The sequence below is a fragment of the Engystomops pustulosus genome, chromosome 4 (genome assembly GCF_040894005.1).
Source record: "Engystomops pustulosus chromosome 4, aEngPut4.maternal, whole genome shotgun sequence".
In the NCBI taxonomy this organism is placed as follows: domain Eukaryota; kingdom Metazoa; phylum Chordata; class Amphibia; order Anura; family Leptodactylidae; genus Engystomops; species Engystomops pustulosus.
In genome coordinates, this window is record NC_092414.1 from 111,109,497 (window position 1) to 111,232,173 (window position 122,677).

At 42.2% G+C, this 122,677-nt stretch overlaps 4 protein-coding genes across 5 annotated transcripts; 2 read left to right on the top strand and 2 right to left on the bottom strand.

The window, feature by feature from the left end:
* Positions 1 to 47,487: 47,487 nt before the first annotated feature.
* CRELD2 (cysteine rich with EGF like domains 2) lies at positions 47,488 to 60,711 on the bottom strand. Of its 2 annotated transcripts, none has more exons than XM_072147080.1 (10): positions 60,439 to 60,711; positions 59,219 to 59,301; positions 58,547 to 58,657; positions 54,578 to 54,669; positions 53,335 to 53,511; positions 51,377 to 51,472; positions 50,190 to 50,273; positions 49,869 to 49,964; positions 49,277 to 49,420; positions 47,488 to 47,831 (listed from the first exon to the last, which is right to left on the bottom strand). In XM_072147080.1, the coding sequence occupies exons 1-10, from the start codon at positions 60,559 to 60,561 to the stop codon at positions 47,758 to 47,760; spliced, it is 1,080 nt and encodes a 359-aa protein (XP_072003181.1). In that variant the 5' UTR covers positions 60,562 to 60,711; the 3' UTR covers positions 47,488 to 47,757. The 2 variants fall into 2 exon arrangements, with proteins under 2 accessions (XP_072003181.1, XP_072003180.1); XM_072147079.1 differs by having other exon boundaries at positions 47,488 to 47,834; positions 60,439 to 60,710.
* A 64-nt stretch (positions 60,712 to 60,775) lies between these two features.
* ALG12 (ALG12 alpha-1,6-mannosyltransferase) lies at positions 60,776 to 75,549 on the top strand. The gene is made up of 9 exons (XM_072147078.1): positions 60,776 to 61,172; positions 61,248 to 61,380; positions 65,977 to 66,150; positions 69,159 to 69,353; positions 70,295 to 70,398; positions 71,391 to 71,614; positions 71,726 to 71,895; positions 71,996 to 72,071; positions 75,107 to 75,549. Exons 1-9 carry the CDS (start codon positions 61,008 to 61,010, stop codon positions 75,333 to 75,335), a joined length of 1,470 nt encoding a protein of 489 aa, XP_072003179.1. The 5' UTR covers positions 60,776 to 61,007; the 3' UTR covers positions 75,336 to 75,549.
* Positions 75,550 to 86,786: 11,237 nt separating this feature from the next.
* On the bottom strand, positions 86,787 to 99,053 carry ZBED4 (zinc finger BED-type containing 4). Its single transcript, XM_072147086.1, has 3 exons — positions 98,788 to 99,053; positions 92,490 to 92,559; positions 86,787 to 91,679 (listed from the first exon to the last, which is right to left on the bottom strand). The coding sequence occupies exon 3, from the start codon at positions 91,500 to 91,502 to the stop codon at positions 88,044 to 88,046; it is 3,459 nt and encodes a 1,152-aa protein (XP_072003187.1). The 5' UTR covers positions 91,503 to 91,679; positions 92,490 to 92,559; positions 98,788 to 99,053; the 3' UTR covers positions 86,787 to 88,043.
* Positions 95,385 to 106,471, top strand: LOC140125840 (uncharacterized). The gene is made up of 3 exons (XM_072144715.1): positions 95,385 to 95,443; positions 101,613 to 102,543; positions 103,332 to 106,471. The coding sequence occupies exons 1-3, from the start codon at positions 95,385 to 95,387 to the stop codon at positions 103,461 to 103,463; spliced, it is 1,122 nt and encodes a 373-aa protein (XP_072000816.1). The 3' UTR covers positions 103,464 to 106,471.
* Positions 106,472 to 122,677: the final 16,206 nt, after the last annotated feature.

The following is a 122,677-nucleotide window of genomic DNA, read 5'->3' on the forward strand; positions in this document are numbered from 1 at the left end:
TTCACAGATATAAGTCCAACCTGTCTCTATCAGTCCTGCTGTACACAATTTCAGTTGCCCCTGGTTTCCGACCCTATATCTTCTGACTTTAGGGTCGGCAGACATTTTGATTTTCTGTCTGACTCTGTGGAGATGTTCTCTTTCTCTCTTTCTCTCTTGCTGCCTGCTGGGGCCCCTCTCCCCTACATTCCAGGACGGAGCTCTCTAACTGACCTCCTGCCAGCAGCAGCACCCAGAGGAGAACTACAAGCAACAGGCAGATAAGTTCTTTATTCGGGGAGGGGGAGGCAGGCACATCAGATCTGATAGTGTGTGTATGTGTAGCTGTCATGTAGCAGGAACTGGAGATAGTCATTGGGGCATATTTACCTACAATGCTGCTTGAGTTCATTGAAAGTACAATGTACGTCTATAATGCTGCCTGCGGCGATTCACCAAGATTCTGAGCCAGAAATCATGAATCTGTCGCTTCCCCAATGCAGTCCGAAAGAGTTTCATTCTCTTTTGTGGTGCATCTTTAACATAGGGTGTGCAACACAATTTCAAAGGTAAATATGGTGCTCAATCCAAATGACCGACGGCACGCCCCCTAATTTATGTTGCATGGAATCTAGTGCAGCTGCGCCCCAAAGGGTCGCGTGTGCCACAATCGCAGTGCACACACTTCTCAAATACGTGTGGGAACCATTTTGGCATGAACAGTCTGACTAAAGCGCGATTTCAGGGATTTAGGCCATAAGCTCAGGGTAAGGACCTTAAAGGTAGTTTTCTCCAAAATATTACCTGTACCACTTGCCATACCAGAAAGGCAGCGGGAGATTAGGGAGGTAAATAAGTGGGTCAAAAGTTGGTGTAGGAAGGAGGGCTTTGGGTTCATGGAGAACTAACATTACTGTCGTCTACGGGCTCTACAGTAGGGATGGGCTGCACCTCAATGGGGAGGGTGCAGCTGTTTTGGGGAAAAAAAATGGCTAGAAGGTTGGAGGAGTGTTTAAACTAGATACTTGGCGGGAGGGCAACTACACTTGTACAGGGCAACAGACAGTGTAGATGGGGAACTGGGAAGAGTCATAGTCCATGGGGGAAATAGGGGGGCTGGAATAAGATTGGGGAATAAGAACAAAAGGAATAGGAATAGGGAAAACAATATAAAGTGTATGTACACAAATGCCAGAAGCCTTAGTGGAACTCTTAGTGTTGGAGCGCAAATATGATATAGTGGGTATCAGCGAGACATGGCTGGACAGTAGCTAGGACTGGGCTGTTACTATAGATGGTTATAGTCTTTTTAAAAATTATCTAAGAAATAAAAAAGAGGAAAAGGGTTTGTTTATATGTGAACTCTTGCCTCAAGCCTGTCCTGTGAAATAACATTGGTGACACAAATGAAAATGTCCCTATGGGTGGAGATAAGGGGAGGGAAAAAGAATTATAAAATATTACTAGGGGTTTGTTATAAAGTTCCAAATATAATGGAGGCAGCAGAGGAAATGCTGATAAGTCAAATGGATGCGGCTTCAAAGCATGGTGAAGTACTTATCATGGGGGACTTCAATTACCCAGATATTGACAGGGGGGCCGAAACCTGCAGGTCCTTTAAAAGTAGCAGGTTTTTGTTGCCAAAAAAAGACATTTACCTGTCGCAACTAGTCTAGGAGGCAATAAGAGAGGAGGGGCACTGCTGGACCTTATCCTTACCAACAGACCTGACAGGGTATCAAAATTACAGGTTGGTGGAACCTGGGTAATAGTGATCATAATATCATTGATTTTGTATTACGCGTTACTAAGCGCGTTAGTGGAGGGGCAACAAACACTCTAAACGTCAGGAGGGCAAATTTTCAGCAACTAAAGGAAGACCTTTAAACTGGGACAATGTTCTCAAAGACAAAAGCACCCCAAAAAATGGGACTTTTTTTTACAAATAATCTACAATAGTGAGAAACACAAAGCATATGGTAAAAAGCATAAGAGGCACAAGAAAAAGCCAATGTGGCTAACTAATCTTGTAAGGAGTAATAAGCAAGAAAGATAAAGCATTTAAGGTACTAAAGCGTGAAGGTAGTGATGAGGCTCTACAGGATTACAGAGAGAAAAATAAATCCTGTTAAAATCAGATAAAAATAGAGACTGAGAGAAATATTGCCAGGGAGAGCAAAAATAATCCCAAATTATTTTTCAAGTATATAAATGATAAGATTTGTAAAGTAATTAATACTGAGGTTGATAGCTTAGCATTAAGATATGTGGAAAGTTGAGGAGTTGGCAGAGAAATTTAATGTAGATATATGTAAAGTTATGCACTTGGGCCATGGAAACAAAAAGTATAATTATGTTCTAGAGGGTCAATTACTTGGTAAAACTGGAGCCGAAAAAGACTTGGGGTATTGGTGGATGGTAAACTTAGTTTTAGTGACCAAAGCCAGGTGGCTGCTGCTAAAACAAATAAAATTATGGGATGTATCAAGAAAGGAATAGATTCTCATGATAAAGACATAGTTTTGCCATTATACAAATCACTGGTCAGACCGCACATGGAATATTGTGTATAGTTTTGGGCACAAGTGTATAAAAAGGACATAGTAGAACTGGAACAGGAACAGAGGAGAGCAACCAGGATTATAAGGGGAATGGGAGCACTGGAATACAATGACAGATTACCAAATTTGGGATTATATACTTTAGAAATAAGACGACTGAGGGGAGACCTCATTACAATGTACAAATACCTAAACGGACAGTACAAGGATCTTTCCAAAGATCTTTTTAAACCTAGGCCTGAGACCAGCACAAGGGGGCATCCTCTGCGCCTAGAGGAGATACGGTTCTACCATCACCATAGACAGAGGTTCTTCACTGTAAGAGCAGTGAGACTATGGAACTCTCTGCTGCAGGAGGTTGTTATGGCGGACTCTATGTACATGTTCAAGAGAGGCCTGGATGCCTTTCTGGAGAGAAAAAATATCACGGGTTATGGGGAAACACATTTATTTAATTCTTAAAGGTTGGACTTGATGGACTTGCAGCTTTTTCCGGCCTTATATACTATGATACTATCCATCTCATGGATCTCATCATACTCATATACTACTATACATTTTTTAAACAACCCCTGTAATTGTATGCAGTGTCCATTTTCTTTCAATTTTCCATATGAGAAAACTAAATGTCTAAATGTAATAGATGAAGCGATCTAATACACCTTCAGTGTCTTTAAATAGAACAGACTGTGCTTGTTACAGTCTCAGCTTTAAATAAACCCTGTCATCTTAAGTGATGAATTGTAATAAATATTATGTGATCAGGATTCTATATTTGTAACCAGGTTTAACATTCTTTCCAGGATAATTAACTATTCAGTCCTTTCATCCCAGCAGGAATCTTTTTATTAACATGTTCTATCTTGTTTGCAAAGAAAACATGGTTCATTTTGTGAAGCTACTGTGGAATTTCAATATGCATTGTGGCTCTTAGGGAAAAATACTGATTCCTTTGCTGTTTATGTAATGTTGCATAGTGTTATTGCATGCCCTAAAATATCTGAAATAGAAAACCCATTTAAAGTAGAATTGTCGCCATGGAAATGCAATGTAAAAATGCACAATGCTATAGATTATATAGTAGTGTAGGAAAATATATTTTACTTTATATTATATAACATAAAAACATGCCATTTATTTATTTTCTTGATGAAAGTCATGTGGCCAGTCCTATCAGAGACTCATGTACACTCATGCACGCTATTATTTGCACGTACCATATACACTCACCGGCCACTTTATTAGGTACACCTGTCCAACTGCTCGTTAACACTTAATTTCTAATCAGCCAATCACATGGCGGCAACTCAGTGCATTTAGGCATGTAGACATGGTCAAGACAATCTCCTGCAGTTCAAACCGAGCACCAGTATGGGGAAGAAAGGTGATTTGAGTGCCTTTGAATGTGGCATGGTTGTTGGTGCCAGAAGGGCTGGTCTGAGTATTTCATAAACTGCTAATCTACTGGGATTTTCACGCACAACCATCTCTAGGGTTTACAGACAATGGTCCGAAAAAGAAAAAACATCCAGTGAGCGGCAGTTCTGTGGGCGGAAATGACTTGCCAGTGGTCAGAGGAGAATGGGCAGACTGGTTCGAGCTGATAGAAAGGCAACAGTGACTCAAATCACCACCCGTTACAACCAAGGTAGGCAGAAGAGCATCTCTGAACGCACAGTACGTCGAACTTTGAGGCAGATGGGCTACAGCAGCAGAAGACCACATCGGGTGCCACTCCTTTCAGCTAAGAACAGGAAACTGAGGCTACAATTTGCACAAGCTCATCGAAATTGGACAGTAGAAGATTGGAAAAACATTGCCTGGTCTGATGAGTCTCAATTTCTGCTGCGACATTCGGATGGTAGGGTCAGAATTTGGCGTCAACAACATGAAAGCATGGATCCATCCTGCCTTGTATCAACGGTTCAGGCTGGTGGTGGTGGTGTCATGGTGTGGGGAATATTTTCTTGGCACTCTTTGGGCCCCTTGGTACCAATTGAGCATCGTTGCAACGCCACAGCCTATCTGAGTATTGTTGCTGACCATGTCCATCCCTTTATGACCACAATGTACCCAACATCTGATGGCTACTTTCAGCAGGATAATGCGCCATGTCAAAAAGCTGGAATCATCTCAGACTGGTTTCTTGAACATGACAATGAGTTCACTGTACTCAAATGGCCTCCACAGTCACCAGATCTCAATCCAATAGAGCATCTTTGGGATGTGGTGGAACGGGAGATTCGCATCATGGATGTGCAGCCGACAAATCTGCAGCAACTGTGTGATGCCATCATGTCAATATGGACCAAAATCTCTGAGGAATGCTTCCAGCACCTTGTTGAATCTATGCCATGAAGAATTGAGGCAGTTCTGAAGGCAAAAGGGGGTCCAACCCGTTACTAGCATGGTGTACCTAATAAAGTGCCCGGTGAGTGTACATAATAATAAGTGTTTATTTATATGGTGCCATCATATTCCCCATATAATGCGGGACATTTACATACATAGAAAGACATTACAGTGTAATGAATTTGAAATGGAGAAAATTGTGGCGGCACATTGTATTTTGTGATATATGTTGAGAACACAACTTCATTTGCACTGTGAGGAGTATATTTGATACAAACATTGACAGTTCTGGTGTGAGAAGGAAATATATGACATATGCAGGAAGGACAGCATCGTTAGTTGTATTGTGGGAGCTTAATATTTTTTTATGAACACCACAGTGTGGAACATAGCTGTTATATAGGGGGCATAACACTGTATGCCTAGAGGTGCAGTGTGGAGATGAGCTGCAAGGAGAAATGTCATGCAGATCGCATCATCACCCTCCAAACACCATAACTTTTGAAACTTTTTGTCGATGTAGCTGTGTGAGGGATTGTTTTTTGCAAAAAGAACCTTAGATTTTATTTGAACTTGTTTTTCATAAAGTGTTTTGATTGCAATTAATATAATTTTTTATGTGATGGCTGATTTTAAAAAAATTACAATTTGGGCATTGTCATTGTTTTTTGTTTATTTTTTTTAAGATTTTTGTGGGTGATTTTTGTGTGGTGTCTTTTTTTACTTTTTTTTAGATTTAATTTTTTTCTGTGACATTTGACCTTGTCCCACAAGGGACACTAACTGAGATCATTTGATCCTTCAATGGACCCCGAGCTGCTGCTCCACACCATCAGCACCCTGCAATTGCAGTCGCAGGGTGCCAATGGGTGGGAGCTACTTAGACACATGGATCCCAAGGGTTAAACACCCAGGATTGGAACTTTTTCAATCCCGGCTGTTAGTGCCGGGTCTGGGCTGTGATAACAGCAGGACTAACAGGACGCTAGGTTCTGCAGTATTCTTCTGACACGCTGCTGTCGAAAGCCGCTGTCTCAGCAGAAGTGCCCTCAATGACCGTGGTAAAATTCCAATATGGCGGTCATTAGGAACTCAAAAAGTAGACCAGTAAGCATGTTTATACATACATGTAGTGTTACTTTTTTAACTTTGGGCTACAGAAAAAATAGTAAAAAAAAGTTGTAAAAAAACATTTTTGTATTGCATTATAGAGGATGTCAAGAGCAGATTAGTGGGGGGGGGGGGGGGCAATACATGCCAATACAATAAATCATCTGACAAACTGTTCTACCTGCTTATGGCTTCATTTGCTATTGAAGGCTACTGCAAAGCAACTATGGTGTGAATAGTCCAGTGCCAATAACTTAAAATAACAGTTGTTTGCCTTCAAATCTAACAGCAGGTACCCCATGAGGAAATTGACCACAAAACACATTTCAGGTGCTGTGGTGGTGGACTGTGGTCCCGGTTTACAACATGCAACATAGTTTGTGATTGCTTTGTTTCAACTGCATGTCTTGGTCTAGGTCCCTATATGATGATAGTGTGTCTCAACTATTATTGGTTATTGATTGGCTTATTATAAGCTTAGTGCTTTTCTCTGAGGGAAATGCATTGGTCACAGCCTCCCCCACTAATGAAATTCCCAGCAGCCTCCTCTCATTAATGAAATGTCCAGCAACAGCCTTCAGTCACTTCTCTCTTGGGTTTCCTGTGTAGCAGTGAGGGTGGAGATGGGTCCACTAGCTCTTCCTGCACACACACACTATGATGTCATCAGGCATGGACACCACCATGTCAAAGTATGTGCACAGGCAGAGCGCATGCACTCGTTTCTATCCACACTGCTACAAAGATACCCCAAAGAGAGAAGAGGAGCTGTGGGCAGCATTGGAGGTAAGTAGTAAGTTTTTTTATATATATATATATCCTTGAGAATAAGCCGAGTGGAGTTTTTTCAGCACAAAAATTGTGCTGAAAAACCTGGGGACATAGGTACATAGTACCTATAATACATAAGTATTAATACTCATTCCAGCTGGTCCAGTCCAGGTATCCATTGTATACTCACCTAAATCATGTCCATCGTGGTCTCAGCAACTACAGTGGAAATGGAAATCAGATAGGGAACATCAAGAGCTTTACATGCCAATACATCCCCTCAACCGCCATTCTAGAGGAGCAACAACATGCAGGGAACCAGTCAGTGATGGTCAGTTTTTCTTTCCAGCCAAAAACCACTGGAGGCACGAACCTTGTGGCTAGTAACAGTAATAAGGACATAGTAATTATTACACAAACAATGGTGGCCCAACCTACCAGACATTACAGTACCCATAGTGCAAGATCTCAGTGTATGGACACTGCATGGACCATCGTACTAATATGTTGTTTTGTTCCTGTTAAACAATGACTTGTTTGTAGAATTGTTTTGAGAACGATCTTTTCAAAACACCATCAATTTTGTATATTTAACTTCCAGGGCCCTGGAATTAGGACTTGCCAACCTTATTTTAATTCGTTTTACTAGGATTATATTAATATTTTATTATTTTATCAGTATCCTTTGTGTCTATAACATGCAATAAAGCGTATATTGCAACATTTGGTTTTCAACAGAGAACAAAGAGATTTAAACAAACCTTTTAGAATAAAGTAATCCACTTAATTTGGAGGATATATATAAACCTGGGGACTCACAGGTCACACAGGTCACACATTAAATAGCAGACATAGAAGATCGCGGGAGACACAACTATGTGAAATTTAGAGGCGTCCCGGAATCTGTCTCTCCGGCTGAATTAAAAGATTATCTCACAGCACTCCTGCATGCTACACCACTACCCTCGATCCCATTAGCAGAGTGCCTTATAAACAGGGCACATTGGTTGCCCGAACCAAAATCGATTCTGGACAATTTGCCTAGAGATACCATTGCATTATTTCCACACTAAAGATGCCCTCATGCTTCACTCTAAAAAAGCGCAAAAGCTACCAGAACCTTATGCGCATATAAGAGTCTATATAGATTTATCGCAAGCTACACTGCAAGCGTGGAAGAAATTCCTGCCTATAACCTCAACACTGCGCAAGAATGAGATGCAATACAAGTGGGGATTCGCAACGAGGCTGATCATCAGACGAGATGGCACAACACATGTGATGTGCTGAAACCTGAAGAAGGAATCATGGGGTCTGTCTATTAGCATTATAGACTCAAACCAGTCATCACAGAAGGCATCGGATTACAAAGGACTGGCAAGTAGCATAAATGCTTGATATTTGAATGCTTTGTTTCCTTTTAGGTCATAAAGGACTTACAGGTGGACTGTTACCCTTCAATTTTGATGCAGGTAAATTGTATCCCTGCACTGTTACTCATAGCCCTCCTGGCTATCTCTGAAGTTTATGTTCAGTCAGATTGGTGGAGGTAGCAGGACCTAACATTCCTGGCCTTTACCGAATATTTTTTTAGGTTAATTTTATTCTGTTATTAGGGTTATGTCTTCACGAGCCAGAAATTGTCGTTATCATACCACAGAGAAGGAGGGTAGGGCTTATAGCTCTCAATGTAAAAGGGCTTAATTCACCCTTTAAAAGGGCTTCTGTGTGGAGGGACAGCAAGAAATCTAAGGCCAAAATCATATGTCTCCAGGAGACTCATTTTATGGAAGGGAAAGTTCCACAATTTGCAAGTAGGGATTACCCACATGTGTATATGTCTAACTCACAAGCTAAAAAAGCCGGTGTCCTGATTGCAGTTAAAAGGGATGAGGAGTTAACAGTTACAAATGTGCTGAAAGATGGAGCCGGGGGGGTTCCTTGCCCTTGTGTGTTCTATAAACAATATCCCTTATACGATAGTAAATATTTATGCTCCCAACTCCGGTCAAGTGAGATTCTTGAACAAAGTTCTCAAAAAGGTGAAAAAAATGGAAAGGAAAAATTATTAATCTTTGGTGACTTTAATATTATTCCTGATTCTAAGATGGACTCGACTCGCAGAGGCAGGGTACCTCCCCCATCTCTATTGTCCTGTCTTCATAGAGAAGGCCTATATGACACATTTTGCTCCTCAGCAAAAGAATTCTATTCACACAGGCATAGGTCTTTTACTAGGATAGATCTTTGTTTAGCTGATAGAGAAGCATTGACACAAATCAGCAAATCAGAAATAGGAACAACGACGTGGTCAGACCACTCACCTACATTTACTATTCTATCTTTCTCTCACCTCATACCTAACCAGAATAGATGGCGTAACTAACCTTTTCTATTTACCCTCCCTTCATATAAAAGGAGAATATCACAAGCAATCATAGACTACTTCCATTATAATGTAGAATTAGAGGTGGACTTATTTAATTTGTGGCAATCACATAAAGAAGCTGTGCGAAGGGCAATAATACAAATAGAGATACAACATAATAGGAAGAGAGAAAAAGTGGTCTCAGACTAAAACACCTTGAAAGGGAAGCCCAACAATCTGATACAACTAATATTCACACACCACTGACAGAGACTAGACAGGCATTGAGAGCAGCTCTCCTGTCAGAATATGACAAAACTATGGGGGTCATTTACTAAGGGCCCGAATCGCTATTTCTCGTCGGGTTTCCTGAATATTACTGATTTGCGCCGTTTTTCCCTGAATTGCCCCGGGTTTTTGGCGCACGCGATCAGATTGTGGCGCATTGGCGCTGGCATGCATGCGACGGAAATAGGGGGGCGTGGCCATCGGAAAACCCGACAGATTCGGAAAAAACTTCAGCACAGCAGCGACATCTGGTGGACATCGGGCACACTACCTTAGTGAATCGCCGGAAGACCCGAATCCTCGACGGAGAACACACCGCTGGATCACGACAGGACCTGGTAAGTAAATGTGCCCCTATGTCTCCAATTACGGTCTCATATTATACATCATGCAACAAACCTCACGAGAATTGTAGCTGCGGTGCTCATGTGCGGCTGCTACACACAGCACCCTCGCCAGTGTATCATATGTTGGCTACTCTCCTCCCCTTTCTGTGTTGTCATATCCTACCTTGGTATTCCTGCTTAGTTGATCTTTAAAGCCGATTGGTTGATAGAGACATATAATCACCAGTGCACATGTACCTGACGCTCCCCTTGAGAAAGCCAGTTGGCGAAACACGTGTCGGGGTCGCACAGTGTATTCCTCTCTCCTCGGTATGGTAATTAGACTCTGGTTGTTTTCTTGATTCTTTACTCATATGTTTACATCTGTACTCAGTTGCTCAACACCAGCCCTCCTTTTTACCATACTTTTCATGCCGATTCTTAGTGTCTGTTTTCAATACTTTTCTTAATTGTCTTGGTAATACACTGTTTTTAATCCATGGTTTCCATTGTGTTGCTACCTCCCCATTTTTGTAATGATGATCTTCTTATGTGATGAATTAATAAAATTTATTGAATACTTATAAATAACATGTACCTTCTTGGATATGAAATACAACAAACCTAGTAAACTTATGGCAAATAAGGTCAAGCCGAAAAAGATTAGGTATAAAATTTGATTCCTATATGACAACACAAACCCCCCTATTAAGGAAACACACCCACTTAAGATAGCAAATCTTTTTAGAGATTTTTACGAATCTTTATATAATTTAAAATCCCGATACTACACAACCCTCACAGCAGGGAATAGACAAATTTTTTGTCCATATTAACCCTCCCTACCCTCTCAGCCACGGAACTAGAAAGCCTAAATAGACCCTTTATATCAGGCAAAAATCATTGCCGTCATTAAAAAAACTAAAGAAATACAAAGCCCCCAGCCCGGACGGATTCTCAAATGAATATTATTTAACATTCCAACAATTGTTAATCCTGTAATGCCCCAGAAGAAGCCAAAGAAGGAGAAACCCAGGGTCTGGCAAACATGTGAGACTGGCGTCCCGATTTGTTTGTGATATGCGCATTTTAAACTATTGTTTGTGAGTATATTTTTATTTAAAAAAATTTAACCATCAAGGAAATACTATTGCGTATTTCTTCTAGTAATCTCACTGTGACGGACAGTGACTACAAAAGGAAGATATCTATATAAAAAAAGCAAGGGTGGTAGTCTGCATGATGACCTATTTGCATCGGAAAGTTTGAGAAGAACTGTTGAGAAGAACGTTTGGAACACAGTATCTAAAGTGGAAAAAAAGAAAATGAAAGAGAGCTCCGGTCAAAATATATATTTCTCTGTTTTAATCTGGGACCTTTTGGATCGGTCTTTGACTTTTTGCAGCTCCAAAGGGGTGGAAGAGTGCGACACATAAGTATAACTTTTTTATACAAATTTATTCAAACTACTACAAAGCTATAGTTAGCCAATTAGGAAAATTGAGCATATACTCCAACAATTCAAGCTGGCCTACAATAGAAACACATATATTAGGGGGAAAGCCCTTATATAACTTACTAATAGCACATGCCTGTTTCACTTCAATAAACCTCCCTGAGATACATTCCCCAACAATAAAAGCAACTATAGAAAGTTGGAAGTCATTGTTGAGTGCCCTCCCAAACACATTCCCTAGTAGACCCCTCCAGATCCCTATACAGGTTCTGGAATATGTAATTCCTGGTTTTTCGTTAGAGAAATTGGTGCCTCACGGCATAAAATATGTGCAGGACTTATATGTTCTGGATCGGCTAATGTCATTTCAAGAGGCGTCTCAGAAATTCCAAATACCTAATAGAGATGTCTACTTATTCTCACAAGTGGCTCACTGCGTCGGTCGGGAAATCTCAAATCCTGATCGCATTACATGACCTCATATCACAATCTACAGAGATGAAGGAACAGAATACTAGGACCATATACAATATATGTCAAGGAGAGTTGGTAGTTAGTAAGTTACAATGAAATATCGCATGTTATTGGGCTAAGAAAGCAACCATGAATGCTAACTTGCTAGAGGTTCATCTTAAAATACTAAATAGATTGTATCTGACTCCAAATACAATTTCTAAGAACTATCCTGGATCTTCCAATCAATGATTGAGAGTCTGTGGGGGAAGGGGTTCCTTGTTCCACGTTTTTTGGAGATTCCCTATTTTGTCTGTATTCTGGAAGTAGGTATTTCAGATGTATTCCACAGTAGCAAATTGTGACATCCCATTGAACCCACAACTAGCAATCTTAGGAGTAGACATTTTTACGATACCTAAAAAAGCTAGATGTATGGTCACATTATCCTAACGCTCCTCATAGCAAAGGGGTGGAAATCTCCAAACGCACCCACAACAACAAATCTCTAAGATAAATTAGCAGAACACTGTACTTTTGAGTGGCTGGTGGCCTTACAGAACCAATCATTAGCTAACTCCAAGGCAACTTGGGACATGTGGTTAGCCCTTTACCCAACCCTATCACCGCGCAAGAAAGGTCTTTCTCATTAGATAAAAAAGGGAGAAAAACAGCTGCATATGACCATACCTAAGATGGATTACATGCACTTAATGGCCGATACCAAGCTCTCTGTGGTGAAGATATATTTAAAGAAGTAAAGTTTTATTTCCATGCATAACTTGTGAAGACTGTAGTTACTGTAGTTAATGTTGTAGTTAAATTAAGTTATACATGCTTTTTACAAAGTGTGGTAATCGGCTGTATGTATCAAAACGGAGCTGTGATATACTGTTATTATATGATAATATGGCTGTAACCTCATGTTAAATGTAAATAGAAAACTTAATAAAAATTGATTAAAAAAAAGAACAATTTTTTATAAATGAATGTAGCTAACACTTAAGCTCGCAAATCTGTTCTCATTCAAGCTATTTTAAAGTCACTTGTCAATGGCAATAGAATTGTCTTTCAATTTTTAGACTACACAACAGCAGAAATTCCAGGTCAGTAATCATTTGGAAAAACAAAAGCTGACATTTTATTGGTGAGAGCAAGTGTAACCTATTCCAAACACTTAACATTTTTTATTGTTTATATGAGTTGTATGTATTTAAGATTATAATAAGAATAACATATGTAATTAAGGATTTTTCTGAAAGATCACAAAAAATAGATAATTCCACAGAAGTAAATAACACAAGAGCAGAGTATCACTAAACTGTGTTTTAAGAGACCCCAGCTGTCAGTCCCCCTCAGTTCAACAATAGCTAGGTGAGACTGATCCATAGCTTTTAAAACCAGACTCTGTAGGCACACAAAGGTTGTTTTATGCCAAATTTTTGGACAAGTAAATGTTCAGTAACAGGCTAAGTATACTATTGGCCCTATTAAGGTCTTATACTTACCCTTTTAAAGATTGGTATAAGTGGCCAACCCAATTAATGGGACTGCTGAAGACATCTGAATACTGCTATTGGCTATTTTTTGCAGTACCATAGATTTTAAAATACCAGCAGTGAACATACATAGTCACTGCTCCATATAAGAAATGGAACACTAAACTTCTATTTGTTAGTGTGCCAACAGTCCAGTCTGGCCCCTACTCATCTGACTTTTGGAACAACTCTTTATGAGAGGGACATCCAAACTCTTAGGACCATCTGTTTTCATATGTCAATCGATATTGGCAATCTACAGCCCTAAGAATCCAATTTAAAATTTGTAAAGGGCAGAGAAACTCAATTTTATATTTGGTGCTACTGAACTGTGTAAACAGAAGTCAATAAACAATATATTTTAGTATTAAAACAATTGTACTCGTATGATGTTTCTGTAATGAAATTGTTATAAAGAGATCTTTCAGAAAACAATTTAAAAGGAAATAATATCCATAGTAATAACAGACATCCAATTAGTTACAATAATAGAATAGTATTTCCCATATCAATTAAGGAAAACATAAATATACATTTGCATAATATGTATTTATAATATTAACATAGACGTTTGTGCTAGAAGACCATTTTGCCTCCTGGGAACTTGTATACCAGAAATAAGTAATTTTTAGGGTGAACCTCTTATATATCATTTTCAGGGATTTGTGTGGCCTCTCCCATAAACATTGAATAGAAGAGGAGGGCACATGCTCCTCCAGCCACTCCACCCATAAGTGAGAGTCCCTGTGTTTCCTTTTCTCATGACCAGTGCAAGTCCGAGTAGTCGGACACTGATTATCTAGTTATTCCCTATCCTGTGGCACAAACCATTTAAATGGAGTAGTGAAGGCCACAATTCTTGTCTGAGCCCTGCAGTCTCTTTAAACAGCTGTTGTATTGGGTTACCATGTGCCAGACCATCATCAGATATTAATTTCCTAGAAAAAGAAAAGAATTGGTCGGTTGTGGAAGCAATCGGTGCTGTTCAGGTCAGAGTAAGCATTTTGAATTACACTTTTTTTGTAAAAACAATAAAAATGCTCAATGTAAAATCAAAGAAAAGAGATCTGCTTATTCCCCTGTAACTCTCCAAATGGCAGTATGCCCTTGGCGTACAGCCATTTGGAGAGTTACAAATTGACACCCTTTATGTTACTACACAGGCTGTGATGTACTGCATAATTGTATACCAAATCAGATACAGTTACTCAGGGACAGGAATTTGTAAAATGAGGCAGAGTTAGAGATGGTATTGAAATGCAGTTATTGCAATATATTAATTTGAAAGACTTCTCGTTTTTACAAAGTGGGTTTCTTATGGAAATTTTTCTAGTGTAGGCTGAAATAATCTGGCTAAGCAGCTCTTTGCTGGGATTTTCCAGCTAATATATTTTGTTCACCTATATTAAAGAAAGATTATCAATATCATATAGGTCACAGTGTGACAGCAGTTATGTCTGGCTCCTTCCACTGACAGAAGCAATGCTTCTTCACTTTTATATCCATGTTTTCACAATGTTTGGGGTAGATAGGTTGAGGTAAATGAGGGGATGTATTATTGCAATTATATCAGCTTTCTATCTTTAAAGGACATCTACCATCAGATTTACTGATAGTAGACTGTCCTCACTTTCATGATCATAACCTTAAGAGCGGTCCGTGCAACTTTTCTTGTTTTTTTAAACCTTCCGTTATACCGAAATATATACTTTATAAAAGTATGTAAATAAGGCTCTCCGGCTGACGTCACTTGAGCACCTCTAGGTCTTAAAATATGCAGGCCCCATGTGAGATGCATATAGTGAGATGCATATTGAGTTTCAAAGCATATAAATGGAGAATTAAGTGGAAGGGAAAAGTGTGGTAGAAAAAGGTGCACAAGTAACTAGTATAATTACAGCTTTTTTAGGATTGTTAAGAAAAAGCCATTCAAAAATTTGGGGGAGATTCACCAGGAGTGGACTGCTACTGGAGCCAGTGCCTTAAGAGCCACAACACACAGATGTATCCAGGACATGGGCTACAGGTGTTGCATTCCATGTGCCAAGCTTCTTCTGACCAATACACAATGCTAGAAGTGTCTTACCTGGGACAAGGAGAAAAAGAACGGGACTATTGCTCAGTGGTCCAATGTGTTTTCACATGGAAGTAATTTTTTGCATTTCGTTCTGAAATTGATTATCCAGAGTCTGAAAGGAGAGACACAATCCAAGCTGCTTAAAGGTGTTAACCAAAATGTTAAAAAAATTATATTTGGCCGGGAGGAGCTGCATAAACAAATAAACATTTACTTACCTCCGCGGTCCCTGTGGTCCATTCTCCTGTTTGTTTATAGGGGGACGGAAGCTTCACTGAGTCAGCTTCTGGTCAGGCTCCAGGGGTAGTGGACCCACTGGACCACCGCAGACGCTGACATAAGCCGACACCTGGTACCAGAGTCGAAATGGTACCCAATTTTAACCAGAGGGTTGGGCTTGCTGTGGCGCGATACCACCAGGTTGCTCCACAGGTCCGACTATGTCCGTGATGGCTGCCAAGGCGAGGTACAGAGACATTGTAGTGCGGAACAGGCAAGAGGTCAGGACAGGCAGCACGGTATTGGAATCAGGGAGGTAGCAAAAGGTCAAGGCAGGTGGAACAGAATGAAAGTCAATAGGAGAACCGAGGTTCCAACGGGAATACAGAACAATAGCATGAGGCATACAACTAGCTTTTTCTAAGGCTGTGAAGCACAAAGATCCGACAGGGTGTGCAGGGAGAGGCTGGTTTATAAGGGATTCAGGAAATCTCCTGAAGCCAACGTGTGCCTAGACGGGGACGTGCTCATGGCCGACAAACTGGAGTCAGGAGCGGGGACGGGTAAATGTGAGACATGGGGCGCAGAGAGGGGCACCCGGGAGCACCCGTGACAATAACTTTATTTTGCAACTTTCTTTTTATTGTTTTTAAAGAATAACATGTAACAAATATTACAATGCATGTATTACAATGATTACAAAATGTAGCTTACATTGTCAAATTTCCAAGATACAGATGTTTATCAAGTAATACATGTCATAATAGAGAGTAGATAACATGTAACATAAAAACATAAAACAATGCCCATTGAAATTCCTCCAAATGTTATAATAATCTATGATATATCACTAATTGGACCTTTAGTAACTCGTATATTTGTCCTCATAATGGATGGGCAGACAAGAAATCATTCCAAGCTGCCCACTGTTTCTCACACAAGCTTTGCTGGCCTTTAGTTTTTGCAATAATTAACTCGATTTTATAATTATTATTTATTGTACAAAAATTTTCCATACACTACACCAAGATCTTGAACATATACTTTGTCTATGTATTAAGAAAAGCTATAAACCAAGGAGTGTTACTGGAATCTAAAAAAAATAAAATCAAGCAGTCCAGAAAGATATTTCACTGCATACTGCATCTTAAAATTTAATCATATTTGATCTGGAATCAACATGTTTAGACATAATGTTAATAAATGTATTATTCATAGATAATGTGCATGTAAGTTGTAAGTTGTAATGCTGACCCAATACAAATCTCTATCCTCTGTTCTTTTGGCTGAGTTGGCTTTTCCTCTGCCATAAAGGATTTAACTGTTGATTCATCACATTACTTTCAGCCTTAGGATCAAGTCTAATCCTCTTGTGACATCACCCTTATTATTAACAATGTATAAATTGTACAATGTCAGGCTCTGACATTGGCCTTAGATGTGAGAATCCCTCCACAGAGTAAATATTCCAATTTACTATCAGCCTTGAAAGCTAGTTTGACATCCTCCATATATAGTGGTGTTAAATTGACTTTAATAGCTTGATTTACACTTATATCTGATATGTATTTATTCTATATTATGTATTGTATTATTAGACATTTTGTAGCATAAAATCTAGGCTAGGAAATATGCAATTTACTGATGAATTGTTAGATGAAATGTATTTCATAAGTAATGGTTTAATAGTTTATATTTGTGGTGATAACAGAATAAATAATGCAGGTGGTGATGGTGGTAAAGAGAGCTGCATTATGATAAAACAAGGGCCACTTTTATCAAAACTAGTCTGTACCATGTGCAGTTTGAGTGTGGAGTGTGCAGAGTGCAGCAGATTCATTAATCTGCCCCCCCTTTCCCCCCCCCCCCCCCCCCCGCACTGCTCTGGAAGTGTATACCATTTCTTTTTGTGCACTTTGTTCATGCTGCAGAATTGTGGCGCATGTCAGTAATAAATGTGGTGCACGGCCGGACTAAGCACTAACACGCCCCTTTAGGTGCCCATTTTTGTGTCTTGTTGGACACAGTGCAGCCACGACACAAAACTGGCGCAGACACTTTATAAATACATGTGCAGGCAGGTGCTTGTTCTTTTCAGTGCAAAGTCGCACAGAAAACTGGCGTAAATGGTTTAATAAATGTGGACCAATGTGTTCTTTCCCACATTCTTGGTTGTAGTCTTAAAAAAGCTCTCAAAAGACTGTCATCTCTGTAATGTATTATTCTTCAGCGCAAGGCAACCTGAAAGCTTTCCTGGCCATTACTTTAATGTCTATAACTATATAAAGCCCTGCTGACCAGTTATGTTCATAAAGATAATTCATTAAGGCAGTTTGTCTAATCTATGCTACAGTAGAAATCATGAAAATAGTATATTGTGGTAAATCAGAGTATAATCCAAATCATATACATACAGTTATATATCAGAATTAATAGTTTGTCAAAAGTCAATTAAAAGCATTTGTAAAGAATTCCACCTTAAATAAATGTTGAGCTGACATTTATAAGTTTCCATGTGAAATATGTGTGTAATCCTCAAAGCATTCAATACAAGTTGCAGCAGGTGACTGTAATAGGGTACAGTATTTGTCATGTATAGGAGTATAATGATATACTGTAACAGGGATGTTATCACCTTCACTGTAATAAAAGTACGGTCATTATTATAGGAGCACTACTCAACTACTGTAATGACATTAGAGGAAGACCAGAGAGGTTTTAATTACTATAGTAATGACACATTGCAGCACACAGAAACCTAAATAAATACATACCACAGATCAGATCTGAGAGAAAATACAGATTACAGACCATAACCCAGAACCCGAAATAAGTACAGAACCCAGACCAGATTCTACACAAACTGCCAGTATCAGAATAATTTCAGATGTCATAAGACACATCTGATATACCAGCTGGGTGGCAAATGTACCTGTGTGAAACGCAGTACAATTTGTCTTTCTACTGTAACTGACCACTATTATTTTAGTGCTTCTTATGCAGTCTATTTTAATGATCAGCTTTAAAAACATTAATGACAATTAAAACCTTGGTCATGGTCACGGTGACATTCTCTTGCAGGTCAACCTCACTGTGTCAGCGAACAGATTTTAGAAATTCAAATATATAAATCCTATCTGTAAAGAGATAAAGCACAGCAAACAGAGAAAGCTCTCTGACCTGCTCAACTATTTTTGGCAGGTTGAGTGTTTTTTCAGAGCCAATAATTAGCAGTCTGTGTCTGCAGAATGGTGAATGTAAAATATTGTGTATGAGTGACATCTACTGGAAGATCTGGATACAGATGGAAAGGCAAAAATCAACTCATGTCTTGTAGAGAAGTAAAGTGGGGTTTGGATTGACATGCCTTAGATACCTAATTGTTTAAGAGTCCAAGCTATCTCAAAACCTGGTTAAAGGGGTTGTCGGGGCTGCGTAAAAAATAAACATGTACTTCCCCAGTCACTCCCAGTGTCTCACATCTTGGTCTCTTCGTGCCGTGCACCTGTTTTAGAGGCAGAACAACAGAACCTCTGATGGCAATTTGAACCAAGCCTTAGTTGTCCTAATCCAACTTAAAATACTATCTCTTATGAAGAAACAATTGAACTCTGAGCCTTAACATTTAACAGTGATAAATTAAAGGAGTTTTTTGAGACTAGGAAAAAATAGTCAGGGAGGGCACTGACAGCAGGGTGCATCATTGGAAAAACATTAGTTCTTCAGTTAGCATTCAGAACAAGTTGCTTTTTGTAGAGTGAAAATACAAAGACTGTTGTATATAACATGAATTTCACAGATTTCAATGTGGATTCTGCAACAAAATTCAAGTCAAGTTTGACGACATTCAATTTCCGCAACCTTATTGATTGCTGCAGATTTTACCCAGAAAATCCAGAAGGATTGGATGTGAAGTAAGCCACTATGATTCTGTTAATTTTTATCTAGGACTCAAAACAGTCCTTCATGTTGTACAGGTTACTTCCAAATTAAATATTTCATGGTTCCCAGTACCAGGGAGGAGAGAACAAACCCAAGACACACGTCAGTCTCTTAGTGTATGTAAAGATCTTCTCTCTCGTTTATTGCACAACCATAGTCGTATATCAAAAAATAAAAGGACAGAAAGGTCATCATAGAGGCGTGAATAGTACACTGCAATGCTATTGGCCATAATGAATTAACAGGCCTTGTTCCTCAGACATGTTTATCTACAGAATGTACAGAGAATGTCTCCAGAACCCAAACATTTATGATAAGAAGGAGAACATACTGAAGGTCAAACATCTCTCACATGTACCAAATCATGACACTAGCTGGACAGTGGTCAGCGAACATGTCCGTTGTATCTAAAATGGCTGACAGTTTGCAAGATGGCGTCCGAAACCAGTGCGATCTCCTTAACAATTTCCAATAATAAAAATAAGTAATTACTATATAGAGACCCCTAATATGAATGTGGAAGGTAAATTTCACATGTGACATGGGTCATAGCCAGAAATGTCAGGGCCCCATATAGAAAAATGTTGCGTCCCCTCCCATCCTTATGCCCATGTTACAGTTTACCACCAAAGGAGATATCAATATCATGCACACTACAAGCATAACTCCCAACTTTTCAGGAACAGAAATAGGGACAAAACCCAATCCCTAAGCCATGCCCCGGGTCACGTCACTAGCATCACCCATTTTCTGCTTATACATAAATTCAAACTCAGGGCCACAGTAATTTATAGTGGGGGAAACTGCATGTAGTGGACAGGGGCGTGGCTTAAGGGGCATACAGTTTGCCTCACTACCTTTCAGAGTGCGCCAAATCATGAAGACACACCCTATGGGCGCCGAAAGTGCTTTAACTGGGTGCACCAGTTTAAGAGGTGTGTTACATATTAATGTCGGACTCCCAACATACTGTAATTGTGGTGCCACATTCGCACCGGAAAATCCCTTTCTCTGCATAGAGGTGTGTTGTGGTACAGTGAACTGCAACATAATACTGGTGAAAACGGTTCATAAATACATACACAACAAGTTTGCACATGTATTTATGTGCAGTCTGCAGTCTGTATTTATGTGCAGTACAGTCTTTATAAATGTGGCCCATAGCCTGATAGTATCATGTCACGTGACAAGGTGCGGCACAGTGGCTGAGTGAGTTGCACTTCTGCCTTGCAGCACTGGGGTCCTGGGATCAAATCCTACCCAGGTCAACATCTGCAAAGAGCTTGTATGTTCTCTCCGTGTTTACGTGGGTTGCCCTTAGGTACTCCGGTTTCTGCCCACGTGAGATTGTGAGCCCCATGGGGACAAGGACCAATTTGACATGCTTTGTGCAGTGCTGCGTAATCTGTATGCGCTATATAAATAAAGAATTATAATTATTATTAAGGTGACCTTCCCTTCAGCAAACTGATACACCAAGGTGCCTCTCTGGCCCCTTCTCGTCCCCTGCAGACAGAAGGAGGGAGGAGGGTCCCGGGATGGTCTTCAGTCAGCCGATGACTACAATCAGGGCTGTAATCAGACTGTAAGTGCCCTAGACTTACAGGATCCCTTCCCCCCCAACAAACATGGATACAGAAATGTGAAGGGAGGCACTGTACCATTGTACAGAAAAATGCATGCCTTGCCATAGATTTAAAGTTTTGTAAGGGCTGAAATATATATGATAATATTTAGTAAAAAATTATGTTACATATGAAATGATATGAGAGGTCAATAGTCATGGTGATATCATGTGTTGTCCTCTCAATAAATCGCCTCTTTGGTTATTTGTGTGTTGTTGTTGTAAAATCAGTTGAATATAAATTCTAATTCAAGTCAACTTAAAGAGGACCTGTCACACCGATTTGAGACCCTACATCAATTTCAAGTCTATATAGACCTGTGCTTTTGGGTCCCAAATTGGCCTGCATCAGATCTTTAAGTGGTCCCATGTACAAAAAAAGTGGGTCCCAAAAAAAAAACATTTATACTTACCAAGATGCAAGTCTGATGAGGCAAATCGGACTTGCATATGCAGCTATGTCCGCTGCGCATCTCTCCATGCCATGCTGTGTAAAGCCTAGATTAGACCCCGGTTCCATTCTGCATGAGTCAAATCCACAGTGCACGTGCAGTTAATTGCGCCAATGTAGGCACTTCATAAATTGTGATTCGGGACACTGAATCACTGGTCCATAAGGACCTGTGGGTGGTTTACTGCTCCGATTAGCCCTGGCAGGTTCTCTTTAAGCTAAAGTTTTTGTTTTAGTTCTTTTTACTACTCACTGAACTATTTATAAAGCTAAACAAAAACATTGTATTACTCAAATATGTCATGCTCTGAAAATTCCAAGTTATACAAAACTGTGAGATCTTAGTAAGATAACATTGTTATGCCCATAAATAGTGTGCATGACAAAGTGATGAATTTTGTTCCCCATGTCCCAAGAAAACTACATCTTCATTTCCCAGAGTTCTGAACAAAAGTCTAGATTGCAGCACAATTTGTTCTTTCTCAAGTTCATATTAACGCTGCAGAAATATTTAGATAATATGGGACCTCTCTCTAGCTAAAGAATACCATATAGTGTTCTTAGGGTTTCAAATTTAAAGGGAACCTGTCACCAGGAATGTGTTTTATAGCTGGGGACAGGTGTATAACCTGTGTTATGCTGATTTAAAAAATCCCTCCAAACTCATGCAGCCCTCCCCTGCCTTTTTAATGCACGTGACAAATAGTTTTGAGGGGGGTGCTGTGTAAGTTCAGAGGTATTTTTAAAATCAGCATTGCATAGGTTATACACCTGTCAACAGCCTAAAATCACATTCCTGGTGACAACTTCCCTTTAAAGAGTAACTCTAAAGCGGTAGTTGAACCCCTGTACCACCGCAGACGATGATGTAAGCCGTGATACCCGGTTCTCACCAGAGCCTGCCACAAAGCGGCGTGGTACCACCAGGTCGTTTCACAGCTGCTACTTTGTCCGCGGTGGTGGCCAAGGTCTAGTACAGGATCATGAGACAAACATGGTCAGAGACAAACAGGAGGTTGAGACAGCCAGCACAGGATCAGAGTTGGGGACGTAGCGGTAGTTCAGGTCAGGCAGCACGGGAACATCGGAAAGAGTATGTAACAAAGCTCCGACAGGGGTCAGAGGAAAGGTTGAGCATTTATAGGTTATCAGGTAGCCAGCGCTACAGTGTATTACTGGGGGAGCTGTATATAGTGATTGCCGGGGGAGCTGTATTCAGTGATTGCTGAGAGAGCTGTATACAGTGATTGCTGGGGATGCTGTATACATTGATTGCCGGGGGTGCTGTATACAGTGATTGCCGGGGGAGCTGTATATAGTGATTGCTTGGGGAGCTCTATATAGTGATTGCTGAGGGAGCTGTATATAGTGATTGCCGGGGGAGCTGTATACAGTGATTGCGGGGGAGCTGTATACAGTGATTGCTGTGGGAGCTGTATACAGGTATTGTTGGGGAAGCTGTATATAGTGATTGCTGGAGGAGCTGTGTACAGCTGTATACAGAAATTGCTGTGGGAGCTGTATACAGTGATTACTGGGGAAGCTGTATATAGTGATTGCTGGGGGAGCTGTATACAGTGATTGCTTGGGAAGCTGTATATAGTGATTGCTGGGGGAGCTGTATATAGTGATTGCTGGGGGAGCTGTATACAGTGGTTGCTGGGGGAGCTGTATATGGTGGTTGCTGGGGGAGCTGTATATAGTGATTGCTGGGGGAGCTGTATACAGTGATTGCTGGGGGAGCTGTATACAGTGATTGCTTGGGGAGCTGTATACAGTGATTACTGGGGGAGCTGTATATAGTGATTGCTTGGGGAGCTGTATATAGTGATTGCTGGGGGAGCTGTATATAGTGATTGCCGGGGGGGCTGTATACAGTGATTGCCGGGGGAGCTGTATATAGTGATTGGCGGGGGAGCAGTATACAGTGATTGCTGGGGGAGTTGTATACAGTGATTGCTGGGGGAGCTGTATACATTGATTGCCGGGGGAGCTGTATACAGTGATTGCTAGGGGAGCTGTATATAGTGATTGCTGGGGGAGCTGTATATACCGATTGCTGGGGGAGCTGTATATGGTGGTTGCTGGGGGGAGCTGTATATACCGATTGCTGGGGGAGCTGTATATAGTGATTGCCGGGGGAGCTGTATACAGTGATTGCGGGGGAGCTGTATACAGTGATTGCTGTGGGAGCTGTATACAGGGATTGCTGGGGAAGCTGTATATAGTGATTGCTGGCGGAGCTGTATACAGTGATTGCTGGGGGAGCTGTATACAGTGATTGCTGGCGGAGCTGTATACAGTGATTGCTGGGGGAGCTGTATACAGTGATTGCTGGGGGAGCTGTATACATTGATTGCCGGGGGAGCTGTATACAGTGATTGCCGGGGGAGCTGTATATAGTGATTGGCGAGGGAGCTGTATACAGTGATTGCTGGGGGAGTTGTATACAGTGATTGCTGGGGGAGCTGTATACATTGATTGCCGGGGGAGCTGTATATAGTGATTGGTGGGGGAGCTGTATACAGTGATTGCTGGGGGAGTTGTATACAGTGATTGCCGGGGGAGCTGTATACAGTGATTGCTGGGGGAGCTGTATATACCGATTGCTGGGGGAGCTGTATATGGTGGTTGCTGGGGGGAGCTGTATATAGTGATTGCTGGGGGAGCTGTATATAGTGATTGCCGGGGGAGCTGTATACAGTGATTGCGGGGGTGCTGTATACAGTGATTGCTGTGGGAGCTGTATACAGGGATTGCTGGGGAAGCTGTATATAGTGATTGCTGGAGGAGCTGTATATAGTGATTGCTGGGGGAGCTGTATACAGTAATTGCTGGGGGAGCTGTATACAGTGATTGCTGGGGGAGCTGTATATAGTGATTGCTGGGGGAGCTGTATACAGTGATTGCCGGGGGAGCTGTATATAGTGATTGCTGGGGGAGCTGTATATAGTGATTGCTGGGGGAGCTGTATCTACCGATTGCTGGGGGAGCTGTATATGGTGGTTGCTGGTGGGAGCTGTATATAGTGATTGCTGGGGGAGCTATATACAGTGATTGCTGGGGGAGCTGTATACAGTGATTACTGGGGGAGTTGTATATAGTGATTGCTGGGGGAGCTGTATATAGTGATTGCTGGGGGAGCTGTATACAGTGATTGTTGGGGGAGGTGTATACCATGATTGCTTGGGGAGCTGTATATAGTGATTGCTGGGGAACTGTATACAGTGATTGCTGGGGGAGCTGTATACATTGATTGCCAGGGGAGCTGTATACAGTGATTGCCGGGGAAGCTGTATACAGTGATTGCCGGGGGAGCTATATATAGTGATTGCCGGGGGAGCTGTATATAATGATTTCTGGGGGGCTGTATATAGTGATTGCTGAGGGAGTTGTATATAGTGATTGCTGGGGGAGCTGTATATAGTGATTGCTGGGGGAGCTGTATACAGTGATTGCTGGGGGAGCTGTATATAGTGATTGCTGGGGAGCTGTATACAGTGATTGCTGGGGGTGCTGTATACAGTGATTGCTGGGGAGCTGTATACAGTGATTGCTGGGGGATCTGTATACAGTGATTGCTGGGGGAGCTGTATATAGTGACTGCTGGGGGGCTGTATACAGTGATTGCTGGGGGATCTGTATACAATGATTGCTGGGGGAGCTGCATATAGTGATTGCTGGGGCGGCTGTATACAGTGATTGTTGGGGGAGCTGTATACAGTGATTGCTGGGGGGCTGTATACAGTGATTGCTGGGGGATCTGTATACAGTGATTGCTGGGGGAGCTGTATACAGTGATTGCTGGGGCGGCTGTATACAGTGATTGCTGGGGGTGCTGTATACAGTGATTGCTGGGGAGCTGTATACAGTGATTGCTGGGGGATCTGTATACAGTGATTGCTGAGGGAGCTGTATATAGTGATTGCTGGGGAAGCTGTATATAGTGATTGCTGGGGGAGCTGTATACAGTGATTGCTGGGGGAGCTGTATATAGTGATTACTGGGGAAGCTGTATATAGTGATTGCTGGGGAGCTGTATACAGTGATTGCTGGGGGAGCTGTATATAGTGATTGCTGGGGGGGCTGTATACAGTGATTGCTGGGGGATCTGTATATAGTCATTGTTGTTCCCTGTCTGTACTACATTCAATGGGGGCCGCCACCATATTTTGCGCCCAGGGGCCCCCACCAAGCTTAATCCGGCCCTGATTGTGATGCTACTTTAGTTACGATTTCACAAGATCTCTGACCCAGCAGAGAGCACAGAACTACATTTTTATGTCCATGACTCCATTAGGACAAATACACATATGTCCCAAGGGAAAATGTTTAGTTTCTCACAGCAGGACTATTTCCTGGAACCAGCTTACTTGGATTTGGAAAACATTCTCATGAAAACCTATTTAATAGCCGCGCAAGGTGCACTGAATTATATCAATGTTTCTCCCAGCAAGGAACACTGTGTTTTCAAGCTGGTGCATTTCAGCTTCCTTTTATATATTGTAGACATAAATTTAAAAAATTGCAGTATCTGTGACTTCTGACTGTGAACTCAGAAAAGTTACATCCATGCCTGTTTTCAGAAACTATCATAGCTTAAAGGGGACTTTCTACAACCCCACTATGAGTATCCTGTAACAGGAGGTCATCTGGTGTTGCTGATGTACAGACGGTCCCCTACTTAAGAACACCTGACTTACATACGACCCCTAGTTACAAACGGACCTCTGGATTTTGGTAATTTATTGTACTTTTGTCCTAGGCTACAATAATCAGCTACAACAGTTATCAGAGGTGTATGTAATTAAGATTTATTATTAATCCTGGTTCTTATGACAATCCAACATTTTTAAAATCCAATTGTCACAGAGACCAAAAAAATTGGGTACAGAAACTATGCTTTATATGCTCTCTACTATCAGATGGATGGTCTTTTATTAGGGTAGGCAGCCTGGTTCTACCCACCTGGAAACTATTGGAGGGGCAACTATTATGTCATGCGAAAAATTTGGAGCTGCCTTTAACCCCCGGGGCACACCACAGCTGACCGATATATTTTGTTTTAATGGCTTTCACTGAGCGGTCCAAATGACACATCCCATTTATTCTTGGGATCTCTACAACCACAAGAGATACCTAATTTTTATAGTTTGGTAAAACTTTCAAAAACATGCAATAAGCATATTTGTAAATCATACATTTATTAAAACAAGTGTATTCACTGAAACATTTCTATTTATCTTAGCTCCGGCCTGGCAGATGCACCTGTACATGAAGTGCTACTGAGACCTCTTCACGGGAACATACTTTTTTTTTTAACAATTGTATTTTTATTGAAAGTTTTTCCAAAACCAATAATAATCTCACAAAATCATAGAAATGAACTTTAGAGAAGTTTTCTTGAATGAAACGTATTGCTACTACACAATTATAGCTATCAAAAGAAGGCAGAGTACATTAAATTTGCTGAGAACATACATTTTTAATGTCACATTTAAGCAGCTAAGCTATAAGGTTCCTGACCTACTGACATGAACTTTCTTACAGGGTAAACTAGCGGACACCTAATGTTTTAACCCCCATATGAATCGGTGAATCCATTTGATATATCTGACATTAATGCAGCTTTGCTGAACACATTGCCCTTGTCTTTATAAAAGAGTTATGAATGGATGTAAAGTATTAACAATTAGTATCACAGTTTGGTTTACTTTTGAAATGTAGAAGCTACAATAAAAGGCTTTCTCAAAGCCTTGTTTCATCTGCTGTGCAGCATAATAACTTACAGCCACAAGCATATAATTTGACATCTATAAAAGGAGCGATTCCTCATCCATAAGACATCTGACAATGTATGAGAGCCACTATCCAGTCATATATTTTGCTTGTTTAACAAACCATTTTATTAACAATGTTTTATAAAGAAACTTGGAAAAAAAATCTTAGGTTGTTCATTCAGATCTCAAAATGTATGCGATGTGACTTACGGAGCTAGCTGCTCCTTATGGGACAGTGTTTTCAGGAGATGTTGGATAATGACAATAACCATACATCATCTATTACTGACTGGATGAATGGAACAAATGAATGTGACATTTTCTGACTGGTATTAAGGAGCAGACATAAATGTCAGTAGCCATGTCAGGGTGAAAGTCCATCTAGCACAGCTCTGAGGGTATATTCACACAATGCAGAGTTATAAAATTAAATATATTTGAATGGGACTTGTATAAATACAGACTATGACAGTATTCTGGCGTAGGAAGTGTAGAATCCTTTGCCACATATCTGCAGCCACAGGACATCACTAGTCATTCACACAATTTTGTTCCACTCTACTTTTAGTCTATTCCACAGTCCTGTGACTGTTGTGCTGTTGTGCTGTTAGTAGGACTTGGGCATAACATTGTCATCAAGGATCTTACAGATTCTATTGGATTTAGATCAGGAGTTTGGGCTTGCCATTTCTTTGTTTCAATGTGTTTCAAGGAACTGCACAGTGACTCAGTGGTTAGCACTACAGCCTTACAGCGCTGGGGTCCTGGGTTCAAGTCTCATCCAGGTCAACATCTGCAAAGAGTTTGTATGTTCTCTCTGGTTTCTTCCCACACTCCAAAACATACTGGTAGGTTGATTAGATTGTGAGCCCCATGGGGACAGGGACTGATCTATATAAATAAAGAAATTATTATTACTCGTTTTGCTATGGGACGGGAGGCATTGTCCTGCATGAAAATTGCTGGCTGATTGAGTGATGAACGCAAGGAAGGAACCACATGTTGTCGAAGAAGGTGCTGATACACACTTCTTCACTGCCATATAGCTGTATGAGAAGTCTAACACTGGCTACCAATGATTACACATGGAGATTCTCCTTACTATCCTGTCCTCTCTTGCATTTGACATTCACGGTTCTTGGGGAACTTGAATGAGTTTGAATGACCAACTTCTCTTGCTATGGCTGACAGGGTTGCCTATTTGGCCTTCATCTGGACCACCTTCTGCCAGACGGTTTCAGTCAATTTAGAACGGCACATCATTTTTGCAAAGTCAGTGAGAGCTGAAACGTTAGGCTGCCAAATGATTTTTGTCTTAAAATTAAGTTAATTAGCACCAAGTGCCAGATTAACAGCAATAACTTGCAGGTATCTGAAAGTGTTCTGTAATTTTGATCATTGCTCTTTTACAATGATCTTATTTTCATTTACATTTTCGTTTACATATACCATTTATGAAATAAGCTTAAATTACTGCTCATGTTAAGATATATTCACAAAGGAAGACACAACGACCTTAACATTTAGGAAAGCTCTATCCTTTGTACAGTCTCAAGGACTTAAATTTACATCCAATATTAGTCCTAACACACTGTTTTCTTTGATAAGAATAATGCGGCCAGATAATTACAAAAACACATTTTAAAACAACCAATGGGAAGTGTTATCTCATTTATAAAAGTGCCCATTATAGAAACTGACTCGATTACACACCCTACAGCCAGAAAAATCTTACTACTCAAACTGACTTCAAATATTAATCTAAAATGATCTACGACAGATTCCCTGAATGCCTAATACAAGTTGTCTATGTAAAAAAAAAAACTACAGACCTCGCAGAAAGTATGCCTGATACCAAAACAACCATGAATTCACAATAAATAAAGTTTCCAATGCAACTTTATCACAACATTCAATTGAGGAAATAAAACAATTAGGTAAACCCTCAAAAAAATAGAATGTAGTGTTCCCTGTTATTTTATTTATTGTATTATTTTTTAAGTTATTTTAGGGAAAATTTTGAAAAACATGATAGTACCTATACAAATAATGCCACTGGAAACAATCTACCCAAAGGAACTTATAAACGTCATCACACAAAATGACTCAGCTGTACAGTTATTGATCACAAATAAGTGTCTTTTGCTTAAAGAAGTGCAGGTGAGACATTTTCAATGAAACGGAGAATGTCCTGCGGTTCCACTTTTATAATATACCCAATAAACTGTAAATATGGCCAACAATAGGTTGGGTGGACTACCCAATTGCTCAGAATGAGCATTAATGGAAACCAATAGAAGACTAAAATCGAGTTTCACTCATAATAACTAGTAAAGACTTTGATTATATCTGAGTAATCTCAATAGAACATAGACATATCAGAATGACAATCAGCCCTGAATAGAAAATAATCCTACTGAATCTACAAATAACTTAAAGGCTGAACAAAGCAATGGTAGAGAGTTAAGCCCACTGTATATGTACTTACTCGCCTTTAAAAAAAAATACACTGCATGGGATTGGTGTTCAGATTTGGGTTACATCACATTCACTATATATATAAAACTAAGTTATATCTATATTTATACATATACCTACAAACCATACTGTACTTATTATATTTCAAACTGTTCGACAACAGTACAGATCAACATACATCTAAAATCATAAAGATTATACATATAAGATTATACTATTATCTGTAAGTACAATTACATCTTTCTGAATCAGTCTTAATTATAAACCTTGTTATCAATGTTCAATAATATTTGACAACCAAGCAGTTTGTGAACACTTACTGGTACTAAGCTGGAACACTCCTACCTCTTTCCTGTGCTGGTGCAGTTTTCTCATTAAGTTTGGTCCTCCACGGCTTACATAGATCTTGCTTTAATCATAGGCTTTAATGTTCCTTTAATTAATGAATTGAAATGCCTGTATGCCAACAAAGTCCTATTTTACCAAACTTGCTCTATAAACATTTAAACAATTACCGTGGGTACAGAAAGTATTCAAACCCCTTTACATGTTTCATTGCAGGCAAATTGGTAAGATCAAAAATTTTCTTTTTTTTTTAACTCATTAATGTACACTCTTCACCTCATCTTGACAGATAAAAACAGGAATGTAGATATTTTTGCTAATTTATTACATGAGAAAACAGATTGGACTTGATTAGGAAAGGCACACATCTGTCTGTATAAGACCTCATAGCTTGCAGTGCAATGTTAGAGTACATGAGAATCATGAGGTCTAAGGAACTGCCCCAGGAGCTCATAAATAGAATTGCAAGGCACATATATGGCCAAGATTACAAAAGAATTTTTGCAGCATTCAAGGATCCTAAGAGCACAGTAGCCTCCATAATCCTTGAATGGAAGAAGCATGGAAATGGAAATAAAATCCCAACAGTGAAACATGGCGGTGGCAGCATTATGCTATGGGGTGTTTTTAAGCTGCAGGGACAGGACGACTGGTTGCAATTGAAGGAAAGTTGAATTTCACCAAGTACAAAGATATCTTGGATGAAAACTTCCTCCAGAGTGCTCTGAACCTCAGACTGGGCCAAGGGTTCACCTTCCAACAAGACAATGACCCTAAGCACACAGCTGACATAACTTGTTTCTTGTTTAATAAATTTGCAAAAATATCTACATTTCCTTTTAAAGTTTTTTTTTCTGTCAGGATGGGGAGCAGAGTGAACTTTAATGAGCAAAAATATATAACTTTTTTAATCTTACCAACTGGCTACAATGAAAAACAGAGTGAAAAATGTAAATGGATCTGAATACTTTCCATACCCACTGTATTCGAACCTAGAGTATTCTTTACAGCTCCCCTTTCCTTGTCGAGGCAATATCCCTATACAGGCGGTCCCCTACTTAAGGACACCCGACTTACAGACAACCCATAGTTACAGACGGACCCCTCTGCCTACTGTGACCTGTGGTGAAGCTCTCTGGATGCTTTACTTTAGTCCCAGACTGCAATGATAAGTTGTAAGGTGTCTGTAATGAAGCTTTATTTATAATCCTTGGTCCAATTACAGCAAAAATTTTGAAACTCCAATTGTCCCTGGGACAAAAGAAAAAAATTTGTCTAGAACTTCAATTATAAAATATACAGTTTCGACTTACATACGAATTCAACTTAAGAACAAACCTCCGGACCCTATCTTGTACGTAACCCGGGGACTACCTGTATATATCTTTTTTAAAAGTCACTCCTTTTGGGTATGAAGTCGTTTTATAGTTGGACATGGATGAATATATTTGCATATATTTTATTATATATATATATATATATATATATATACTGTATATATATATGATGCATTCCTTCCACTATTGCCTAGATGTATTTGTAACAATTATCTGCATTTATTCATAACCAGAAAACTTTTCTCGTTTGCTCAAAATAATAATAAATAATAATAATAATCTTTATTTATATAGCGCCATCAAATTCCGTAGCGCTTTACAAATCATAGGGGACATATACAACTATATTACATTACAAAGAACAAACAGTCATATGGAACAATAGGAGTGATGGCCCTGCTCACAAGAGCTTACAGACTATGAGGATGAGGGGGTGACACAAGAGGTTGTATAATGGTCCAGCCATTCTTTATAAGGGAACAATATAAAATAATTTAATAAATAATTTACTAAACAACGATGTTGCTGCTTGAACCAGCCATCAGCCGCCATCTTATTTACAGGGTCCAAGGTGAAAAAGACTGCAGAGAAGCCTGGAGCTTGGTATATATCAGTTGTTTGCCAGATAACAGATGGGAGATAGGATGGATTAGTAAAGGGAGAGTTGACATTTCATGCAGCTAGCGAGAGTGATAGGCTTGCCTAAAGAGATGGGTTTTAAGAGCACGTTTGAAGCTTTGGAGGGTGGGTATTAGTCTCAGAGTCTGGGGAAGGGCATTCCAGAGAATTGGTGCAACTCGGGAGAAGTCCTGGATACGTGCATGGGAGGTTCGAATTAAGGTAGAGATTAATCTATTGTCACTGACAGATCGAAGAGCACGGGAAGGGCGATAGACTGAGATGAGAGAAGAGAGGTAGGGAGGTGCAGCATTATTCAGAGCTTTATGGATGAGGGTTATTATTTTAAAGTGAATACGGAAGGAGACAGGTAGCCAGTGCAGTGATTGGCACAAACTGGAGGCATCCGTGTAGCGTTTGGCCTGAAAGACGAGCCTGGCTGCTGCATTAAGAATAGATTGAAGAGGAGAGAGTTTAGAGAGTGGAAGACCGATTAGTAGGGAGTTACAGTAGTCTAGTCGAGAGTGAATAAGTGCAACAATTAGCATTTTAGAAGTTTCAAATGTCTGGAGATGTTTCTGAGATGCATGCGGCAAGAGCGAGCAAGAGATTGAATATATGGTAAAAAGGAGAGGTCAGAGTCCAGCACAACCCCAAGACAGCGGGCCTGCTGCCTCGGTGCTATAGTGATCCCACAGACTGAGATGGAGAGGTCAGGGTTGGGTTGGTTAGTAGATGGTGGAAAGACAAGAAGTTCAGTCTTAGAAAGATTAAGTTTCAAGAAGAGAGAGGACATGATGTTAGAGACAGCAGAGAGACAATCACTAGTGTTCTGGATTAAGGCAGGGGTGATGTCACGTGCAGAAGTATATAGCTGGGTGTCATCAGCATAAAGATGATAGTGGAAACCAAATCTGCTGATGGTTTGTCCAATGGGGGCAGTATAGAGAGAGAAGAGGAGAGGGCCTAGGACTGATCCCTGAGGAACCCCGACACTGAGAGGAAGATGAGAAGAGAAAGATCCAGAAAAGGAGACACTGAAAGTGCGGTCAGAGAGATAGGAAGAAAACCAAGAGAGTGCAGTGTCCTTTAGGCCAATGGAGTGAAGCATCCTAAGGAGGAGCTGGTGGTCCACAGTATCGAACGCTGCCGATAGATCCAGGAGAATAAGGAGAGAATAGTCACCTTTGGATTTTGCAGTGAGGAGATCATTGGAGACTTTAGAAAGAGCAGTTTCAGTGGAATACATAGAGCGGAAACCAGATTGCAGGGGGTCAAGGAGGGAGTTAGCTGAGAGATAGCGGGTTAGTCGAGAATAGACCAAGCGTTCCAGGAGTTTGGAGATGAAAGGGAGGTTAGAAACTGGTCGGTAGTTAGTAGCATTGGATGGGTCCAGTGAAGGTTTCTTTAGTAAAGGGGTAACAATAGCATGCTTGAAAGAAGAGGGGACGACACCAGAAGAGAGAGAGAGATTGAAAATTTTAGTTAGGTGAGAAGTGACTGCTGGGGAGAGAGACTGTACCAGATGTGAGGGGATGGGGTCACTGATGCAGGTAGTGGGGCGAGCAGAGGAAAGGAGCCTAGACACTTCTTCCTCTGTGACTGGCTCAAAGGAAGAGAGTGAACAAGATAAGGTATGGGAGGGAAGGGGATTGGAGGGGTGAGTGGATTGAGCAATTATTTCCTGGCGGATACAATCAATTTTATTCTTAAAATAGGCGGCCAGATCTTCAGCCCCAAGGTCTGTGACAGGTGGCTGCACCTTTGGTGTTAGTAAGGAGTGAAGGGTATCAAAGAGCCTTTTGGGGTTGTTAGAGAGAGAGGATATGAGATTAGTAAAATAGACCTGTTTAGCAAGGTGAAGGGCAGAGTTATAAGTTTTTAGCATAAATTTGAAGTGTAGAAAGTCTGCAGATGTGCGCGATTTTCTCCACAGACGTTCAGCAATCCTGGAGCACTGCCGAAGGAAACGAGTTTGTTCAGTGTGCCAAGGTTGCCTGCGTGTGCGTTGAAAATTTCGGATAGTGAGTGGTGCCATCTCATCTAGGGCGCTTCTGACAGTGTGATTATAGTGGTTAGTAGCCAGGTTTGGACAGGTGAAAGAGGAGATGGGGGACAGTGCAGACTGTAAGTTTTCTGTGAGTTTATGAGTATCTATTGCACGTGGGTTCCGGTATGAGTGATGGGTGGAAGGCTTCTGAGAATGAGAAGGATTATTGAAAGTAAAAGAAAGGAGATTATGGTCTGAAAGTGGAAAGGAGGAATTGGTAAAATCAGATATTGAAGATGGTCGGGAGAAGACCAAATCGAGGATGTTTCCCTCACTATGAGTGGGGGAATCGCAGAGTTGTGAAAGACCGAGAGAAGTAGTTAGTGCTAAGAGCTGAGAGGCCGGAGGGGAAATGGGAGTGTTAACAGGGATGTTAAAGTCTCCCATGATGATGGTTGGAATGTCACAGGATAAAAAGTGAGAGAGCCAGGAGGCAAAGTGGTCAAGAAACTGATAGGGTGAGCCAGGAGGACGGTATACTACAGCCACACGAAGAGAGAATGGGCGGAAAAGTCTGAGGGTGTGGACCTCAAAAGATGGGAAAGTGAGAGAGGGTACAGGAGGAATGACCTGGAAGGTGCATTGTGGAGAGAGGAGTATGCCTACCCCACCTCCCTGCCTATTCTCAGGTCTGGAACAGTGCGAAAAGTGTAAACCGCCATAAGACAATGCTGCAACGGATGCGGAGTCATCCTGCTGGATCCATGTTTCCGTAATGGCAAGCATAAAAACACTTGATAAATTTAGTTTCTATATATATATGCTTAAAATTAATATGTTTTCATTATGAGAACATTTTGTTTTTATATGATTTCTTTTTATTGACCTCTGCCTTTTGGGGTAAGATATAATCACCAGAATCCTCCTGACAATGGAAAAGAGGCTACTGGTTGAGCATGTCCTGTATTCATGAATGTACTTTGTTGTTTTCTAATTTTGATTCCCAGTGTTTGTGTGTGTAAATATATAAATATACACACACAATACTGGATTTAGAATGACTCTTTCCATTTTGGTTATTCTCCATATTTATAAATAAAACTACTCTTGCTTAATGAATTGTATTCTCTTTGGGTTGTGTACATTTTCCTAAGCCTGTGTTTTAGTTTTTTTTATATATTGTCACCATTCTACATATACAGTCAGTCCCCGGGTTACATACAAGTTAGGGTCTTTAGGTTTGTTCTTAAGTTGAATTTGTATGTAAGTCGGAACTGTATATTTTATCATTGTAATCCCAGCCAGAACTTTTTTGGTCTCAATTGGATTTTAAAAATCAGGTTAACACTAAAGCTTCATTACAGACACATTTGATAACTGTTACAGCTGATCATTGTAGCCTAGGACTAAAGCACAATAAATTACTAATATCCAAAGGTCCGTTTGTAACTAGGGGTTGTATGTAAATCGAGTGTTCTTAAGTAGAGGACCGCCTGTAGTTTTTCTAAATTTATCCTGCATGATTAACTGGTTATATAGTGTGAACTTACTGTAGTAGAGATGAGCGAACATCGCTCGCTCGAGAAAATGGCAGCTCCCGCCGTTTTGCTTTTTGGCGGCCAGAAACAGAGCCAATCACAAGCCAGGAGACTCTGCACTCCACCCAGCATGACGTGGTACCCTTACACGTCGATAGCAGTGGTTGGCTGGCCAGATCAGGTGACCCTGGGATAGACTAGCCGCTGCCCGCGCTGCTCGGATCATTCTGTGTCTGGATGCCGCTAGGGAGAGAGCTGCTGCTGGTCAGGGAAAGCGTTAGGGTGTTCTATTAGCTTACTGTTAGGCAGGAGTGATTCTCCAAGAACCCAACAGCCCTTCTTAGGGCTACAATAACGTTCTACTTTTTTTTTTTTTTTTTGCATCTAGTACCATTTTGTGAGGAATTAGCAGGGGGACTTGCTACCGTTGTGTTTAGCTCTTAGTGGCACACATATCCACCTCAAACACCAAAGTGGGAAAATTTAGTAGGGGTTGGATTTCAATTAGGCACAGTCTGCCATTTTTCCTTTTTTATTTTACGTTTATTTTGTTTAATAACTCAGTGTCATCTCATCTGGCATAGTAGTGTGCTTTCATACTTGGCTAGAAAATAGCCATAGGAGAATCCAAACGGCTTACGCCTACAGTAGCGTTATATATTTGATTTCTGGTTGATCTGCTGGTGGCTGTACTTGCTGCAGTGCATCTACTAGCCAATTGTGAGCAATTTGTAGTGAGACTTGCGACCGCTGTGTTTTGCGCTTAGTGACGCACATATCCATTGCAAAGACCGAAGTGGGAAAATTTAGTAGGGGTTGGATTTCAATTAGGCACAGTCTGCCATTTTTCCTTTTTTATTTTACGTTTATTTTGTTTAATAACTCAGTGTCATCTCATCTGGCATAGTAGTGTGCTTTCATACTTGGCTAGAAAATAGCCATAGGAGAATCCAAACGGCTTACGCCTACAGTAGCGTTATATATTTGATTTCTGGTTGATTTGCTGGTGGCTGTACTTGCTGCAGTGCATCTACTAGCCAATTGTGAGCAATTTGTAGTGAGACTTGCGACCGCTGTGTTTTGCGCTTAGTGACGCACATATCCATTGCAAAGACCGAAGTGGGAAAATTTAGTAGGGGTTGGATTTCAATTAGGCACAGTCTGCCATTTTTCCTTTTTTATTTTACGTTTATTTTGTTTAATAACTCAGTGTCATCTCATCTGGCATAGTAGTGTGCTTTCATACTTGGCTAGAAAATAGCCATAGGAGAATCCAAACGGCTTACGCCTACAGTAGCGTTATATATTTGATTTCTGGTTGATCTGCTGGTGGCTGTACTTGCTGCAGTGCATCTACTAGCCAATTGTGAGCAATTTGTAGTGAGACTTGCGACCGCTGTGTTTTGCGCTTAGTGACGCACATATCCATTGCAAAGACCGAAGTGGGAAAATTTAGTAGGGGTTGGATTTCAATTAGGCACAGTCTGCCATTTGTCCTTTTTTATTTTACGTTTATTTTGTTTAATAACTCAGTGTCATCTCATCTGGCATAGTAGTGTGCTTTCATACTTGGCTAGAAAATAGCCATAGGAGAATCCAAACGGCTTACGCCTACAGTAGCGTTATATATTTGATTTCTGGTTGATCTGCTGGTGGCTGTACTTGCTGCAGTGCATCTACTAGCCAATTGTGAGCAATTTGTAGTGAGACTTGCGACCGCTGTGTTGTGCGCTTAGTGACGCACATATCCATTGCAAAGACCGAAGTGGGAAAATTTAGTAGGGGTTGGATTTCAATTAGGCACAGTCTGCCATTTGTCCTTTTTTATTTTACGTTTATTTTGTTTAATAACTCAGTGTCATCTCATCTGGCATAGTAGTGTGCTTTCATACTTGGCTAGAAAATAGCCATAGGAGAATCCAAACGGCTTACGCCTACAGTAGCGTTATATATTTGATTTCTGGTTGATCTGCTGGTGGCTGTACTTGCTGCAGTGCATCTACTAGCCAATTGTGAGCAATTTGTAGTGAGACTTGCGACCGCTGTGTTTTGCGCTTAGTGACGCACATATCCATTGCAAAGACCGAAGTGGGAAAATTTAGTAGGGGTTGGATTTCAATTAGGCACAGTCTGCCATTTGTCCTTTTTTATTTTACGTTTATTTTGTTTAATAACTCAGTGTCATCTCATCTGGCATAGTAGTGTGCTTTCATACTTGGCTAGAAAATAGCCATAGGAGAATCCAAACGGCTTACGCCTACAGTAGCGTTATATATTTGATTTCTGGTTGATCTGCTGGTGGCTGTACTTGCTGCAGTGCATCTACTAGCCAATTGTGAGCAATTTGTAGTGAGACTTGCGACCGCTGTGTTGTGCGCTTAGTGACGCACATATCCATTGCAAAGACCGAAGTGGGAAAATTTAGTAGGGGTTGGATTTCAATTAGGCACAGTCTGCCATTTGTCCTTTTTTATTTTACGTTTATTTTGTTTAATAACTCAGTGTCATCTCATCTGGCATAGTAGTGTGCTTTCATACTTGGCTAGAAAATAGCCATAGCAATAGGATAGCATCGTTTGGTTTTAAAAACTCAAAAACACAAAAAAAAAAAAAAAACACAAAAAAAAGTTAAAAAAAAATTAAAGCTATAACTCTCATTTTAAAAATGTTTAACCCGAGGGCTAGGGGTAGAGGACGAGGGCGGGGACGTGGGCGTCCAACTACTGCAGGGGTCAGAGGCCGTGGTCCTGGCCGGGGTGAGACACCACCTGCTTATGAGGGAGCAGGGGAACGCCGCAGAGCTACACTCCCTAGGTTCATGTCTGAAGTTACTGGGACTCGTGGTAGAGCACTGTTGAGGCCAGAACAGTGCGAACAGGTGATGTCGTGGATTGCTGACAATGCTTCGAGCAATTTGTCCACCAGTCAGTCTTCCACGCAGTCCACCCATGTCACCGAAATCGCCACTCCTCCAGCTCCTGCACCTCAGCCTCCTCCCCCCCAGTCTGCCCCCTCCCAGGAAAATTTGGCATTTGAACCGGCATACTCTGAGGAACTGTTTTCTGGACCCTTCCCACAGTCACAAACCACTTGTCCGGTTGCTGCTGAGCAATTTTCCGATGCCCAGGTTTTCCACCAGTCACAGTCTGTGGGTGATGATGACCTTCTTGACGTAGTGGAAGTGTGTAAAGAGGTGTCCGACGATGAGGAGACACGGTTGTCAGACAGTGGGGAAGTTGTTGTCAGGGCAGGAAGTCCGAGGGGGGAGCAGACTGAGGGATCGGAGGTTGATGAGGTGACAGACCCAAGCTGGGTTGAGAGGCCGAACACAGTGCTTCTGAGACGGAGAAGAGTCCTCGACCAGAACAGGTTGGAAGAGGCAGTGGTGGGGCCAGACGGAGAGGCAGGGCCAGAGCTGGTGCATCAGCGCCAAATGTGTCAACTAGTGAAGCTCCCGTGGCGAGGGCTCTTGCGGCGAGGGCTAGATCTTCAGAAGTCTGGAGGTTCTTTAAGGAAACACCGGATGACCGACGGACTGTGGTGTGCAACATTTGCCAAACCAGGCTCAGCCTGGTTCCACCACTACTAGCTTAACTACCACCAGTATGCGCAGGCATATGAATGCTAAACACCCCACTCAGTGGCAACAAGCCCGTTCACCTCCGGCCGTGCACACCACTGCTCCTTCCCCTGTGTCAGCTGATAGTCAGCCCCCTGCCCAGGACCCTGCCACAAAAACCCCATCGTCGCCTCCACGATCCTCCACAGCATCCACCAGCGTTCAGCTCTCCATACCCCAGACGCTGGAGCGGAAACGCAAATATAGTGCAACCCACCCGCACGCCCAAGCCCTTAATGTGCACATCTCCAGATTGCTTAGCCTGGAGATGCTGCCCTATAGGCTAGTAGAGACCGAGGCCTTTCGCAACCTCATGGCGGCGGCCGCCCCTCGGTATTCGGTCCCCAGCCGCCACTACTTTTCCCGATGTGCCGTCCCAGCCCTGCACCAGCACGTGTCAGACAACATCATCCGTGCCCTGACCAACGCCGTTTCTGACAAGGTCCACCTGACCACGGACACGTGGACGAGTGCTGCCGGGCAGGGCCACTATATATCGCTGACGGCACATTGGGTTAAATTGGTGGAGGCTGGGAGCGAGTCTGACCCTGCGGCTGGTCATATACTGCCGACGCCGAGGATTGCGGGGCCTACCTCGGTCCAGGTGTTTCAGGCCTACTATGCCTCCTCCTCCTCCCACCCCTCCTCCACCTCCTCCTCCGAACTACCATCCGTGGGCACGGCGCCATCAGTCGGTAGCTCTAGGCACAGCAGCAGTGCCGTCGCTAAGCGACAGCAGGCGGTGCTCAAACTGCTGAGCCTAGGCGATAAAAGGCACACCGCCCAAGAGCTATTACAGGGCATCACGGCGCAGACTGATCTGTGGCTGGCACCGCTGAACCTGAAGCCAGGCATGGTTGTGTGTGACAACGGCCGTAACCTGGTGGCGGCTCTGCAACTCGGCAGACTGACACATGTGCCATGCCTGGCCCATGTGTTAAATCTGATAGTTCAGCGTTTCCTCAAGACATACCCCAATCTGTCAGATTTGCTCACGAAGGTGCGCCGCATCTGTGCGCATTTCAGGAAGTCCAGCACAGATGCTGCCACTCTCAGGGCAGCGCAGCGCCGCCTCCAACTGCCCGCTCACCGACTGTTGTGCGACGTGCCCACGAGTTGGAATTCAACACTGACCATGTTATCCAGAGTTTACCAGCAGCGCCGAGCGATTGTAGACTGCCAGATGTCAACTTCCACCAGAACTGGTAGTCAGGTCAGTCAGCTTCCTCAAGTCTACAATGAGGAGTGGACGTGGATGTCTGATATCTGTCAGGTGCTGAGTAACTTTGAGGAGTCAACACAGATGGTCAGTGGCGATGCCGCCATCATCAGCCTCACCATCCCGCTGCTTGGCCTGTTGAAAAACTCTCTGATCAGCATGAAGTCGGAAGCTTTGCGCTCGTCACAAGAGACGGGGGAAGAAGATTCCCTTGTTGATAGCCAAAGCACCCTCAGGTCTGTTTCTCAGCGCATAGTGGAGGAGGTGGAGGTGGAGGAGGATGAGGAGGAAGAGGAGGAAGAGGAGGAGAATGTTGGCGAGACACAAGAGGGGACCATTGTTGAGTCCTTCACTGTTCAGCGTGTATGGGCAGAAGAAGAGGAGTTGGAGGAGTTGGAGGAGGAGGAAATGGACAGTCAGGCCAGTGAGGGGAGTGAATTCTTACGCGTTGGTACTCTGGCGCATATGGCAGATTTCATGCTAGGCTGCCTATCCCGTGACCCTCGCGTTCAAAGAATTTATTCCAGCACCGATTACTGGGTGTTCACTCTCCTGGACCCACGGTACAAGCAAAATCTTTCCACTCTCATCCCTGCAGAGGAAAGGAGTGTGAGAATGCATGAATACCAGCAGGCCCTGGTGCACAAGCTGAAACAGTATTTCCCTTCTGACAGCGCTAGCGGCAGAGTGCGTAGTTCTGCGGGACAAGTAGCGAGGGAGAGTAGGCGAGCAGGCAGCTTGTCCAGCACTGGCAAGGGTACGCTTTACAAGGCTTTTGCCAGCTTTATGTCACCCCAGCAAGACACTGTCACCTGTCCCCAGTCTCGGCAGAGTAGGGCTGATCTTTACAGAAAGATGGTGAGGGAGTACGTAGCTGACCATACCATCGTCCTAAATGATCACACAGCTCCCTACAACTACTGGGTTTCAAAGCTGGACATGTGGCACGAACTGGCGCTGTACGCCTTGGAGGTTCTTGCCTGCCCTGCCGCTAGCGTCTTGTCCGAGCGGGTTTTCAGTGCAGCTGGTGGCATCATCACCGATAAGCGTACACGCCTGTCGACTGACAGCGCTGACAGGCTGACGCTTATTAAGATGAATAAAGCCTGGATTTCTCATAATTTCCAATCTCCACCAGGTGAAGGAAGCTCAACCTGAATAATTGATCCACTCCTCCTCCTCCTCATTTTCCTCCTTCTCCTCCTCTTTGTACAGTAAAGCAGAGGAAACTGGCTATTTTTTGACAGGGCCCACTGGCTCTAGCTATAGTACTTTATGCATTTAATTTTTCTGGAGGGCCACCTACCCGGTCCTCTGTTTTAAACAATTTTTGGGAGTGCCACATACAGGCACTCAATCTATTCAATTTTTCTGGAGGGCCACCTACCCGGTCCTCTGTTTTAAACAATTTTTGGGAGTGCCACATACAGGCACTCAATCTATTCAATTTTTCTGGAGGGCCACCTACCTGCTCCTCTGGTTTGAAAATTTTTTTGGACTGCCACATACAGGCACTCAATCTATTCCATTTTACTGGAGGGCCACCTACCTGCTCCTCTGGTTTGAAAAATTTTTGGGACTGCCACATACAGGCACTATCCAAATTAAATTGTCTCCATAGCAGCCTCCACACGTTGTCTCCATTGCTACCTCCAAAAGTCGTCCATATAGCTGCCTCCATACATCCCTTTATCAAACGAGGTGTGTCAGGCAGAAATTTGGGTTGTTTTCATGGATTCCACATCAAAGTTGTTAACTTTGTCGCCACCCTGCTGTGTTATCCACAAAATATACTGGCAAACTTTTATCATTTACCAATATTATTTCAGCGCTTCTTGCGCATCTGTTTACATTCCCCTCACCCGGCATATCCTAAACTTATAAGAACGCTACTACACTTGATCTTATACAAAAGGTTCTTAGAAGTGCTGTTTGGGGAGTAGCCTAGAGACAGGGGCTTGGATTGGCGAAAGCTCGCCTGGCAGCGGAGCGCCAGCTCCATGCGCATCAGCCGCTTCTTACGCATCTGTTTACATTCCCCTCACCCGCCATATCCCAAACTTATAAGAACGCTACTACACTTAACTTGGTGCAGGCTGGGACCGAGTCTGACCCTGGGGCTGGTCATATACTGCCGACGCAGAGAATTGCGGGGCCTAACTCGGTCCAGGTCTCAAAGGCCTACTATACCTCCTCCCAACCCTCCTCTACCTCCTCCTCCTCCGAATTACCATCCGTGGGCATGGCGCCATCAGTCGGTAGCTCTAGGCACAGCAGCAGTGCCGTCGCTAAGCGACAGCAGGCGGTGCTCAAACTGCTGAGCCTAGGCGATAAAAGGCACACCGCCCAAGAGCTATTACAGGGCATTCCACATCAAACTTGTTAACTTTGTCGCCACCCTGCTGTGTAATCCACAAAATATACTTGCAAACTTTTATCATTTACCGATATTATTTCAGCGCTTCTTGCGCATCTGTTTACATTCCCCTCACCCGGCATATCCTAAACTTATAAGAACGCTACTACACTTGATCTTATACAAAAGGTTCTTAGAAGTGCTGTTTGGGGAGTAGCCTAGAGACAGGGGCTTGGATTGGCGAAAGCTCGCCTGGCAGCGGAGCGCCAGCTCCATGCCAAGATCCAACTAACATAGTTTTAACTGCAGCACCTTTAATCTACTACTAGTTCACTGCCTCCATACATGGTCCCCTTATCAAACGAGCTGTGTCAGGCAGAATTTTGGGTTGTTTTCATGGCTTCCATGTTAACTTTGTCGCCACCCTGCTGTGTAATCCACAAAATATACTGGCAAACTTTTATCATGTACCGATATTATTTGAGCGCTTCTTGCTCACCTCCTTTGGTTCCTCTCTGCCACCCATTGGTTTGAAGCCTGAGTCCATTTAGGGTATGTCGCCATGCCACTCTCTAGTCTGCTGCCGCTGCCTCTGCATGCCGTCCCCTATAGTGTCAGGGTCAATTATTGCATGTTTTAGATGCTATCTAGCTTCATTCTGTCACTCTGTCATGGCCATGCTGTTGCCCATAATTTTGGCATAATGGTGCGATTATGCAGCCTCAGAGGCATCCATGCATGCTGCCCCTGCTGTTTCCTGTCCATTTCCGTGGTGTTTCCATCCTTTTCTGAGGTTCCCAGGTGTTTGGCCAAGCTTCCCTGTGCAGAGCCTTGGTCCCCTTGAAAAATGCTCGAGTCTCCCATTGACTTCAATGGGGTTCGTTATTCGAGACGAGCACTCGAGCATCGGGAAAAGTTCGTCTCGAATAACGAGTACCCGAGCATTTTAGTGCTCGCTCATCTCTATACTGTAGTTTTATTTCTATGACCCTGTGTAAAAAAGTCACAACCAAATCTTGCTATTTGCTGACACCATGTGGTTTTTTTAGGTATTTCCTCCTAGCCTAGATTTAAGAATGTGTTCAAAAAAACTCTAAGTGATAAAGATGCAAAGACCATAGAATGCTAAACATGAAGTAAATACATTGAAGAAGTCAGTGTGGATATTCTGAATCTGATTTCTTTAATTATTTTAATGAAAGATGAAAAAAAGGAAGAAAATATCTACTCATTCTTCTACCCTGTCAGGCAGCTGCTTCTAAAGTAAATAAAATTATGGGATGTATCAAGAGAGGAATAAATTCCTTACCCCTGAGGAAGTCCCCATTGGGTGACGATACACATGGTGTCCACTTCCCCCATCCCCCTGTTCTGCTAATGCCTTCTACTTTCTTATCTTTGTGTGGATGCACCTTGGGTATTGTATTATTTGGCTTTACCAACATATGTGTTAGTTACTGACATATATGCATACTGATCATTGGTACATTTATGTCTTGATATGTGACCTAGATACAACCATCTCATTTTTGGTAGCAGAATGTTGCAGGGGATTGTTATGGCTACTTACTCTTTAGCCCTGGGTTGTGATTTACAACGCTTGGTGTTATTTAAAGTGTTTTTGTTTGTCCCATATATGACATGTGATTTTGTACATATTTAATAAATTTCCTTGTGCATTTGTTGTTCTTCTTGTTATTCATGAAATCACAGCATGCCATACTTCCCAACCATCCTGGATTTGGCAGGACAGTCCCGGGAGGTTGGGAGATTGTCCCGGGCTGCCTCTGTCTCCCCTGTATTGTCCCACCTCCTCCTGGTCGCATACATTAGAGCTGCAGAGCAGCCAAAGCATCGGGCCAGGAGAAGGTGGGATGAGCCTGCTACTTCCTCACATGATGCCTGAAGAAGTCATGTGAGGAGGTAGCTCTACCCCTCGGCTGGTCCCACCCCCTCCCCCGAGTTACAGTCTGAGCCCAGGAGAGAAGGTGACTGCTGCAGGGGGAACAAGGGAAGGAAAGTCACAGGTTTTTTTTTTTTCGTTTAAAAAAAAAAGGAAGATAAAAGGCTACCAGAGGAGGCTGAAGGACATAGGACTACATGAGGAGACTGGAGGACAGGAAGCCACGGGAGGAGACTTGAGGACAGGAGGAGGCTGGGGGACAGGAAGCCATGGAAGGAGGCTGGAGGACAGGGGTCCACAGTAAGAGGAGAATGGAGGAGAGGAGGCCACAGTATGAGGAGGCTGGAGGACAGGGGGCCACAGTATGAGGAGGCTGGAGGCCACAGCATTAGTAGGCTGGAGGACAGGAGGCCACAGTAAGAGGAAAATAGAGAACAGTGTCACCATGTGAGGAGGAGTAGGAGTACAGATAGTAGTATGTATAAGTTTAGGGAGTTAAATAAAAGTGGATATGTAAAAGCAGGATAAAATTAAAGAGGGGTTTTATATGTTGCTGAGTTGCATTAGGGCTTATTATATGGGTCCATAGGTGTTGGCCACAGTAAGGGGGCATTATACTATGTGGCGGGCAGATTTTCAAGCCTTTTCCAAAGTACATCAAGATCAAACGGTGTCATAACCTCTGCTTCTATATTTCAAAAGAGGGCTCTGTGTATTCTAATGCTAATATGTACTTCCCAATACAGGTTAGATTTGGGTATCCTGTGCTACAGGACTTTACCGGCGGGCTTCTGTGTTATTCTGGGAGGAGACTTCATTGTGCCACTTGACCCTTCCATGTATAAAATTCTCCAGCATGGCCAGAAAGACTTTAGCTGGTTCTCTAGTGTCCACAACTCCTTGAGTCCACTTTATTTCTCATTTGTGAACCATAGACTCCTCAACCTTCTCACCGCATTTTATATAGGTACGGTTTTGATAGAATATGTCCCTGTTCTAGGAGCTCTCCAACCCATGGTTTCATCTAATAGCCATATTGACATCTTAATCAGCAGTTCCTGTCAGATGCGGCTTGTGTGGCAGAAATTGGAAGGATCATCTAAAATGTCATGGCTACCCATGAAAGGGACTCCTCTAGACCCATAATGTTGACCTCCCTGAATCGTTGGAGCTGATCAACAAATACGTCCAACTGACTATTCGAGTGGAGGAAGTTCAATTAGGTAGCAGGTGCTGCAGGCTCACCAGAGGACACACAACAATGGGAAAAAAAACGGTAAGTACTTTGAATGTGTTAACAAGAGTGGATGTTGCTATCCAAGGCTCTTTACCTATGCTTACCCTTGTTATATGTAGTGTCCATTAGCTCCCCCACAAAGATGGTTCATGCTCCTCAAATATTCTAGTGTGAATTTCAGTCCCATTTACTGTTCCCTAAGTAACATGGAATGCAAGCGGACAAACCCCTTCCCCCTCAAATGGCAGAGATATTAAGAACTTGGAGCAAGAGGCTGAGAGTCTGGAGGAAAAATTCATGGATGAGAACCTCTCAGAGGTGATGAAATAACTCAAGTGTGGGAAAAGCCCAGGTCCTGGAAGATTGTCCCTTAATTATATGAGGACCTTGTCTCTGCCAGATAGCCAGCCTGATTAGTTGGAATCTGAAGTCTCATTGGAGGACATGGCCATTAGAATGCTTAAGTTGAATATGAGACTGGGAAACAATGACTTCGTAGTCGACTGTGGTGTGAAGATCCACAACCAAACAACTGGCCAGTGCTTATTGCCCTTACTTGGTTGCCCTGGACCTCCTTTGAAGCTCCCCTCAGTTTTAACCTTAGAAGTTGACAGCTGTTTTGACACAAGTCAACTATTGACTGGATGCATCTTGTTTTCTCATACTCTAGCACTACCTTAACTTGTATTTAGCTATAAAAAAAAAGAAAATGCACAATTCCAATCCCCAATAAATGAAGTTTGTAAGTCTACCTGGCACCGTGCCTGAAGCAGCATAGTGTCCCTAGGTCATGTGTTATTTATACAAGTCAGTGGGGGACATGTATCACTCCTATTGCTTCCTTTTTCTGTGCGACTTTTGGCAGTTTGAGACTTTTTAGGTGCAGAATTAAGCAGCGCACCAAAGTTAGCTGCCTCCAGGGTTTAATGCAGTGTGCCATATTTATCTTTGTAGCCTAGATGTTTGTTCAACTTGTATGACTTTTGGGCTTGGAATTGTCCCATAAGGCGCAACACAGAGCATGCTAGACCCAGACTTGCTTATGGTAAACTACTATTTGGGACTAAAAAGTTGCACACCACAAAAAGTCTCAAAAGTGACTCATCACATGCATCACAAAGGGGATAAACTTAAGATACATTGTGATAATTAAGAAACTTAAAGTGGCAGCTACAAAACTATGATACGTGTGCCCCAGTAAGTGTCTCAGATCTGCTTTTCCCTCCTCCAAGGCAGAGCAGTGAATGACTGATCAGTTGAAGGGAGGGAGAGTTGTGACTTGCCAGCAGACATGAAGTGAGACACACACTGCCTAGCATGAATAGCATAGATCCTTGGGACAGTCTGCCCTTTCAGGCTGGCTGCTAGGTATACATGAAAACTTCCTTTTCTGGGGATAGGAACAATGCAGTAAGGGCACAAGTTAGTATAGTGTTATGGGAACACTCGTTATTAGGCAGTATTCTTTTGGTTTTTGATATTGAATGTTGGGAGAATATATTTACTTGTATATTGTGAAAGTGGAGCAGCAATGATATATGGAAACGTAAAATAAAGTCAGTGGCATTGTCACAGTCTGACAAGAGATCTGCACTTCTCACTGAATAACAGTTTATTACAAATATTATAGCAAAATAAAAGACACATTTGGTTTATTTTGAAGAGGGCTGTGTGCAGCATTTGGGGCAGATCCAATCTGAATACCAGATAAAACCCATTTCCATCAGGTCGATCAAACCTACAGTAACTACAGTATCTTGAGTGCAGAGATGGAGTCCAATAACTTAAAACAATATCTAAATAAATGTTAAATTGCTGTAGATCATAGATCTTCATGAACATCCACAGGATCTTCTGCTGCATTAGTTGATATGTTCTGTTCAGCAACTTCCCCATCTTCTAAAAAGTAAAGAGACAATTGAAAAAAAAAAAAAAACACAACTAGGACAAATGGCAATATCTAGACAAGACATTCTCAAGTTCAGACTTTCTGATGCAGACTTTTAACCCCTTAAGGACCAGGCCTGATTTTTCAAGTCTGCCATGTGTCACTTTATGACATTATAAGTTTAGAACTGTAACTTACTAAGGTGATTTTCTGATTGTTTTTTGTGACATGTTGTACTTCACTTTTGCATTTATTTATGAACATTGTAAAAGTTTAGAAAAATTAGCGATTTTCTGATTTCTAACTGTTATGCTCATCATACAGTTACTTCACCCTCCCAAATTGGTTGCTACCCAACGTTAATCAAATGTCTGCTTTATGTTGACGTAATGAGGCCTATTCAAATTTCTAGGGGGTTTAAAAGTTCTATTTATTAGAAACTTCCCACATAGTACCACATATTTAAATCGCACCCCTCAAACTAATCAAAACAGCCCTTGTTACCCGTTTAAGCATCGAACATGTCGTTATATACAGAATTTTCCCTAAAATGTACATATTCATGCAGGATAAAATGATTTTGTTGTGCAGTTTCTCTCAGGTATGGCAATACCCCATATGCGGATGTAACCCACTTTATGGGCCCATAACGGGGTGCAGAAGTGAAGGAGCACCATCACGCATTTGGAGGGCAAATTTTGCTGAAGCTAATTTCAGGAGCTATGTGGCATTTGCTGGGCCTATAACATAAAAGAACAAAAGAAACTCCTAAAAAGTGAACCCATTTGAAAACTACACCCCTTTAAAAACTATAGTAACACTATTTTGAAGTGACTATACCCCATTGATTACATTTTAACTTTTTAGCTTTTTTATGTTAGAATAATGTTGCTGAATACAAATGCAGATGCATAGGCTGAAATGCACAAATGACAGATCTGGTCACTGACAGGATCTTGCGTTTCTGTAGGCAGCTCTGGGGTCCACCTCCAGACCCTGGGGCTGCCATAAAGACAATCGTGAAAACGCTGCGGGGGATGGGTGAGGGGGAAGCTGGCTCTGACGGGAGCATGGGTAGATGCTCTATAAGAGGCACGGTCATGTTTGACCGCGACGCCTAAAGGACTAAAACGCTTTGATCACGGCTATCCTGATCCCAACTGTTACATGTGAGTCCTGGGTGACGCGTGCAGCTCGGCTACCGCACTACTGTCACCATTAACAGAGGGATTGTGGAGCAGCTCAGGGAACAGATCTCCTATAGCAGTGCTCCAAGTCCAGAAATAATCCTAGAATATAAAAGCATTTTTTTTTTCAAATTCCTGCTGCTAGTGGGAAAACACAGTTAAGACTAAGCTGCTCTCCAGGGACAATACTGAACACCATCTACACTTTACACAATTGCATCATCACATCTGATACAAAATAAATTCAAGTAAGAAACCCCAATTACCTGTCTCAATTATTTTTTGTTCACATTGTCCATCACTGTCTTCATACCCTTCCGCACAGACACATTTATAGCTCCCAGGAGTATTCACACAGTTCTCATTGTTCCTTACACAAACCTTCTCAGAAGCATCACACTCATTGATATCTAGAAGGGGCAGAAACATTGAGTATGCACTTACAAAACAATACAAATGTCATTGTAAGAAACATCCACAGCATAAGGGCAACGTTACTTGTCAGTTGGGGTCTCTGTGATGGCCCCCCACAGATTAAAAGGATGGGCATCCGTTATACACCCATTGTAACCAGAAATGGCTCTATTCAACCTCTATAGCAATGACAAAGTTTGTCTATCATCATCATAGAGATCAATGGAGCAGCTGGCGCATGCGCCGCAACCGTCTGCTCTCTTCATCTCGGGGTACAACGGGTGTAATTTACCACAGCTTATGAATATTTGGGGCTCCTCTCTGCAATTGTTAAAAAAATTTGACTTTGGTTTGTGAAAAGTTACAGGTAAAATCAGCGTGTCCGTCACTATATCCTGCCTTCAGCAGAACAAGTTCCCTTTGATAAGTTAAATGTAGACTTACCAGTACATTTGTCCTCATCCAGCAAATATCCAGTTGCACAGTCTCTGCATTTATCAGGACCCTCACCGGAGCAGCCTGCACAGCTTTCATGACACCCTGACATTATAAAAGAAATGTGAATATATAGGAAGCACTACAGAAAATGTGTACTTAAATGTAATATCTTGAAAAAAAAAATGTACCGGAAGCAGCATAATAAATTAAATGAAAGATCTTTCATTCACAGTCTCATGGCACAAACCTTCGTCGTTAGTAGACTTTAATGTTGTGATGCTCACTAAAGACAATACAATGATAGATAGAAATGCAGAAAATACTTACTTTTACATGAAAAAGATCCTTCTGTATTTAGACAATACTGAGTCTCTTTACATGGACTTGTTTCTGCTGAACATTCATCAACATCTAAAAGAATTGAAAAAAGAAATATTCTAAAGGCGCTTAGAAATATTAATCCTCAATGATAGTTTAGCATGGAGGACTCCAAGCATATTGTATGTGCCATTCAGCTAATCTCTACTACAAAAGCTTTGATCAGAGTGTCTAAGGCTTCGTGCACAGGCCTTAGTTTGGTCAATTTGTCAAAGTTTCCGGCCAAAACCCGGCGTAGATGAACTCATCTGACATTTATCTCATATGAACTGGATCTGGGCCACCAAGTCCACATGGGCCAAACTTGGCCGTGTGCAACTTACCCTTTGCGAGACAAAAATTCTCCAGCACTGTTAGTAGGGTAGCAACACTGTCTGGTGATAAACCCACTCAATCATCTTTTACAGCAGTCACTGAAGGGCCTTAGACTAGGGGTCTGTAGAAAACGATAATCAGCATAGCATGGGCTTCTCATGGCAGGAAGAAAAGTTGTTGGGCAGTCTTGTGCCAGTTGGGAACTGGCTCTAACAGCTCAGATCACAGTAAGATGCGATCCAGGATGTTTAACTATTCAATTTTATCCGTGGCTCCCTCTTTTATCCTATCGGATTAGCGCAGGGTAAAAATTTTGGATCTAAACCACATCTATGACTTTCCCCGAGTCACAGAGAGTGGCTGTACAAAATTTGGTGACTAAACAGGACGGTACATACTCCTGGTGTTGGTTTTAGTTTTATACTGTTATTTTAGTTAGCATCAGATGAGCCACAGAAGGATAAGGACAATATTTTTATATAAAATTTTAACTTAACCCATTATCATTCCATTAGTGTTGATTCAGCAAATTATTACCACTGTGTGTAATGGAATGCACACAGATGATGCAATTGTGTGGGCATGTAGCTCCATAGATTTATATGGAAAAAACTAGGTGGCAAACATGAAAAACGTAGAGCTTGCAACATCGCTTTTCTTTACAGGCAGCCAGACTATGAAAAAGAAAAATGGATGCGTGAATAGTGCCATTGACTATATGCGGTCTTCTTTTTCATGGATGGCAACAGGATACAAAAGTCCCTTATCAAAGAAACAAGTTAAGAAGCCGTCTTCTCTATGAACAGTGTTATGACACCAACCTATACAGCCGCCATCTCCTTTGGTCCATCCCTCTTTACATTCCTTGCAGCCTGTATTAGTGGGGCCATTACACGTTTTACAGGATTCATGGCACTCTGCAAGACAAAATTAGGAAGCTTATTTTTTGTAAGTGTTAGGTTAAAAATAAATCACTACTACTACAAAAAAAAAAAAAAAAAACTTATGATTAGCTGGAAAGGCAGTTTTACATTGTATCTAGTTGCAGCAGACCACATTTGTTCCATGAAACAAACAAAAAACTAATTTTCCATTTGAGGAATAAAGGTATTGACCCAAATTTCCAGGTTACGCCCTATACACAGGATCTCAAGTACGAAGGTTCTGTTCCTCCTAATCATTGGAGCATCAGCTCTGCCACTACGGTCTTCTTCTATGGCACTGTTGGAATATATTCATGACAGGTCAACCATTCATATACATCATAAATATTTCACCTTTGCCTGAAAAGCATGTTGTGTGGACAGAGCAGAAGTGTTCATTAATGAAGAAAGCATGTTTAATTTATTTGATTCAGATGTAAAACATTATAGTAGTAGACAAACTGCAGAAAGACTGAATCAGAAGTGTGTAAAGAAGTCACTGAAAGGTGGGGGTGTATTTTCTGCAGCAGGAGTTGGACCTCTGATACAGCTACATGGCAGAGTGAATGCAGGTGTGTATCAGAATCTTCTACAAAAGCACCTGGTTCCGTTATTGCGTTCCTTGTTCAGCCAGCAATATGTAGGACAATTCCCCACACCCAGCAAAACATTTAAAGCAGTTTTTTTTGCAACAGAAAACTTTGAAACAATGAAATGGCTGATCTAAACTGGAAAAAAAAAAAAAAAACCAAACACTGGAAAATCTTTGGTGACAAAGTTATGGCCAAGAAACCCACAACAGCCACAGAACTGTGAAAGAGACTGAAAGAAGAGTGGAGAAAAATCACATCAGAGCAGTGTGAGACGAGTGATGTTCTGCAGCCAGAGATGTGCTGAAGTTATTCACAGCAAAGGCCTGTACTGACTGACTGGTGACTATTATAACCTTAAAAAAAATGTAGTAATCTTTCTCTGTGCCAAAGTCTTTTTTTTTTGCAAAATAAAGGTTTTACATTGATATACTTTGGGTTATTTTGTAGAACACCGTGGAATGGTGAACCCTTTACAAAAAAAAAAAAAATTCTTTGACTGTCGTCCAGTTTTAACCTCCAGTGTAGCAGGCTTCAAAACATATAATATAAAAATGCCATATACTGCAATAACTTAGTATTGCTGTATACAATAAAACCAGTATATGATACAATCAGAAGACTCTATGTTACCCAGGGAGGCTAATAAAGTTTAAGCCTTTTTTACTAGGTCCTTTTCCATTATTGCGTTTCCATTTTTTCACTCTCCTTTTTCCAAAAGCCATAAGATTTATTTTCTGTTTAGAGAGATATACTGGGTTATCCGTGGGACAAATTGTGGTTTCTGGTTCACTGTAAAGAAAGAGGCCAGGAAAAAAAAAAAAATATTCGAACATTTGGTAGAAATGCCTTGTATGAATATAGGACTGTACAACCTTTTGATCTATTTTTATTCACATTTTGTGTTGCAAAATTATGAAAAAGTGTTAACCCAAATACATAATGTGGTTTTGACCAGTATACTGTATGACCAGTCTACATTTTGTAACACTGCTTCTTTTCACATGGAAAAGAAGCAGTGTTACAAAATGTCTGAATTATGTTCATTGGTCTACCACAAGAAAGTTCTGATTTATTCCAGGAGAATTACAATGAAAAAAAATGGAAGGGAGATTTATTTTAAGCCAAATTTATTCTGGCTTTTGAAGTAATATGCAATATGAACATATCATTAAAGAGAATATTTAGTAGGCAAAAATAAATGAATAATAATAAAACAGTAGAAACAAATGGTACCATGCAAAGTAAAATATATAGTAGAATTACCACTGCAAAAAGAATGGGTGTCATTTCTTCCAGTACTGAAGTATCCGTCTGCACATTCAAGGCAAAATGGTCCAGTATACTCTGCCTTGCAGCGACAGGATCCATCTCCAAGCCGGGTGCCATCACCACTACAAAATCCATTCCCATGACATGGCCGCTCTGCTCCACCTAGACAAGCTAGAAAATAATAAAACACAACAATTTAAATATATATGGTATTAATTTAATTATATCTCAAACCCAACAAAATATTAATCATTGGAATCATGTTCCAGGAATGTTCCACCTTCAATGTGTGTAAAAAGAAAACCTGGCCTTCTTTTGCTCCACCTCCCCTATTCAATTATTACACCTTCATCAGGGCTAGATGTTTCATATGAGTGCTCTTCATCAGTGCCGACGCCATCCTCCATTTTGAGACCGCTGAGGCTACCAATTGGCCCAGATAGAAGGCATGGTTTATATTATTGAATAACCAAAAGTGTATGTCACCTTTCAGTTATTGAAATAAATACCAGTAGCACAATGTGTGTACCTGAAGAATAAATGGTGTAAGGCTACATTTAAACTGCCGTTGCCCACCGTACCGTAGCATCGCGGGCAACGGCAGCGCACGGGGAGAGGAGAAGGAGGTGAGCGCATAGGAAGATATGGCGCATGGCGCCGTACTACGGAGAAAGGTAGGACATGTCCTATCTTTTTTCGGGGTACGGAGCGGTACGGTGCCACACGTGTGCTGCACCGTACCGCTCCCGTTGTGCGCTGTGCGCCCATTGCCGTCTATGGGGGATGTATATCGGCCGTATATACATCCCCCATATGGTAGTGTGAATGTAGCCTAAGAGTTGTTTTCTGCAATGTAATCCCGCCTACCAGATTTACCCTCTGCTGTCTGTATCGGAAATTTGCAGTTGTGTCAGAGTTGTATTGAGACCTAGCTGCTGGGACTCCTCACCTTTCTTCTACATAGAGCCTCTATGTAATCTGGCATCTCAGTCAGCTACCATCCATCACAATTTCCTGAATGTAATCTTACAACTAGATGCATTTATTTTATCAGAGGGGTTCATGCCTGTTAAATAACTTGACAAATCTTTAGACAACTTTATTTAAGTAAGTAACTAACTAAAGGAAATAATGAGGCAGAGAATTAAAAAAAAAGTATAAATTAAAGGTTTCCTGATAAGCAAATATATTTAAAGTAGAAAACATAAATCTAGGTTTTCAATCCTCTGCCTCTCACCTACGCAGTCAGGTCCATATGTCCCAGAAGGGCAGCACACTTCAATTGTTTCTATGCAAAACCATTTCCTTAAATCTGGATACTTCTTCCTCCTGTCAACATAAAATGCCAACGTAAAACACAAAGTACAAGGTATAAACATTGGCCTTTATTTAGCAGTTCACAGTTTGTACTTTCCTCTCTTCCCTTAAAAAAGACCTGGATGATCAATTTGGGGCCCTAAACGACCTACAGGTCCTCATGGACCTGTGGTTTAGGGTCTCAAATCAACTTGTATGAGGGCTGTGGGTGGGCAAAAATTAAAATAAACTTTTGTGCTCACCTAGAAGTCCAATGAGACACATCGGACTCACATCTACGGAAACAGTGTCAGTGCCTCATTTCGCTTTGCATCAAATGAAGCCAGGATTATAACCCGGCTTTACTGTGCATGGTATTGTACTAATGTACACAGACTATGCTCATGGCGATGATAAAGAAGCATACATTTGGTGTAATGATAAAATATTTCACAGTTAATTTCACATAATTAGCAAAACAACGTTCAAGGAGTTGTCTAGGTTTGCTGATCACCTTGCTGTGTCAATGAACAGGGAACAAGACCTGTTATTACATCATGATTGAGGAGCCAGAGTCTTGCTCATAAAAAACTCTGTCTACTCTGTTTTACAGCTGAATAAGGATCTGCGCTCCAACCAGGAGCAATTGGAAGTTGTGCTCACAACGAATCAAATACGCAGTATAGTTGTACACAATAAAGTGGTTCTTTTTATTAGTAGCTACGCGTTTCGGTCCAGAACCAGAAAAAAAGTCATAGAAAATCCTAAAACAAATACAGCAGTTTACATTTATATATTGTTTTTTTTATTATATTGGTGACACATTCCCATTAAGACAACAAAATTAACTTTAGAATAGAATAGTAGACAATAATTCCTTTCCTACTAAGAAAAGCCAGTTTGTCTGCTAAGCGTTGGGAAGTGAGAGTATTGGGAAAAGCGTGTATATACATAGAGGGGCATTTATCATGCTTTGTACACCTGGCACACACACTGGAAATTGTAACTTTTCCCCCTCTTTCACATCCCTTATGCCACTTTTTGGTTTGTTCTTTGAAGTTTGAATTTACTGATTTACAGTAGCCTTTGATATAATACTGTCACTTTATAGCTGAAATCTAGATTTCATTTAGTTAGTTGGAATTACTATGTGGGCGAAGGCTCTTAGCAATTCCAACATGCAACATGGTAGTACAAATAAATAGGGCGGCACATGGCTGAGTGGGTAGCACTTCTGCCTTGCAGCGCTGGGGTCCTGGGTTTGAATCCCACCCAGGTCAACAAAGAGTTTGTATGTTCTCTCCGTGGTTGTGTGGGTTTCCTCAGGGTACTCCGGTTTCATCCCACACGCCAAAACATACTGGTAGGTTGTTTAGATTGTGAGCCCCATGGGTGCAGGGACCAATTTGACAAGCCTTGTGCAGCGCTGCGTAATCTGTAGGCTCTATATAAAGAATTATTATTAGCCCCTTAGTCTTTACAGTCTAGGTGTAATAAAGATACTTCCAACAACAGGGAACTTAACTAAACAGAGAGGAAACAAGTCTGCTGAAGGTTATCTTTCCTGTTAACTATAGTAAAAGTACATATAATAAACCTGTGGCACAACAATGTGATAAGGCTGGAGGGCACAAATTATGCAGCAAGAACAAAAGTGGTCATTTATTTAGAAGAATAGAAACACCTAAAAGATAGCTTTTGTTAAATCCCTTTAAAAAGAAAGGAGATACATTGGGGCAGATTTATCACGTGTCTGAAAGTCAGAATATTTCTAGTTGCTCATGGCAACCAATCCCAGCTCCCCTTTAAATATACATGAGCACTGGTAAAATAAAAACTGAGCTGTGATTGGTTGCCATGGGCAACTAGAAATATTCTGACTTTCAGACACTTGATAAATTTGCCCCATTACAAGATACATAAACAGTGTCCTTGTATCCATTTTTTAAGGCCTGTCAACCAGGGCATTCTATACTCCACAAACACAATATTCATTCACACGACGTCGTGACTGTAGCCTAAATATGTGCTGCATACTAGTGTGCACCGCATGCTGCCGTATATACGTTTGTTTCTTGGCAACGTTTGTCACAAGACACACATGAATATTGTATTTATCTACTGTTTGTGGAGTATAGAGTGCCCTGGCTGAGAGGCCTTAAAAAATGGATACCAGGACACTGTTTATGTATCTTGTAAGTCCATTTGAGACAGTGTGTCTCTTTTCTTTGTAAAGGGATTTAATAAAAGCTATCTTTTAGGTGTTTCTATTCTTCTGTGATTTTTGAATATTTTGTTGGAAACATCTCATTGTGCCTTGCTGACAGGCTGAATGTCAGGCGCTGTGACCATTTTTTAGATAGGTAGAGAACAGATGTTGAAAATCTGTTGATTACGGTAATTATTAAAGATTTTGCCCTTTATCAAGTTAAATGAATGGGAATGATACACAATGCCAGGCACAGCAGCTGTATGGGCTTATGCCTTGGCAAACACTGTGCAGTGCTGCAGAATCTGTAGCCGCTATATAAAGAATTATATACAAAAAAAAGAAGTGCACTGATGGTGGGGTGTCTAAGGTTATGTTTTCTATAAAAAGTCTTTCGAAACCTCTTTATGCCAATGTTTTGAGCTACTTTATACCCACTGATAAAGCTTATGCAGGCATGTTAACATATCTATAGTGGCTGCTAATTTTTAGTTAGCTAAATAGAATTTTTTTTCCCTGTTGTGATGTGAAAAAATTGCCAACTCCAAAACAACTTCCACCAAAATCTGAAAAGGAGTTAGAGAGACACACATTGCCTACAATAAGTCAGGCCAGAGAGGAATCATTACAGAAACTGCTATTAAAATATCTATGGCACCTATAGCCATGCATCATTTTTTTTATTTTAAAGAAGAATCCCAGCTTCCGGTGTCATGCACAACTTATGGGGGGGTTGATACGGCCATATAATTTGCGGTTGCATCACGGCCCCAATCGAAGTCTATGGTACCCACTACCCTTTGATGGCAGCCGCACAGCTTACAACGGCGAAGTGAGGAATGAGGAGCACTCACCCCTCCTGCACCCGGCTGTATGCAGGCACACGTTCGCAAGAGACTATAGGGCGGATTCACACCGTCGTGTCCGCTGACAACAGATCCCTCGGTCCTCCCCAAAGACAAGACTATGGCTGATGCACCAGATTACCTCCCCCTTCCCAATGACAAGACTATGGCTTATGCACCAGATAAAGACACAGGTACAGATATTAATGCATAGTTAATACTCATAATAATGAGTAGGAGAAATACTCACTGCTATAAAGCTACCGGTTAAGTACAAAGTATTCAGAGAAGGTGAAAATAAATATTATGTGACTCCAGTGCTTTAATATACATAAATGTCAAGAAATAATTAGCGATAATGAAATGATGTGTGGATAATTACATTCAATGAATCCATGTTTCTCCATAGTGGGTTATTGGCATTTAACCATTTACACCACATCCAGACCTCACGCACCAACATCACTTGGGCTGCAATGGCCCACAAATGCAGATGTTCATCTGATGGTTCAGCCTTAGGCCCCTTCCACACTAGCGAGTGTGATGCGATGAACTCGCATCACACTCGCAACGCAAGCTGCCGGGAACGCACGGCCCGAACGCTGCACCGCGGGAGTGAACTGACATGCTGAGTTCACTCCCGCGGTGCAGCGTTCGGGCCGTGCGTTCCCGGCAGCTTGCGTTGCGAGTGTGATGCGAGTTCATCGCATCACACTCGCTAGTGTGGAAGGGGCCTTAGATGGTAAGTTATGGGCTCATTTTGAAAATAAAAAATAAAGTTACCTTTATCTTGCCACCTATTTTTTATTGGAATAAATAATGTATGAAATATTTGCTAAAATCCTTCAAAACTTACATTTTGAACCACCATTTCTCAATCTGTTCTTCATGTTCTTCTACCATAACATTGCATTCAAAGTCAGAGCTGTCACACAGGTTCTCAATAATCTCAACAAGGCGTATTTCACTGCAAGATAAATGGACAGCATTAGTACATTGGGCTCTAATTTACATACAAAGCCAAAAGCAGGATAACAGAAATATTAACCCCAACCTTTTAGGCCTGTAACAGTGGCAGAACTGCATAGATTATGTAATTATTGTGCCACTTAGAATGTCTAATTGGGAGTTGTGGAAGGTTGTATGTAAATATATGGGTTTACTGGCCTAAGAAATAGACACTCAAAGCATAGATCATTTATCAATATCAGATTCATGGAAATTCATGGGAAGTAAAGAAAAGACAAACATCAACATTCTAGATATGTTGTTTTAAAGGGGAAACTTCGTACATTTTGTGGATGTAGGCAGACAATAAGAAAACAAACAGGCACAACTCTGTGTAGTCCTCCAATATCCATGTCTGACAGACAAGACTGAGGGAAAAATCAGTGGCTACAAGCAGTAACTACTAGCAGCAACCAGGATATGTCACCCTTGACTTATCAGTGTGTCCACACTTACTCCCAATTCCAACAGCTACCACTTAGTCCCGTGTTTAATGAAAATCAGGGAAATACTTCAGTACCTGGTTTCATATTTGGATAGAGTCTTTTCCTCCCAAGCAGTATTTCCTCCTCCAAAGTTCTTTTTTGATGTATCTTCAAGTCCCTGCAATAATAATAAAAAATATACAAATTAAAAACTACACTCAGCAATGTGAAATACTTTTGAGGAGGCGAAAAGTGTTTAATCTTAGCTATGTAAAGGGGAGGGGAAAGGACTGTTGAAAGCATTTTTCTTTATAATTATTTATTATGTTCTATAAATATTTTCTTACAAGGTTTTTATATATTGCAGCCCAGTGTCCCGTCAGCTTTGGCTCACAGAAGCCCCAGAAGGAATAGGTGTATATTACACTTCATAACATCTAAGGAAGTTATGTCTAGATCTGCAGAACACTATTTGGTAAGTGTCTATTGTGGTGGTATATAGTGACAGAGAATCTCTTCAGCATCCTGAGCCCCCGTAAGACAACTCAAGTTACTGAGCCGTCAGAGACGAGAGGTTATGAACACAGCGCTGGGTGCTCTCTGTACTGTGCAGATGGAAGGCTGCCATGTATGAAGAGCTGAGCCGTCAAGGACCAGAGGTTATGAACACAGCGCTGGGTGCTCTCTGTACTGTGCAGATGGAAGGCTGCCATGTATGAAGAGCTGAGCCGTCAAGGACCAGAGGTTATGAACACAGCGCTGGGTGCTCTCTGTACTGTGCAGATGGAAGGCTGCCATGTATGAAGAGCTGAGCCGTCAAGGACCAGAGGTTATAAACAGGTTCGTAACTACAGTGGTAGCAGCTGCTGTGGGGCCCCATCATCTGGCCTGATAAACTAAAAGTTGGAGGATGTGCACCTTTATATACATATTATGCTGCACATTGTACATATATATGATGTATATATGCTGTATGTGTACGATGTATGGTGTGTATTTTTGAAGTGGGAAGGGGGCCCCATTCAGAAGCCAGCTATGGGGCCCTGCCTCTCCTAGTTACGCTACTGGTTATGAACACAGCGCTGGGTGCTCTCTGTACTGTGCAGATGGGAGGCTGCCATGTATAAATAGCTGAGAAGGTTTGAAATGTGGATGAGACGGTTGTGTAACCTTATAGAAGGTGTGTATCGCCTCCGCATACCATGGCCTGGCTCCACATGTGGACATGATACAGGACCCTCCCTGACAGGTCGGATGCGCTACCACTGACCAGTGCAGAGACGCTCAGTCTTGGCACCACGTGACGGTTCTTTACCTTGTGAAACCTGTCCACCAACTTTGTGCAGGTGTCGCACGGGCTCTTCTCAGTAGCGGAGGACGGAGCAGGGCAGTGCAGCATCAGCAGCAAATAGAAGGACACGGCAGCTGCTATGAACATATTGGCAGGACGCTCATGTAGCCGGGTACAAACACACACAAGGGCAGAGAGCCGCAGTCAGCCCCGCACTCATCACATTCATTCCAAGCGGCATCCCGGCCTCTGTCTTCCGCGTCCTGCCCGCCTCCTCTCATTGGCTGTCTCGTCGAGTCAGTCAGGAGGTGGACCAATTGCTTTTCGCCACGCTCGGACCAATCAGCTCCCCACGCGTACCACGGTGCTGCGAGTGGAAAGTGCGGAGCGCGCTTACCCAGCATGCTGTGCGGCGGGCATAGTGTTAGCGCTAGCTCACAGCTTCACATCCACGGGGGCGGGAATTCTAAACACACACATACAGACAGCGCCGAGCACGCCGATATTACTCATGTCCAGCAGGGGACGCCATCGGATAACTTCGTACTATAACGAGAATCAGTATCGCCTAGCAGGCGTGTCCGGGCTGTAACATGGCAGCTAAGAGGAGCCCTCCGAGACAGGACCTTTTGCTATTACTGCTGCTGGTGTCCGTGGCGGCGGTGCACCTCATTGCCTGTCCCTTCAGTAAGGTGGAGGAGAGCTTTAACCTGCAGGCGTGCCATGACGTGCTGTACCACAGGCTGGCGCTGGAGCAGGTAACCCGCAGCCGGTATAGGGAGGTGGTCACTGCTGCCCGGGCCGCTCTGTGTAACTTGTGTTTCCTCCACCAGTACGACCACCACGAGTTCCCCGGGGTCGTGCCCAGGACGTTTGTGGGCCCGGTGTTCGTGAGCGCAGTGTCTGCCCCCGGTGTGGCCCTGCTGTCCGCCCTGCAGCTGGACAAGTACTACTCGCAGCTCCTAGGTACGAGGGTCCTGCTCCAGTCACTATACACAGCTAGGGGATTGCAGTGTGTGAACAGGTGGAGAGCCTCTTTCAGCTCCTTATGTGATTGTATGAAAAATATCATCAGGTCACATGTGGCCCTTGTATTGTGCCAAGAAAACGCAAGCCCCAGCCTGATTGCATCTGCGCTTTCAGTGAAATGCGTGTGATTGGTAAGGGTGATGCCACACGTTGCGTTTTTGGACATTTTTAAAGCGTTTTCAGTCTGTTTATTTAGTTTATAACCCCTTAACGCTCTGCGCCGTAGCTCTTCATGCAGAGGGTGTATGAGGAGGGCTCAAGGGGCAATTGCGACTATTAACTCCATCGATGCTGCCGGCGGCATTTAAAAGACGATGGCGGATGGGCGCCATGTTGCTCCCCTGAATGTCATCGGGGGACAGCGATAGGTTGCCATAACAAGTCTTCCTCAGACCCCGAGGCTGCATGGTTTCTGCAGTTTCGTTACAATGAGCCAGTGGCTCATTGTAACGTATACTGTGCAGAAATGCTATATACTGCAATACAGTAGTATTGCAGTACATGGTAGGAATGATCAGACCCTCTAGGGTTAATGTACCCTAGAGCAGTGGTGGCGAACCTATGGCACTGGTGCCAGAGATGGCACTCGGAGGCCTCTCTGTGGGCACACAGTCTGCACAGAGTTTGCCAGACATGGCATCTTCCTGCAGTTTCAGGCAGTCCAAGTAGCGCCCTGCTATTTTAAAGTGACCCATCCTGTGCTACTTGGTACTGTCTGAAAAGTGAAAAGGTGTAGACAGGGTTGGATTGGAGCTCAAAAATTCTGGTAGCAATACATTTGTTACTGCCTGAATTGCCGTGTTGGCACTTTGGGAAAAGCTAGTGTTTTTTGGGTCTCATTTTGGACACTTGATCTCTAAAAGGTTTGCCATCACTGCCCTAGAGGGTCTAAAAACCTGTAAAAAAGAAAAAAAAAAGTTTTAAAAATAATTAAAAACAATGTTAAAAACCTAAAAGTTCAAATCGCCCCCCTTTCCCTAGAACTGACATAAAACATAATGAACAGTAAAAGTCACAGACACATTAGGTATCGCCGCGTCCCAAAATGCCTGATCTATCAAAATATAAAAACGGTTATAACCGGCTGTGACCTCTGAGACGGGAAATGGCGCCCAAATATCCGAAATGCGACTTTTACACATTTTTACATGACATAAAAAAATGTAATGAAAAGTGATCAAAATGTCACACAGTCCTCAAAATGGTAGCAATGAAACCGTTGGCTCATTTCGCAAAAAACGACTTCAGTTGCTATACCATGCACAGCTACTACACAGCTTAAAATTCACGGCCCAAAGGGCAGCACGTTGACTGAGTGGGAAGCACTTCTACCTTGCAGCGCTGGAGTCCTGGGTTCAAGTCCCACCCGGGTCAACATCTGCATAGAGTTTGTATGTTCTCTCCGTGTTTGCTTGGGTTTCCTCCGGCTTCCCCCCCACACTCCAAAATATACTGGTAGTTTGTTTAGATTGTGAGCCCCATGGGGACGGGGACCAATTTGTCATGCTTTGTGCAGCGCTGCATAATGTGTAGGCGCTATACCAGTGATGGGCAACCTTTTGAGCTTGGCGTGTCAAAATACGCCAAAAAACTGAGCATAACTCGGGTGGTGTGTCACCTCTAGAAAAAAAAAAAAAACTATGGTATTCCCGTAATCGTATCGACCCATGGAATAAAGATCACAGGATTATTAGGCTATACGTGGAACACCAAAAAAGAAAAAGTAAAAAATCCAGTACAGAATTGAAAATAGTTCCTACATTTTCAACAATAGGAGATACCAACCCCAAAATGGTAACACTGAAAAAAGCATCTAATCCCACAAAAAAAATGGCATCACATGGCCCCAATAACACAAAAGCAAAAATTTTATAGCCTACAGAAGGGGCCAATGAGGAAACTAAAATCCTGGCAGCTGCAGGGCGCTCCTTCCCTTCTGCACCTCGTTGTGCGCCCATAAAACAAGTCATGGCCACATGTGGGGGTCTCTGTACTCAGAAGAAAATATAGAATAAATTGTATGGTGGGTTTTCTCTTTTTATCTATTGAAAATGTGTAAATTTTAGCTTAAAGGGCACCTACCACCACAAATCTACCTATAAAGGTAGATCGGGTGGTAGGTGAATCAATGGGACGTGAGGATAGCCCTTTTAAGGGCTAATCCTCACGTCCCCGCACTGTTTTATAAACTTTTATAACATTAATATGTTAATTTACTTATGCGGCTACTGGGGCGTGGAGTAGCCGCATCTGAGGTTACGCGAGGCGGCTACTCCACGCCCCGGTAGCCACATTACCCCTCCTACTCACCATGTTCGGCGCGCAGCTGCGCGCCCTCGTCCGCCGATCCTGACGTCTGCGCATGCGCAGAACAGCAGGCCCGCGCCTGCGCAGCCCCGGCTTCAGAGCAGTGACCGCGCAGGCGCGGGCCTGCTGTTCTGCGCATGCGCAGACGTCAGGATCGGCGGACGAGGGCGCGCAGCTACGAGCAGCTGCGCGCCGAACATGGTGAGTAGGAGGGGTAATGTGGCTACCGGGGCGTGGAGTAGCCGCCTCGTGTAACCTCAGATGCGGCTACTCCACGCCCCAGTAGCCGCATAAGTAAATTAACATATTGATGTAATAAAAGTTTATAAAACAGTGCGGGGACGTGAGGATTAGCCCTTAAAAGGGCTATCCTCACGTCCCATTGATTCACCTACCACCCGATCTACCTTTATAGGTAGATTTGTGGTGGTAGGTTTCCTTTAAATTAACATATAAATGCACAATTTGACACCCCTAAAGCAGTGCACATTAACCCCCTCTAATGCCCTTAGTCAGAGACAGGTCTGGCGGTGCTCAATTCCTTAATCGAGATCTCCCCTTCCCCCCCAACAAATAAAAAAAAGCAGCGTTTTAACTAGTTTTAAGGACATTTGTGTCCTGAGAAGTGCCCCCAAAGCAGTGTACATCACAGCACAGCCTAGTAGAGAACTCAGTAAATTAACTTACACAGGCTCCAACGACACCTCGGGCCTCCGTTACTCCTTGTGTGCAGATGTTCCCACGCAGGCACAGCACAGGTCGCCGGGGCTGCTTTGTCTCCACGCTCTGCCGTCAGTGCGCGGCCTCCGCAGAGCAGGATGGGAAAACGGGAGCAGCGCTGTATCACCGACCGTCCACCCGCCCGGCTGAACGCCCACCTGCCCCGCTTAACGACCGCACGCCCGGCCGACTGCCCGCAGACACCGGCCACGGCCAGTCCGCCCCTGCAATTTTTCTCTGGCGGCCACGTGTCAGCGAAAATGACTACGCGTGTCATAGGTTTGCCATCACTGCGCTATACAAAGATTTATTATGAACACCGTGGTCTCTTCATACAGCTTATCGCTAGGGTACAGGCTGTTTCACCCCTGAGTTTTCATATACCATTAAATAAACCCTAGTTAATATCTGTTAGCTACAGGCAGTTCCCAGGTTACGTACAAGGTAAGTTCTGCAGGTTTGTTCTTAAGTTGAATTTGTATGTAAGTCGGAACTGTATATTTTAGAATTGTAACCCCAGGCAAATTCTTTTTTTTTTTTTGGTCTCTATGACTATTGGGTTTTAAAAATGTTGGATTGTCTTAAGAACCAGGAATAACAATAAATCTTAATTGTAGACACATTTAATAACTGTTGTAGCTGTTTATTTTAGCCTGGGACTTAAAGGACACCTGTCATCAGGTCTGTGTCACTTGTCCTGTTACCACTACCTGTTGGAGCAGCTCACAAGGATCCCATCCCAGCCTTTATCTAGTTATTTCATACATTAATCATTGTAAAATCATCTATTTTTTATCATGTAAATGAGGCTGGTCACATGGTCAGAGGCAGTGATGTCACCCCTGTTACCCCTCCCCTCTCCTCCCCCTGCTCATGTCTGTGTGTAATGTATAGTAAAGCATTGCTAGTGTGTGTGCTGCATCTGCTGACATGCTGCATCCTCCTAATATACAGGTGAGAGACACAGACATCAGCTACACATGAATCTGACATGTTCTCCTGTAACTGCTGTATCTCTCCTAAACGCACACACATGCACACACAGACTGCAGGGGGTGTGGCCACCAGCACCAGGAAGCACATCATTATACAGCCTCACACCATTATACAGCCTGTCAGTCAAGCACTGGTGGTGTGGCTGTGCCTCCCACTCATGAATAGAATGGACAGCTTGAATATGCTAATGCTTCATTGGACATTTCACAGGTCATTTGCATACAGCTTTAGGACCTCATTGCTTAGGTTTACAGGCATGTAGAGGGACAATGAAGGGATAGAGGCAATGCTCTCTAATGGCAGTTTATGAAAATATATTTAGTTTAGGGGGGTTATCTTGCATGACGGGTTCTCTTTAAGCACATTAAGTTACCAAAACTGGTCTGTTTGTAACTAGGGGTCGTCTGTAAGTCAGGTGTTCTTAAGTAGGGGACTGCTGTATAGCTCTCTCTGTATATGCAGTATTAAGTGTGTTATGTATGAAACCATTTTCTGTTTTTATGTCCACAGTGCGAGGGACTTTGGGTCTCACCGTCATTTTTGCTCTATGGCAGCTGCAGAAGGAAGTGAGGAAGCAGTTTGGTTCCCAAGTATCTTTGTTTCTCTGCCTAATAACAGCCACTCAGTTCCACTTGATGTTTTATTGCACTCGTACCCTCCCTAATATATTTGCCCTTCCCATTGGTAAGTATTCTTTCTGCATTTGATGGTTGTAAAGTTATCTATTTTGAATCCACTTTCTACTGTATTCTTTACTTTGTATGTTTGTGGCACATAAAACCACCCCAAAATGCATCCAGCTAAATAAATTTGTAGAATGTAGAAAAGTGGGTAACTTTCTGATCAGCGGTTGTACCAGCGGTTGGACCCTGCTGATCAAAACAAATTTCTTTTTGCTTACTAAAAGGAGCAACAAGGCAACATGGCCCCTGTTCTTGTTACTTAGGGATTGCCAGCAAGTTGGGACCTACCCTTTAACAATGATAGATCATGGGGGGGATTTATCAAACACTGGCGCATTGTGTCAGTGCTTGATGTTAACTTCCCATTTGCTTGCGCATACTATATCCAGTGGTCAGACAGTTCTACCATTCGCCCTGCCTGGTGTGGAAATGCGCTATGACCTGAGGGCAGGTTAGCACTAGCCTTCCACGGCCCGGATCGTCCCACTTCTTGTGGAGGTGGTTTTTAAAGAAATCAACCACTGAAAAAAAAAAAAGCGCGCTACATATACTCACCACCGCTCCTCTTCATCCAGATTCTGGCACTGTCTGTCGCTAATCTTGATGCGCTGGGATAACCTGGAAAACAAACTTATAATAAGCAGCCCATGAACCTGATGTCCGGCGCTCAGAGCTGCTAATTATGCATGTCCCAAGCACAAAGTGGAAAAAGTGGCATTTTCAAATTTGGGCGCTATTCTCAATTACAGGGTTAAATGCTGGAAATAACCGCTATTATATTTTGATAGAGCAGACATTTTTACTGTTTATTTCTTTCTATGTATGTTTTTTTAGCTTTTTTTTTTTCAGACCCCTAGGGTACTTTAACCCTAGGTTGTCTGATCTTACCATACGCTGCCATAAAACAGTATACGGGGATTTTCACCTCATCTATTACAATGTGCCAATCGCACATTGTAATTGGCTAAAACAAGATGGCTTCTGGTCTTTGTATGACCCGAGGCTGTTATGGTAACAGATCGTCGATCCCCTGTGTTGTAACAGAGAGCGACAATATTAGCCAATATGACAGCGCCCCTGGCTTTTTGCCACCGCCAGCAAAGCTTGAAGGGTTAACACCAGCTAGCACCAATTGCAGGTGTTTCCAGTGGGTGTTTGCTGCAGTATGTTAGGGGATTCTGACAATTTCCCCCATGGATCGTTATTTACTATTATTTAGGGCTTTCATAGTCACTTCAAAGATGATCAGGTCCCTCAAAATTGAATATTTGGCGTTTTTTATTTTATATTTATTTTTAAAGACAGGTTGCAGAAGCCCATATTTGTTGCATTGCAAATATGTATTTCTGCTTTCTCTAAGCAATTGGCTTTACAATATAATTGTGTTTTATAACTTACCTTGCACCCTGAAAGAATCCTCTGTGTAGTCCCAGGGGTTGGGCTTTGATTTGGATGCATTTAAAAAAAACAGGTGACTTGTCTGTGCGGCAGACTGCTCAGTACTCAGCCCCCACTTTTGTGCTCTTGTACAGCTACTCCACCAGTGATGTCAGCTCACCAGGCTGTAAGCGCTGTGAAGGAGCAGGAGGGAGGAGCTGTATAGGAGCACAAAGGTGGGGGCTGAGAGCCGAGGCATCTGCAGCACACGTTTTTTGAAATGCATACAAACCGAAGCCCAACCCCTGGGACTACACAGAGGATTCTTTCAGGGTGCAAGATAAGTAATAACAATTTTATTGTAATGCAAATGCTAGAGAAAGCAGAAAGACATTTGCAATGCAGCTGTAATTGGCTCCTGCAACCTGTCTTTAGTGAAAATAAGGTCCCTGGTAACCCTTTAAAAAAAAAAAAAAAAGCATGCTAACAGAAAGCAGACATTTGATAAATGTTAATTTATTTTTATAGTATAAGTACCTGGAAAGCAGACTTTTTTTTTTTTTTTACTTTGAAAATGGAGAATTTTAAAGGAAACCTACAACTTGAAGTGGTAGGTGTAAAATGCATATACCGAGCACCAGCTCAGGGTGAGCTGGTGCCGGTGCTTACTTTCATTAGTGCCCTAAACCGCTGTATCGCGGTTTCTTCGTAAAAGTAATAGATGTCACCCAGGTGTTTCAACTAACTTGAAGTACAATGTGTTATGACAAAACAGTCTCAAAATGACCTGAATATGTCAGTGTGCCAAAGTTCTAACCACTTATAGTGGTTCTAAAAATTGGCTTTGACAGCAAGGGGTTAATAAGTAAAGAAGAAAATTGGCCATGCACTCCCTGAGAATATTCCTAGACTTTCAACATACTTTGCAGAAATCGGTTTGTACGTGAGGAGCAACCTCTTTTATGCCCGTTATGTGACTTGTAATCTTCATTTCTCAACAGCTTTCCCCTATGCAGTCTGTCTGCAAATTTGCAATTCACTCTGAATTGATGGGTGGTGACCTAGCTGCTCTTGTTAGAGCTAAAGTAAGTGGATAAGGGCTTTGTTCCTGATAAGACTTGTAATAAAGTTTCCTCTATTCACTAGTACTATTGATTTATGCAAAGTTAATTGAAAAGTTAGGATATTTATTTCACCCTTGGTTCTGGCTTGTAATAAATAACGCCACATACTGCTACATTAAATTAGATGTAAATTGTATCTTGGTGACCATTTTAACTTGGTTATTACTGGTACTTTGCCATTATATTAAACTGCAAAAGCGCCAGGACCACTTGATACAGCCATGTGTTAGCAATACAACCATTGTATTTGGGAGGATAGATGACAAAATAGATATTGGTAAATGCTAGTCCCTATAGCAGGCCGCTTTCACACATGGTGTATTTGTTGCAGTTTGCAGATGTGTATCCTTCACAAAAATAACTACTGCACAAGAAGTTAATTTATGCAAAAAACAATGTTTTTTTGATAACTGACCATAGAATTTAAAATCCTACTATGCTCTGTCTGTCACAGATCTAATATGCTTTGCAGCTGATTACTCTGCCTCCTCTGTCTTGTATATATTAGTACTACTTGCCGTCACATTCTGGATGAAGCAGAAGTCTGGTCCGTTCATTTGGCTTTCAGCCTTGGCCATTATTGTCTTCAGATCTGAGCTATGCATATTGATGGGATTTATGCTGCTGCTGTCTCTGAAGAAGGGAAGCCTCTCATTTCCTACAACTCTCTTACATGCAATTCCAGCTGGAATAACGTGGCTAAGTAAGCTTTATTTTGAGCTGTATTTACCGTATAATCTATGAGCATTTAGTATAATTGGATAGTACAGGCCTTATTCCTCAATCCTACCTGGTGAAAGCGAGATATTTTATTATTTATTTATAGATCATCATTAATTCCATGGTGCTGTACAATTAGTAAGGGGTTCACATGCACAAAACTACTGTGATCAGGACACGAGTAGGAGGAGGACCCTGCCCGTGAGGGCTAACAATCTATATAGGAGATTAGATGGAGACATAAGAGTGAGGGAGCAGAAGAGTGCACTTATTGTGTATTGTATGCAACTCTGAACTGGAGGGTTTTCATACTATATATGAAGATTTGCAAACTGCCCACAATAGTGCTTCTCATGCGTGCTCTTTAAAGGGAAAGTGTTGCCACCAAGGTTGTGTTTTCAGCACTCAAAGCACTGCTATTCCTGTCTACCTTCTTACAGTGTCGCCCCATGCTACTCACAAGACAAATCTTCTGCTTTGAGAGGGTAGTGGTGCAGGCAGGAATAGCAGTGCTCAGGGTGCACATGATATGCCCTTGGCACACCAACTGACTTATTTGCATACAGATTAAAATGGGAATTTCTCAGAAAACTCATCATGGACATAAATAATAAAGGTGGACTCTAAACCTCTATGTCAATGAGGCTCCTGTATGTCACATCACTTAATTCTCAGAAAAGATAACCAGATAACTTTTTCTATTTTTTTATTAAGTTTAATTAAAAATTGGCAACACATTCTTTAAAGGAGACGGGCTATCAGAGTGCTGCAGATGTGTGCAGATGTATACTCATTATATTAGTAAAACAAAGGCAAATGCAAGTTTTGATGCTTTTTTTATACTATAATATGAGAAACACATTATCTATGTGTTGTTTTTCCCATTCACAACACTGTTTTATTTTTACTATTGATTTATATCAGGTTTAACCGTTGTGGTGGACTCCTTCTTCTGGAAACGCCTTCTTTGGCCTGAAGGAGAAGTTCTGTGGTATAATACTGTTCGGAATAAAAGTTCAAATTGGGGCGTATCCTTTTCAAAGTGTATATAACTCTAAATCTACAAATGTATGACTAAAATACTGTCTGTATTCATGAGGATTAGGGGATAAATGCAGATTCCTGGGGGTTCTCCTTTCACATATACAGTGCTGCTGCAGACAGCTGTCCCGGAAGTCCCATAGCAATGCCTGGTCAAGGAAGCACAATACTTCTCCATATATACAGTATTGAATATTGGAAATGCATCAGAGAGTACACCCAAGAAACTCTGAGTAGTGTGAGTAAAGAGCTTGTGGTCAGAAAGGAAATTTTCTACTACATCCGGCTTCTGCCTTTGTGTATGTCTATCTCAGCTTTTCTTCAGTTCCCCCTTCATAAACTTCTTGCGCCACACACTATTTACTATTTCTGGGGGCTGCTAACATTTTTGTGTGGGGGAGGTAGGCAGGTGCATTAATCCTATCCTGCTCATTTATTATACGCTTTCGTTAAGTGTGCCAAGTATAATGGCGCTGCCGGGGCTCTTCTACACCAATTCCAACCTGGCATAGTACTGCGCCATAGCCTGCACCTGAATGTGGGTAAGATGGTGCTCAGGCACGGGACAACTGGCAAATTGGGCCGGGAATTGCAACTAAATAGCGGCTTGTACTGCCACAGACTGACTTGTACATGACTTGTACTGCAGACGTACAAGTCATGATAAATGTGGCCCTATATTCTAGGCAGCTGGTTTGGAAAGCAACATGTTTGCTTAATTAATTCTTGAGCAACCCGTTTTGAAAGAGTGTTAGTTTTTTCTTTTGTTTGTTTTTTTTGTTAAGCCCAAGTCACACCAAATCTAATTTTACTTGATGAGGTTGTAAGGATTATGAATTAATATTGCTAATATAACAAACTGATAAAGAGGTTGTTGTTTTTTCAATAATTTAGCAGATATCCTCTTTTATCATTTACTGATTTGAAATGTTTTAGTTTAAGATTTGCACCACTAGCTCTTCCTTAACCGGCTCCCAAGACTTCCCCATTCCTGTGGTATTTCTATTCGGTTGTGCCACGAGCGCTGGCATTTAGCTTACTTTTTTTGCCATTTGGTCTCTTTGATAAAAGGATGCGACTTCTGATTACACCAGTTGTGGCTTTCATATTTTTATACTCCTTCCTTCCTCACAAAGAGCTTCGGTTTATCATTTACACATTTCCTCTACTAAACATAGTGGTGTCTAAAGGATGTTTATATATGTAAGTATAAAGGAAGCTTGCCACATACTGCTTCAAGTCTGCCTAACTACGGTATATATTATGTATTGTAAAATAAACCGCTTAATGCAGCACTTCACTTTACCATTGCAGACTTCAGAATTATCAAAAATCCTGGATATTCAAACTTGGCAGTTTCTTTGTCGTGGCCCATCTTTTAGGGAATGCAACTTATTCTGCTGTTTCGCTTTACCTATCCCATTTGAATTACCCTGGAGGTACTGCAATTGTGGAATTTCATAAACTGGTTGACCCATCCACAGGTAGTATAACTTCCATTGGTTGCATGTTTGTTCTATTGTTCATGTGGTCATATACTTCAGTTTAGTTGTTTCTAAGCATAAAGACCTTTATATCTTTCAGAAGTATTTGTTCACGTAGACGTGGCAGCTGCTCAAACAGGAGTTTCACGTTTTTTACAGTCTCATTCACATTGGAGGTAGGTTTGAAATGGTGTTTCTTTCTTTGTCCTTGCCCTTCTTTTGACTATCCATCTTTATTAATTACTTGACTCTACGCAATAAATCTGGGAAGGTGCACTGAATATTACTGGGCATACAATGTTTCAGTTTTGAGAGGACGGAATTAAAGAACAGGAAAATTACAGCCTTTTAAACCCCTTGAAGAGAGCCTGTCTCAAAATGCAGATAAATATTTAAAGCATTTTCTAGAGAAGGTGTATCTAAGAACATTGAAATATACAATGTGAAGTCAATAAAAGGTGGTCCCTCGCATCTGAGGTAATAAAAGGAGTAGCCGCATCTGAGGTTACACGAGGCGGCTACTCCACACCCCGGTAGCCTATTTTCTCCTTCTACTTACCATCTTCCGACGATCCTGCAGTCTGCGCATGCACAGAACAGCAGGCCCGCCCCTGTGCAGCCCCGGCTTCGGAGCAGTGACCGCACAGGCGCGGGACTGCTGTTCTGCGCATGCGCAGACTGCCGGATCGTCGGACAAGGGCGCGCAGCTACAAGCAGCTGCGCGCTGAAGATGGTGAGTAGAAGGAGAAAATAGGCTACCGGGGCGTGGAGTAGCCGCCTCGTGTAACCTCAGATGCGACTACTCCACGCCCCAGTAGCCGCATAATAAAATTAGCATAAACGATTGATAAAAGTTACCAAAAAATTGCGGGGACATGAGGATTAGCCGTTAAAAGGGCTATCCTCACGTCCCATTTATCCACCTACCACCGATCTACCTTTATAGGTAGATTTGTGGTGGTAGGTTCCCTTTAAAATAAAAACTTAGGGCCGATTCCAGATGTCGGAGGTGTCCCCTGGAGAATGCGGATTTTCTTCATGTGGCATTCGGATGTCAGAAATTAAGGGATTATTGGAGTAGGATACTGGACTATATAAATGGTACTTATAATTTGAGACTTAATTTCTCAGCCCGGGTCTTGCTCCTTAGTCTCATTGACTTGGGCAGAGAAGAGTGCAGGAAAAGGCTGATAGTTCATAAACTCCTTTTTCTGGCTAGATTGATCTTTGCTAGGAAATGGGGTAGCGCAGAAATCCCGTCCTATGGAGAATTTATGACAGAGGTACAAAAATGTAAAAGCTATGAGAAACTCACTGCAGAAAGAGGCAGATTCATAGACAAATGGAAGAGGGTTTGGTGTGTGGGTATATAAGACAGGAATTCCCTCAATTAAGAGAGAGTAATGTTGTCGGTTTTTTTTTATGTGTTCTCGGAGTGGTGCAACACAAATGGTTTGGAATTGAATCTATCTAAGACCAAGGAAATGGTAATCAGTTTCCGAAAAGAACGTGATACTGATGGTGAGCCTACAAAGATTAGGGGTGTCGCAGTGGAACGCGTCACAAACTATAAGTATCTGGGCGTCTATCTGGATGATAAGTTATTGTGGCATATAAATTCAGAGAAATTGTATAAAAAGGCGTCCGGGAGACTGTACTTTTTAAGATCGCTCAGGTCCTTTGATGTGGACCGTAGGATGTTGCTGTCCTTTTACCAGTCTGTAATTGGAAGTGTTTTATTTTATGCGGTGGTATGTTGGGGAAACAATGCTCGCACGACTGACTTGAACAAATTTAAGAAACTGATTAGGAAGGTGAACTCAATTGTTGGTACTAAGACAGAGGATTGGGAGTCAGTCTTGTGTGCACGTATGCTCTCCAAATTTAAATCCATTGTATGTAATGAGAAAAACCCATTACATAACACACTGATGGGTCAACGTAGCACATTTAGTGATCGGTTTTTGCACATGAAATGTAGAACGAATCGTTTTAAAAATTCTTTTATACCGAGGGCAATTGCATTAGTTAACATGGGCAAGTAATTAATATGTAACCACGGTGTTATTCTTCTTTTTATATTTTTTTATTGATTCTTTTTTTAAATAACTGTTATTATCTATATGTAAAGTATTTTGTATCTTACTCTGTTTGTATATGTATATCTGTGAGGTGTTGCTGCTGTCGTTGTGACAAAGTCAATTTCCCCTATGGGGACAATAAAGCATTCTATTCTATTCTATTCTATTCTATTCTACATTGCATGCCTCCCCGACGCGCATTTCAACTGGTGAAAGGTTCCCCAGGCAAAGACAATGGAGCTGATGCTTTGATTATAATAGGTGCAGTCACACCCATAGGAGGGCTCTAGGACCCCTTCTACCTGGTATCCGGTCCAGAAACTTTGATAATCTTCTAGGTTCTCAATAGGAGTTCATAGGGTCGGGGTTCTGCTCTCATTAGATCTGGATGACATTGATACCACGTATGACCTGTTTTCTATGCTCCCATTCAGAGAATCATATTTCTGTGTACAAGAATGCTAGAACCTAATTAGGTATCTGATACCATGGCAATGTCCAAAAATGTATCTGGTCTTGGGCTGAGAGCGATTATTACTGTTCATAACCGACATATTGTTCTGAGATATATGACCCTTTCAATGGTACTAGCACTGATGAATATATTGCCACCTCCCACAGGTAAATATTTTCCTATATTTCCATCAAAGGGAGTATTTATTAAAACTGGTGTATTGATTGTTTTAATTCCACCCCCACCCCACCCGACAGCAAAAGGCTTTGGTGTCTAAGTTAGGCTTAGAAAATCCGGAGGTGCACTCCGCTAATCAGACCTGTCGAGATTTCAGCTGCAGTATTCACCCATGTTCCAGTAGAGACTGGTAAATAATGTGTGCTGGAGTACTTTAGGAGAATTTGACATTGTCAGACAAGGCATATTAAATCTCCCCCTAATGTGTCACAAGAAAATTCTCAAAATCATCTTGATATTATGTTAAGGTTATAAACACTTGGAGCGACCCCATGTTAGCTTCCGGGCTTTTTCAGGATTATGATTTGTTTTGACAAGTGGTCAAACAAAGAGAAGAAAGTGTCATTACCTGGCTGTATTGGTACCTGGCTTATGGATCAACAACTGAAGTGTTTTGGTCAAAAGTGTGATTTAACGTTGTCCTTTTTTTCCCAAACAGATATGACAAAAGAGAGGACCTATTGCAGGAAGAAAAGGCAAATGCTTCTTATACTCATCTCATCATGGAATACAAAGCTTCTGATCTGCAGCACTTCAAAAGAAATCACAGAATATTGAGAGAAATACCTGGATTTGATGGACTAGGCTTCAATGCTACATTTCCACCAGTTTATTTCAAATTCTCGACAAAAATAATAATCTTACAAAGTACTCATAATCATAATTAAAAACAGCACAAAAGTTATGTAATATATCAATTGAGCCCCACCGCATGACTAGGCATTGTTGCCTCCAAATTCCAATCCTGATAGCGGGGGTATAACATCTGTAAGGAAACCACCGTCAGTTACTTTGGCCGATTTGTTCTTCAACAAACTGTAACTTCAATCAATGAAAAATCTAAAGGCTTCTCTGAAGGAATTAAATTTTTTTTTTTTTTTTTTTTTTAAAGTTTTATAAAGCTTTTAACAGGTGTGATGGGAATTTGATTTAGCCCTAACATTTAATTAAATGTAATATGAACTGCAATGAATGAACGCCATATGTATTATTACTTGCCTTCCCATTCCATCCCCATGTGTAGCAAGCTTCGTTTTCTATAACTTTTGGTAGTATTTCTTAGAAAAATAAGTTTAAAACCTATGCAAATCAGCCATAGTAGAATTTATTCACACCCCGTGGTGGCTGGCACTGCCCTGAGAGCGTTGTAACATCAGAATCTCTTTTCAAACATCTTGCTGGGTAGCATGTCGGCAGCACAGGGAATGTTTAGATTTTGACATTGCTGCAGTTGATGCCCAGTGCAATATTTTGAAAAGGGCGCTGGTGACGTCTCTGGCTCTCGCAGCGGTGCCAGCCTCAATAGGTATGACTAAATTATACTACGGTGAAGCCCGGTGGTGTGGCTAATTTGCATGTGTTCTAAACTTATTTTTCTCAGAAATGCAGCCATGCAAAGTTATAGGAAATGAAGCTTGCTACATGTGAGGATGAGATGGGGAGGTAAGTAATAATCTACCATCAGGTAATCTGATAGTATATGTCTTTTTATTCAATGACGCAGCCAGTTTATAGCTTAAGGCTCAGTCCCATTTTTGGATTCTGACTTCCGTCGCTTTATACGGTTATAACTTTTGAACACTGTTACTTATCAAAACGATTCTGAGATTTTTTTTTTTTTTCTTCACATGCTGTACTTCATTATTGAAATTTGGCTGGTGAGTTTTGCGTTTCAGGCGGTCCCCTACTTAAGAACACCTGACTTACATACGACCCCTAGTTACAAACGGACCTCAGGATATTGGTAATTTATTACTTTAGTCCTAGGCTACAATGATCAGCTGTAACAGTTATAAAATGTGTCTGTAATGAAGCTTTAGTGTTAATCCTGGTTCTTATGACAACCCAACATTTTTAAAATCCAATTGTCAATGATAAAATATACAGTTCCGACTTACATACAAATTCAACTTAAGAACAAACCTACAGACCCTATCTTGTATGTAACCCGGGGACTGCCTGTATTTACAAAAAAAAAAATGATTTTTTAAAAATTTTTTCCATTTTTCAAAATTCAAAATCATTGCATTTTCAGGCAGATAGATTTACCACCTAAGTTGCTGCATAACATTTCCCATTTGTCTAATTTACATTTTCATCATTTTTTTAAATGTCTGGTTAATTTAATTTATTTTGGTGTCACGTGGCTTACTAACCGAATATTGGTTTTCCATATTTTCAGAATTGACCATTTTGGGGATAAATACAGTTTTGATGGAAATTTTACATATTTAACATCAAAACCCCCTATATAATCAACCTATTTTCAAATCTGCACCCCTCAAACTATCAGAAACAGCTTTTAGGAAGATCATTAACCCCTTGCATCAAAATGGAGATGAAATTTAGAATGGTCAAATTGTGTTGGTTATACATTCATTTAGCCAAAAGATAAAGAGAAAACTCATCTTACAATTTGTTCTGCAATTTCTCCCGAGTACAGAGACCCCCGACATGTGGCCGTTACTTGTTTTATGGGCGCATGGCGAGGTGCAGAAGGGACTTTCCTCATTGGCCCTTTTGTATGCTATAAAATTTTTGTTTTTTTTTGTTATTGGGGCCATGTAGCAGCTTTTTTTTTGCGCGATGAGATGCTTTTTCCGGTGTTATCATTTTGGGGTTGGAATCACCTATTGTTGAAAATATAGGAATAATTTTTTGAGGGCAGAAGTAGAAAAGCATCAATTCTGTACTGAAATTTTTTTTTTCACTCTGATCAGACCCCAGAGTTGCCATAGCAACGATCGGAGCCCCCCTGAAAACGGTGTGAGGCATGCGAAATGCTGTAGTCACGCATTTAATGGGTTAAACACCCACGAGCCCACTCCGACCGCAGATGTTACATCGGAGTGTCGGCTATCGGCTTGAGCTGAACCTGCATCAGCGCTGCGTCTGACATATCAGACGCTGAGCACCAACAGGTTAAATGTGTTACTTGTAGTGAGTTTTTGGATGCAGATTCGCCTGCTTTTATTTACAACAGCATTTTCTTTTTTTCACCCCATTTTTTTTTTTAACCTCATCTGATGTAATTTCAAGTTAAAATCTGCATGATATTGCAGATTTGATGTGGATTTTCACTCCATAGCCTACAATGTAAAAAGAACAAAGTCCTTGAAGGCTGTATTATGCTGTAGATTTTCCACAAGACGTGCAGATACCCTATGCCTCGGTCCACATGGCATAGCAGTAATTTTAAGTAGCAGCATACCCGATCCAAACAAATCATGTTGAAAGGCTTTTCATGAATAGGAACAGATCACAATACCTCCAACCAGTGTCTTCCTGTCCATACGGCCGATCGACTTTGTCCATCCTAGGGCTTCTCAGTGTTTGGGGGATTCAACTGTAGGATCCTAGCACGGCTCCCCTGCGGTTCCTGATGAGGTCTGTGGCAGTCAGAGCACTCGCCTCCAGGCCTTGCATGACTTCTGGCATGCTGGAAATTGTCATCAGGAGGCCTGCCTTCAGGATTGAAGGCAAAAACTACTACTACAAGCGGAGATGTCCATACTCTGCTGTGGTCTCTCCTTCTTGCTGTTCCTATAATGGTATTACAATTTGGATGTGGGTCATCTTTCTAGTACACATGCTGTGAGTCTTGTGAGTCGGGCAGGGGTTATGTGGCTGTTGTGCATATGTATATTTACACACTATTACACATCATATATACCCCATTCTATCTTGTCTAAAATATTGAGGAAGGAAAAATCCTCCAATACTGCGTCTAACGTTGACCCTGTGATTGAAGAGGTCTGTTCTCCTAAAACAAGGTAGACACCGCTAAATATTTCCTCTTCTATGAAAAATTGAGGATATAGTGGAGGAAAAGTCCATTCAAGACAAATTTACAAAAGTCAGTTTTGGTAGCTTCAAGCTCCAGAACCTTTCTAGGAATATCATAAGATTCAATAACCCACACATCTTACCTCCCACAGGAGAAAATTATAAAGAAATTCTGCACAACAGAAGCCATGCAGATGTTGGTCCAACTGACAGCTTGATTATGTTGTTGTTGCCTGGTCAGAATCACTGAAGGACTCATCAGACCTGGTTGTTAAAAATGTGGAACAGGAAAATATTGCCCCTAGACAAGAGTGCGAGAATTCAGTGACATTATCCTGGAATCCTTGGCATCTTATACCAATCCATAGCAATACAAATGGGGATGGGGTCCTGTCTTACCAGGCAGGTACATACAAGGCATCTGGTCTGCAAGAGTGTTGGTACTCCACTCAAAGGTCAGAGGGCTAAGAGCAATTTGGGAAAATTGGACCTCAACACACATCTCTTACTGGAGTGTAATATAAAAATCCTATCAGACAACACAGGAACAATAGCCTGAGATGGCAAGGGGGAACAAATCCCTAGCCCTGCAATCACTTTCTCAAAATATACTTTCATGGGCCAAAGAAATTGTGAGGTCTGACAGCCATCCACCTAAAAGGCAAAGACGACACTAGCAGATTTCCTGCTATGAATTAAGTAAAATCAAAAGGTCTATCTCCAAAGGGTGGAAAGATGGGACAAATCGTCAATAGACCTCTTTGCTTTAAGAGACAACCGTAACCTCTCGACCAGGTTTTGGGACATGGACCTAGCATATGCCTTCCTTCCTGCTCTGCTGATTGCCAGGGTCCTTCGGAAGTTATTTTCCAGCAAAACTACTCTGATTCGGGTAACCCCATTCTGGCAGAAGAAAATGGGAATTATTCCCATTGGCCGCAACTGGAGTAGGACCCTTGACCTCTGTAGGGACTAGATGCAGAGAGGTAAAAAGACCCACCCCTGCATCCACACTCTAGTGACTACCAAATAACTACACTTGCCGTTGATGCAACTCCAATTTATTGCATGTTATTTTCACACACATAGAAAATCAGGTAAAAAATAAATAGATAAAAATAAACATTACGTACCACCTCAATCAGTCTCTAGTAGGGGAGGGAATTATACATGGGCCATCTTGGTGGACTAATGGAAACCAAATTAATGGTGAGAATAATTCCCACTTTACATGCCCCCAACTAGAGATGTACCAAATGAGTATTCTTACTGATGAAATATGTCAGTTTTTCACTGACCAAACCCTGACGTGATCTGCAACACAAGTGTGAAAGAGGCCTTAGGGAGACTTTCATTATAGACTCTCATCATGGCTCTTTTGTATGCTTGGATTTCTCCAAGCCTTCTCGCTGATGTTATTGCTATATGGAAGGTTGATAAAGGTTTTATCATGTGTTAGGGTGACTATCAAGTGTTATCCTTAAAAATAACCTTTCTTTTAGCAATAATAGCAGCTAGAAGGCTTGGAGAAATCCAAGCACTCTCTACAAAAGTGCCATACCTCAAAGTCTACGAAGAGTCAACCTAATACTTGATAAAAACTTTATCATCATAGACCTTCAGGTATGGCTCTTTTGTAGAGAGTTCATGGATTTCTCCAAGCCTTCTAGCTGTTGTTATTGTTATAGGAAGGTTAATTTTGAGGTTAACTCTATAGTATTTGCACCTTCTAGGGGCTCAAACGAAGGACCAGCTAGAGAGTTAGGGACTATAGACAGATGCCAGTTTGAGTTTTTTATGTTTAAAGGGCGGCCTTAGTCTGGAAGTGGCTCTGCCAAACCTTTGAACTCAACTATGGTTCGCAAGCGATGTATCTGGACTTTGTGAGCCACAAAAAAGAAAAATCCATATTTGGAGATTAATGACATAAGTAACTGGTTTCTGCCTTCATGGTGGACATCACTTTGTCCAACAAGCCCTGTTATGTTAACACCCTTTCAGGATCCATGCCGAGAGCTGGAGAGTGTCGATTGATAATCTGGTCCCTGGAACAGGAGGTCAACTGTGGGGGCAGAAGAACAGGATCCATCCTCCTCAAGGATGAGAACCAGTTCTTTTTTTACCATAACCAACAAGAATCACCTTTCTTTGGTCTTTTCGTATTTCTTGTATCACCCTCGCTATGACTGGGGTGGGAGGAAATGCATACATAAAGGGGGCATTCCATGTCTGAGTGAAAGCATCCCACTGTGAGATGGGATCGTTTAGGTCTAGAGAAAAGAAACATGTTACTTTGGAGTTGGTGCGAGAAGCAATGAGGTCTATCATTGGCTGACCCCACCTTTGTGTCAACATAATATCGTCATTCAGACACCATTTGTCCTGGTTGATCAACTTTCTGTTGAGGTAGGCCACCGTCCTTGAAGAAGATGATCTCCCTTGTTGTTCAGACTGGCATGCGTCTGTTTGAGCAACCATAATTATCCTCGATGGCCAAGGCACTACTTGTTCCAAATTTGATTTGTTTGTCCACCAGTTTAAGAAGCTTTTGACCAAGACTGGAAGCTCTACCTTTTGATTTAGATGAAGTGGTTTGCAAGGTTCATATAAGACTCTGACTCAATTGTATGAACTGAATGCATGCCATATCAGGCCTAAAAAGCCCCTGGCTTCTTTTAGAGAGCAGTGTCGCCTCTTCTGGAAGGATAATATTTGTCAATTCATACTTGACCTCTTGACCAATGGAAAAAAGGACATTTGCAGTACTGAGTCTACAGACACCCCCTGGGTGTATCAAGGTAGTTGCAGAGTTCACTGTTTCCCTCTTTGAACAGACACATTCTAAACAGGAGGTTAAACTTAATTGCACATCATACATTTGTTTTTATCAAAAACAGGTGAATAATGTCCCTGTTCAAGTCATAACCAAGCTGTGAGGGTCCGAGATGGCCGTTTGGTTAGGATAAAGTTCTTGGGAGGAAGACCGGTAAATTCTAGACTGTAAACATCTTGTAATATTGATATGATCCATGGGTTCGATGTGATCTGTGACCACTGATGATAAAATTTTAAGTCTTTCTCCCACTTCAGCGTCATTGCTTTCTGAAGGATTGAACAGTATTACTTGAGCTACGATGAAATCCTCTTACCTTACAGTCTTTGGGGTAGCTCCATCTACCCTGCTTACCTTTGCCTTTACAGAACCCTTTTTGATTTAGAGTCACAAAAAGAATCTTTCTTCCAGTGACCCCCAGGCGAAGGCAGCGTGCCGAAACGCGCATCGGGGTGTCAGTCATCCGGGCAGGGGTAGGCGGTTGCGGTGTGCGGTATGCACTAAGTGATCCTTTATGGTCTTGTATATTGCACATATAGAAAGAGGTAGAATGTCTTTTCCTCTCTAGCTGAGTAACATTGATTGACACTTTAACCCCTTAAATGGGTTATGCCATGAAACAATTGACTGCAAAAAGCTGTCAAAGAGGTTAAAATATTTCAAAAATCTATTTGTAAAGGTTACCTGGAATTAAAGATTCCTTTCTATTTGTTATTATGATGCTTGTTCAGCCTCTATTCTGCTCCACACAGAAGCAGATGTGGGAGGGGCCGGGCACATGCACAGCACTGACAGCGGCAGTTATTGCACACCTCAGCGCTACAGAGCACTCAGCCTTCAGAGTCTCCTTCCACCTGCTGTGCTCAAATAGTCCCTGCATTACTGATCCAATAGAAGTCCAATAGAAATGTGTCACACGCCCCATGTTAAAAGTACACCAAAAAAAGTTGGTGCAGTCTGTCAAAGCAGTGTAGGGGGCACCAGATTCATGAAGAACGTGCGCCAGAAATCCTGAATCTGGCGCCCCCTGCACACTACACAGGACACTGCACATAGTACACATGTACTATGTATTCTCACAGCATCATGGTCGGTCAGGCTGACATGCATGGATGCATAGATAAATAGGTGACAGCTTCTCACATATTACTGATCTTTAGCTACTTCCCTGCTAGTTAGGGACAGGGGCCCCTTTGCAGGGTAGCATGGAGGGACAGTGAATGGAGGAGAGTGCAGGAGGAGGACTGCAGGAGAGCAGTGTAACATGGAGGGACAGTGAATGGAGGAGAGTGCAGGAGGAGGACTGCAGGAGAGCAGTGTAACATGGAGGGACAGTGAATGGTGGAGAGTACAGGAGATGCATCAGGAGAGGTCAGAGCTCAGCCTGTTACTTGTGTTATCTCTGCAGCCTCCTGTGTGACCTGACTAATGGTGGAGGGAGGAGAGGGCTGCTACATTGCTATGATCCATGTTAGGGGAGGACTCCTCTGTGCAGCAGATAGTCATGTATGTCTGCAGTTACCTTGTATCTGCTGCTGGAAGCAACTGTGGAGCAGTGGAAATCACCTCATTCACTGGTGTAGACGGCTGAGCTCTCTGCTCACTTCCTATTGGCTGCAGTGTGTCAGGTGACCTCTCAGTGTGGAGTGATCTGTAGTGCAGAGCAGCTGGTGGAATGTTTGTGCGCAGACTCGGCCAGATCAGCTGTAGCTCAGGACGGGACACAGCTACCACTAGAGGGCGCCAGCAACCAGGACAAAAGGAGTTATCTCAGTAAGCCTGCATATTTTGTAATAAGTGTAAATGGTGAAAGTACTTGTCACAATGCATTGAACCCAATTACAGCCATTTGCTATGGTGACACAACCCCTTTAAGGACGCAGTCATTTTGTAGCTTAAGGCTCAGCCCCATTTTTTGGATTCTGACTTGGTCGCATTACATAGTTATAACTTTTGAAAACTGTTACTTATCAAATCTATTCTGAGATTGTTTTTTCCCCACATGTTGCGCTTCAGTTTAGTGGTAAATGTTGGCTGATAAGTTTTGCGTTTATTTACCAAAAAAAGAAAAAAATTATGATTTTTTTTGAAAAATTTGCCATTTTCGAAATTCAAAATCATTGCGTTTTCAGGCCGATAGATTTACCACCTAAATAAGTTGCTGGATAACATTTCCCATATGTCTACTTTACATTTTCATAATTTTTGAAATGTCACGCAGCTTACAAATCGAATTTTCCATATTTTCAGAATTGACCATTTTGGGGATAAATACTGTTTTGAATGAAATTTTACATATTCAGCATCAAAACCCCCAATATAACCAACCCATTTTCAAATCTGCACCCCTCAAACTATCAAACAGATTTTAGGAAGATTGTTAACCCCTTGAGATCTTCATTGTAATTGAATAAATATGGTGGTGACATTTAGAATAGTCAAATTGTGCCGGTTATACATTCATTTAGCCCTAAAATTTACACATTTCCAAAAGATAAATAGAGAAAACCCACCATAAAATTTGTTCTACAATTTCTCCTGAGTGCAGCGACCCCCCACATGTGGACATTACTTGTGTTATGGGGGCACAGCGAGGTGCAGAAGGGAAGGAGCGCCCTGCAGCTGCCAGGATTTTAGTTTTCTCGTTGCCTCCTTTTGTAGGCTATAAAATTTTCGTTTTTTTGTTACTGGGGCCATGTGACTGCATTTTTTTTTGCAAGTTAAGATGCTTTTTCCCGTGTTACCATTTTGGGGTTGGTATCACCTATTGTTGAAATTTTAGGAACTCGTTTTTGAGGGCAGGAGTAGAAAAGCAAATTCCGTACTGGATTTTTGACTTTTTTTCCCGTGTTCGCCGTTTAGCCTAATAATCATGTTATCTTTATTCTCTGGGTCCATACGATTACGGGGATAGGAGACTTAAATTTATTAAAACGTAAGAAAATATATTAATCAAATAAAACCGTAATGTGGGGAAAAATCTATCATTTTTGCATTGCCGTCTTCCAAGTGGCATAACATTTTTCCTTTTTTTGGCTACGGAGCTGGTTGAAGTTTTTCTGCAGGACATGTTCTTTTCACCAGTACCATTCTGGAGTACATATGTTTTTTTGATCACTTTTTATTGCATTTTTTGTAAGGTTGAATAGGTAAAAATGATCATTTTTGGTGGGTTTTTAACATTTTATTTTTAATGGCGTTCATTGTACAGGTTCAATAATGATTTACTTTTATTCTACGGATTGTTACGGATTGAAAAATCACAAATTTGGTGTAAATTGACAGATGAGACATATTGAGAGGGGGGGGGGGGGGGACAACTTACAACTCAGTGACGCATCCCTCCCAATTATTACAGTAGTGGCAAACCCTTTTAATAATTAATAATAACCCTGCTACAAACAGAAAAAGTAAAAATAAGCAAATGGCCATTTCCATTTGGAATCTACCAAGAAGATCAAGTATTGTACACCACGAACACTAACAGGCTGTTGTATTCCCCCTCGTCAGATCTGCTCTTCTTTTGCACTTGTTTTTACAAAAGAAAACCATTGAACTTATGCAAATGAGACTGAGGGGCTCTGGGCTCCATACATGGAGATTGGTTTACAAACCCTTGATCCCGGTGGTAGATTTCCTTCAATAATTTCACCTTCATTATATTAGCTATATAGTACAGACAGTCCCCAGTTAAAGATAGGTTTGTTCTTCTACCACCAAAAAGGATTGTAAACCACAATCACATTGACATGTAGGTATGTGCCCCCTCTGACAGGATCCACTTTTCTTTAACCCCTTAAGGATGCAGGTTATTTTTTTTCTCATTTCTTGCTCTCCCTGTTCAGAAATCCATAACTTTTTCAGTTTTCTGTGTAGAGAACCATATGAGAGCTTATTTTGTGCACAACAAATTTTACTTGTCAGTCACATTATTTATTATTCCATGCTCTGTACGGGGAAGCTGGAAAAAAAAATTCCAAATGTGGAAGAATTGGAAAAAATACTACTGTATTGCAGTACAGACAGCCCTGGGTTACGTACAAGGTAGTTCCATGGGTTTGTTTTAAGTAGAATTTTTATTTTAGTAGGAATTGTATATTTTATAATTGCAGTTCCAGACCAAACTTTTTTTTTTTTTGCCCCAGACAATTTGAGTTCCTAAATTATTTGACCAAGGATGATCAATAAAGCTTCATTACAGATATTTTACAGCTGATCATTGCAGCCTGGGACTTAAGTAAAACATTCAGAGAGCTTCACCAGATGTAAGTAGGGGGACACCTGTATATGGACTTTATGCACTGGCTCATTGTAACGAATCTTCAGAAACCAGACAGCCTCGGGTCTGACGAAGACCCCAAGACTGTCATGGCAACCGATCACCGGCATAGGAAGGGTTTATAGCCGCGATTGGTGCTAGCACCGATTGCGGTTATTAGAGGTGGGGGTTTGCTGCAATATGCAACCAACCCCCACCTGTGTATAAAGAGGGCTAAGCCCATGAGCACTCTTCATACACCACCAGCACCTCTGCGCCATACAGCTACAGTGCAGAGCTTCAAGCGGTTAAGATCCTTGTTTAAATATTTAAAAGGCTTTAAAAAAATATGCAAATGAGTGGCTCCAGGCTCTATTAAACCCTAAAGAGACCAGAGCCCCTCAGGCACATTTGTAGTTTTTAAAAATGTATTTTTAAACCAATGAACAAGAGAAGAGGGGCACACACCAGCATGCTGATTTCCTGGGGGCAGATTTCCTTTAAGTTGAATTTGTATGCAAGTCAAACTGGAATATTTTATGTATAGCTCCAGACAAAATGCCTTTTTTTTGTCCCAGGAACAATTGGAATTTCTAAATTATATTCTATCAAGGCCACACGGATTATCACTAAAACTTTATTACAGACACCTTACTGCTGATCATTGTAGCCTAAAAGAAAACCATTCAGAGAGCTTCATTAAAGGTCACAGTCGGCAGAGAGATCTGTCTGTAACTAGAAGTCATCTTTAAGTCAGATCTACCTGTATTCTAAGTGCCAGGGTTTTAAAGGATGGCAGCAGCTCACACAGGACAAAAAGGGGACTACAGGCGGTCCCCTACTTAAGAACACTCGACTTACATACGACCCCTAGTTACAAACGGACCACTGGATATTGGTGATTTATAGTACTATAGTCCTAGGCTACAATAAACAGCTGTAACAGTTATAAAATGTGTCTGTAATGAAGCTTTATAGTTAATCCTGATTCTTATGACAACCCAACATTTTTAAAATCCAATTGTCACAGAGACCAAAAAAGTTCTGGCTGGGATTACAATGATAAAGTATACAATTCTGACTTACATACAAACTCAACTTAAGAACAAACCTACAGACCCTATCTTGTATGTAACCCGGGGACTGCCTGTATTCATAAACAACAAAGTCAAGCAAAGTTTTCACTAAATTCTCCTTGTTAAAGCTAAAAAAAAAAAAAAAAAAAAAAAAAAATTTAAAAATATAGAAAGGGAAGAATAAAAATGCTGTAATTGCAAAACTGCCATCAGGAATTAGACCAAAATGCTGTAAATAATGGTTTAATTTCAGAAACATCTGTTGACCATTTATAAATACACTAATACATTGATGTAAAAAAATTAGGACTGACTTCAGTACATCAAAACAAAAATTACAATTAAAATGTAATATAATATACAGCAACAACCTGGAAATAATACAGAAAAAACAGGACCAGTGAGACTTATTTCCAAGCAAAGAATCACTCATTTTAGATTTGTAGATTTTAAGTGGAAAAGTAGCTTTAAAAAATAAAACTGAATTGATTTATTACCCATATGTACAACAGCAAAATTTACATCATTGATGGAAAAAAAAAAATATCAGAATAAAATATGTATGAGGAGTGTCTTGGGTGCTTGATATGATTTGTGTGCAGAACCTCTCTGCAGGTTAGCCAGTGGCACAGCATTAAAAAGTTAGTCCACAAAAATTCATTAAAAACCCAACACCTAATATTAAATAGTTAAAAAATTCCCAATAGTTGAAAGTGAATATCAAACTGTCTCATATCCTACACAGTGTGTTCCACAAATTGTTGCCATTTTCACATTGACATTTGTGTAACAGACTAAATGCACAAGAGACTAAAAAGACAGAAAATTGTAAACATTGTTTCTCTATTACAAACCAGACTGACATGGCTGATGTAAAGGAGCCTTAGGAACCAGATGTAAGGTTATCCCAGTCTTATAGAAGTCTTCTAATCTACAAAACCGCTGCTATAGACTACAATAAATTAGCACCTATGATGGAAACAAAACCTGATATATAAATGCCGCTTTTTTATCCATGACACACATTAAAAAAAAACACTACTAAAAGAACCATGGCTAAAATACAGTACCTCTGAATTTTGTACATTAAGTAAAACTACAGAATAAAATTGTTTACATCTTTTCTCCCTGGCCTATAACAAAAGTATTCACTTTTTTTTTTTACACATGTATTTACAGTTTCGAAGACAAAACAGAACTTCCTGGATATGACAAGATATCTGTAGAACAATAGAAAATAAAACATACTGCCTGAATAACTGAGTAAGGACCGAGTAAGGCACATGAAGACAAGATTTAAAGCAAAACATTGTGACACAATAGTAAACTACTGTCACATCTTAAAATGTCATACATGGCCCCAATGGGAGCAATTTATCACACCTATATTCGATAGAAAACATGAATGTTCACCTGACTATCTTCAATACTGAAAGTAAATCAGAGGGAGATTAACTTTTAAAAATATTAGCTGCTCGAAGTGTTCCATCATTAACCTGGACTGATTGAAACTGCCACATTCGTTTGAGGTGTTAAAGAGTTTCTCTGAAGGAATAACGCTTGGTGGACAGCCAAGAAAGCGCACTGCCAATTTGGACAAAACCGGCCAAGATGATTTCTTTAAGTTCCAATACGTAAGGGGATCACAGTTATGCTCTAGCACTTCTTCCTCCAGGTAAGCCAGCACAATGTCTTCAGGTAATTTCTCTTTTAAACTCTTAGACTTTTTTATATTGGCCATAAGTGACCAGATATTGTCGTCCTTACGGTTGGGTGGTGAATGCTTGTTACACCCATTAACAACAGGTGCATCATCTGAGGTAGAATTTAAGATTTCCAGTTCCCTGATTAATCCAAGTTTATATTCCTCAGCTTCTTCTTCTGCAAACAAAGATGCTTTGTACCGAGGGTCCAAAAGTGTGGCAAAAATGTATCTGGGATCATGAAGAGTTGATGACAAACGACAAACCATAGCCTCTTTCAGAGACTTGAGCATTGTATCTATGCCCATTGTTTCCTCAAAGAGCATTTCAATCTTCCGGTTTAGAATGTGGATCATGGGAATTACCTGACTTAAAGTAGCTGTATGCATGCTCATTTCTTTACTGGCCGCCTCAAAAGGCTTCAAAGCATGGCAAACAGACTGGATTACCTCCCATTGATCACAACTTATCAACTCCCTGAAGTTGCACTCAATTGACAGCTCATCAATGGCTCTTTTTTGCTCAATTAAACGTTCTAACATATGAAATGATGTATTCCACTTTGAAGGGACATCTTGAATTAATGGATGTTGAGGCAATTCATATTCCTTTTGCAATTCTGCCAGTTTCTCCTTCGCCTTTGTTGATCTGTGAACACGTTCACAAATTTTCCGAGAAATGCTTAGAAGGTTTTGGACCATTCTTTGACTCTTAATAGCTTCATTTACAATTAAGTCGACCGTGTGCCCAAAACATTCAACACTTGAATGGTCACTTTCATTTAGGGTTTTTCCTATGCTATGATTATCTGTTACAGTGATGCCTATTTGAAGGCCAAACGAGGTTATCCAAGACTCCCACAAGTATTCGAGATGTTTTTGAACACTCAACCCATTGTAATCACAATCTATCTGGGAGACATGCAGAAGTGCGGAACAGTGGTAATCCTCGCTGTGTGGCTTGAACGAAGAATCAAAAGTTACCCAGTGAGCAGTAAGTGTTAAGTATTCCCGTGTCTGACTGCTCATCCAAATTCCTGCAGTAAAATGTATTACACCGCTTTCAGCTTCTTTTAGGTGAGAGACAATTATGTGCTTCACATTTTCATACATATCTGGGATTGCAGTCCTAGAAAAGTATGTTGGAGATGGTAAGGAATATTGAGGTTGCAGGTATTCAAGAAGTCTATTAAAACCAACATTATCTACAAAAGAGTACGGTTGAAGATCAAGTGCAATCATTTCAGCTACAAGACTTGTGATTTTTTTGGCAACAGGATGAGAGTCACTGAATTTATCATTGGTTTCATCAAAAGAGGCGGCTGATAAACCAGCGTTTACCGGCATGTGAACATCAGCAGATGGTAAAGCTTCGGAAACACCATTATTCTGTAAAACATTGCCGTGAAATCTCTGCAGGTGCCTCAGGAGGCAACTCGTTCCTAAATTTGTTGGCTTTTTCCCTCTGCTTATAGTGCGTCCACAGTGCATACAAATGACTTTAGTTGAATCTGCAGAACAAATTGAGAAGTGATTCCACAGTTTTGAGGTCTTCTTGCTATTTGAAGGATAAACTATTTGATTATCATGGGGTGCAGCAGTTGACAGCTCAGTGACTTTTGAGGAGGAGCATTCTGCTGATGCCAAGGTAGCATAAGGAGAATTGGCAAGACTAAGGTCAAAGCTTTTTTGGTTAAAAACTATTTCTGGATGTCTCCTGTACAGATGTCTCATTAAGCAACCAGTTCCTAAATCCCCTTTTTTTCCTCTACTGATCATGCAATTACAGTATCTGCAAACCGCTTTTAAGTTGTCAGTAGGAGATAATGTAAAATGATGCCAAACCTCAGACTTTAATCGTTTTATGGCCTTCTTATTTTGCTGAAAAAAAAGCGGCGAGTCACAAGCCAATGATTTGTGATAGTCATACGATTTTTCGGGAGAAGACATGGACCCTTCACCAATATTTTCTGAAGATTGCAAAACTGCTGTTCCATTGTCGATCAATATTTCACCATTAGCGACACTGTACTGCAAGTCTTCTGAACCTCTTTCAGGGGATGAGGGTACAGAAATAGCTTCCTTCCCATTTTTACCTGGAGAAACAGCAGTGGAAATTACTTCACCATCAGTTGATATGAGGGACGGCAACAGTGTAGGAGGAATTGAATATGGAGGAGGCAAGCTTGTGCCTCCGCTGTTTTCTTGCAACACAATTGACCGGTGAGCTCTCCACATGTGCCTTATCAGACAGCTGGTTCCAAGATCTTTTCCATTTTTTCCTCTACTAAATTCATTCATGCAATGGATACAAACTGCTTTGGAATTATCCAGTGGCGACAAGTAAAAATGTTTCCAAACAGCAGATCTTCTCCTTGAACCTGATGAGTTTTTTTGAATGGACATTTGCTTTTCTGTAACATTTTCAGTTATTTCATCATTCTGATTATTTGGTAAAGATGAAGGGGAAACCGTAACATCTTCTCGGGCATTTTTATCAGAAATTGATACGTCTGAGGATATTTCATCAGAAGAAAGCATGACTAATGGTTCCTCTGTGATTTTCTCTGGAGGAGACATTTTGAGTTTTCTTATTTTTGTTGGGGTAACATTGGTTTCCACATCAGGAGGCTGCAGAGGTAGTACTAAGGTAGGAGGAGAGTATGTGGATATGCTGGGCATATTTCCATTTTCAGAAGCAAGAACTCTGGGGTGTGCTCTTCTTACATGTCTCATCAAACAGCTGGTACTGAGGTCCTTTTCATTCTTGCCTCTGCTGAACTCTTTCATGCAGTACATGCATATAGCTTTGGTACTATCCCGAGGTGAAATAAAGAAATGATTCCAAGCTGGGGACTTTTTTCGGTTACTCATATTTTTGTTTGTAATTATGCTCTGCGTGACAGCCTCCATTGCTGCATCATAGAGGGTAGTCGTATACTGCGAAAAAAGGACCCCATAGTCGTCTTCGTTTTCATTTGTTTGTGAGGTATCTGGACAATGTTGTTCTTTGTCTTCTTGTTCATCGCTACTTTCTGCCTGTTTGATGCTATCCGCCTCTTTCTTGATCGGTGTTTGAGAAAAATCAACAATTTCCTCCTCATCTTCAACTTTTATGTTGCTTGGTTTTTCCATTGTAAGGTTCTGTTCAATTTTTGTTACAGAGCCCTCTTTTGTCATTACTTGCAAAATATTCTAAGATGGAAAAACCTGTAGGTTTTTGTCATCCAATTTCAATAGAATGTTGTGATGAGTTTGGTCCACGTAGACATTCTTTTGGTCTTGTATAAGTAAAGTATCATGTGCTGTTTTTTGCTTGATTATTTTTGCCACAGAATTTTAATACGCAAAGTTGCCCTAAAAGAAAAAAAACCAAGAACTTAGCAAGCAGATAAAAAAAAAAAAAAAAACCTACCATCACGGGATCGTGATGCATTGCACAATGCTATATTTTTAGAAGTGGCAGCACTGCTCATTCACACAAACATAATGTGGACCGATAAGCGGCCACATATAGGTCCCAATTGACGTATATGGTGCACAATCACTGTTTGGTGAGCACATGTTGTCTTGCTACACCGTGACCATGCAGGGCGAAATGAGGTGTGGGGAAGGGTAAGCAGCTCTCACCCCTCCTTCTTTGCAGCGTATGTGTACCCTAAGTAGTAGCCCATGAAAATGGTCAATAAGGTGTCAAGTAACATAGAAGTTCACAGGGAAAAGAGTTGGCTACAGAAGAAACAGAAGGGATTGTCTCCCTTTAAGTCCTCTATAGAAACCTTACTTGATATAAAACATAATCCAGCAAATGGTTTTAGAGTGCAAGGGTCAGGATAAATGACCCTTAACTTGTAGAGCATTTTAGTCAAAATCACATGCCCTGCTCTGTAATTTCTAATGCTCCACTAGTAGTGAATGACTTGTTGAAAATGCAACACCAGTTCTCTTGGGGGGTGGGGGTGGACAGCCACAAATCATAGTATAATACTTTACCCAATAACAAATTAAAAAAGGAAAGGGGGGGGGGGGGCAAGCGTATGGAAGTTATATCATTTATCAGCCAATTGTTCTGATTTAAAAAAAAAAAAAAAAAATTAATCTATACTGGTACTAGACAGTGAGACATTTACAATAATCACATTCTGTATAAAATTTTAATTTAAGTACCTTAAAGCACAATTTTCAACAGTATTTTTAATAACCAAAAGATTTCTCCATGTTGGCCAAAAAGCTTCACCTGGAAAAAAAAAAACAAAAGAAAAAAATTAAGATCTGCATTTCCTATTACAGGCAGTCCCCGGGTTACATACAAGATAGGGTCCAGAGGTTTGTTCTTAAGTTGAATTTGTATGCAAGTCGAAACTTATAATTGTAGATCCAGACAAAAAAAAAAATTGACCCCAGTGACAATTGGAGTTAGAACATTTTTTTGCTGTAATGGTACCAAGGATTACCAATAAAGCTTCATTACAGACCCCTTACAGCTGATTATAGCAATCTGGGACTATAGTAAACCATCCAGAGAGCTTCACCAGAGGTCACAGGGGTCTGTCTGTAACTATGGGTTGTCTGTAAGTCAGGTGTCCTTAAGTAGGGGACCGCCTGTATACAGACAGCAAGATATCTGTTTTAATGATATTCTAGCACTTTCCAAGTTTGGCATTCTCCTTAAGTTTAGTCCCATATAGCGTTTGATCGTTTCAGAATGCCCCATGTTCAACAATTAAAGGAGTTATCCAACTATTAGAAATAATTTGCCGAGGTTTTTTTTTGTTTAAACCCCTTCCCAGCGCCTGCCAATTATATATAGGAAGGGAGAGAGGAGGGATATGCCCTTTAGGTTCAGTTCAGCCACCCAGACAGTGCTGTGGTAGATTTCTTAGTAATATACTAAAATGTTAAAAATGTCAAATCCCAATTGGACCCCACACAACACAGGTACATTCACACAGCGGTATGCCCGGTGTGTGCTGGAGAGGAGGAGGAGGTGACCCCTCCTCCCTCCATAGAGAATAGTGGCGCACGGCCGCACACACGCCAAGCATGCTCTATCTTTTTGCGGTGTGCGGGCCGGATTGGTGCCACACATGTGTGGCACCGTATCTGCGCCGCTATTGCCGTCTATGGGGACGTACATGCTGCCGCATGTACATCCCCGCAGACGGCCATGTGAATGTGCTCTAAACATGCGTTATCATGACACAAGCTGACAACCCTTCTGGCGTCTGCGCTGCTGTGTAGCAGGGACTCCTTGTATCATAGATCCATCATAAATGCAAGGAATCCCATCCTCAGCAGCATAGTCAAACATGACCAAAGGATAATCACAGTATGTGAAACTGCCCAAAGTATTATGAAAATAATCTTAGGAGAACCTGATTATAAGTCACTCTAGGCTAAATTAGGAGTTTTACTTCAGATGCCTAGATCTTGCCCTCTATAGTACTCCCTTTACCCATGGTTTTGGTGTTCTATTAATTTACAGATAACAATTTCATCTTTCAGATCACATCTGGATTGTTGTTCTATAACCTACAGAACCAGCCAAATACGTGCCATAGATGTGGTTCTTTGAGACCTAGAACTGGAGATACAGAAAGCAAATTAAAAAGCTGATCTACAAGCATGATGGATTCTAATGTTAAATATGATATCGATTGTATGGTTCTACATACTATACAGCCCAAGAGAAGGGTTTTTGTTTGAAGTGATGCTCTCCATTCAACCTCTAAAAGGTTGTTTATAAAAGAAGTTATACACGACCCTTTTGACAAGGCTGGGAATAGATTTAAATGCCCGGGAACTGGGTGGGCGCATGCGCAGTAGTGCATTCACGATGCGTGGTTAAAATTCTATCAAGCCTCTTTATAATCATACTAACTTATTTAAACAGCTCATTTTGCCTATCCAGTTCCCCACAAGGATCTTTGGAACACCGGTAACTATTTTACAATATATGGCCTTTTATTACCCTATATACTCGAGTATAAGCCAAGACCCCTAATTTTAACACAAAGAAACTGGAAAAACCTATTGACTCGGGTATAAGCAGAGGGTGGGAAAAACATTGGTCACAGCCCCCTGTAGTGTATAGCCTGCCAGCCCCTGCCACACATATAATGCCTGTAGAAAAAAAACAAAACAAAAAAAAAAAAACAGCGTTCTCTTCTATACAGCGATTGTGACATCAGCTGCTCGCTGACATCATAGCATGTACAGATGCTGCCGTACATAGTAGAACGGGAGCGAGCGGCTGACGTCACGATCCCTGCGCGGGGATGCCAGAGCAGCGCTGTATAGAAGGCGAGTACACTTTTTTCTTGATTCAAGTATAAGCCGAAGTGATTTTTTTTCAGCATATTTTTTGTGCTGAAAAACACTGCTTTCACTAATAAAAATATATAATTAACTTTTTTACACCATCTATTTAAATCGGCATAGGTACTTCTGTTTACCTACTTGTACTAATTAGTCGTATAATATATATTTTTTATGTATGACTACTTACATTAAAACCATCCATATGCACATACCGATGCCATCACCTATGATTTCTCATCTATATGTCCATACTAACGAACTTTTATGTACTTTTGTAGGTTTTTTTAATTTGAGGAAGAGAGCAGTATGCTCTCGAAACGCGTTGTCCACCCATTTTGTATAGATAAATTAGCAGGTTTTAACATAAAGGAGAGAATTATAGAAATGGTACCCTACATAGGGACAGCTCCCCCCCTTAAATTGGTTGTCACCCAGTTTGGATGAAAAAGAAAACCCACAGACAGACTTTACTGTATAAGATAATAAGCAACGTGAGAAATTCTGCTGTCATGGAGTAATCAAGCTAGAGAAATCTCAGTAATTAAAGCAAGAAAAGTGGTCAAATATAAGTAACTAATACAAAAGAACAGGCACTCTAGCACGTCTACAGGAAACGTAAGAACACTTATTTTATTGGTTCCATTTTAAAATCCACTTTTAACATTACTTCATTGGTATGAACACAGCAAAACCAACGCGTTTCATGCTAAAGGACTTATTCATGAATGCATGTGAATACAAATGGTTGACAGCTTTATACCGGACATATTTATACCGGACATTTCCAATCATGCAAGCAGGTGAGAATACTAACCCACCTGTGCATTAAGAGTCCACAAACAATGCCCTTTGGACTAATGCCAGTGTTGCTTTAGGCCAGTGGTGGCGAACCTATGGCACTGGTGCCAGAGATGGCACCCGGAGCCCTTTCTGTGTGCACTCAGGCCATCACCCAAGCACACCAGACAGGACACAAAGAATCTTCCTGCAGTTCCAAGCAACTTACAAGATGCTGCCTATAATCATATATTTAAGTGATACTTACTTTGCTACTTGGGTATGTAGGAAGAGGGAGAATGAGTAGACAGGGACAAATTATCTTTGGAAGACCTTCTGCTGGCCCCACAACTCTGTGTAAGGAGGAGCACTGGAAAGAAGCTAAAATTATGCAAATTTTCCATCTTGTCCTCAGGAGGCCAATATGATCGAATGTTTTTGAAGAACAGGGAGCAATAAGTTACAGCTTTTTTGGTTGGCACATCGCAATAAATAAGGGGGTTTTGGTTTGCAGTTTGGGCACTCGGCCTCTAAAAGGTTCGCCATCACTGCTCTAGGCGTTTAAACAAACTTAATAAAAAACATATACACGAGTTAAAAACACATGAACAGACGAATCAGGAGAACACTACATAAATAGGGGCAAACAATAGCTTCTAATAAATGTAAATAAAAACAAATATACTACATTTTTAATCATTTAATCCTGTTCAGTATTTACTTTTTAGAAGAAAAATTCAATACGTTTCCCTATTTTGTAATAGGTGATCAAATTAAAAAAAAAAAAACAGACAAAATAGGGAAACTTATTGCATGATTGGAAATATCCGATGTAAAGCTATCTAGCGTTTGTATTTACATGCAACCATGAATAAGTCCTTTGGTTTTTCTGTGTCAATACCCATGAAGTGATGTTTAAAAAAGTGTCCCCAGGATTTTACAATTCCTGGGGAGATGCTGGAGTACCTGCTCTTTTGTTCGCCGAGGTCTCGACATCTCTCTGTGCACCTAGGGGATCGTGGGCTGGACTTTTTCTTACATAACTAATACTTACCTGGTAAACCACCCACTGCTATCGGACCATACTTCAGTGGTTTTTGCTTACTTCCGTAATAATTACATGCTATTTATCCCCATCCGCAACATTTCTAGCCCCCAACCCTGCTGCAGCACCTCCTCTCTGACGTTCCATTACATTGAACGGTCAGAGAACGGTGCGGTCTACCCTTAGCGCTAACCCATTATTAGCAGTGTTAAACTGCTAGCTTAATCAGAACCTACAGATTAAGCTGGCAAACACTGCTGTGCCATACTCAAAGGGGTTCGGCATATTCATGATGGGGCGGTAGGTGGAGGTAGTGACTGCCGCATGAATCCTGGAAGTCACTTTCGGCCTGTGGCATGGGAGGGGCAGTCCAGCAAAGAAGCAGCGTTCTCAGTGTATGGCAGGGTTCACTAGCATTATCGGAAGGTTCTGATAAAGCAAGCAGCTTAACACGGATAATGGGGTATCACTAGGAGCTGGTTACTTTAATAAGCAGTTCCTAGAGCGTTTTTTAGTGTGACAGGTCCTTTTTACATATACTATACAGAGGGAAAAACCTGAAAAATAGCCTGGTGATTGAGGAGGTAAACAGGTGCAGAATATTCCTGTATGCTGTATCGTCAATTACATTGAAGGGGTGTTCTGTGCAGAGCTCTCTGCATCCATGATCGTACACAATCCATTAATATCTTGCTATAAGGACACCTGCGCACGCCGCACAGTTTTCCTACAGCTAGCACATGTCCTAACTCAGTACTTTGCGCTAATTGTCATGGATTCCACAGAATGAACCGACTGCCCGAGATGCAAAGGTTGGAGCAAACCCTATTCCTGTTTGATTTTGAACCCAGAAAGCCATTTTTTCAATTGTTATTGCCAGAGGAGCTCACATAGAGATGATACACAGGACTACTGTTTGCATGTAGCCCAAAGTAGATTTTCTGGATGATAACACTAGACCGGGCCATGAAACAAACTTGATTTGGAAGGTTTTATCTGCTTGAAAACATAAGTCATGGCTTATTAAGTCATGTACTGCTGACAGGTCCCTTCAAAAGGAAAACAATTGCTTCCAAAGTCATGTCAAGATAAGCCAAAAAGTAACTTTGCCTAAGATTATTCCACTTCTAGAAGTTACATGGGGGAAAACACTTTAGGTGTGTATATCTTTGGTTCTACAGTACATAGAAACATGATGCTGTATTGAAAATAAAAATCTCATCTTTCAGATCACATCAGACTTGCAGTTCTGTAAGCACCATAACTGAATATATGGGAAGTTAAAGAAATAGATGGGAACTGATTTTTTTTTTTTAGCTTTCCTGGTCACATTTCTAAGTATGGGGTAGATTTATCAGAAGTGACAACGCAAAAGTATTCTTATTTGTCAGGGCAACCAATCTCAGCTCTGATTGGTTGCTACAGGCAACTTGAACTGTTCTGCTCTCAGACACTTCTGATGAATCTAACCCTATGTCTTTAAGGCCTCTTTCTGGCAAGCGCTGTTCACTTCTCACCCCCTCTCCATAAGGAGGATTGCAACACGGCCAAAATGGTAGCTTACAACTGAAAAAAAACCAAAACATTTGTGTGAAAGCAGCCTGCCTCCCGTTCTGTAGCTCACAGAACCATGCAACCTGAAAGATTTGATTCTTATCTTTAATACGCCACAATGTTTCCAGTTGCTATAGAGCCAAAGACTGGGGCATCTGAAGTGATGGTTCCCTCTAAAATTAACTAATCTCAGGCAAAATAACTCCTCTTTGCTCATTTTCACATTAAATCTGGGATTTCTTGAAAAGACATTTCAGAACCTACCTGTGGGAAATACGAGTTTAGTGAGGTAAAGTCTGCTATTGAATTGGAAGTCGAGGTGGAACCCCCATTAATATCTGACCCCTGCCAGTCCTCAGGGAAAACGCTACAAAGGTCACCGCTAGCTGGAGGATTACTGTGTAGCACCCAGTTACGTGACAATAGTAGAGAATCCCCAGAGGAGAGAGCCCTGTGCTAATCCTCTCAGAGATAACCAGTGCAGGAGGACTCCATGTAAACAGGCGCTGCACGGGCGCCATGTGTGCCCAATGACAGCACTTTGCGAGAGGACTTGGCTGCCAGGCGGCACCTGTGCAGTGCCCTGTGCCCGCAGCTCCAAGTAGCAGCAAGTTGGAGGCGGCACACAATAGAGCGGCGAGGATAGCACAGCCTGCATTGTAGGTCAGTGTGTGTGGCCAGGCCTTCCTCACACTACCCCTCCTGAAACCGGAACTCGAGCCACCCCCTGCCTACAAGCACAGCACTGTCCGCGCCCGGGCCACTTACCTGTCAGCTAGGTGCCTCTGCCGGGGCTCAGTAGCCGTTCACTATGTGCAGGCCAGCCTGTGCACTCTCTGTCCCCATTCATTAGTTTAATGCTTTGTCTCCCTCCCGTTCCCGCGACGCTCCGTCCGACTGCGAGATGAAGACGAGAGGCGGAGCGCGGCTTGCGTGCGGCTACGTCACCGAGTCAAAGGTTCACAAAATGGCTGCTTCCTGAAGACGGCTGTCCCATGGCGTCAGCACAGTGAAGGGCGGGGTTGAATGGCTGGGGTACCGCCCCTCACTGAACACAAGTACACACGGGGTGGCCACGCCTTCCCGCCTCCCAGCCCGCGTCGCGTTTGTTTTGGCAGATGGTTGTCGCGCTGTACGGGGTTTCCGGAGCACTTGTGGCCTGCAGCCAGGGTGGGGTGAGCTCTGAGCTGGAACAACAGCGGTGGCTCATTCATAACCAGGACGAGAGCACACAACATAACTCGGGCTTTTGTTTTCAGAAGGCGAGACGAATGGAGGGCGCATTCTCTAGCGCTGCCCTCAGTATGGCTGCAGCGCAATCAGCTCAGCTCAGCTCAGTCCACATGAGAGACGATGTGTCTGTAGGGGGTATGAAGCCATGGATTCCCTCAAACAATCGTCCACACTGTAAACTGGCCTCCTATGTGAGCCACAGGCTGTGAGGTGATGCCATTGGTGGATTGTAAGGCTGCGGTCATACGATCCGCTAGGCGTCCGTTCATAACGCGACGCTAGCGCACAGAGGGCGGTCCTTGGCCCGACCGTACATGCGTTAACAGGGAAACGCATGCGATTGATAAGCCGATCGCATGCGTTTCCCTGTTAACGCATGTCCGTTCGGGCCGAGGACCGCCCTCTGTGTGCTAGCGTCGCGTTATGAACGGACGCCTAGCGGATCTTGTGACCGCGGCTTAAGGGGGTCGTGGCGCGTCCATTGTCCTAGGATACAGGCCACTAATACCTGCACACACTACTCAGAAATAGGCCACTACTACCTGCACACAGTACACAGATACAGGCCACTGCTACCTGCACACAGTACACAGATACAGGCCACTACTACCTGCACACAGTACACAGATACAGGCCACTACTACCTGCACACAGTACACAGATACAGGCCACTACTACCTGCACACAGTACACAGATACAGGCCACTACTACCTGCACACAGTACACAGATACAGGCCACTGCTACCTGCACACAGTACACAGATACAGGCCACTGCTACCTGCACACAGTACACAGATACAGGCCACTGCTACCTGCACACAGTACACAGATACAGGCCACTGCTACCTGCACACAGTACACAGATACAGGCCACTGCTACCTGCACACAGTACACAGATACAGGCCACTGCTACCTGCACACAGTACACAGATACAGGCCACTGCTACCTGCACACAGTACACAGATACAGGCCACTGCTACCTGCACACAGTACACAGATACAGGCCACTGCTACCTGCACACAGTACACAGATACAGGCCACTACTACCTGCACACAGTACACAGATACAGGCCACTACTACCTGCACACAGTACACAGATACAGGCCACTACTACCTGCACACAGTACACAGATACAGGCCACTACTACCTGCACACAGTACACAGATACAGGCCACTACTACCTGCACACAGTACACAGATACAGGCCACTGCTACCTGCACACAGTACACAGATACAGGCCACTGCTACCTGCACACAGTACACAGATACAGGCCACTGCTACCTGCACACAGTACACAGATACAGGCCACTGCTACCTGCACACAGTACACAGATACAGGCCACTGCTACCTGCACACAGTACACAGATACAGGCCACTGCTACCTGCACGCAGTACACAGATACAGGCCACTGCTACCTGCACGCAGTACACAGATACAGGCCACTGCTACCTGCACACAGTACACAGATACAGGCCACTGCTACCTGCACGCAGTACACAGATACAGGCCACTGCTACCTGCACACAGTACACAGATACAGGCCACTACTACCTGCACACAGTACACAGATACAGGCCACTACTACCTGCACACAGTACACAGATACAGGCCACTGCTACCTGTACACAGATACAGGCCACTGCTACCTGCACACAGTACACAGATACAGGCCACTGCTACCTGCACACAGTACACAGATACAGGCCACTGCTACCTGCACGCAGTACACAGATACAGGCCACTGCTACCTGCACGCAGTACACAGATACAGGCCACTGCTACCTGCACGCAGTACACAGATACAGGCCACTGCTACCTGCACGCAGTACACAGATACAGGCCACTGCTACCTGCACACAGTACACAGATACAGGCCACTGCTACCTGTACACAGATACAGGCCACTGCTACCTGCACTCAGTACACAGATACAGGGCACTGCTATATGCACACACAAAACAAATACAGGCCACTACTACCTGCACACAGTACACAGATACAGGCCACTACTACCTGTACACAGATACAGGCCACTACTACCTGCACACAGTACACAGATACAGGCCACTACTACCTGCACACAGTACACAGATACAGGCCACTACTACCTGCACACAGTACACAGATACAGGCCACTACTACCTGCACACAGTACACAGATACAGGCCACTACTACCTGCACACAGTACACAGATACAGGCCACTACTACCTGTGCACAGATACAGGCCACTACTACCTGCACACAGTACACAGATACAGGCCACTACTACCTGCACACAGTACACATATACAGGCCACTACTACCTGCACACAGTACACAGATACAGGCCACTACTACCTGCACACAGTACACAGATACAGGCCACTACTACCTGCACACAGTACACAGATACAGGCCACTACTACCTGGACACACTACTTGGATACAGGCCACTACTACCTGTGCACGGATACAGGCCACTACTGCCTGCACAAATTACACAGATACAGGTCACTACTGCCTGCACAAATTACACAGATACAGGCCACTGCTACCTGCACACAGTACACAGATACAGGCCACTACTACCTGGACACACTAAACAGATACAGGCCACTGCTACCTGGACACACTACACAGGTAAAGGCCACCACTGCCTGCACACAGTACACAGATACAGGCCACTACTACCTGCACACACTACACAGATACAGGCCACTACTACCTGGACACACTACTCAGATACAGGCCACTACTACCTGGACACAGTACACAGATACAGGCCACTACTACCTGGACACAGTACACAGATACAGGCCACTACTACCTGCACACAGTACACAGATACAGGCCACTACTACCTGCACACAGTACACAGATACAGGCCACTACTTCCTGCACACACTACACAGATACAGGCCACTATAACCTGGACACAGTACACAGATACAGGCCACTACCATCTGGACACAGTACACAGATACAGGCCACTACCATCTGGACACAGTACACAGATACAGGCCACTACTACCTGCACACAGTACACAGATACAGGCCACTACCACCTGGACACCAGTACACAGATACAGGCCACTGCTACCTGCACACAGTACACAGATACAGGCCACTACTACCTGGACACACTACTCAGATACAGGCCACTACTACCTGGACACACTACTCAGACACAAGCCACTACTACCTGCACACAGTACACAAATACAGGCCACTACTACTTGGACACACTACTCAGATACGCAGGCACAGGCCACTGCTGCCTGCCTGCGCGCTCTACGCAGGCACAGGCCACTGCTGCCTGCCTGCGCGCTCTACGCAGGCACAGGCCACTGCTGCCTGCCTGCGCGCTCTACGCAGGCACAGGCCACTGCTGCCTGCCTGCGCGCTCTACGCAGGCACAGGCCACTGCTGCCTGCCTGCGCGCTCTACGCAGGCACAGGCCACTGCTGCCTGCCTGCGCGCTCTACGCAGGCACAGGCCACTGCTGCCTGCGCGCTCTACGCAGGCACAGGCCACTGCTGCCTGCCTGCGCGCTCTACGCAGGCACATGCCACTGCTGCCTGCCTGCGCGCTCTACGCAGGCACAGGCCACTGCTGCCTGCCTGCGCGCTCTATGCAGGCACATGCCACTGCTGCCTGCCTGCGCGCTCTACGCAGGCCACTGCTGCCTGCCTGCGCGCTCTACGCAGGCACAGGCCACTGCTGCCTGCCTGCGCGCTCTACGCAGGCACAGGCCACTGCTGCCTGCCTGCGCGCTCTACGCAGGCACAGGCCACTGCTTCCTGCCTGCGCGCTCTACGCAGGCACAGGCCACTGCTTCCTGCCTGCGCGCTCTACGCAGGCACAGGCCACTGCTTCCTGCCTGCGCGCTCTACGCAGGCACAGGCCACTGCAGCCTGCCTGCGCGCTGTACGCAGGCACAGGCCACTGCAGCCTGCCTGCGCGCTCTACGCAGGCACAGGCCACTGCAGCCTGCCTGCACGCTCTACGCAGGCACAGGCCACTGCTGCCTGCCTGCACGCTTTACGCAGGCACAGGCCACTGCTGCCTGCCTGCACGCTCTACGCAGGCACATTCCTCAGATTTTGGTCCTGTGTGTGGCATCACACAGGTGCCGCAGATTTGTCGGCTGCACATCCATGATGTGAATCTCCCGTTACACCACATCCCAAAGATGCTCTATTGGATTGAGATCTGGTGACTGTGGAGGCCTTTTGAGTACAGTGAACTCATTGTTATGTTCAAGAAACCAGTCTGAGATGATTCCAGCTTTATGACATGGCGCATTATCCTGCTGAAAGTAGCCATCAGATGTTTGGTACATTGTGGTCAAAAGGGATGGACATGGTCAGCAACAATACTCAGGTAGGCTGTGGCGTTGCAACAATGCTCAATTGGTACCAAGGGGCCCAAAGAGTGCCAAGAAAATATTCCCCACACCATGAACCACCACCACCAGCCTGAACCGTTGATACAAGGCAGGATGGATCCATGCTTTCATGTTGTTGACACCAAATTCTGACCCTACCATCCGAATGTCGCAGCAGAAATTGAGACTCATCAGACCAGGCAACGTTTTTCCAATCTTCTACTGTCCAATTTCGATGAGCTTGTGTAAATTGTAGCCTCAGTTTCCTGTTCTTAGCTGAAAGGAGTGGCACCCGGTGTGGTCTTCTGCTGCTGTAGCCCATCTGCCTCAAAGTTCGACGTACTGTGCGTTCAGAGATGCTCTTCTGCCTACCTTGGTTGTAACGGGTGGCGATTTGAGTCACTGTTGCCTTTCTATCAGCTCAAACCAGTCTGCCCATTCTCCTCTGACCTCTGGCATCAACAAGGCATTTCTGCCCACAGAACTGCCGCTCACTGGATGTTTTTTCTTTTTCGGACCATTCTCTGTTTGTGATACATAGTAACATATTAACAAATACTGATGATATCTGTGTGGGATCTGTATTTATCATATTGCATTTGATGTCTATGGGAGGGTAGAGACGCAAGTACCACGACGAATAAGACCGGCTCTGAGTTTTTTCTCAGAGGCTCAAGTACAGTGCTAAGGAAACACAGAAATACTTGCAGACATGAGCCAGCTGCAAAAGCAATGGCTTTTACACACAGTAAATACAATACTGATCAGACACAGACAGGTGATGATTAAATCCAGAACTTCATGCTGCAGTTAAACATGGTGCTTGTGTGACGGGCTTGGCACAATTGTATAGGCATTTACATTGAATTACCTATGGGAGGCACCTTCACGTATCGGGAAATTGCGCCCAAGGATGAACCAGACTTGTGCAAGCCCACAATTCTCTTCTTGATTGATTTCTTTAGACTTTCCTGTGACATTACACAAAATAACATTGTGTTTCTGCTGTGCTTTCAAATACATCCACATGTCTCTATTTAAATGGGCTGGCCACTTTTCAATAACTCTGTTTCATTAGACATGTCTCTGAATATGTACGTGTAACTTATGTCCTCAGCATATAAACAGAACTTCTGGTTTCTCACTCCTTCAGTTCTTCCTAATTAGGTCACCCACTGTTCATCGTTTTCTCACAATCCATCTCACTGACAGACACACTGAGACATAACTCTCATGCTACAGTCCTTCCCATGTATGAGTGCTCAGCATTATAAACAAAATTCCACAGAGTTTGCAGACAGCACTAAAGTAAGGAGCAGGATTGCTGAATCACTGGATGAACATTCAGGAATTATTAGTAACCCCTTCACGTTGCAGCCTTTTTTCACTTTTGTACCCCACCTTCAAAAATCTTTACCTTTTTTATTTTTCTGTGTACAGAGCTGTGATGTACCTCTTAGTTACATTATTTATTATTCCATGCTGTGTACTGGCGTCACTTCGTTTTGGGCTCTGTTTTTATGACTTTCACTGTACGCTCCAAATATCTATTTTATTCTTTGGTTCGGTACAATCACGGAGATACCAAATTAATTTTTATCTTATTGTGTTTTTATTGTGTTTTAATACATTGTAAAAAATTAATGTGGGTGTAAAAAATTTTTTTGTTTCACCATCTTCTGACACTATTAACTTTTTCATGCTTCAGTGTGTGGAACTGTGAAAGACGTCATTTATTGCAAGATAAGCTGTTGTTTTGATTGCTACCATCCTGAGGACTGTGCAACCTTTTGATCGCTTTTTATTACATTTTGTATGTAATGTACAATGGTGAAAAAGTGATATTTAAGACATTTGGGAGCTTTTTTTCGTTATGGGATTCACCACCGGGAATAACTGTTTTTCTATTTTGATAGATCGACATTTTGGGCCACGGGGATACTTACATGTTTGTGATTTTTACTGTTTATTTTTATATCACTTCTAGGGAAAGGGGGTCATTTTAATCTTTTTTATTTTTTTACTTTAAGGGCATCTACCACCAGGATGAAGGACTGTAAGCAAAAGAGCTTGAGAGCTCCAGGCTCCATAGGTGTTAATGGAGCCATGAGCCCCTCAGGCACGTTTGCATAGTCTAATTGTTCCTATCATAAACTGCAATACTACGGTACAGGCGGTCCCCTACTTAAGGACACCCGACTTACAGACAACCCATAGTTACAGACAGACCCCTCTGCCCACTGTGACCTCTGGTGAAGCTCTCTGGATGCTTTAAAATAGTCCCAGACTGCAATAATCAGCTTAAAATTGTCTGCAATGAAGCTTTATTGATAATTCTTGGTCCTATTACAGCAAAAAAATTTGAAACTCCAATTGTCACTGGGGCAAAAAAAATTGTCGGGAACTACAATGATAAAATATACAGTTTCGACTTGCATACAAATTCAACTTAAGAACAAACCTACAGTCCCTATCTTGTATGTAACCCGGGGACTGCCTGTATTGCAGCATATTCTGTTTTTACACATGATTTATTGCAATGTTGGACTGCCACATTGAAACCAATGTGGAGAAACCATAAAGCCTCGGATTTTACAAAGACTGAGGGCCACTGGTTGCCACCAGACTTTGACGGCCAACACTGCAATCAAAGGGTTAACACCCACAATTGGCACTAGCTCTGATAGTAGGTGTTGCCCCACGCCTGTGAGCCTTCTTCATAGTTAAAGGGCAGCTACCACCACGATTCTACCTATAAAAGTAGAATGGGTGGTAGGTGGATGAATGGGACGTGAGGAAAGCTCTTTTTAGAGATAATCCTCATGTCCCCGCTAACTTTTAATAAACTTTATTCCCTTAATATGTAAATTTTGTTATGCGGCTACTGGGGCGTGGAGTAGCCGGACATGATGCTACACGGCCCGGCTACTCCACACCCCAGTAGGCCCTCTGCTGAGCAGCCACAGCTCTGAGGCTGGAGCTACTGCGCATGCGCAGAACTCCAGCTTGTCAGACGAGGGCCACACACAACAGGGTAGGAGGAGTAATGTGGCTACTGGGGCGTGGAGTAGCCAGGCCGTGTACCTTGGGCCCCAGTAGCCACATAACAAAATTTACATATTAAGGGAATAAAGTTTATTAAAAGTTAGCGGGGACGTGAGGATTAGCTCTAAAAAGAGCTATCTTCACGTCCTTTACATCTACCTTTATAGGTAGAATCGTGGTGGTAGGTGCCCTTTAACAGTTTGATTCTATGAAGAAGTTGAGGCAGTAAAGGCCCATATAGGAATCTATACAATACAATTGTCCATACCCTTTAACTCCTTAAGGCTTATGTACTATATATGAAATTTCAATTTTTCATTACGATTTTTCTCATTTAGCCCTTAAATGAACACATTCAGAAGAAATTTGAGGTAAATATACATCCCAAAATTTTTGCCCTGCTTCTTCCGAGTACGCTAATACCAGACATGTGGATGTCAACTGCTGCTTTGCCGCACAGCGATGTCCAGAACAGAGTTCGTACTATTGCGTTTTTGAAAGGCCAATTTGGCTGCAAATGTTTTGTGGTGCCACAGTGTAATTGAAGAGCCCCTGAAGTAACAGTACAATAGAAAACCCCCAAAGATGTCACCATTTTGGAAACTAGACCACTCAAAGAATTTATCTGAGGTTGTGGTGAGCATTTAACCCACACACACACACACGCACGCACGCACATGCTGGCCACAATCTTATGTAAAGTAAATGGTGCAGAGTAAAAAAATGCGTTTTTATCTCAAAAAAGTCATTTTAGTGCCTCATATACTGTGCCCAACCCATGCCACTTTAGACAAACACCCCAAAAATCATTCTGCGGGTTGTCCCGAGTACGGCAATACCTCACATGTGCTAATAATTGACAGGCTGGGCACACGGCAGGGCTGAGAAGGGATGGAGTAAGATTTTGGTTTTGGAGCACTTTTTTCAGTAGAATGTTATTGGGGTTCCCCTGAGGTACCAGTGCAATAGGAAACCCCAAGTAGTGACCCAGTTCTTGGAAAGGGCACACCTCAAAGAATTGATCTAGGGTTGTATGAGCATTTTAACCCCTGAGATGCTGGCCCAAATGTGATACAAAGTGAATGGGTCAGTGTAGACATAGCATTGTTTTCTCAAATGTGCCATTGTAGTGACAAACGAAATTACGTAATTTAACCTCTGAGCCACCAGCCCGCAGTCTCCGATTGCTGCAAGTGAGAGAACGGCTTACCCATGTTGCACTGATCGCTGCCTGGAAGACAACAGCCCCGACGCGTGTTTCGGCTGGTTTGCAGCCTTCATCTGGGGGTCCAGATGGGTAGGCCGTTGTCTCACTTGTGATCATTATTATCCTTTATTCCATTGTTATTTGTCTGTCGTTATCCGCTTATGCTTCCCATTGGTATCGTATACATATGCTTATGGCCATTGTGGCCTTGTTACTCAATCACACTGTTCACTGACCTGATCTGTTGTCTGGAATACAACTTTTGCCTTGTGATCCCCCCTGCGGTGGGGCCAGGTTTTTTAACCAGTATTTTGCTTTAATAAAATAAACATTTTGAGTCATTATTTCTCTGTATTATTTTGTGCTTTTTTGTTGGATTAATTCTTCCCATCAACAAGGAAGAACAATAGGTTTTCTTTATGATTACCAACAAGCCACATAGTGTCAAACTACATATAATTTACAGTACACTCACATGGTACAACACACATGTTGCTTTCATTTTCCCTATATTTAGTTTGTTCAATTTTTGTTATTAGTCCTTAGTCAAACCTAGGGTAGCATAGAAGTGAGTGTTTATAAGGAGACCGGAAATGATAATCTCCCCGTAGAAAATGAAACAGGTGTGCGTAAAGAAAAGAGAATCAAAATACCGTGCCTGGGAGATCCGATCATGTGATCAGCACTTGTGTATCCAGGAGGGAGACATATGTAAACAGGTGATAACTCTAATAATTAATTTTTTCCTATGCTGCCCCCCACCATTATTTCCTATGCTGACCCTCATAATTAATTATTTCCTATACTGCCCCTCATAATTATTTCCTATGCTGCCCCCCACCATTATTTCCTATGCTGCCCCTCATAATTAATTATTTCCTATACTGCCCCTCATAATTAATTATTTCCTATGCTGCCCCCCCCCCACCATTATTTCCTATGCTGCCCCTCATAATTAATTATTTCCTATGCTGCCCCTCATAATTAATTATTTTCTTATACTGCCCCTCATAATTAATTATTTCCTATACTGCTCCTGCACCATTATTTCCTATGCTGCCCCTCCACCATTAATTATTTCCTATGCTGCCCCCCCACCATTATTTCCTATGCTGCCCCTCATAATTAATTATTTCTTATACTGCCCCTCATAACTAATTATTGGCCCCCGGCCACCACAATCTTTTTACTGCCTTTTTTAATAAAAAAATAAAAACCCTGTACTCACCTAAGTCTCCCGCGGCGCGTCGTCTATCTTCCTGCTGCGTCCGGGCAGGAAAGGGTGCCCGGCCGCGTGACGATGTAATCACGCGGCCGGCCATCCTAGTTCATCGAGCGGTTTACGGCCGCATCGAGCACTACACAGTGAAGGACAGGAGCTTCCTGTCTGGACGGAGGCTCCTGCCCGACTGTCGAAGGCCGCTGGGGTCCGGTGCTGGCGTGGCAAGCGCCAGGGGCCGGATCGAAACAGTCCGCAGGCCGCATATGGCCGTAGTTTGGGGAACCCTGTTGTAGACATCCGTGAAATCAGTAGATTTCTGGGAAAAGCGGTTCAAAATGACAGGCTTCAGGAGGGAGACATGGAAGATGTTCGGGATGCGCATCGTAGGTGGAAGGCGGAGCTTTAAATCACGCGTTTAATCACTTCAAAAGGGTGAAGGAAGCGGGAACCAAGCTTGTAGCTCGTTATCTTCAGCTGGACGTATCTGGAAGATAACCACACCTTGTCAACCGGAGACTAGACAGGAGGAATCCGACGCTTCTTATCTGTGGCTCGGAGAATAGACAGACGGGTCTGTTCCCAAATCGATTTGAGATCCTGTACCAGTTCCTCTACTGCAGGAACCTCCGAGGGAGTAGACCGAGGAAGAGGAGGACAAGGGATTTGACCGTAGTCCACAAGGAAAGGAGCTGCTCCAGCAGACCCAGAATCCATAAAATGCAGCCCATGGTAGCAGACAGAACCAGTCATCTTGATGGGCTCACACGAAGTGGCGGAGGTAACAGCCCGGGTCTGATTCACCCTTTCTAGGTGACCATTCGACTGAGGGTGGTAAGCAGAAGAAAAATCCAGTTTTATTTGCAGCTGTAAAATAAAATGTGATACCTGTGCCAACAATAATTAAAATAAATATACTCGGAATGTGCATGGGATAACGCAGCAATGGTACAATGCATACATGAGTCCAAACAAAAAGTCTACACCTCAGTGTCTATAGGGCAGTAGATAAAGTTGCTGTCAGTTACATCTAGTGCAGTGATGTAAGTATATTTGGTGTATGTTGGTACCTGTAACAAAGCTGCAGTTGTCACCTCAGTCAGAATGGGGCATCCATAGACCAGAGTTGAGAAATTCCTTTGCACATCCACAAGAGAATCCTTCAGCTTGCTGTATGCTGAAAATAATCAACAGACTAAACAGCGTTCGCTGCACGAGGGGGGAAGCCCCATTTGGCGGCTAAACACTCCATATACAGTTCTGGTAGATTCCATACGGTGATGTCACTGAGTTACGGTAGGTCCACAGGGATAAAATTCCTCCAATGCGTTTTGAAGACTAGTGATGTCTCCTTCGTCAGGGCTGTTTTGTCACTGTTTGAGTAGCGTGCTTTATACTAGTGTCTAGTCCAATCAGTGGAATAGATGTGGGTATGTACATATTAATGTTTATTTCAAACTATCTATTATATATGAATGATATATTAAAATCAGCTAAAAACTTGATCTTTTATTGCTTGTTAAAAAATAAATGAAATTAAAAGTAAGTATTAGTGATATAGAATATACTTTGTAAGACAAACAAGAATAAAAAAACATTTTTTATAATGTGTGTTTTCTTTTATACTTAAAACATGTGGCCGGTATCTCCATCTATTGTTACCAGCGACATCAGCAATTTTTACACTCTATATAAAACCTTTCCATACACCAGCACCATATCCAAACATTCTCTAGTATTTACTTGCAGCTGGTTACACAAGGAACGCCAGAACTTGGACACAAACAGGACCCCTCGGCTGGACATGATGTGTTGAGGAAGTCCATGCAGCTGGAAGAACAAACTGGCAAGACGTGGAGAAGTGGGAAGACCTGTAAGAGAAATAAAATGGGACATCTTGAAAAACCAGTCAGTCACCACCCAGATGATGGTATTGCCGGAGGAAGAAGGTAGATCTGTGACAATGTCCATAACCATGTGAGACCACGGGTGATTGGGTATGGGCAACGGAAGCAAGAAGCCAGATGGTTTCGGGCGAGAAGGCTTATTACGGGCACAGGAGGTGCAGGATCCCACGAAATCTCGGACATCTTTGACCAGGTGAGGCCACCAGTAGTAGCGGGAGATCAGGGCCACAGAGCGTTGCACCCCAGGGTCCCCAGCCAGATGAGAAGAATGTCCCCAAGACAAAATCTTCTTCTGGATTCTTGCCGGGAGGAAGGTGGCGGAGATCCCCCGGAGCGGCAACAACCAGTTGTTGAGGAGAGATTATATGCAGAGGGACTGGCTCTTTTCCAATGATATCATAGGCACGGGAAAGAGCATCCGCCTTGATATTCCACAGGGCGGAAATGGATCAACAGGATGAAGCGTGAAAAGAAAAGCAACCAACGAGCCTGCCTGGGATTAAAGAGAACCCGTCAGGCAAATTAAACCCCTAAACTAAATATATTTTCATAAACTGCCATTAGAAAGCATTGCCTCTATCCCTTCATTGTCCCTATAATGCCTGTAAACTTAAGCAATGAGGTCCTAAAGCTGTATGCAAATGACCTGTGAGATGTTCAATGAGTCATTTTCATATTCAAGCTGTCCAGCTTATTCATGAGTGGGAGGCACAGCTACACCCCCAGTGCTTGGCTGACAACCTGTATAATGGTGTGAGGTATAATGGTGTAATGGCTCCTCCATGTGCCTCCTGGTGCTGGCGGCCACGCCCCTGCAGCCTTTGTGTGTGTATAGGAGAGATACAACAGCTCCAGGCAGCCATAATATAGCAAAACATGTCAGATATATGTGAAGCTGGTTTCTGTGTCTCACAAGTGTATTAGGAGGAAGAGCATGTCAGCAGATAAAACACATAGATAATGGAAGCTGGCACTCAATCAAATTTGAATAATAATTGCTTTTTATTTTTGTACAAATCCACAGAATAGCATGACGTTTCGTTCAAAATTACCTTCTTCAGATGTGGATTGTACTTGTATAAAGTGCTTGTTAGGTAGGAGGAGAGGAGCGGTGTCCGCCGCTCTGGACCTCAGCTATATGGCAGCCACGTTCTGGTCTCAGTCTGACAAAGCCGCATCGTTCCAGGAGAGTTCAGAAGCCATGGTGCGGAACTGAACTGCATACTCTCCAACAGACGAGTCTCAGTGGCAGAGGTTCAGTAGCGCAGTCTCGGCTGAGCTTGTGCGGGTTCTTCAAACACAGCCCGGAATTCCGTCAGGAAAGCTGTGTGCGTAGCCGTGACTGGATCACCTCTGTCCCAAAGAGGGGTAGCCCAGGCCAGGGACTTCCTGGAGAGGAGACTGACAATGAATGCAGTACAGTTATATATATGGAATGCACAAGACACTTTATCTAAAGATTTATCTCAGCAGGATTATGATATTACGCTTTCAAAAATAAAGGAATCAATTTCAAGATTGGAGTAATCCATTATGAGGACTAAGAAAAATAAATTCAAGTGCGATCAATTTGATTATAAGAATGACCAGGTGTATGTTAGGGGCAGGTGGAAAACCAAATCAATTCTGAAGAAAAAGAATAAGAGAAAGCAAGTTCCAACATCCACACCCTCCAAAGTTGGCTTTTCTTCGACGGATCAAGAGTCCTCTGATAAGACTTCTGTGGAACATTCTGATTCAAACAACACTAATAAGAAACAATCTTATTATTAAAAAGAAAAATAAGAGCAAAAGTAAGAAAACCCAAAAAAACGACGAGGTGGAAGAAAACACTTCAAAACCTTCGGGCATCCCTACATGGAGACTCAGGAACCAGAAGAAATAGGTAACAAACTTGGTGTTGTCAACTTGTCTTCTCATCCAATAACAGTGGAACAAAAAAACATTTCGAGAACATTAAACTTTGTACCTATTAAGGACTTTGACATTTATTCTACCATACATGATGTCCATCGTTTTATACAGGACATCACTGTCAAAAGACATTTTAAATTTAAAGAGATTAGCCAAATCATTCATAGACATCTCCCACTCTTGAAGGAAGATTCTAAAGAATGACTGTCGAATAGTGTCACGAAAGGGTAAAAGTTTGGGAAATATTTTGTCCCCTTCACAGTTCACCAGTCCTAAATAAAAATAATTTAACAACTAACTGGCTCTCTTGTAAGGGCTTTCTTCGCTGTGGAGCTAGTAAATGCAAAACCTGTTCATTTGTTCTTCAAACTAAAACATTCCAAGACAGCAAAAATCCCTACACATATACTATTAAGAACTTTTAAAATTCCAATACAATAAATGTAGTATATATTATATTTTGCTTACATTGTAATCTGATGTATGTAGCGCAGACTTGCAGAAAACTTAAGATCAGAATCCTAGAGGTTTTAAATGACTTTGCCAACTCTATGGGCCATAATCTTTTAAATGCTTTGAAACATTTTTTACATGTACATGCGGATGACACTAGTCCCTTTCGAGTTTTTGCCATAGAAAAAAGATAAAAACCCTATAAGGGGTGGCGATGTCAGCAATTTGTAACAATCGAGGGAGGCATTCTAGATTTTTAATCTTGAGACATCCTCTCCCCACGGTTTAAATCTCAAACGAGAATTGATGATACATTATTAATATGACGCAGAGGCAATGTTTATATTCACGCTTCCAACTACAGAGTTTGTATAATTATACCTAGACATTATTGCTAAATGTCTGTTTTTATTCCCTTGTTTTTAAACTTTGTTTTCTTTGTTTTTTCTTAGACATAATCCACGCTTTATGCCTAGCGGAGTTCGGAACTGGAGAATGGAGCCCTGTTCTGAGATTTTCTATGACACTCCTTCTTCAATATCACATGATTGCACGGCTGTCAATCCATGATCAGCTGACTTGAAAAGAAAAAAGGCTTTTCCTTGCTCCGCCTCCATCTGTTGCACCGCTTATAGGCATTGGATTCTTCATTATCATCATTTTTAATGTTTAGAAAGAACAAATACTCTTTGCATAACAATTTGTATTGTATTTTATTGCTTTTAATTTTATGTAAGTTTTCATGTGACTTTATATCTATGTAATTAGTTACTCTTTTCACATGGTGTTTCTCCGCCTCATTTTCTTGTATATAAGAACTGAGTCACATCATGGTAAACTAGTCATGATTAAGAGTGGCTACACCACCTGAAATGCGATGTATTGATGTTTTTGCTAAACATGCACTCTAATGAATAAAGCAAGGCACAGGTTTCTACATCAAATGCTGGATTGTGGTTTGTTTATTTTCCTGGATTATGATTACCTCCAGCAGAGAGGGGATCCGTGCACAAGGTAGAACCTTAGTGGGTGAGCTGTTACCTTTATCTTTTCACTGACAATGAATGCCACCTTGGATAGCTCAGTGACAAACTGAGACGGCATGAGTTCTATGTGCAAGGAGCACTGAGTAATAAAGACCCTGCACAGTTTGGGGTCCTCAGCATACTTGTCAGGCATAGACAGTCTTAGCCAAGGTTCAGCGGCAGGAAGGCAAGCCGGAGCAGCAGGTGAAGTCGCAGGAGTAGTCACTGGAATTTGATGCAGAGTGACAAGCAACTGTTACAGCATGGCGGTGACTTGCCCTACCTGTTCTCCTTGTGAAGAAATCTGCTGGGACTGCTGGACCACAACGGTGGTAAGATCAGTCAGTTTCGGAAGCGGCACCTTGGTGGGGTCCATGTCCGGGTCTTACTGTCAGGCTCCCCCTGGTCCAACGCAAACGATGACACTAGTCAACACCTGGGACCGAAATCCAAGTGCCAACCGGTCATCACCAGAGCCCGCCGCAAAGCAGGATGGTCTAGCTGCGGTGTGGTGCCACCAGGTCGTTCCACAGGTTCGAATCCGAAGTAGTCCACAGCAGGCACGGTCCTGGAAGACCCAAAAAATACCACACACACACAAAAAAGGGGGGGGGGGCAGCATAGGAAATAATTAATTTCTGACCCTACCATCCGAATGTCGCAGCAGAAATCAAGACTCATCAGACCAGGCAACGTTTTTCCAATTTTCTACTGTCCAATTTTGATGAGCTTGTGCAAATTGTAGCCTCAGTTTCCTGTTCTTAGCTGAAAGGAGTGGCACCCGGTGTGGTCTTCTGCTGCTGTAGCCCATCTGCCTCAAAGTTCGACGTACTGTGCGTTCAGAGATGCTCTTCTGCCTATCTTGGTTGTTACGGGTAGCGATTTGAGTCACTGTTGCCTTTCTATCAGCTCGAACCAGTATGCCCATTCTCCTCTGACCTCTGGCATCAACAAGGCATTTCCACCCACAGAACTGCCGCTCACTGGATGTTTTTTCTTTTTCGGACCATTCTCTGTAAACCCTAGAGATGGTTGTGCGTGAAAATCCCAGTAGATCAGCAGTTTCTGAAATACTCAGACCAGCCCTTCTGGCACCAACAACCATGCCACGTTCAAAGGCATTCAAATTACCTTTCTTCCCCATACTGATGCTCGGTTTGAACTGCAGGAGATTGTCTTGACCATGTCTACATGCCTAGTTGCCGCCATGTGATTGGCTGATGAGAAATTAAGTGTTAACAAGCAGTTGGACAGGTGTACCTAATAAAGTGGCCGGTGAGTGTATGCTGCCATATATACATTGATGACAGTGGATGCGTTGGAGGTATGAGCAGTGAGCACAGTAGGGAAAATCATACTTACCATCCTTCGGCTACAATGTTGTACACCCAAATACAGTAAACTCTTACTAATTAACTGAGCCATTTACTGAGCCACTGACGTCACCCTGAGCGCCTTCAGCATTATTTGCAAAGATTATAAAGTAATTTTTGTCGCAATGCCAGAGCCAGGAAACTAGCGGAAGGAAGCGAGAACATCCCCTACAGGTAATGTGCATTAGTTAGTGGACAGTATAAAGCACATAAAATCGTGATAGATGTCCTTTAAGATAGCACCTAATATTAGAGAAATATTGACGGCTAGTTATATGAAAGATCTTAAGGGTTGCCTAAATGATATTAAAGGTTTTTATGCCTGTAAAACATGTAAAGCTTGTAAGGCAGATCTATGGAGGATCGGAGGGTTGTAAAGAAATTCTATAATACAAAAAGGACAAAGGAATATGAAAGTAAGCAAAAAAAGATTGTAATTCCTATTCAGTCATATATGTGTGAGGATAAGGGAACATCTAAGAAATATACAGTATGGGGATTACTACACATAGATTCTCAGCACATTACAGAACAGCACACAATAAAAACGCAAAAGGCACATTTTTTTGGATTGGAAATAGTTAACCCCTTGAGACATTTGTTTTCAGCTTAGAGACCAGACTCCATTTTTAGAATCTGATATGTGTCACAATGATTGGTTAAAATTCTTCTTTTTCAAAGTCTGAAATGTTTTGCTTTCCAGGAAGATACTTAAAATACCCAATTAATTAACATTTCCGGAATGTCTGCTTTATGTTGGAATTATATTTTATGTGTCCTCTCATTTTTCTAGGATGTTATGAGGCTTAGAACTTTAGGTGTGATTTTCTCATTTTCATCGCCAAAACTCACATTTTGAGGGACAACTCTTTCAAGTGACTTTAAAAGGCCAAAATAATAGTAAAACCCCATAAATTACCCCACTATACAAACTACACACCTCTATGTAAAAAACTGTGAGGTTAACACAATAAAGATAATTTTTAACCCTTTAATAACTTCTACTCAGTTTTATTGCTGTTTTAGCTCCTTAGGCTGGTCAGTGCAAAATTCCAGGCTGTGGGCATAGAATGAAAGCAGTTCTGTGAGCTGACAGTGTGGTTAGATTATCAGGGTACAATGTTTATATACACTTTCATCTGGCTTCTGAACATACATTGGTATCTGACACATAGAAAGAGAGAGATGAGACAGATCAGAGATGATGAGATCCATTAGATGCCTATTGCACACAATGACATTCAACTCTCCTACATCTTAAGAGGGACACAAACAAAATCGTCAATTTTTATCTTAGATTTTTAGAATGTTGGATAAAATCACTTTTTTTTATCAAAAACTTTTTAGGTACATGATTTTTCTGTTGACAGGCTTGTTTTTTGCAAAAAGAGTTATTCTTTTCACTCCTATCATATTTTTGATCACTTTTTAGAATATATTTTGCTAGGGTATTGTCACAGGTGCTCCCGCAACCCACTTTCCGGGGCGTGGGCGCCCCCGTGCCCCTCAGTGTGCAGGTGCCCCCACAACCCACATCCCGGGTCGCGGGCACATTTGTGCCTTTCCGCAGCCCCTGGATCCTCTCCATACATTACCTGTCCGCATTCCTGCTCCGACACTCGAGCATTTAAAGGGCCAGCGCACCACAAATTGGTAGTGGCCATTTCCAGGAAACTGATTTAAGCCAGTCTCTCCCAGCATTCCCCAAAGGATCTTCGTGCCTTAGAGAAAGCTTTGTCTGATGCCCTGCGCTGTAATTTCCCGTTGTGACCTCAATTCCGTTTCTCACTATGCTCCTCCGCTGCCTGCCCTGACCTCTTGCTTCCTCTCTGACCTTGAACCTCTGCCGCCTGCATTGACCTATTGCCTATCTCCGACCACGAAATTGCCTTTGTACCTCGACCTTGGCTGCCACCACGGATAAGTCGTGTCTGTGGAATGACCTGGTGATACCATTCTGCAGCAAGACCAACCTGCTTTTCGGCGGGCTCTGGAGAAGACCGGGTGCCACTTAGATTCCGGTCCCAGGTGTTGGCTTGTGTCATCGTTCGCCGTGGTTCACTGACCCCGAGCCTTGACAGGTATTTGATAAAAAATTGTACATGAAAGTTTTTAAAACAAACATTAAAGTTTTTTTTTTCTACATCGTTCACCAAGCAGGTTCAATATTGATTTAGATTTATTGTAAAGATTAATATGAACACGGTGATGTACTTTTTTGTGTTTCATATCCTTTATTTGGATATTATACGTAAATGTGGTGATAAGGGAACTTGTATTGCAGTGTACAATGTAAGTTATGTTCAGTAAGTTACACATGGGTCCTGCCAGTAGGCAGAACACAGCGTGAAGAGTACCAGAAGCCTCGAGGCACACACTGGACCCCATGGCTGCAGCAAGAAGGATCAGATATAGCGGTAAGCTCACCAGATGGGTCCGATCCACAGAGCATACACTTACACGCCACGGTCACGCTCTGAGTTTTTTCGATCCCGGGTGTTATTGAGAGGCCTGGGCTGTGATAACATAGCCCAAGACCAGCACTTACAGGACCCACATTTTTCTTCTGATGCGTCGACGTAAAAAGCTCTGTGCAGTGCTGCATAATCTGTGTGCGCTATATAAATAAAATAATTATCATTATTACTATAAGAAGTAAATTTAATGTTCATTAAAGGTTAAAAGGTTGAAGGGTTTGTCCATGTTAAGCAAATTCTAGCAAATAATTGATATAATTTGTGTAATGAAAAATTATACATTTTTCCAATACACTTTCTTTATGAATTCTTTATGGTGTCCAAGGTTTCTGCTTCATTGGAAGATTCATTGTTTACTATATTATTTGCATTTGCACATTATTTGCTATAATGTGCTTAAAGGAAACCTACCATTTCAAATGGTAGGTTTAAGCTGTAAACACCGAGCACCAGCTCAGGCTGAGCTGGTGCCGGTGCTTAGTTTCGTTAGTGTTAAAACCGCGGTATCGCGGTTTTAACACTTTTGAAACTTTATAGCATAAACTGCTTTGGCGCTGCATGCGCACGATCGTGCGCGCGCCTACATAGGAAATGCCGCAGGCGTTGCGCGCGCACGGTCGCGCGCAGCGCCGAAGCGGCTTCTGCTATAAAGTTTAAAAAGTGTTAAAACCGCGATACCGCGGTTTTAACACTAACGAAACTAAGCACCGGCACCAGCTCACCCTGAGCTGGTGCTCGGTGTTTACAGCTTAAACCTACCATTTGAAATGGTAGGTTTCCTTTAAAGTGGACAACCCCTTTAACAAACATAAATAAAAAAATAAATCAGAGAGAAAACATATACACCCTCCCCGTCCGCCCATTTCCAAAGACAAACCCACCCCCTCCTCCAGGGTATGGGAGGGGGGAGTATAGGGGTTGGATAGGGGTAGGAATTGGGAAGGTGTTGTTAAGTTTTGTTCTAATCCTTGTAAACGGAAAATGTGTTGGAGTGATTAATAAAAATTATCTGATTAAAAAAATAAACCTTAGATATGTATCCCATTGTACGGTCAGCAACTATGAGATAGTCTATCAGCACGTGAGTAACAATGGTCAAGGTCTCTGCGCTATTCTGAACTTCCAGGGCAAATTTTTCCCCACTCACCAGGTCGTCATCTAGGACAGAACAGCACTCTGCATGATAAAAGGCAGACGGAGGAAGCCACAAGACCCAGGGAATCAGCTGGCAAAAAGCGTGGCAGATGAGAACACGTGACCGTGCCCTGGGGACTTCTTTATGGATCAGACCCTGGCTGTAGCTGTCTTCGGTGCATCTCCTGCCTTTGTGGAAAATCTTGGTATACTACGCCTTCATAACTTGATAATACCTACAAAGAACTTTCTCTTCTTTTTCTATGTTTTTGATGTCATCTAACTCTTATAGTGTTATGTTATTTTGCGGTTTTTCAAACTCTTTTATTTTGTTCCTTTTAATGTCTTGTTTTGCTTAACCCCTCCTAACCCTTTTATTTCTCTCCGAGGATCCTTTTTGGTAAGTCTTCATAAAACTCCCTTCACATTGGTTTCTCATAATGTACACAGCCTTAATATACCCTCCAAAAGATGCATGCCCTGAACATTTTATTGTAGCTTAAAAGCTGATCATCTTGTCCCAAATACATGTTTCATGCTTACCTTTCTTCTAGCGAGGGAGAAGAATGGAGTAGAAGGAAATTGAAGAAGCTAGTATGGAGTGGTATCCTTTTCCCAAAATCAACACCTATTGTTTAAACATTTTTACTGCTTTTATTAAAAATTGTATAGTCCTTGCAAAGCAGCTGATTTGTTTGAACAGATCTCTCTCCTTAAAGAGAACCCGTCATGCAAAATAACCCCCCTAAACTAAATATATTTTCATAAACTGCCATTAGAGAGCATTGCCTCTATCCCTTCATTGTCCCACTACATGGCTGTAAACCTAAGCAATGAGGTCCTAAAGCTGTATGCAAATGACCTGTGAAATGTCCAATGAAGCATTAGCATATTCGTGCTGTCCACTCTATTCATGAGTGGGAGGCACAGCCACACCCCCAGTGCTTGACTGACAGCCTGTATAATGATGTGAGGCTGTATAATGATGTGCTTCCTGGTGCTGGTGGCCACGCCCCCTGCAGCCTGTGTGTGCATGTGTGTGTGTATAGGAGAGATACAACAGCTCCAGGCAGCCATGTTACAGCAGAACATGTCAGATTCATGTGTAGCTCATGTCTGTGTCTCTCACCTGTATATTAGGAGGATGCAGCATGTCAGCAGATACAGCAGACACTAGCCATGCTTTACTATACATTACACACAGACATGAGCAGGGGGAGGAGAGGGGAGGGGTAACAGGGGTGACATCACTGCCTCTGACCATGTGACCAGCCTCATTTACATGATAAAGAATAGATGATTTTACAATGAATAATGTATGAAATGACTAGATAAAGGCTGGGATGGGATCCTTGTGAGCTGCTCCAACAGGTAGAGGTGACAGGACTAGTGGCAGAGACCTGATGACAGGTGTCCTTTAATATATCTGAGTCCTATAATGTTTGGGTGAGAAGGAGGTGAGTTTGTCTGAGGTCAATCAAAGCTCTTAAACCCTCTAAACAACTGGGCCGAGATGACTTCCCAATTTTCTAATATATAAAGCTGAATGCATGTGTGTGTGTGTGTATATGCATGTATATATGTCCGCTAAAGGAATGTGTACCGTCGCATTTACAATCACCAAATTACAATCACAAACACCAGATGTTGCCTGTGACTCTGGGAACATCATACACTCGGTTTTAAGCCAAAATTTTCACCTTGCACTTTCCAAAATCCACTTATTACCCACCATATACAGGAGCCATTGTCTGCTGCTGCTACTGCAGTGGCAGTTGGAAGCTGAGCTGTGATTGGTTGCTATTCTGCCACAGGTCATTAATATGAGCTCTGAGCTTTGATTGGCTACTACAGGCAATGAGTAGCAGACAGCTTATGTGTAAGGTAAGATGGATACGGATACAGAGATAGGGGGAGATTTATTAGAACTGTCTGAGGTAAAACTGTTGCAGTTGCCGATGGAAACCAATTATTTTAAAAACAGCTGTGCAAAAATAGTGTCACAGACAGACAGTCGCTGGAATGAGAGGGTCACAGACAGACAGTCGCTGGAATGAGAGTGTCAAAAAAGTATAAAAAAAAGGGACAGTCAGTGACAGCCCGACGACAATGCACTGTGCCGCGATTCACTAAGGTTGTGCGCCCGATATCTTGCATCTGTCGCTTCCCCGCTCAGGTCTGCCGGAATTCACCATCTTCTTCCTGGTGTATGTAAGTGCATTGGATGCGACACAATTTTAATCTTAAATCCTGCACTCAGTCCGAATCAGTCGAATTGTCCGATGCCCCCCCCCCCACCCCCATTTCTGTTGCATGAAAGCCGGCTGCGACAAAATCCGTTCACGTGTGACAAAATCCCCTAATAAATGCCTGTCCCAGCAGCGCAAATCCCACAAACCATGAACAGTCAGACGAAAGTGCGATCCGCGACCCTTAGTAAATAAGCCCTAGTATGTAGATACATATATAAAAAAAAAAAACATTTTTAGCCTTTTCAACGCATGTGCGTTCAGTCCGAGGACCCCCCCTGTGCGCTAGCGTCGCGTTATGAACGGACGTCTAGCGGTACGTGTGACCGCGGCCTTAGGACTACCGACTTGCTGAGAATCCCCCCTATCCCCACTGCCATAATTCTGGCTATTGAGCCCTTGGCCCATCTGATGAGGGTGAATAGGAACATAGGAGGTATCGAACTAGCCAACAAATCCTATAAATCTTCTCTTTGTGTAGACAACATTTTTTAGGGGACACTCACCTCTCCCCTAACTTCCCTATCTAATTTATACAACTTGCTTAACACATTTTCTGAGATCCCGGGCCTTAATAGCAACTACTAAATATCTGAAATGCTTAATATTTTGTCTTCCTAACACATGATGAAACTTCTTGAATTGAACTTTATGTTTCATTTCATACATGACCTTATGATCTCCTACTTTACATTTCCCTCATATATGTATTTGATCACATGAAATAAAAGCATGCCTCCATGGAGGATGGCAAGGATAGAAGTCCATGGCGGAATGCTGTGATTTCATGTGCTTAGATACATACATGGTGTAGATGTTAATGTTACTGGGTACGTGACCTTAGATGACATCAACTTGGTTATATGACATGCAGTGCTGAATAGTAGGGGGCATATGGCATGGGGAGGAGTAGATGGGAGAGGCTGGCCAAACAGAACATGCCTCCAGCTAAAAGGAGGGTGGCATTGCGTTAATAGAGCTGTATTTGTGAAAAGTTCCATTTAAACTCAAACTCCCTCTGTATTATTATTGTGACTCCCCTC

What these genes read in the sequence shown, in the direction of transcription:
- CRELD2 (XM_072147079.1), bottom strand. Translation starts at nt 60,561, where the DNA reads ATGTTCATAGCAGCTGCCGTGTCCTTCTATTTGCTGCTGATGCTGCAC. An exon ending in CACCCATTCTTTTTGCAGTG is followed by an intron (nt 51,473 to 53,334) that starts GTAATTCTACTA and finishes TTTGTCTTGCAG; the next exon opens with AGTGCCATGAATCCTGTAAA. An exon ending in GGATGAGGACAAATGTACTG is followed by an intron (nt 49,421 to 49,868) that starts GTAAGTCTACAT and finishes TGCCCCTTCTAG; the next exon opens with ATATCAATGAGTGTGATGCT.
- ALG12 (XM_072147078.1), top strand. Translation starts at nt 61,008, where the DNA reads ATGGCAGCTAAGAGGAGCCCTCCGAGACAGGACCTTTTGCTATTACTG. An exon ending in GTACTACTCGCAGCTCCTAG is followed by an intron (nt 61,381 to 65,976) that starts GTACGAGGGTCC and finishes TTATGTCCACAG; the next exon opens with TGCGAGGGACTTTGGGTCTC. An exon ending in AGCTGGAATAACGTGGCTAA is followed by an intron (nt 69,354 to 70,294) that starts GTAAGCTTTATT and finishes GATTTATATCAG; the next exon opens with GTTTAACCGTTGTGGTGGAC.
- ZBED4 (XM_072147086.1), bottom strand. Translation starts at nt 91,502, where the DNA reads ATGACAAAAGAGGGCTCTGTAACAAAAATTGAACAGAACCTTACAATG.
- LOC140125840 (XM_072144715.1), top strand. Translation starts at nt 95,385, where the DNA reads ATGGTTGACAGCTTTATACCGGACATATTTATACCGGACATTTCCAAT. An exon ending in ATTTCCAATCATGCAAGCAG is followed by an intron (nt 95,444 to 101,612) that starts GTGAGAATACTA and finishes ACCTGCACACAG; the next exon opens with TACACAGATACAGGCCACTA. An exon ending in TGCCTGCGCGCTCTACGCAG is followed by an intron (nt 102,544 to 103,331) that starts GCACAGGCCACT and finishes CGCTCTACGCAG; the next exon opens with GCACATTCCTCAGATTTTGG.